General features: G+C 38.2%; 2 protein-coding genes across 4 annotated transcripts; one reads left to right on the top strand and one right to left on the bottom strand.

The window, feature by feature from the left end:
• The first annotated feature begins 8,717 nt into the window (after window positions 1-8,717).
• Window positions 8,718-60,046, top strand: ccdc69 (coiled-coil domain containing 69). 3 transcript variants are annotated; one of them, XR_007936293.1, is made up of 10 exons: window positions 8,718-9,049; window positions 32,471-32,537; window positions 34,707-34,918; window positions 42,805-42,892; window positions 43,675-43,736; window positions 47,731-47,832; window positions 51,255-51,374; window positions 52,467-52,564; window positions 55,165-57,586; window positions 58,017-60,046. XR_007936293.1 is itself a non-coding variant. In XM_028813220.2 (9 exons), the coding sequence occupies exons 1-9, from the start codon at window positions 8,999-9,001 to the stop codon at window positions 55,331-55,333; spliced, it is 969 nt and encodes a 322-aa protein (XP_028669053.2). In that variant the 5' UTR covers window positions 8,718-8,998; the 3' UTR covers window positions 55,334-60,046. The 3 variants fall into 3 exon arrangements, 1 of the variants encoding a protein (XP_028669053.2); XR_007936292.1 differs by having other exon boundaries at window positions 55,165-56,268; window positions 56,306-60,046; XM_028813220.2 differs by having other exon boundaries at window positions 55,165-60,046.
• Window positions 13,079-104,041, bottom strand: zgc:175280 (cationic amino acid transporter 2 family protein). Its single transcript, XM_028813219.2, has 13 exons — window positions 103,971-104,041; window positions 100,474-100,849; window positions 95,927-96,082; window positions 95,394-95,553; window positions 89,850-89,986; window positions 88,309-88,531; window positions 85,523-85,659; window positions 78,231-78,333; window positions 75,142-75,278; window positions 74,741-74,907; window positions 72,095-72,203; window positions 69,831-69,935; window positions 13,079-13,734 (listed from the first exon to the last, which is right to left on the bottom strand). Exons 1-13 carry the CDS (start codon window positions 103,977-103,979, stop codon window positions 13,715-13,717), a joined length of 1,839 nt encoding a protein of 612 aa, XP_028669052.1. The 5' UTR covers window positions 103,980-104,041; the 3' UTR covers window positions 13,079-13,714.
• Window positions 104,042-144,179: the final 40,138 nt, after the last annotated feature.

Here is a 144,179-nt window from a genome sequence, read left to right on the forward strand (position 1 = left end):
CTCTCCAGAACCCCTGAGTAGACATTTCTAGGGAGGCTGAGGAGTGTGATGCCTCTGTGTTGGAACACACCCTCCGGTTCCCCTTCTTAAAGAGGGGGACTACCACCCCGGTCTGCCAATCCAAAGGCACTGTCCCTGATGTCCATGCAATGTTGCAGAGACGTGTCAACCAAGACAGCCCTACAACATCCAGAGCCTTGAGGAACTCCGGGAGTATCTCATTCACGCCCGGGGCCCTGCCACCAAGGAGTTTTTTGACCACCTCAGTCCCAGAGATGGGGGAGACAACCTCCGAGTCCCCAGGCTCTGCTTCCTCATTGGAAGGCATGTTAGTGGGATTGAGGAGGTCTTCGAAGTACTCCCCCCACCAACCCACAACATCCCGAGTCGAGGTCAGCAGCGCACCATCACCACCATATACAGTGTTGATACTGCACTGCTTCCCCCTCCTGAGACGCCGGACGGTGGACCAGAATCTCCTCGAAGCCGTCTGAAAGTCGTTCTCCATGGCCTCCCCAAACTCCTCCCACGCCCGAGTTTTTGCCTCAGCAACCACCAAAGCCGCATTCCGCTTGGCCTGCCGGTACCTATTAGCTGCCTCCAGAGTCCCACAGGACAAAAGGGACCTGTAGGTCTCCTTCTTCAGCTTGACAGCATCCCTCACCGCCGATGTCCACCAACGGGTTCGGGGATTGCCGCCACGACAGGCACCGACCACCTTACGGCCACAGCTCTGGTCAGCCGCCTCAACAATAGAGGCGTGGAACATGGCCCATTCGGACTCAATGTCCCCCACCTTCCTCGGGACGTAGTCGAAATTCTGCCGGAGGTGGGAGTTGAAGCTATTTCTGACGGGGGGCTCTGCCAGACATTCCCAGCAGACCCTCACAACACGTTTGGGCCTACCAGGCCTGACCGGCATCCTCCCCCACCATCGAAGCCAACTCACCACCAGGTGGTGATCAGTTGACAGCTCCGCCCCTCTCTTCACCTGAGTGTCCAAGACATGTGGCCGTAACTCCCACGACACGACCACAAAGTCGATCATCGAACTGAGGCCTAGGGTGTCCTGGTGCCAAGTGCACATATGAACACCCCTGTGCTTGAACATGGTGTTTGTTATGGACAATCTGTGACAAACACAGAAGTCCAATAACAAAACACCACTCGGGTTCAGATCGGGGGAGCCATTCCTCCCAATCATGCCCTTCCAGGTCTCACTGTCATTGCCCATGTGAGCATTGAAGTCTCCCAGCAGTACGAGTAGAGTTCCCAAAAGGTATGCCCTCTAGCACCCCCTCCAGGGACTCCAAAAAGGGTGGGTTCTCCGAACTGCTGTTCAGTGCATACGCACAAACAACAGTTAGGACCCGTCCCCCCCACCCGAAGTCGGAGGGAGGCTACCCTCTCGTCCACTGGGGTAAACCCCCATGTACAGGCTCCAAGTCGTGGGGCAATAAGTATGCCCACACTCGCTCGGCGCCTCTCACCAGGGGCAACTCCAGAGTGGTAGAGAGTCCAGCCCCTCTCAAGGAGATTGGTTCCAGAGTCGAAGCTGTGCTTCAAGGTGAGCCCGACTATATCTAGCCGGAACCTCTCAATCTCACGCAATAGCTCAGGCTCCTTCCCCTTCAGAGAGGTGACATTCAACGTCCCAAGAGCCAGCTTCTGTAGCCGAGGATTGGACCGCCAAGGTCCCTGCCTTCGGCCACCCCCCCTCTCACACTACACCCGACCTCCTTGGCCCCTTCAATAGGTGGTGAGCCCATGGGAAGGGGGACCCACATTGCCTCTTCGGGCTGTGCCCGGCGTAATGTAAAATAGTTAGTTCTATTATGCATATGTAACAATTCCCATGAAAATAAAAATCTTTTTAAATTGTACATCCACATCCCCATATGCAGAATGCAGAACTGTAAAGAGGCTAGCGCATAGCGCAGGCCCGGGGGTTGGTGAGCTAAGCGAGCAGGGAACAAAGCCCCCTAGTTCCTACTGAACAAAATTCCATAATTGTTTTTTTTGGAGCGCTACCAGATAATGTACAAATATGCAAAGAGAACGTAAATTATATGGCCTTTTATTACATTGCTTAGCATGCCATCCTATCTTTACACATTGGAAACATCCTACACCTGCATTGCATTCCCACTGAATCAGGACACTGTACATTTTGAACTGAAAAATGTTAGTCGTGCCTTCAGTGGATCATCAGCTAAATTTTGTCCTTTGTGGGAAGAGTTTGTTTTATATTTGGACACAGTCATGTTGTCTATCAGTCATGATAAAGGTGATAAGTGTAATTTATCATTGACATAAAGTATGCACATGTATATTTTTAGGTACAAGTACTTTTCTAACTTCCATGTGAGTTTTCACTTTTTATCATCTTGAATAGAGTGAGGGCCTGGATTAAATAATAAAAATATGAAAAATATAAAGTTATGTTGTATACCTCAGTTTATGGTACAGTAATCCCTCCTCCATCATGGGGGTTGTGGTCCAGAGCCACCCGCGAAATAAGAAAATCCGCGAAGTAGAAACCATATGTTTATATGGTTAGTTTTATATTGTCATGCTTGGGTCACAGATTTGCGCAGAAACACAGGAGGTTGTAGAGAGACAGGAACTTTATTCAAATACTGCAAACAAACATTTGTCTCTTTTTCAAAAGTTTAAACTGTGCTCCATGACAAGACAGAGATGACAGTTCTGACTCACAATTAAAAGAATGCAAACATATCTTCCTCTTCAACGGAGTGCGCATCAGGAGCAGAGACTGTCAGAAAGAGAGAGGAAAGCAAACAAATCATTAGGGCTGTTTGGCTTTTAAGTATGCGAAGCACCGCGGCACAAAGCTGTTGAAGGTGGCAGCTCACACCCCCTCCGTCAGGAGCAGAGAAAGAGGGAGAGAGAGAGAGAGAGAGAGACAGAGAAAAACAAACAAACAAAAATCAATACGTGCCCTTCGAGCTTTTAAGTATGCGAAGTATGGCAGGCTTGCCATATGTGAAGCACCGTGCAGCATGTTGCTTCACGAAGCAGCTGCACAGAAGGTACCAACGTGAAGATAATCTTTCAGCATTTTTAGATGAGCGTCCGTATCATCTAGGTGTGCGAACAGCCCCCCTGCTCAATCCCCCTACGTCAGGATCAGAGAAAGTCAGCGCAAAAGAGAGAGAGAGAAAAGTAAGTTGGGTAGCTTCTCAGCCATCTGCCAATAGCGTCCCTTGTATGAAATCAACTGGGCAAAACAACTGAGGAAGCATGTACCAGAAATTAAAAGACCCATTGTCCGCAGAAATCCGCGAACCAGCAAAAAATCTGCAAAATATATTTAAATATGCTTACATATAAAATCCACGATAGAGTGAAGCCGCGAAAGGCGAAGCGCGATATAGCGAGGGATTACTGTATTCATTTCTATGTGTAATGTAACATGTGAAAAGGTATATTTTGATTGTACTTGTCATATTTTCTCAATAAAAAAATATCCTGACAATTAAACATAATCATAACAGGTTTTTTACTTTCCGAGTCCTATTTGGACTTTCTCATTCTTCAGTTCCTAGCCTGTCCAAACAGTATTTTTCATATTAAGTTTACTTCATGACACTTGGTCTGTGGGGAACTTTTCTAAGATTATAGCACTAGTTCCCTACCACCCTGCATTTAAATAAGTGGGTTAAAAAATGAATGGAATAAAAATGATTAAATTAGCTTCTGTTCCAAGGTGTATAGGACAAATTATAGACCAAAAAGCACTGCACAAGGGCATACCTAACACCTACATTCAATAAATAGTATATAGTAATAAGAGATCCAATACAGCCTGTGAAGAAATGAATGTCAGCTGTAATACAGTAACTCAAGCTACAGACAAGTCAAGATTTGATTCCTAGAAACAGCTCACCCACCAATGTATGACAAGCAATAGCACGGGTACATAAAACTACACTGGGCATGGTACAAATTAACTGAGTTCAGTGGCTAAAACTCATGAAGTACAATACCAACATGGTGCAATGCATATTACAACATCACTTTTACAGATGAGAGGAGACCAGTAAGTCCAGCAAGCCCGTTGGCATTGCATGCAATCTTCCACTAAAATCATTAATATCAGGGTGTGCACTTCCTCCAATTATTTTAGAAGAAGAAAACACTGTAGTATGCTGTCTTAAAGATTTTGAGGTCAAAAAAAGGTTAAGAATGAGCTCAGCACATAGCAGTGATAACTCTTTGTAAAGAGTGGCCATTACTTTTTGCCTGATAGGCCCATCCAATTTTAGCAACTGAAGCCCACTGCAGCTGCCACTCCGTCTGACATGGAAACTTTTTCTGTTCGCTCTGAACTCCCTGTAACAACTGTGATTATCTGTTTTTTATCAGGGCTTAATGCTTGCCTATAAATAGGTTTATACTGAAACGTTCCACTTTGAACCATGAGGGTCAGATTCCCATGACTGCCCAGACGAAAGGTTTATTATTGAAGCCCTGAAATGGTTTTGGAAATTATACCATCTTTCCCTGTAGATTTACAATTGAAATCTACCATCTGTTTGGGTATAACTGTATATTTGATTTAATGTTATTATTATTACACAAACCTAAATCATAAAAACATTTTAGACTTGTTTAGTTAGAGTAGAAAGAAATTATTTCGATCAGTTTTCAAATGTAAACAATTCTAGTACTTTTAATAGGTTAAGCGGTGAGAAGTTCTCTAGTATTTACATTTCTGGCTCTTTCTCTTAAACACTCTGTCATGTTTGCATTCTGATATTTGCTTAGTATAGTACCATATCCACAATGTTTAGTGGTACTATTGACATTTACAAAAAAATATTTTTAACAACAGTCCAGCAAGGTCTTGATCATCAAAGTGATCTGACTTAGAAGAGTTTTCTCCTAGCTATGGATCATAACATGATGCTGCCCTATCAACTTCATGTACCTGCATGGTATTTTTTATTTGCTTGCCTGTGAATGGTGGATGGCACAGTGGCTCATAGTCTCGGCATCCCTGGGTTTAAATCCTGTACTCAGATGCTTTCTGTGTGGTGTCTGCATTTTTACTTTGTATACTCCAGCTTTCTTCCCACCTCCCCAAACTTGTGCAGGTTCGGCTAATTGGTGACTCCAAACTGACTCTTCTGTATGTGAATGGTTCCAGTGCTAAATTGTTATGCTATGAATACTAAGAACTGAATATGGCAACAGGCCACATAAGTGTGTTTTTTTTGGATTTTCCCAGAATAACCATTAATTATTAAAGACTACAGGGTTAATGAAAATGCACTGTAACATATTCACAAATGTACACTGCTCAAAAAAATTAAGGGAACAATTAAATCATTTATTGAATCTCGATGAACGAAATATTTCATTGAAAAATTGTTACTGAGCAATAATGTGTAATTCGTTGAGAACAAAATGATGTAATAACAGTCAATCGATACCAAAATCACCAACCCATTTAGGGGCTGGATTCAACATCACACCAAAAATCTAAATCAAAAATTGAAATCACAGGCTGATCCAATTTGTGTGAATTTCATCACTGCAATTCATAATGTGATTCAGTAGTGCGTATGGCACCCCTGTGTTTGTATGCACGCCCGACAATGTCTAGGCATGCTCCTGATGAGTTGGCGGATGGTGTCCTAGGGAATCTCCTCTCAGACCTGGATCAGGGCATCAGTGAGCTTCTGGACAGTATGTGGTGCTACTTGGCATTGTTGAATGCACCGACACATAATGTCCCAGAGGTTCTTAATAGGATTCAGATTTTGGAACACGTGGGCCAGTCAATGGCATCAATGCCTTTGTCATCCTGGAACTGCCTACACACTCTGGCTACATGAGGCCAGGCATTGTCCTGCACCAGGAGGAAATCAGGTTCCACTGCACCAGCGGTATGTCTGACAATGGCTCTGAGAATTTCATCCCAGTACCTAACAGCAGTCAGGTACTGTAGCAATAGCACATGGAGGTCTGTGCAACCCTCCAAGATATGCCTCCCCAGACCATCACTGACTTACAGCCAGACTGGTCATGCTGGATGATGTTGTAGGCTTCATAATGTTCTCAATGGTATCTCTTTCATATCTTTTACATATGCTCAGTGTGAACTGGCTTTCATCTGTCTTAAGAGAAAAGGGCACCAGTGGTAGAGCTGCTGACTGTGTAGAGGACCGTCATGGAATCAGTTTCTAACAGTTTGGTCAGAAACATGCACACCAGTAGCCAGCTGGAGGTCATTTTGTAGGGCTCTGGCAGTGCTCCTCCTTGCACAAATGAACAGATACTGGTCCTGCTGCTAGGTTGATGCCCCTCTACATCCATGTCCAGCTCTCCTCATGTAACGACTCATCTCCTGGTATCTTCTCAATGCTCGAGACTCCGGAAACATTCTTGCTACAGCATGTATGGATGTCTCATTCCGAAATAGCTGGACTATCTGTGCAACCTGAATCGGCTGCAGGTAGGACACTACTAAAATGCAAAATTAGAGAAGAATCAGTCACGAAGGATAAGGAGAGAGCATTGTTTGTGGCCACCACCTGCAAAACCATTCCCTTTTTGGTGGATGTCTTGCTGTTGCCTGTCCAGTGCACTTTCATTTGCACCAAAGCAGGTGAAGTTGATTCACAATCGTTTCTGCTTCCTCACTGGACTGATTGATATCCCCTCAAGCTTAACTGACTTGGTGTTAGACTGTGACAATTAAGTGTTCCCTTAATTTTTTTGAGCACTATATTTATATTATCTGTACATAAAGATGACTGCATATTTGTCTATTCTCAATAATATTGTTTAATGTACAGTATTTTTAAATTTGAGTGAAGTGAAAAAGTTAAAATAATTGATTCATTTTATTTTATCCAGAATACTAATATTTCACAAGAATATTCTGTTGTGCTTCTACTGTATATTGAAGGTAATATTGGATTTGAGGTGCAGTATATAGTAGTATAGTGATGTTCTGTATGAGTCATTTATGGATGCAACTGGCTTTTATTGGCTAACTGAGTAGGTTACAATAGGAAAGCTTTCAAGGCAGTTTAGGCCCCCTCTTCGGGCAAGGAATAATAGTTGTACATCACACAATTTGCAGTCTACCTTTTCTTACCAAATTCCTGAGGGCTTCCTCCAATTGTCCAAATACGTAAGCTTTAGCTTCATTGTTGGTTCTAAATAATAATGGTGCAAGTGAGTGTAGTTTATCACCGTAAATAGACTGACCTTCCTGTGACAGAGTATTTGACCAAGTGTTTCCATGAAATCAATGAATGGAGGGATGGTAAATTGATCCTCCCAGTGTGCTCGTGACAATATCTAGGATTACACTCCATTCCATGTGCATTAAATTGCCAAAGCTGTCTTGATCTCTTGAGGATCCTCCATTTGAACTGCACCTTTCCATGTATCAGAGTACAGAGGTAAAGCAGGACTAATATCTCTAAGCAACTAATTCAGAAACACTAAGGCAGCCTAATTCAATGAATGTGAACCAAATTAAGGGGGCTAGCACTGATGCCTCACTGATCTGAAGTCCTGGGTTCAAATCTGGTATAACACTACCTGCATAGAATTTAAATGCTGCTCATGTGCTCAACTGAACTTCTTACACCTGAATAAACGCATTGTATACATTTGGATGTGTGAGGGAATGTGCCTTGTGATGAAAAGTCTTGCAGATCAGAAATGGATCAGCTTGTATGCTTTATTCTGTTGGTAAAGACTTTACATGACCCAATAATAGAAAAGGCTGATCTACAAAATGAAAGAAAGAATGAGATGTTAACTAATGGGCCCAAATCGCTGCACAATGTGAGGAATGGTAACAGTAATTTGTGCATATGGCAGCATCCTTGAAACTAGTGATCATTGTGACAAGGCACTCCTTACAATTTCAGCTGAAGTTATTAGAGGTTTCCAATTTCCAGGATATATATATATATATATATATATATATATATATATATATATATATATATATATATATATATATATTCACCCATCCATCTTCTATAACTATTTTTTCATTATAGGCTGTAAATATTGCAGGTGAACTATGGCAAAAGTAAAAGACGGACTCAAAGCCATGACTTGACCCTGCGTTTGAATAAGTGGGTTCGGGCAGTGTATGACTGAAGTAATAGCAGAAATGGACAAACATGCCAAAGCTTTGAACATTCCATCAGGAGCAGGCAACAACACACTCATCCGGCTTGACGGGGTTCGTGATGAAGCTTAATCCTCGGGAATATCGTTTCCTTTTTAAACAGGTAATATTTCTTGACAAACATATGTTGTAATAGACGTTGCTAACCACAACAGATTATACTATTTGAACAGCACAGCTGCTCGTGCTTCGTAGGACTGTAATCAGAGGGAGGGCCAGCAGGCGAAAAAGAAGTGAAATGTTAACGTAATATTTATGAGATCGGCGCACGTAAAATTTCTCCTACGAGTAAAACTCACTGGGCTCCTTTAATTTGAAAAGTCATTCTCTATCAGAATAAGAACACGACTTTTCATTTTGGTCAGTAACTGTTTGTTGAATGCATTCTTCCTTATTACAGAAAATGGATGTATACATTTTTAAAAACTGAAAAGCCACATTGATTAATCTACAGCAGCAGACTGCTATAACATCTTCCCCCACCCACCCATGAATCCATATGTGCATTAATAAGCAGTATGTGACTGTGTGACACAGTGTCCGACCTCTCGGAAATTCATAACCTGGTTAAGCACACAATGAAGAGGACGACACCGTTTCCTTTACGTCGCTCCACTGCAATGACAACTGAACATTTGCTGCGCAACTATTAGCATATGCCGGCGTTCAATTGGTTGAGACGTCAGGTTCGAATTTTGCGGCTCTTGTTGCCCTACCAGAAGTAACGGTGCTGATAAAAACGTACAAAAGTCGGAGAGACAGCCGGTCCGCATTCGTCAGCTTGTGCTCCGGTGGAAAGCAAGGTCGACTATGGGCTGTAACTCGAGTCGTGTTTGTTGTGCAAAATTCCGGAAGAGAAAGGTATTTAAACTTACTGTTCAATTTAAAAAAATTACACTATCAAAACAAAAGCTGTAAGAGGAGCGTTAGCAGGAAGCTGGACGCCTTCTCTATTTTCGAATTTGGTCATGGGAAAGTGGTTGCATGCGGCGTCTGTTTCTCTGATGACAGGTTCAGAATAGTTTTACAGAGAGGTGTATTTCAAAGTACGTGAAACTATGTATCGTAACAGATGTGCCATCGGAGGTACTTTCCGTGCCTCGCCTTTCTGACAAGTTGCTACTAGCAGATTACTCCCCTGTACCGATTACCTAATATCTGATTTTAGGGGTTACATAAAAAAAGACAAATCGCAGATCTGCTCAGTTTCTGATCAAATATTTGAGTTCATTTTTAAATGTTATAGGTCCTGGAAAATGTATTTACCTACTGACTGCGTGAAGTGGCCACTCTAATGGAAAACCTGACAGATTTGTTTAATCTCTTGCTTGTTCTCGCTTCAATTTTTTTTTTCTCTGTAAAGTTATTTGCATGTTAAGAGCATGAGAATTGAGACACACAGGAAATGACACCCATACTGTATGAAATGTTTTGATATGTCCCTTTGTGGCTCATCTCTATAAACAAATATCTGGTGCGTTATGATCATTTTTAATTTGGGTATGCATCAAGAAATGATAACTGTTGAAAAACCCTTATGATACTTTTCTAATGTTATTGAAACTGCAACTTTTAACACATTTAATTTTGCATAATGCCTACTAAGAGATTTAAAAATTTCAGTATGATGGTTTATGATATACTGTATAATGCCCATCGAGAGTCGTATTCTGAGCAAGTGTAATCAAGTTATAAAGACACTGGGTGCCACGTCCTGGTGCTTCAGCTATCCAAAGAAGGGGTACCAGCCCATTGCAGAGCATGTTAAAACACACACCAGAAATGTAGAAAAAGAAATATACAAGTCAACCTAAGTTTGGGGCATAGCAGAAAAGCAAAAATACCCAGAGAAAATCACCACAGATGTGCAAACATAATGTGACATAGAGAGAGATGACGAGCATGGGATTTGATGCCGGTCTGCTTCAGATGAGAGGCAGCAGTGCTACTCACTTGGCAAAAATGTGTCAATCAATTTCAGATAATCCATCCATCCATCCATTATCCAACCCGCTATATCCTAACTGCAAGGTCACGGGGGTCTGCTGGAGCCAATCCCAGCCAACACAGGGCATAAGGCAGGAAGAAACCCCGGGCAGGGCGCCCGCCCACCGCAGGGCAATTTCAGATAATGAAAAAAATGATAATCATTTTTAATTGCAGAAATGGATTTCAAGTATCTTACCAATTTCCACAGTGAGTAAAGCTGGGAAGAGCTCAGTTATGATACGTGACTAAATCTGATGGCTCTGGATGGGTGCTTTGTGAGATGAGCTTATACTGTATGTTTGTACCACCAAAAATTGATATTAGAATATTTTAATAAATGACTTTCTCATACTCACTTTTGATTATTGTTTACGCCAATAGAAGTACAATTTTAAAGTTAGTGTGAGTTTACTTTATATAATCTGGTTTTCACCCACATTGTAGAGATATTGTATGCACATTTTAATAAATTACATTCTCAGACTCACTGTTGATTATTGTTTAAGAATATACAAATACGATTTTAAAGTCAGTGTGAGATTCCTGTATATAATCCAGTTTTCAACCACTTTAAGCTGATGATGATCTCCCGGCATCATGATGGCTGGTTTCTTTCTTATGCTACTGGGGCAGACTCTTGGACCCTGATTACATAATAGACAAAATGGATTTTAAAAATTAATGGATGGGTTATAACAATATGAAATTATTTTTGGGTGGATATTCAACATGTCTTGTGGCAAATGGTGTCTGAAAAGACCTTTATAGTTAAATTCAGGAGGTACTAGATGAGTGGATCGTATTTTTTAAATGTTTTATGTTGCACAAGTGTCAAAAAGTATCTGATTTGTAGTTGTAATGTTCCACAATTGAATTTGTGGATCATAGCATTCATGGTACACTTGATGCCAGCCATTGTACACACATGTATGTGGGAAAATTAATCCACTGGGTGTTGTATTTTTAAAGGGAAGAGGAAGTAAAAAGGAAAGAAGAATTACACAAGATTATGGTCGGAATATTTTTGACACAGCCGAGTGCTGAATGTCAGTTTAACATTGGCCATACAAATGCCCAGGATGTTAACTTTGGAAGTTGAAAGTTTATTTAGTGCTGTTGACTTGGTGAAGAAATTTGAACAAAATGATAAGACAGCACCAGAAAGTACACGTATATCACTGGATAAGTGTATATCATAAAGCAGAGTAAATATTTCCAAAATCTAATAATTTACATATTTTAATTGGAAAAATACATCCTTGTCAATTTCCTGATTTTCATATGTTGCTTTTCCTCAGCTGTAAATGATAGTGATACTGTTAGACCAGGAAAATAAACATACGATTATGTCACAGCAGTAGATGTATGATAAAATAACATCCACTTTTAGTTTTCACCATATTTAGTAAATACTGAGTAAATTAATTGAGTAAATATTGTAATGAGGGTAAGATCTTCACCTTGGAATATTGACAGATTTACATGTTTTTAGGCATGCCCTGTACAGTGATCACAAAATCACAATTTAAAGCATGATAATAGTTTGAGTGTGTGAGTGGCAATTAATGTTCACTTTTTAAAATACATTTCTTATAAAAACTGCTGAAAATTGAAAGGTGAACACATTTAGTACAGAGAAAGTGTCTGGGTTGTTTGAAATGCTTAACCATACTCAAGGAATGAAAGAAATCATGAAGTTAAGAAGACCCAATATGTGGAACTGGCGATTCCTTGACTATTTAGAGTAGATGTACTTTGTTGCCAAGGGGAAATTAGGACTTTGCAGCAGGCTTGAGAGAGAGAATGAGAAACATAAAAATAAGATATAAATAATGAAACAAACAACAACCCCCCTAAACACATGTAAGAACTTCTGGCTTGGATACTGGAGAACTGCTGCAGTTAGTAACAGGGCTATAGGTGATCAGGCTGTCCAGATGTTCATGTAAAGGCTTTAACATTTGAATAAAGCAGGTCCAGCTTGTTGTGTCCAAACATGCTTTTAGATGTTGGTTCTTGTTCCGGTTAAAAAAAAAAAAAAAAACATCATTCTAGGCAGTAACATGGACAAATTCATTCAATTTATTGTTTTTTATTATAATGTGCTCACATCTCTTTTGTACGTCTCCGGACTCTCTCCTTCTTTTACCACTCTGTCTGATCATATCAGATGAAAACTATCCTGTATTAAATACTATCCATAATATGCTGGTTCCCCACAATAAACAAATGCCACAGTACCAGGAACATAAAAGTTCCTCCAACTTATTTCAAAGTGATTGAACATTCCACATTTATGTAGGCAAGCCAGTTCTGAGCCCTTTCCACCTTACTTTTATCCTTGCTCTGTATTCTTTCCATCTTTGGATGAGCTGCTTTTATAATAAAGTGCATCAGGCAGCGGTGATCGCAGAGCTACCTGCTGAATATGGGAACATTTAATATTTTCTTCTTTACATTCTCTGATGTTATAGACAGAGGTAGCCATCAGATTCTTCCTAACCTCTTCATTCACGCTTTGGTAACTTTCAAATTCCCAATTTGTCCAAAAAACAGTTGATATGGGCTGACCACTCGGGTTTGTGTCTGTGATGACAGCAGCATGTATTCAATTTAAAAAATCATTTAACATTAACAATAACAATTCAGAAGCCACATCTTAACATTATCATTAATAATAATTAAATAAATTGGTTAATAATCTTAAAAAAAAATAGTTGCCTCAAAAAAAGAAGAGAGAGAGTGAGGGAGCACCTGTAAAAAGGCTGCCATTTGAGTGGCGCCCTTAAGCCGCACAACATTGAGCATTTACATGGTTTTTATTTTTGGCAAATGAGCTTTGGTAATGGTTTTCTGTTTATAAATTGGGATTATTGGAATTCCCTGTCTCAGGCAGATGGTTTTGTTGTTTATAAATTGGGATAATTGGAATTTCCTGTCTCAGCCAAGAGGCTGGTATAACATGCCAGCATGGATGGTCTGGCATCCTGGTAGGGTTGAAAAGAAGATTCTTACGTAGATGGGAGGCCAATATTATGGAAGGACTGGGGAAGACAGCCAGTCAAGACTGTATGTTCCCCCAATACACTAGAAGGCAGTGCTCCTGGGCCAGCTCAATTTTGCACATGCCCACAGGGCATACTGGGAACTGTAGTACTATTGAACAGCCTGGTTGGGTTCCATCGGTACTGCCAAGGGAGCGCTCTGGGGAAGGACTATTTGTACTTTGGGAGAATTCCATCTGACACGGAAGTGCTTCCTTCGGGCAATGTCCTGGCACTGGAAGTATTCCTGGATCCAAGATAAAAGAGGCCACCTCTCTTCACTCAGGGAATCCAAACCAGGAGAGGAGAAGAGAGATATTCCACTATGGGCGATTAGGAGGAAGGAAGAGTAGGAAAAGATTTATGTTGTGCTGACTTTGTAGAAGAAGCCTGTTGAACCCCCAGTTTCTGGGTGTAGTGTTGGTTAAGTATCACAGGCACATCATGCGGCATAAGTTGCGGCAGTTACATGGTAAGCGAAGTTAGTCTTCTTTCAATGGCTCTTCTTCCACTCTAAAGGGAACAGAAACTGTGTTAGTTCTGGTGCATCAGTCTTTTCCTACCCCATAAAATAACTGAAACCTTTTCCCATTAAACTCTCCCCACACTCACATGTCTGAATGTATTTATACTGTATATATATATATATATATATATATATATATATATATATATATATATATATTTACATAATAAAACCCCTGTGTGCATCCAGTGTTCGTGTGTGTGTGTCTTCTGGTGAAGTGCGCATGCGCGGGGCACGGAGCGATGCTTCAAAGCAAATGCTTCAAAGGCCGTTTGACGCATCACACAAGACAGAGAGGGCGGGACCTAAAAAATTTTGTGCGGCCGATCCAATCGGATTTTGGTAAATGAGGTAAGACCTAAAGCATGAGGCACAAAAAATCCAATCGGGCACTGAGACGCGGAGACCAGCTTCCCCAAAGAGGTGGGGATTAGTGTTTGTTGTTGTGCAAGTGTTCACTCTGAGGATGTCAGCTTGGCCTGGTAAAGTGTAAAGTGTCAGTCGTTGAAGGGGTTTTCCTAAATATACGAATTTTCATGATATTACAATAGGATGACTTTTAAAAGTAGATTTATTTTCGCGCACATAAAATCCGTTGCTGGGGAGACGCCACACATACAATAATCAGCTGCATGCCAGCATAGATTAAAATACTTGCTAGGGAACTGCACAGTACTTGCTGGAGAGACGCAACAGGCACAATTATCAGCTGCACGCCACACATTACATCAGTTGCTGGGGAGAATCTGCTGATTGCCCACTGTTGTGACAGAAAATTAAACGCATATTACAGACATCAAAGCCAGTATTACTTTCAGAGAAAATTACAGACATTTTACGGAACTACAAACCAGTATTACTGCGAGAGAAAATACACAATACAATGACGCATATTACAGCCACATACAAGCCAGTAAATATACAGCCATTTAATATAGACTGTTCCTACTAATGTTTATTTATGCACTGCTGTTCTAGCGCCCGTTATTGTAATGGGCTTAATGTCTAGTATATATATAATATATTATATTTATTAGCAATACAGTTATGCTTCATGTAATCTTAAATTGAACGGTACCAGTCAAAATTACTACATGTTTAATTTCTAAAGCTAATGTACTAATGTGCAGCAGGTACCCCCAGAGCTTGTCTGAACCACATTAGGCTCAGGTAGGGAGGGAATCATTTCTGGATTAGATGTTGGTCCATTGCAATATACAGTACTGTGAATGTCCAATTTGAAGAAGGCAGAGATGATCCCATACGCACATCTTTGGGGTGTGAGAGGATGCTGAAGAAAACACATACTCATGCAGGACAATATGTGTTTTAGAGTGTGAAGGAAGGTCCCTAGAGCTGTGAGATAATAAAAGAAGTACATTTTTTAGCATGGTTGCAAATTCCACTGCTAAAAGTTAAATTAAATCTAATCATGTTTTTTGTAACCCCTCATATCCGGTTCATCAGTGTAAGTAGTTTATAAAATAAATAGTTAATACCAATAAATTCTATGTATTGAAGATCTGATGCATGTAATCCAACTTATGTTCAACCTCTGACCTTTCATTGCCTCCTAGAGTTAACCTTATAATTTCTTTTTTGAGACAACATCATGGTAAAGATTGAGTTAGTACAATTAAGAACAACATGTAAAGAACATGCAAACTCTATACACCAAATGGCTGAAACATAAGAACTTTGAATTAGTGACTGTCTGACTACTAGTTTTTTTGTTAAACAGCATAAGGCTGGCAAACGTTTGAAACAACATTTCCCTGTAAAACATTTTCTTTTTTGCATTAGGACATCATTGCTGGGACAGTTTATTAGGTGTGAATGTTTCTCTTTGACTTCTTCACCACAAAAAGGAGGGAACTCACACATACCAGCTTTCGTGTTTTTATACAAATTTAGCACCTACAGCCAAAGTCTGAGACTCATGTCATGTTTCAGTGATGGGTGATAATCAAAATATGCTCCACGGTAACATTGTGATTGCGATTCAATTTTGCGGTTGAAGCTTTACTGGTACAAGATCTGCTTTCTTTATTTAAAGTTATTGTAGCAAATTCTAAATGATGAAATTTTTTACCACTGGCTTTCACTGTCTAGTCTTAACTAAAATATACACATGAATGTAAATGCTTCATGAACATTAAAAGAATGGCTCCACCCTTTATCTTGCCAAGATTGATTAATTGAAATTATGACAGTGAGCTGATGATACAAAACTATATGAGAACTTGCTGTTATGAACTACTAAATTAATTTCAATTTGATTCTATTGCACCAGTCCATGTGCAGTTTATAAGCAAATCCTTTGAAATTATTATGAAGGTAAAAGCTTTTCATAAGGTGGAGGTCTGTCTTAGTTTTAATTAAGCAGGAGGATAGTAGAGACCCTCAGAAGAAAGACTTTGTTGCCCATGGTTGAATGATGTTCAGAAATAAACAAATGAATGAAAAGATTCAGTGCAAAGGAATTTAAAGTTAATAATTCAGTTCTCTGATAGACTACAGAGGTTGTGAAAATTCAGATGTGGACAGAGGCATGTCAGCTTATCATACTTTATGTACTGTAATAAATAGATGTGTCAGCTTGTTTCTTTTTACTTGTATTGAATTAAAAAAGACTACTGTAGTATAGCTTGGTGGCATATGCCTACTGTACTTCAGATATCTGAAAAGGCTGACAACTCAGCTGTTGTCCTCCTGCCTAGAAATGACTGACAGAATGGTTGCAGTTTTTCCATGGACCAGGCCATGTGCAAATCCAGCAAGCGGCCAGAGACAAACAGCATGTTGTTTAAGGTCAAGGATCATTACATTATAATTGAAGCTGTTCTAGTGTTCCCTTGTGCTTCTATTAAATGCATTTTAAAATCAATAGTCTGTTGGTGGAAGCTCATTTCAGATCACTATTGATTCTCTTTCAAACTGATAGCTGATTGCTAATTTAGTTTTCAGTGCTATTACTGTGTTGCCCACAAGTGGTCACTGCCAGTGTTAAATTGTGTGTTATTCACTTAAAGCATAGTCAACCAACAAATTTATGGGCAGAAATAAGGCCCAAATCATAGTCAACTATTCATCCTTTTCTGACCTTTCTACTACGATAGCTTCGGGTACCAGCTAGAATCCAAACATGAATGGCAGGCCCACCAATGGTAGAGGACATTGCATACTCTCCAATGGGAAGAACAGAACATACGATATTTGACAAATGAGAGGCAACCATTCTGTTTAGCTAATACCTAAGCTGTCCCAATATCTCATCCAGACACTTCTTAGAATGCATCAAATTTTCTGCGTCAACTACATGTTTCAGTAGTTTGTTTCGGATTCCCACAATTCTTTGTGTAACAAAATATTTCCTGTCTTTAGTCCTAAATGCACATTGCCTTAATTTTGACTGTTAAGTTGAAAGAATTCACCTGTATCTACTTTTCCAATTACTTTTGAGAATTTTGAAGACCTGGATTAGGTCCCAACTCAGTCTTCTCTCCTCCTCATTTTTAATTTTCTGAGTCTATTGGAGTAGGACATGTCCTTATGTCCTGGAATACACTTGGTTGCTCTCCTCTGCTCAGCTTCAAGTGCTGCTATCTTTCTTTCACTGTGATTATTGTCATAAAATGTGGAGGCAACTTGGCCAGTAATCAGCCCAAATCCCATCTTCAGGGTTTCCCTCTGCACCACTGTGCTATTTTCATAAACACATGCCATGAAATAATTTATTCCGTAATTGCTTTCATCATTTTAAAACAAATTAGATTTGGCAGTTAGAAAAAAACATTTTTTTAATTTTAGTTGTCTTCTTCATTTACAATATTAATCAAAAAAGACTCATCAAACCATGTCTTAACCTGGCAATGATGGCAAAACAGAAGCCAACCACAGACACAGTAGCAGTTCGTCAAAAATCACATTTATACCCACATTCATACTCACCTATGTAGGGTCAGCTGATAGCCTTAAACTAACCCATCATGCATATATGTGAAATATGAGAAGAAAATCAGAGTACCCAAGGATAAAACCTGTGCAGACACAGGGAGCACGTGCAAAATCGACGCACACATATGAAGACCCAGGAGTGGAATTCAGACCCATGAAGATAATGTGCCCTGTATTGCAACTCCTTGGAAACATTTTCATGTTTTTTTGTCAATATATAACCTTTGTTAAAATTTATGACCGTGAACATTGAATCCGTTCACATATAGTGACTGGAATCAATACAAATTGGTTTCTGTTCCTAGCAGGACAGAAGAGATTTGTTTTTGTTTGTTTGGGTGTCAGGGTGGTATTTGTTTGTTTGGCTTTTAATGATTCAAAGCTGTAAATACATTTTTTCACGTTTTTTTAATTCTCTACTCTATTGCTGGAACACATCTACAGTATATCTTTGACCCTAACACTGCTCACATATACAAACACCTCAACAGAAACAGGACAAGGTCTTATACAATCACTCACTTAAATAACAGTTATAACAACATTTATTTGTATAGCACATTTTCAGACAAGATACGTAGTTCAAAGTGCTTTATAAGAAGACAAGTAAGCCTGCGATTCGCCGCGATTTGAAGATTGGTTATTGTCAGCGATAGATAGATAGATAGATAGATAGATAGATAGATAGATAGATAGATAGATAGATAGATAGATAGATAGATAGATAGATAGATAGATAGATAGATAGATAGATAGATAGATGTTGAAAGTGAGACATTTTACTATTTCATGAAAAATGTTAGCTCTTTTTGAATTTGACGGCAGCAGCACATCTCAAAAAAGTTAGGACAAGTAAGTGGTACTTAAAAGAAGCAGCTGGAGGAACATTTTGCAACTAATTAGATTAACTGGCAACAGGTCAGTAACATGATTGGGTATAAAAAGAGCATCTTAGAGAGGCAGAGTCTCTCAGAAGTAAAGAAGGGCAGAGGTTCACCAATTTGCAAAAAAATAGTGTCTACAAATTGTAGAACAATTTCAGAATAATGATTCTTAATGTAAAATTGCAAAAACTTGAATATCTCATCATCTGCAGTACATAATATTATGAAAAGATTCAGAGAATCTGGAGAAATCTCTGTGCGTAAGGGACAAGGCCAAAAATCAGCATTGGATTCCTGTGATCTTCAGGCCCGATTCTGTCATGTAAATCACTACATGGGCTCAGGAAGACTTCCAGAAATCATTGTCTGTGAACACAGTTCGCTGTGCCATTCACAAATGCAGGTTAAAGCTCTGTCATGCAAAGAAGCCATATTTGAACATGATCCAGAAATACCATTGTCTTCTCTGGGCCAAATTTCATTTAAAATGGACTGAGGCAAAGTGAAAAATTGCTCTGTGTTCACACAAATCAAAATGTAAATTTTTTTTGGAAAACATGGCTGCCACGTTCTCTGGACTGAAAAAGAGAGGGACCATTGGGCTTATTATAAGCACTCAGTTCAAATGCATGCATCTCTGATGATATGAGGATGCCTTAGTGCACATCTGGGAAAGCACCATCAATGCTGAAAGGTATATACAGGTTACGTAGTAACATATGCTTCCAACCAGATGACATCATTTTAAGGGAAGGCTTGGCATATGTCAACATGACAATGCTAAACCACTTACTGCCATCTATTACAACAGTATGGCTTTGTAATAGAAGAGTCCGGGTGCTTGCCTGCAGTCCAGGCCTTTCACTATCTGAAAACATTTGGCACATAATGAAACAAATAATATGACAAAGAAGACCCAGCTAGAATCCTACTTCAGACAAGAATGGGACAACATTCCTCTTCCAAACTTCTAGCAACTGGTCTCCTCAATTCCCAGACATTTACAGACTGTTGTTAAAAGAAAGGGGGATGCTACACAGTGGTAAAGATGGCCCTGTCCCAACTTTTTTGAGACTTTTTTGCTGCCATCAAATTCAAAATGACCTTATTCTTTTCTTAAAATGGTATGATTTCTCAATTTAAACATTTGATATGTTTTCTATGTCATATTATGAATAGCATATGGGTTTATGAGATTTGCAAATCATTGCGTTCTTTTTTTATTTACATTTTACACAGCATCCCATCTTTTTTGGAATAAGAGTTGTAGATAGCAATATATTGCCAAAGGTATTGGGACGCCTGCCTTTACACACACTTACGTACACATGAACTTTAATGACATGCCAATCTTAATACATGGGCTTTAATATGGAGTTGGCCCACCCTTTGCAGCTATAATAGCTTCAACTCTTCAGGGAAGGCTTTTCACACGATGTAGGAGTGTGTTTATGGGATTTTTGGACCATTCTTCCAGGAGAGCATTTGTAAGGTCAGGCACTGATTTTGGACGAGAAGGCCTGGCTCGCGGTCTCTGCTCTAATTCACCCCAAAGGTGTTCTGTCAGGTTGAGGCTCTGTGCAGGCCAGTCAAGTTCCTCCCCACCAAACTCGCTCATCCATTTCTTTATAGATCTTGCTTTGTGCACTGGTACACAGCCATTTTGGAACAGGAAGGGGCCATCCCCAAACTGTTCTCAGAAAGTTAGGAGCATGAAGTTGTCCAAAATGGCTTCGTATGCTGAAGCATTAAGAATTCCTTTCACTGGAACTAAGGGACCAAACCCAACCCCTGAAACACAACCCCATAATCCTCCCTCCACCAAACTTTATACTTGACACAATGCAGTCAGGCATTGTACAAACATCAAGAATTATCTATAAGTAAATTAGCAAAGTCTAAGAAAATACTTCCAACACACATTTACATAGATGTAAGCTTCACCGTCATATGGCATCTTATTAATCAACTTTTTCCTGTTTTGAATAGAATTAATCTGCTTGGTAACTAAATAAAGTGCACCAATGTACAGCTAGCAAGGGTTTACGTGAAAAAAATGTGCAGAGTGCAGTATATGCATAAGTGAATTGATAGACAAATTAGTCACATTTTAAATACGGCAAATAAGGGAAGTGAGGATTTAAAATAAAAGGTTATAAAGCACTTAAATTAGGACTACAGTGGGACATACCTGTTTTCTGTTCTCCCTATCTTTACACAGTATACAGTTTATTTGTATTTATGGTTTAAATTCACTTAAAAGTACAATAATGTGTTCCTGAAGTACATGCTATAGTTGTTGACAAGGAGGGTATTACCCGGCTGTTGTGTATCAGAAGTAGCTGAATAAAATGGTAAAAGGTCAGCTTTTATTAGAAAGGCAGTGACTTTAGCTTTTCAACAGGTGCACTACATCATTATGGTATGAAACTCCTCCAAATGGTGGCAGGGTGCCAGGTCCTTCTGCACTGTTTTGTTTTCTCATCAGCACTCCTTAAATGTGCTTGTCCACGTTCAAACTGTACAGTAATGCACATGGTAAGATGATCAGTGGGTTGGAACTGTTAGGAAAAGAGATAATAGTATTTACAAGTAAAAATATTTTTACATTACATTTTCAGATGAAAGAGACAAACTATCTAGAATGCCTAGGATTAATGAAGAGTTGTGAAAGAAGCAGATCATATGTTCTGGAGGAACATGATCAGCTGATTGATTTCAACATTTTAGTCAGGATAGGAAGGGTTTGTCATACATAATCATGTCAGTGTTAAGCTTCCAAAAATGGCCTTTTTTAGTATTAAATGCTTTATTAATTTGGAATACTGAGTGTCATAATAAAGATTTTGTAAAATGAGCTGCTTTATGACAATACAGTACAACATTCTGGACTGAACTACATCTGTTGCAAAAAAGATCTTTGAGACATGTCTACCCTTCATTAAAAACATCTTTATTATGCATTGCTTCTGCAAATCCTACAGCATTGTGGAGGACTGCTCCCGTCCTTCCCATGGTCTCTTTTCCCCACTTCCATCAGTAGGTACTGCAACTTCCAAACCAGTTCTGCCAGGTTCTGCAACAGCTCATTTGCTGTCCAGACTTTGAACTCTTTGCTGCCCTTTTGTTCCCTCGAGATTTGCTCCTAGTAGTTTATTTGTATGCAGTACATTTGTTACTACAATTGTTTATTATTATTAGTTGCTGTTTTTATTCATTTATTACTATTTCAATTTATTAATATCTGTTCATAACCTATTATTTATTTATCTGCTTTCTAGTGTAATATAGTTCTTTACTTGTCTTCCACTTGCCTTAGTTTATGTATATGCTGCACTGTGGTCATTGGGATTTTATTTCGCACTAAGGTATGCTGTCAAACTGTATATGGATTGTACGACAACTTGACTTGGCTTGACTTACATGTTGGTTGGACGTGCTAATTTGAATTTCACTGGACTCTGTACACATGACATTGCTACTTACTAGGACTACTAGTATAACTTGTGCTACTACTAAATTATTTTGTACAGGAATTCCCTTGAGGCTCGCTTTGCCTATAGAATTCTAAAGTGACACTATTTAAGCATGTAATTATTCTCCTTCACCCAGTATGAGAGATAGTGAATGTGTGTGTTTGTGTTTTGGTCGTCCTGTCCTCAACTGACACAGTGATGTCATTTTAAAAGTGAACTAGGAAAGTGGAGTTTTCTTTAATATACAGTATCTGCAGTCTGGGAGGATTGCAGTCAGTCTGAAGACTTGATTAAGTAAATCATGGACATACCTTTATGTTTTGAATAATGCAAATACTTTATAACTACGAAAGGGATAGTATGTTTCTGTTGCTGTGTTTAAACATTTTAATTTAATTTTAAATGACTTTTCTATGCTTAAAAATTGAAAACAAGTTGAAAAGATAAGTTTCTAATGAGTAAGTAGATTATTGTAAAATGTCATCAAGCATGGGCGGAATGGTGGCGCAGTGGTTAGTGCTGCTGCCTCGCAGTAAGAAGACCTGGGTTCGCTTCCCGGGTCCTCTCTGCGTGGGTTTCCTCCGGGTGCTCCGTTTTCCTCCCATAGTCCAAATACATGCAGGTTTGATGTATTGACGATCCTAAATTGTGCTTGGTGTGTGTGCCCTGCGGTGGGCTGACACCCTGCCCGGGGTTTGTTTCCTGCCTTGCGCCCTGTGTTGGCTGGGATTGGCTCCAGCAGACCCCCATGACCCTGTAGTTAGGATATAGCGGGTTGGATAATGGATGGATGGTTCATCAAGCATCTTAATGTATTCAGTAGGTTGAATTGTACAGTATTTCTGCTTGCTGTCTATGGTGATTGCTGCCTTGTTCCAAATTCCAAAAAGATATCCTTATTATCCTGTATTGCAACAGTTGTTTTAAGAAAAAAAATGTTGCTGAATGGTTCAGTAAATATAATTTTTCAAAGAACAGAATTTGCAGCAGAACATTAAAGTAAAATAAGTAACAATTTGCAGTGAACTTTGCAGAACTTCATAAAAGCGAAAGCATTTTACGACACAGCAGTTATTTTGCAAGTCCTTGCATGTATCACCACAATGGAAGAAAGACCAACCTGTCCAGGCTAAGTTGTAGCTCTGCCTGACTCTACCTTTCCTCCCTTTTTTGTTCTTCGCCTCTTTAAGTTTTCTTTTATTTGTTCATTGTTTTCAGCTAAGCAGGGGCTGTGTGGGGGATTGGGGATTCCAGTTACTGACACTTCCTTGATCTGATAAAAGGGCTGCTCAGTCCTCAAGGCCTTAGTTGTGGCATTGAGGTTCCTCCTTTAGAGTCTTATCCTTTGTATTCGTTGCCTTTTTTCTTTTCTGCTCTTGGTACATATTGGATTTTGATAGCTCTGATATTCAGAGACCTCTGCCATTCTTCTAAAATATTTTGAATTCAGTATATTTTGAATTCAGACTTGGATTCAGTCTCTTGTGAATTTTGATTATTTATTATTACAGTATGTTTTCTTTTTCTTTATTGTTTTGATTCAGTTGCTATTTAGTTTCAATTCTCCATTCCATTGTGTTCATTTTTTCTAAGATAGAAATATTTATTTTTGTCTTGTTAATCAGTTATATTTTGTTGATGAATGTAATAATAATTATTTGTTGTTATTAATTATTTATCACAGTCAGGGCAGCTGATGGAACGGTCCTTACGGATGACACTGCTCTTGTGACCCGCTGGGCTGGCTACTTTGAGCAGTTGTTCAAAGCTGATCCTCCGGGTAGGACGTTGGATATCTCTGAGTCCACGGTTCTTGAGACTGATCTTCCAATTAGCTGTGAACTGCCTAATCTTATGGAGATTGCACAGGCGGTGAACCAACTGAGGGTAGGGAAGGCTGCAGAGATCTGTGGTATCTGAGGTGAGCTTCTTCAGGCTGTTGGTAAGGCTGTCTTCCTTGCAATGCAAGCAATCCTTGCTTCCATTTGGGAGACTGGCATCATCCCAGCTGATTGGGAAATGGGCCTTGTTGTCCCTGTCTGGAAAGGGAAGGGTAATCACCTGGATTGCAGCAACTACAGGGGGATAACACTTCTCTCAGTGCCAGGTAAGGTCCTTGCTAGGGTTGTCCTCAATTGGATCCGTGATCACTTGCTCACCTACCAGCGACCGGAACAGTCTGGTTTTACACATAAGAAGTCTACCATTGACTACATCCTGTCACTGAGGGTTCTCATGGAGCACAAACGCGAATATCGGCAGAGTTTCTTTGCAGCCTTTGTCAATTTGCAACTCAGTTGATCGAGCTCCTACTCTGTTCAATGCTTGTATGGACCGGGTATTGGGCAAGGTTTTGGGGTCCAGTGACTGTGGGGCATCTGTTGGTGAAAAAAGATTCACGGATCTTGGCTTTGCTGACGATGCTGTGATCTTCGCGGAGTCAATGGAGGCTCTGATCAGGGCGCTCGAGAGACTGAGCGAGGAGTCTGAGTGTCTGGGCTTGCGAGTGTCCTGGATAAAAACCAAGATCCAGGCCTTTAATGACCTCTTGGGCACAGCCATCAGCAGTGTGTCTGTTTGCAGAGAGAGTGTTGACCTTGTCGAGAGGTTTACTTACCTTGGCAGTGACATTGATGAGAATAATGAGACTATTATGAAAATACTTCATTGTTCTACATTGATTTATTTTATGTTGTGTCTTCACTGCTGGATTAAGCATGCTATGCTTCCTTGCGGTGGACAGTGTCATTATTTGCAGTCTTGCATCATATTTTCCTCTTTTATTAGAGACTTTCTGACATATTTATTTAGGTAGTTTTCTTTCTTTAATAATGTAAGATCAACAAATATCTGTTGTAATGTTTTGCATTTGCATGTGGAGAAAAAGAAGACTCATTTCTTGTTGGGTGCACTCAAGTAATCAGTGCTGCTGAGTGCTTAGATTTTATCATTTGGAATTTTAATAATGCTGTTGATGGCACTTAGGCTGAAGTTTTATCACAAGTGGAGTTTTATCGCAGTTTGTTATTATTACTTTTAAATGCCATTCCAATTGCTCATGGCTGAAATTAGAAATTTAAATATATATAAACACTCTAAAATATAGGTATAAATTTAGCTTGTAATTGAAAGGGGTTACAGCCCTTCCATAAAATAAAAATTTATTGAAAAAAAGCCACTACAAGAGCAATAATTAATTTTTAGACTTCAGCTACTGTTTCCACTGCAGAATTACAAGGTCACGTACAAGAAAAACAAGTTTGAAAATGTACTTGTGGTGTAACATTTAGGTGCGTTTGAGGACCATGCAGACACTGCAGTCCTCAGTGGACTGAGTTCAGTAAATGGGTTCAAGAATCTTCTCAGTCTATCTCACCTGGATTGGGCAAAAGGCTGAAAACAGGCCCAGACAGACTAATCCATCAGTGAGACCACTCTCACACACACATGAACACTTTACAGTTGTTCATTAACATAACCTAAATTAAAAAAAAAAGCTTGAAACTTATACCTTATTTCTTCTTTGCTTGAGCTTACCTATTTTCATGAAATGGTACTTGTAGAGTTATTAATTTATGACAAATGTTAAGGAATAACATTAAGTAAAAGGCAAACATTTTTGGAACGATTGACTATTGGGGATATCTGGTGAATGTGGCACTCTGATGGTAAATTATAGGCTGACCAGGTTTTCAGAGTCCCAAAAAGAAGACTTATGTAGCATGTATGCCTACACATAAAGCCCATCTCATTTGTTTAATGCCTGCTTTATCTCATCATCATCAGAAAGAGATCAGGGCATGGGGAAATAAAACACACTTTCACAAATGAATACATATGATTCTACACCAGGGGTCCTCAATCACAGTCCTGGAGGGCCACAGTGGCTGCAGATTTTCGCTAAAACCCAATTGCTTAATAAGAAGCAATTCTTGCTCAAGTAACATTTCTGCTTCATCTGTAGTTGTCTTGCTCATTAAGATTTTGAACCCTTATTGCTTATTTTAGTCTTAAACAGCTGTATTCTTGGTTTTTAATTGCTCCTAATTAGCAATTACTAATGGCAAATAACTAATAATGCAAATGACAAAGGAGACAGCATTTCTCCCTTTAGCTTGTTACCGTTTACACCTGTATGTATTTATCATGCACTATTGGGTTTAATTACTTGGAAGGAAAGTAAAGAGAAAAAAGTGAAGGACTAAGAATCACTCATCCATTTTAGCCTTCAAATCATTTGGACAATATCTTTAGAAAGGGGAAGAAAATCTAGGATATGAGAATTACCTGACATAGCAGAGTTAAAGCACTAACAAGCCATGAAATTAAAATATTGGCAAGAATTGCCTTCTAATTAAGCAACCAGGTTAGAACAAAAACCTGCAGCCACTGCAGCCCTCCAGGACTGTGAATGAGGACCCCTGTTCTACACAATGGTTGATGTAGAAACACATTAATGCCAGTATGCTCTTATTTTGTCTGGTTCTTGTGTCTTCGTCATGAAGTTGTTCAAATTTAACATAATTTCTTAATCAACCTTCCCACCTGGCAGTTTTGACCACGCTATTTATTATATGTATATTACTTCGAACAGATGGTGGAGGGGCAGGCGTATGTGCTTCATTCTTGGTGCGTCATACATACTGTTCTAAATATTGTTTTGACATTGCAATGTTTTAGTAGATGGACAGCCTGTTAAATCTGGAACATTTTGGTATTCTTCAGTTATTTATTGGGCTGCACAGCCTTAAATCGGGACTGTTTCTGTTACTGTGACATCCAGTCCTCCTAGTAAATTGAGTGAAATAGTGAACCATTGTAATGGTGCTGTGAGGTTGGTTTAGTGTAATGTTAATATGGATTAAATGTTTATTTACTCTTGTGCGTAACAGCACAAGGTACTTCATTCATATCTACATAACCTTTTGTTTTTCATTGGTAGCATTGGTTAGGAAGATCATTTAACGTACCTGTTATAACTTAACACATCGGAAGAACTGTGGTGCTGGTGCACTACATTTTTTCTGCTTGCGCTCAAACTGCTGAAAAAAACTTCATAAAGCAAAAACAATTTGCTGATACAGCAGTTTCAAGATGCTTAATTAACTTGTACTGGGGATCTGTTTGCTGTCAGCAGCAGCTATCATAGGTGAAACAGAGGAAAATATACAAAGTATACAAGTTTATGTCACTGCTGTCAAAGTAAAATTGAAAGAGTGAAGAAATTCATAGTTGAAGTCACATAGAATGATTCTTTGTTTTAAGACAGATGAGTTTGCAGATTCGCCAATTTTTTTCAATAGGCGAGTTTGTGATGTTAAAATTGTGTACAAGTGTGACTAGTTCAGGATAAGTTAAGGAAAACTGAATTGCCTTGACAAATTTCCTTAAACAATAAGTGTGCCACATTTTAACAAAATTCTTCTATGGGAGGCAGAGTTGTTTCATATAGACCAACAAACAGACAGACAAGACTATCACAATAGGTGGTTCATGCATTATATGTGAATGCACCTAAAAAATGACAAGCAAAAAGTACATGATCAAAGAAGACAGTATATTGTAAACATTCAATTTCACAAAATGTACTTATACCACACACCTCACTGATATTACATGCAATATATAATACGTAATATGATGTTTGCCAAGGTAGATCTAAAAAAGGTACATAAATGTATAAGCACATGAAAACAAATGTTTATTGGCAGATAGCAGATCCAATAGCAGCTCGGTGAAGACATAACCTTCTAAAGCTGCAGTAGATCATCATCATGTTCTTTTTCACTCTGGTTTCCCTGCCAAAGCTATGGTAGTGCTGGGCTTAATAGGTGCCCGCAACAGTTGCCTCCAGACCTTCTTGGAGAATAGTCAAGCACTCCAATAATATAATACCTCCAAGTGTGTAATACGCCATGCCTTGTACACCTCCCAAAGAAAGCACCCAGTGAGGATTCAAATTACAATATTGTCCTCATTTGACTTACTTGCTCATCATTTCCCAGCCTGTCATTTGGAAACAGTCATTCAGAGCCATTTCAGCCTCCAAGCTTAACTTCCTCACTATTCTGGTGGTAACAGTTTGCCATCTAATAACAGGCTTGTAGAGGGGAAGCCGCAAAAATCAGCAAGGCAGTGTGGTGTAGTGGTTAAGGCTTTGGACCTCACACCCTGAGGTTGTAGATTAAAATCCAGTTACAGACACTGTGTGACCATGACCAAGTCACTTGACCTGCCTGTGCTCCAATTGGAAAAACAAAAGACATGTAACCAGTTCTAACATAAATGTTGTGAGTTGCCTTGGTTGATAAGCTGATGTCAGATTTGCCTAAAGGAGCAAGTAGATTACACGTAAAGGTGTCTTTAACATTTAAATACAGCAGATCCAGCTTGTTATTTCCTCGAGTGAAAAAGTCACAAACTGATAGAAATTTGTCAGCATTTTTTCTAAAGTCACATGGTTGAAGTCATGAATCATTTCCATTGCCAGACCCCATTTGTAGAGGGAGGAATATAAACATTAATAAGGATGATGTAATGAATCTGCCTGGACAAATTCTGACAGCCAGAATTTCAATATCTTATTTATAAACTGTATTTTTAACTGTGATATGCTCCCTTTTACACCATTCCTCATTCATGTAGATGACCAGTCCTCCTCCTGTGTTTTTTCCACACTGCACCATTTCTCTGTCTGCTTGAATAAAATGAAATCCGTCTAGCATTAAAACAGTGTTAGGTATAAGATGGTTTAAGCCAGCTCTCCATACACCACAAAATACCACTACACTTGTATGCTCCATGGTGTGCTATAAGAACAGACTGTTCATCCATCTTATTTGACAGTGATTGAACATTTCCTGTTACAATAGATGGTAGACCAGTTCTAAAAACTTTTTGCTTTACTTTTACACTTGCGCTGGCACACTGCCGTCTTTGTAAACAGCTCCTTCAGTTAAGAGCAACTAAGTTGTTTAGGCGCTCGCATTGCAAGTAGCTGATTAAGGGAGTATTTAATACACCCGCTTTCATTTTCTCATTGCATCTTACTCATTCAGGTGTTGATAACGGGCGGGCGAAGAACTTGGATGGAGTTGTGAAGTGTAGTCATGACAAGCTGGCCCCCGAGTTGTGCGCATTTCAGTTCATTGGTAAATTTAAAATCCTTTTATCTGATATCTAGTGGCTACTATTGGTGACAAGCTTGGAGCCAGATCAATTCTAATTTTAAATAAGACTAGTATCTAGTAAATAAGTTCAGAAAAAAAGAAAGAAAAACCGTGAGAATTATGTACCTTCTGTAAAAAGGCTGCTGCTTGCACAGTGCCCAAAAGTGGGCAGATATAGTATTTGTCTGTTGAGAAATTAATATTTTTCACTGAAGTATATTGTTGCATAAGTTATTCAGGTTGTAATCCACTTCCATTATACCTTCATTGAGGAAGAACACAATTAATGTACAAAGTTGTATGCAAACTTAATCATCAGACAATAGAAAAGGTAAAGCCATAGTCAAAGGTCAATTAACAAAAGTCTTGGCAGAAAATTTTAGATTGAATTAGAAGAAAAGCCCTAACCTCTCGCCAGAACACACAATACTCCTGGCTGATGCATTGGGGGCTCTTACATATTCCCTGTAAGTGTCAGATCTATTGATTTTGAATAAGCAAACCAATCCACCCAAGTTGACATTAAAATAATTATAATATTCAGAAAATCCTGCAGTTTTTCTGCTCTAAGTGTTTAGAATGCAATACGGTAAACACAAATTAGAACATTAGGAAAAATTTCTAATCAGAGGATTTGCAATGAATTCGCAACTCCGGGCCCAGCTTTAATGTCTTTGGACTTTTTTCTTTCAGGAAGAAGTTTGAACCTTCTTCTGAACAGTAATTAATTTTTTGTTTATTATTTCACTGTGTTGCATGTATGTACTTTCTCGTGGAATGGGAAGGGCTTCTTTAAAGCTTGTTTTGGATGGTAGCTGCAACTTATGGATAATTAAGCATGCAAATTAGCATCTGGCCTTGCATTATCAGTGTTATATACCAGGTGGAAGTACTCCTAATATTCTCATTATGGTCAGCTAATGTACCCCTCAAATTAGAAAACTGGCAATTTTTTTTTTTTTTTTTTTTAATATCGCATCCAGGGCGGAATGCTGGAGTACTGATCCGGTCATGCCACCATGGGAACAATCTTACAGTAGCATGCATGAAAGTTCTGTGCATGACTACTGCAGCTCTGTGATGTCACACTGGCCTTGCAAAGCACCATTGGGCACTGGGAAAAAAATGTTCATCTAAGCCAGCAGAGAAGCATATTTCCAGGAAAATATTCAGTGAACAAGGTTACCAGTAAATCCACGTTACTAACCAAGAATGTTAAACCGGATGGACGCAGGGACATCCAGCCATGGTCCGTGGACGCAAAAGACGTACTGCGCAGGCGCTCCAAGAAATGAGGCGCCACGACCACAGAAAAAAGGAGTCAGCACAGAAAAAAGGAGTCAAAGAAATGAGGCGCCGCGACCACAGAAAAAAGGAGTCAGCACAGAAAAAAGGAGTCAAACGCTGGCGACGCACACAGCGTCACACATTGCACACAAAACTAGCACACAAAAAAAAAGAAGCCGCTCGCGCCCCACAAATCCCACACCCACCTCCAAGCACCCCCAGACACAAGCAACGGACGGGACACACACAAAGAGGAGGATTCAACAAGCCCCTGGCACACAAAAAAAAAGAAGCCGCTCGCGCCCCACCAATCCCACCACCCCCTCCAAGCAACGTCCCCCCCCCCCCCCCTCAGACGCCGGCAAAGCACACAGCGCCACACGAATCCCATTGCACACGAAACGGGACGCACACAAAGAGGAGGATTCAACAAGCTCCTAGCACACCAAAAAAAAGAAGCCGTGACCGCCACACAAAGCCCATTAGACACGAAACGGGACAGACTACGGACATGGCACACGAAACGTTCACAAAAACGACAATTCAGACCCACAAACACACTAACATCAATAAGAAGTGACAACCAAAGCCCCATTTCTGAAGGAACCGTCCGTATTAAACATACGTCATCTCAACACCTTCACACTATGCAGCATAGGTGGATCTCCTTACAATGAAGCACTATTAACCGTTCAACTGCAGAAAAGGCTCCATATTAACAGTGAGTGCGATCCTCCTTATTACTTATCCATATTTCTCACGCTGAAGAACAAACAAGTCATGAATACACGATCACAGGTACAAAACGATACGGCTCGGATAACAGGACCAAACACACGAACCCGCATGAAAAAACAAAATACACGGCGGCGCATACAACGCGCTTCTGAAACTCCGGAAGAAAAAATGTCTCGGCTCCAAAAACGCAAAGCTCAACTAACCCAGTTACAGAGACGAGCCCAAATGGACAGACACAATGAACGTAGACGCATGCAGCGCGCGTCTCAAAGTGCTGCATCGAAACAGGCACGAGTTCAAACCGAAAGACCTCGCGTCTCAGACATACAAAAACGGGAGCGAAGAGACAGCATAAATAAACGCAGACGTCTACAACGCGCATGTGAAATGCCCGAAAACAAGCAAGCAAGGCTCCAAAAACAGAAAGCTCAACTGACCGACATACAAAAACAGACAAGGCTCAATACAAACAAGGCACGACGTAGACTGCAACGGACTTCTCCCGCAGCACAGGCGAATCGATTACACCTCCAAAATAGCGCGTCCCAAATACTGGACATGCAACAACGCGCCTCTCAAACGGCACAAGCAAAACATACACGTCGCGGACATCAACGCCAGACACCTGCTAAACGCTTGCGCCACTTAGCTGACAACGCGTTCAATAATGAGTCCACTATTGAGGAAAATTCATTGGGATTAATAAATGTCATTTGCAATCATTGTCATTCACTTAACTTCCCTGAAGAAACAACTGGCAATACAAGTAATGAATTTACACGTTGTTGTCAAAAGGGTCAAATTAGACTGCCTCCTTTACATTCATATCCTGAATATCTACAGAAGCTTCTAACTAACAATGTACCTAAAATATCTACAGAAGCTTCTAACTAACAATGTACCTAATAATGTAAATAATGTAAATAATAGCAAACAGACTACAAAGATAAAACTGTGTGAAACACAACAATTCATTGAAATGTTCAAACTGCAATTTATCTTAAATGCTATAGATTAAATCACAATGGGCACAGATCCATCATCTGATCATTTGTCATTATTATAATTTTTATCTTATATTGCTAATTTTTATAAATCAAATCTATGTAAACTTTATGTATTTTATAATATTCTATATATATATATATATATATATATATATTCCAAAGGAAATACTTTATACAATAAAGTTCTATAATTGCATTTTTTCAGAGGAAAAATGTGTCTGAAACCTGCAATGAACAATCACATGAGCTGAACAGTATCCTAGACATCTGTGGTAAGAAAATTTTCTCATTGTTTTTGTCAACCTGATATATTAAACAAATGAGCAGTAAACTAAAATGTTTTAAGGTCAATTTAAATTTGTTCTGTTTCATATTACATAGGTTTAGGCATGGCTTTCTTAGCTTCCCTGGTAACCTCCCAAGGTTTTGAAAATTTCTGTTTGATATCCCAGCATAAAAGTCATTTACTAGGTTTTAATAATAATTCTTTGCATTTATATATAGCACTTTTCTCACTACTCAAAGCGCTTAGCAATTGCAGGTTAAGGGCCTTGCTAAAGGGCCCAACAGAGAGTCCCTTTTTGCATTTTACGGGATTCGAACCGGCAACCAGAGGATTGCCAGTGCAGATCAACAGCCTCAGAGCCACCACTCCTCCTAACTCAGAACCTTTAGAATTAGAATCATAGAAAAAAAGTCATGTTTACACTTAAATCTCAGTTTTATTTAAAGATGAACAACTCCTATATGACTATTACAAATTTAATGGATGTTAGGACAAATGTGAGACAAATGTGAGAGTTAAGTTAATTTGCATTTCTTCATCAGACATATGTAAACTTTTGCATTTTCATGTTTTTATGCTTTTTTTTGCTTTTTCTTATAATGGTTTTCAGATCATAGTTGTATAGTGCTGATACACCTCTGCCCCATAATGCACTTAATTCTCATTGTGTGTCTTGTGGGCTTGAAAAGTAAATATTACGGTCAATTCTGTTACATTTTTACTCTAGCTATAATGTAATAAATAGATATACAGAACTAGAATGACAGGAACAAGGACCACCTAGGCTGCAAAATGCAACTTCATGTAATAGAATAAGCCAAAGATTCAGGTATTGTGTATTTCTTTATCTGTCTTCTTCTAACGTGATTAGAGTAACAATTGAAAAACAAAATGAGATTTTTGTTTATTAGAAGATCAGGATATTAGTATTTCACTGCTATAATATTGCCTTAATTTTTTTAGCCATAGAGGTTTACACATAATGATAGCAGAACTTGTTTTGCTGTGGAACCATAGTGATGAAAGCTAGAAGAAAATCTGGCAAATACTAATACAATTTTTCTGAGAGACATGTAACCTGATATTTTTTTAAATACTGCTTATCCTCCCCGATCTTACATTTATCTTTTTACTAAAAGAACAACCTACAGTACTTCAGTTTTAGTGTTGCAGATCCCACCCTGACAGCATTAGACACAATTATGAGCCTACAGTAGCTGAGACACCATTCCAATGCAGTGCACATACACCCACGCCAAATTACACTGGGCCCTTTTGTAGTTGGCATAATAGGCTAACAAATACTCTTGGTGCAATCTGGAGTGCCTCAAATTAAACCTAAGCAGCTGTAAGATTAACTTTTTCTGTGTATGGAAAAAGAAAAAACAGTGAATACAGAGGAGAAAGGAAGTATTCATCACATTTTAACAGTACACACCATCAAAAGGAGTTGTACAGGTAAACTTTGTTAAAATATAGAAACTATGGACAAGGGTGTATGGTAAAAGTGATTAGTATACAATTCGCTACCAACTCAAATTACTATATAGTTTTGGTGGTTTCATTACTGTGACAGTAAACAAATGTTTAAATTTGTAAATGAAGGAACTATTGTTAAAGAACCCAAGAGATCAAGTTGGTTTTCAGTGCAGATCTGAATGTTAAAACAGACTTTGCAGCACACTTCCAGATGGTAGGAGTCACAAAGAATGAGCCAATAAGCCAAACTTGATTTTGTGCAGTGTAGATAAATGATTATGAAATGTTAAATTTTTTAATCAAAACACCTTTGTAAGTCAGTAACTATATTAGGATATTTTTCATCTAAAAAATTATGTTTGGCAAGAACTTATAATGTAATTAAGTCAGCATTTTGGACATGTGCTGTGCTGTATGCTCTGTAAAAAATTATTTGAGATGGGTTCTGTAACCATATGGCTTTTCTTCATCGGGCAGGGGTGACTACTGATTTTCATTAAGTGTATTTGGCACATAATGTTTTAAGTGCTAATTGTTTTTACTTGTTTCAGCTTTATTTTTTTATTATATTTTTTTCCTATTTAAATAAAGTGCTTTGTTTGGCTTACTCCTTCTAATTTTGTATTTCTTATTGTAAAACTGTCACTTCTTTCTAATTATTATTTCTCATTTTCAGAAAAATGCAAGACACAATGTGATCATCTCTCAAAAGGCAAGAAGAGTCAAAGAAAGTATTCTATGGAAATTGAAAAAATACGGGACAACTATGGAAAAGAGCTGCAAAATATGCAGGAAACTATGATTGCTTCTGTAACAAAGGAAAAAGAAGACCTTGTACTGGCTCACCAAAGTGAAATTGAAAGGCTGAAAGAGGAGGTTTCTGCTAAGGTAGTGTATATACGCAGCTCTTAGTGCCTTGGATTGGATTTCCTTGAACAATAAGAACTCATAAAAGAACATTTTTAACAATTTGTACTACATATTTTCCGCTTATCTTCCATGCATATTGTCTAATGTCAACTTTAGAAGTAATCAGTTTTTAGTAACACTAGTAGATTTATTGTTGATTCATGCAGCCAGCTATTCACATTTAGTCTGCTTGTCTTACCTCTCAATTTACTGTACTTTTTTTTTTCTTTTAAAACACTAGAGATAACACTGAATCAGACTAGTTTCTATAACTGCTGAGTTTCAGTCTAGGTGCCAGTTTAATATTGACATTCTAGAGAAAACCAAAACAATTGGATACACAAAAAACAGAAACGGAAACAAGTTACTTTTTATAGTAACAGTTGTTAACCTTGGAAGGCTTCCTCTATGTAGAGGCAAAAAAAGGATTGACTCTGCTGTGGCATTTTTAAGATCTTCAGCAGCATATTTTTACATGGGACCTATTAATAACAATGCATCAACCAGTTTCTTATTCTAGAGGATAATTATTGCTGATAATAAAAAATAATTTTATAGCTTCTTAAAGGAATACTGCATGCAAAATGGTATTTTTTATCTTACTTAACTTGAGTTGTTTGTAGTGTTGCCCAAGATTCAAATTTAATCTCATGTCACCTTAGAGAACAGAGATCAAAAAGTTTATGATAGAGTAAGTTTTAATGGGGGATAGTAGATATCTAATACAGAACATCAGTAAACAATATTAAAACAGCCATGAAACAAATCTCGTTACTTATGTTGTATAATCTGCATATCCAGTTGTATCCTCACAAGGCCCAAAACTTTGACATTTTTTGCTAAAATACATTTAATACATTTTTATGAAAAATCAGAGTAGTCTCTGTGACCTTCACGAGAAAAAGCTGATTGGAAGATGAAGTAAGAAATCAGAATAGTATATGAAGAGGAGTTGCTTTCAAATAAGATTGAGGGTTTGAATTAATGATCCACCTCTCTCTGTCATCCATTGGTCAAGAGCCCTGTTTATAATACAAAAGCTTGATCTTGTTTGAAGTTTATTCCTGTTTGTGCAGAACTGGGTTTTTCTGGAATGTTAGTGTTTGGTTTATTTAAACTGGTCAATACAGTACAGAGTAATGGGGATTGTGGAAGAGAGGTGAGAAAATAAAGTGCAGGCAGGGTGGAATGGGTGGAAAAGAGTGTCAGGAGTAAGTTGTGACAGACGGATATCAGCAAGTGTGAAAGGGAAGGTCTACAGGATGGTAGTGAGACCAGCTATGTTATATTGGTTGGAGACGGTGGCACTGACCAGAAAGCAGGAGACAGAGCTGGAGGTAACAGAGTTAAAGATGTTAAGATTTGCACTGGATGTGACGAGGATGGATAGGATTAGAAATGAGTATATTAGAGGGTCAGCTCAAGTTGGACAGTTGGGAGACAAAGTCAGAGAGGCGAGATTTTGTTGGTTTGAACATGTGCAGAGGAGAGCTGCTGAGTATATTGGGGAAAGGATGTCAAGGATAGAGCTACCAGGCAAGAGGAAAAGAGGAAGGCCTAAGAGAAGGTTTATGGATGTGGTGAGAGAGGTAATGCAGGTGATAGGTGTGACAGAGCAAGATGCAGAAGACAGGACGAAATGGAAGAAGATAATCCGGGAGCAGCCAAAAGAAGAAGAAGAAGAAAGATTTTGCTTCCTGAACACTTTTGGGTGTATCTTATAGGTTTTGGCCTGCTGATCTCAAAAATCAAATTTAAATGTTCCTATCATATATAAAAAGAAGAAGAAGAAGAAGAAAGATTTTGCTTCCTGAACACTTTTGAGTGTATCTTATAGGTTTTGGCCTGCTGATCTCAAAAATCAAATGTAAATGTTCCTATCATATACAGTGGTGTGAAAAACTATTTGCCCCCTTCCTGATTTCTTATTCTTTTGCATGTTTGTCACACAAAATGTTTCTGATCATCAAACACATTTAACCATTAGTCAAATATAACACAAGTAAACACAAAATGCAGTTTTTAAATGATGGTTTTTATTATTTAGGGAGAAAAAAAATCCAAACCTACATGGCCCTGTGTGAAAAAGTAATTGCCCCCTTGTTAAAAAATAACCTAACTGTGGTGTATCACACCTGAGTTCAATTTCCGTAGCCACCCCCAGGCCTGATTACTGCCACACCTGTTTCAATCAAGAAATCACTTAAATAGGAGCTGCCTGACACAGAGAAGTAGACCAAAAGCACCTCAAAAGCTAGACATCATGCCAAGATCCAAAGAAATTCAGGAACAAATGAGAACAGAAGTAATTGAGATCTATCAGTCTGGTAAAGGTTATAAAGCCATTTCTAAAGCTTTGGGACTCCAGCGAACCACAGTGAGAGCCATTATCCACAAATGGCAAAAACATGGAACAGTGGTGAACCTTCCCAGGAGTGGCCGGCCGACCAAAATTACCCCAAGAGCGCAGAGACGACTCATCCGAGAGGTCACAAAAGACCCCAGGACAACGTCTAAAGAACTGCAGGCCTCACTTGCCTCAATTAAGGTCAGTGTTCACGACTCCACCATAAGAAAGAGACTGGGCAAAAACAGCCTGCATGGCAGATTTCCAAGACGCAAACCACTGTTAAGCAAAAAGAACATTAGGGCTCGTCTCAATTTTGCTAAGAAACATCTCAATGATTGCCAAGACTTTTGGGAAAATACCTTGTGGACTGATGAGTCAAAAGTTGAACTTTTTGGAAGGCAAATGTCCCGTTACATCTGGCGTAAAAGGAACACAGCATTTCAGAAAAAGAACATCATACCAACAGTAAAATATGGTGGTGGTAGTGTGATGGTCTGGGGTTGTTTTGCTGCTTCAGGACCTGGAAGGCTTGCTGTGATAGATGGAACCATGAATTCTACTGTCTACCAAAAAATCCTGAAGGAGAATGTCCGGCCATCTGTTCGTCAACTCAAGCTGAAGCGATCTTGGGTGCTGCAACAGGACAATGACCCAAAACACACCAGCAAATCCACCTCTGAATGGCTGAAGAAAAACAAAATGAAGACTTTGGAGTGGCCTAGTCAAAGTCCTGACCTGAATCCAATTGAGATGCTATGGCATGACCTTAAAAAGGCGGTTCATGCTAGAAAACCCTCAAATAAAGCTGAATTACAACAATTTTGCAAAGATGAGTGGCCCAAAATTCCTCCAGAGCGCTGTAAAAGACTCATTGCAAGTTATCGCAAACGCTTGATTGCAGTTATTGCTGCTAAGGGTGGCCCAACCAGTTATTAGGTTCAGGGGGCAATTACTTTTTCACACAGAGCCATGGTTTGGATTTTTTTTTCTCCCTAAATAATAAAAACCACCATTTACAAACTGCATTTTGTGTTTACTTGTGTTATATTTGACTAATGGTTAAATGTGTTTGATGATCAGAAACATTTTGTGTGACAAACATGCAAAAGAATAAGAAATCAGGAAGGGGGCAAATAGTTTTTCACACAATAATACTGTAGTTTTATTGCACTTGCATTTTTTTCCTCTTAATATTGTAATTATACATACTGTATACAGTAGAACAACTACAATCGGATCATCTATACTGATCTAAAAATTGTGACAATGCACCCCAGGTATACCAAGTACTGTTGTTTCATTTGCAAATTTAAAGAGTTTTGTTACTTTAAAAAAGAACGGTCTTCTTTGTAAGCATTTAGTTCCAGGGCAGAAACATGTGGCACATAAACCACTTGTTGATTCAACAGATATTTGTGCCTCCTTTTTTATATAAAATTTGGACTAATTAAAAATTTCAGTTAAAGTGATTAACAAGGAAGGTGAAGGATTTCAATATTTGAGATCAATGTTTCTATGAGTAACTAATTCCAAGATTAAGGAAGGTATTTTGATGAGGTCTCCAGGACTCTATACAAATACAAATCTTATTATGGGATATATCATCTACTGTTAAATTCTGCTCTGTACTTCTAAAATTTATATATATATATTTTTTTTTATTTCTTACTATATTGAGAAATTGTTCTGTGTACTGTATTGTATTGTATTGACCCCCTTCTTTTGACACCCACTGCACGCCCAATCTACCTGGAAAGGGGTCTCTCTCTGAACTGCCTTTCCCAAGGTTTCTTCCATTTTTCCCTACTAGGTTTTTTTGGGAGTTTTTCCTTGTCTTCTTAGAGAGTCAAGGCTGGGGGGCTGTCAAGAGGCAGGGCCTGTTAAAGCCCATTGCGGCACTTCCTGTGTGATTTTGGGCTATACAAAAATAAACTGTATTGTATTGTATTGTATTGTATTTTGTTGGTCCACAGATCAGACACGTCATCAGTAACAACAAGGATCTGCTATTGGGGCTAGAGGAAATCACATGGAATGCATTCAAGGATTTTGTTTATAATTTTCTTGGCAATTGTAGAGTACCAAACTATGTATGTCTCGTTGGTTAACAGTATGCTTCAAGCATACTAAACCACGAAATGCAACATGTTGCTAAAGATTCACTTTCTGTTTGGGAACTTGGACTTCGTTCCTGCTAATCTTGGTGCATTCCGTGATGAAAATGATGATAGGCAAGAGGAATTAATCTGTGCTAGCTAACTATTGTTAGACACTGAAACAAGAAGCAGCAAATGTAAATCAGCAGTAAAACTTTTTAGGTTTACCAAATTAATACCTGATGTGTGCATTATGAAGCAATTAACCACACTAAATCAATAAAAGATAATTGTTTCCCCAAATTGCTACGTGATACAGTCAATCAAAAATTATATTTATGTTCAGCTTGACGCTGTCATAATCTCCAAATGTTTTTCAGGAACCAAAACCTTTGAAACAATTTGTTGTCGAGTGTTTTCAGTAGACTTCTACAAAAATAATTCACAGCGTTGAACACATTCTTGGACAGTGCTTCATTTAAATAATTAATTGCAGTTTTACTGCTTTAACAGTATATAATAATATGTGTTGTGTATAGTTCTAAAAATGTATATACTATGTAGTTATTTTTGTATTACTGCTTAGCTATTGGTGATTAGAGTAGTTTTGTTTCTTTACAAACTTTAACTGAGTAATGTGTTGTTCCTTTGAAAATCTCCAGCTTGCTGTCACAGTTCTAAGACATACTGTATGATTGATTGAATACCAGAGTGAGAATGGGTATGCGCCTGAGAGTGTGCTTCAATGGTTTATTGTGCTGTACAAAGTCAAATCCAGCCTTGTAGTGTGCATCTCAGTGGACGGACTAACAGACAGACAGATGTCATCAGGGAAAATTGTGGCAAAAGTGAGCACGTACGGTAAAGACTCTTTCCTCCGGGACACAATCCCAGGGCTCTTTGATTCCAGGCGGCAGCTAAGATGCTGGGCTTCATGCAGAATGATAGCAAGTCAGGCCTTGTGCTTGTCTTAGTAATTGACACCGAACAAGTCATTTTACCTGGTCTGTGAGCCTATTATATTAGTAAGTAAAAGTCAATGATTGTAATTCACATCTATATTTGTAAGCTACCTTGGAATTGTGTTCACTACAGACCCATGCCACACTAAACAGGAAAATACTGGTAAAAAAAAACTTGCTATATTGTTAGTTTATTTAATGAATAATGGTACAAGTTACATTTCATTGCTCCACTTCAAACTGTTCAAACACCACTGTTGAAGTATCATTTGTTTGACATTTGAACTATACAGCATCTTATACTTTTCAAAAAAACAAATTTACTTTGTTTTGTGCATTTTCTAAGAATATTTCATTATATCTTAAAGCTTATTCTTCCTGTGACTGATTAGGAATACAGATTTAATATAATTGTAAAGTTTCACCATAAGCTTTGTAACTGCAGTCTCCCCCATACTATTTAGGTTTACAGAATAAACAATGCCAAAAACACTTTTTAAAAGGCATTGCATTTAGCTCTCTTTTTTTGGATCTGTGTGTGCCTTATTCCCATAGAAACAAGAGGGAACAGATTAGAAACCAGAACAGAAACACCCACACAAACCCTTTAATGTGTGGACTGCACATGTGGAGCACATTTTACCAGTGTATGATGTATATCCTCATGTCTTCAAAAATTCTTCCTATCAGTAAACTCTCATTATGATCTTCCTAACTACAGGACTGACATGGTAAGGCCTGGCATGGACCGGCATTTCAGTAGGAAAATGACATTAAAGTCACTTTAAAATATATATAAAGATGTCTCATTTTACAAACACCTTTATTGTGCTCGTAAGAATTAGTACTTATGGACACTTCAAAATCACTTCATTTTTTTTTTTTTGAATGACACTTCCTTATTCACTAGTACATATGAAATCCTCTTCTACCTGTTTAGTTCTGGAAGACTTTAGTTCTGGAAGACATCAAGCTGTTTGGAGTTCCCCTTAGTTTTGGCTTTCTAAATCTTAAGTACCCTACTTTTTAAGCTAATTTTGGGCTATAGTTTGTGCAGGATATGACAATGTTATGATAAAGAGTAAACCAATTAAGGTGTCTGGAGCAAAAATGACTTTAAAGGTGTGCACACCACATCAACAGACCTCAGGGGTTCACCACCTAATGCGATACAAGGGATCACATTTACTCCTTTTCACATAATTAAAAAAAAATAGAAATCAGAAATATAGGCATGTGGGGTGTCGCTTTATTCTATTTTGAGGTTGCTAAACATATAATATTTTTGATATTTCATTCTATACTGGTGGTCATAGCCCTCTGAGAGCCACTCCCAAAAGCTCAAAAAAATTACAACTTTCAAACACAGGTTGTAGACTATTTCGAGGTCAGTGATAATGAGTATGATCTTTCCTGAAGAAGGGGTCTGAGTTGCCTTGAAAGCTTGCATATTGTAATTTTTTTAGTTAGCCAATAAAAGGTGTCATTTTGCTTGACTTCTCATTACATCCATAATGGCTAACATGGTACAACACCCTAGTAATGTTACAATTAAGAATATTTACACTTTAAACATTAAACATTTACATTGAAGCACACATTTTATTAATTTTTCAAATATATGACACAACTATTCTTGTTTTATATTGTAAGGTTTCTAAACTCTTTTGGGATTCCCCCGAATGGGACGACACACAGAAGAGCGTCCCAAAGCATGATCGCTGTGTCTGTGGAAGACAGCCCGTCAGCTGAACTCCCAGCACTGTAGCAGCTTCTGCGAAAGCAAATCCGAAAAGATCGCGGTCACGTTATAAGCACCTGCCGTCGATGAGTGATGCAGGAAAAAATATTACTTGGCCACTAACCTGGCCGACAACCCTGCCTGACTGCTGTGTCTGTGTATAGGCGAGTGGCAGATCCCGCTACAATAAATAACCCTACTGTTCCTGTTTCAAGCTGAATAAACCTGGTTTTGCTAAAGTACTGAGACTCAGCCTCGTGTTTTGGGGTGCAAGACAGGGACTCACACGTCACAATATGCACCTTTGCCTCATGGAGTAAATCATTACATTTGTTATTAACATCCTGAATTAGGGTAGTTTATGCTAAAATAGATAATTTTTTACTATTGCAATCATTTTGCTCCATCTGTTACCATAAGATGAATTTGTAAGTTCAACCAGTAATTGAAGATGTGCTAATTGGGTTTAAATCAGATAGTAAATATGTTGGTGGCTAAGCATAATGTGTGTGAGAGAACAAAAATAAGAATTAACATAAAAATAAATGGCTTTTAATGGAAAAGAGAATTCACCAGTTAAATGCATGTAAAATGTTTTTTCTATACTGCAAATCATACAGTTTTTAAGACTTTTTAAAGATTTTCTGTTGGCAACTCCTTAATTTGCTGAATAATTGCTGGAGTTTCTTAAGGTACATATTTTGCTTAATTTCCAGGTTGAAAAAGAAGCAACTTCCAAGGCTGAACTCACTTATTCACAGAAAATTATTTTAATGAAGCAAGAATATGAAGGCAGAATTACAGGTAATATTATGAATACTCTGCAAATCTATAGTCAGTACAAAGTCATTTTAAAGGCCCGTATTTTAATTACATTATGCCACAAGAACCAGGGGTGGTAGTGGACTTTCTAGTTTTTGCAGATGCATTTGCCTTTACCAGTTATTTTGCCAGATAAACTCATGAAATACATACTAGAGAAAAAATATTCTTGAGCTTGCCTTTTTTGGCAAATGTACATTTTTTATGGCACAGTTTTACCTGTACAAGCTCTAAAAAGAAATTTGTAAAGGTTTATGCAAACATGGGGAATCTGTTCATCCATTTTCAAAGGGCTTCTCCAATTCGGAGTTCCATGAAGTCTGTGTGTCATAGCAGCATGAAGCAAAAGGGAAGAACCAGTCCTGGATGGGACACAGTTGCAAACACACACATAGTCACTGGCTCAAATTAGAGTCACCAACTAGCCTAGCAAGCCCATCATTGGGGTGTGGGAGGAATAAGTGGAGTACATGGACAGAGCTGGGATTCAAACCCAGGACTCTTAACTATGAAGCAGCAACACCCCTGATGGCCCAAACTAAATCCAAACACTATGATACTTTGGCATTTTATTATAAAATTGATAACTGAAATGATCAAACCTTATAAATTTTGATATTATTCTATTCCTAGTAAGATATTCAGAGTTCAGTGCCATTATTGAAATGTAGGCATTTGAGATTAATTTAAAAATGAATTGTAACATTTTGTAATTTTATTAATATATAATATTATTTTATAATAATTTTTTATTTTCTTAACAGAACTAAAAAAGTCAATAGAAAATGAAAGGGAGACTTTGACAGAATCTTTAGAGGAGGCACAGGTATGCATTTTATTGTAATTAAAATGTGTTATTTGCATAATAAAAAATGATTTGCATAATAAAAAGAATAAAGCTACAAATAGTATAGCCTTGTCTTTTCAAGACAAGTTCTTATGTACAGTTAGTAGATGCTGGACAATTGTTGGCTTGGAATCTTGCTTCTCCTACCAAATAGTTTTTAATGCAGGTTTGTAAAGTAAAATAAGGTAAACTAAAATTTTTGATGAAAGGTATGGATCACATGTGTGAAATTCATCTTCCTAGCATGCTTTGGTTATCATTCAGGTGAACCTCTAAATATACAGTACTGTTTCCACCACAAACACTTAATCCTGAAGTTAACTCAAACTTAAAACAGAGTATAAGTTGTTGAAAATCATGTATTGTCTTTTTTCGTATATACCATAACTCTTGTGATACTGGTCAATTTTTCAAAAGAAAAAATAATAGATTATGTTTTATGTCAGGTTCTTTTCAATGATGATTTATCTGAAGTTTTTCTAATTTTTTTAGTTTTCTTCAAGGATTGCTTATTTATCAAAAAAACTGTGCTTATTAAATGCTTATTAAAGTATCAAATAATAACCTAGGAAAATCTGCACAGACATAAAAGAGTTCTCTACAGTAACCATTCCATGTCAATAGCCTTTTTAGGATACTATTATGGAACAGTTGTGTTTCCTTCAACTTGTTTGCTTTGTTGACCAGTCATGCATTGGAGTGTGAAGGGTAATCATGACTATGTCCTCATTTATCTTGCTTGCCAGTGTGCTCTTATCAGCTTCATTTGCCTCCTCACAGGGTCTAGTATGTGATAATGTCCCTGTAAACATATTCAGTGAACAAATTACACCAGTATTACTTTTTAAATATTAAATGACTCGTCAGTGTCTCAGTACTGACTCCTTTTTCAGTTATTGTTCTCAGGTTTTTCTGCCCAGCTATTTGTTAGCACAGGTCTACAAATACAATTTTTCAGTTGCTTAGTTAGAACAGTAAAAATAAGTATTAAATGCCATTATCCATTACAGAATTTAAGGAAGCTCAAGTCCCCAAGGGAAAAAAAACATTAGATTCAGAGATAGCCACATTCAGTCTTACATACCCATTTTGAGTTGTCTGCCAACATACCATATATGTCTTTGGCAGTAAGCAAAAGTTCCCAGAAAAAACGAATAAAAATTCCAGTAAAATTTGCCATCACTAGACAGTCAGTCACCAGACCAGGATTCAAATCCTGCTTGGTTCATATATCTGGAGCTCTGGAGTAGCAGTGCCAACCACTGTACTCCTGATGCATCTTAACATTGCCACTTCCAAGTTGAAAAAAGGATCCAAATTTGCAAAACAATCTGATATATTTATCCTAATTTTTGAGTTTAAGTCAACTTACAATGAAGAGTTTTATTTTATTGCGATAATTATATTAGCCAATTACGTGAGTGTACAGAAATTAGTTTGTCAAGCTGAAATGACATAAATATGAAAAAGTCAGCATTGTTTCAGTACAAAATAATTGCCATATATTGGTTTTGTCAGTACTTGAGATGAGAATATTTGACACACCTGGCAAACTTGGCATGCAATCAAGCTTTCCTCATAAACTCGATTTGATGATTGATGTTAGTTTAGAACACCTGAAATTTTTTGACAAGAACAGCCCAACAAACTCTCCAGTTCTATCCACCTAAATTTGTTAAACTAACGTTAAGTCGAGATTTCAAGGTCCCTACTCTATCACATTATTTGGTAAATTACCTCAGGTTTATGGAGTTGTCATGTTAAACAACACTACTTAGGCATTATGTGACATAAATTTAACCATGATATTAGTGGTATGGATTGCAGTTTTTTTTTTTTAGGTTTTGAAATGTTGTTGGTCTTCATAAACCTTAATTTTCTAAAGTTGTAATTGTAACCCAGTAATGCAGTCTTTCAAGATAGTTGTCATTGGTTAACTGGTATGACAACCATTTTATAAAATATCATAATCACTTTAGCAGTTATGTCCTCAAAAACCTCAGGTGAAACTGTTTAAGTACTTTTTAAACAGTTTTTTTGAGGCTCTGTGTTATAAATCATTAACGTTGTGCCACTTTCTCTTTTGTATTACCAATAATGAACATTGTCATTTAATGGCGCTCCAGGGCGGCCACTAGAGCAAAATTTACAGGATGCATCTTATATTTTGATGGCGTGTCAGGTAAAATGTTGCAAATGCCCAAGTGAACGTATACTTTTAGTTTTGGTCCCAATACAAAGTGAAATAATAAAGAATACTTACTGTTGATTTGGTATAACAAAATCAGATTTTTATTAAATTCATGGGTATTTCTTTATCCTGTTAACCTGTTGTGATGTGAGATTTTGCATATAATCTGATAAATATTTTGTATGTCTTTATTTGTAACTTAGGCAAAGCAATGTAATATAAGTGTTACATTATTGATAAAAACAGCAATGGTTTCATGGTTTAAGAACCCCTTCCCCCGACCAGGAATGAGTCTCTTTGAATTTTACAACACGTTTGGGGAGATGTGCCTCAGACAACTTTGGCTAATGTTTCTCTGAAGTCTCTCAACTCCCACACAAAGCCAGGCTGCCTAACTGCCAAGCTTTACCTTAACAAATGGTTTTGGGGGATGGCAGGTGTTAAGATGTTCTAGTCTCCCATTGGTCTGATGTATGGCTGTTTGGAACTGGCTTGTATCAGAAGCCTTTAAGTACCATGACGTCCTATTGGCTCTAGGGGTTGGACAGAGAATCTATAAATTTGCTTGCTTAACCTCTTACTAAACTGCTGAATGACCATCTCACACCATGAACTAAAAAAAGACAACATAATGAAGAGCACAGCTCGGCAGCCATATTGAGACAGGCAATGCGGCCTGTTCTAAAGAAAGCTGACCACAAAGTGATGCCTTAACTAGAGACAGTTTTAAGTAACTAAAGTCTGTGTGCCGCCTGAAACTACACATCACCATTTATCAGGTTATATGGTTGCCAATATTCAAATGTACTTTGCATATTGTTATTATTTATGAATATTACCAATAATACATTGTTTAAATTGTAACTTAACTCCTGCTTGACTTTTACTACACCTAATTGCCTGAGGTTATAGAAGTAGAAGGGAAGGTGGGGAGAAGTTATATACCTTATAAACAGTGGTAAGTCTGTGAGATTAGCGCCATTCTGACAAAGGCTACATATTAATAATACAAAAGGGGAAAGTAGAGCAATATATTACTCTACCAAGACAAAACATAACCTCTGCTCAAAAAATAGTAATATGGTTGTTTTTTTTTTAATTCCTATAATACACTCTACTTAACAGAGTCATATATCCTCAGGACAGCGTATTTGTAAATTTTAATGCAGGATGAACATGTTATTTGTAGAATATCCACAACTGCTGTAATTAGGAAGCTCATTTCATTAATTAAACAAACAACAGAGAATTAAAGTTAAAATTGAATTGCCAGTAAAGCACTTTTAACTGATAAGTGATACACAAACTGAAAAATTAATGCAAAGACTGTTTGAAAATTAAAAAGACTGCTTTTTTTATTTCTGCTTGTAGTGTTTCAATAAGAAACAGAATTGGGGTTGGAGGGAACTAGATACTGTGTTTTGAAGTAATCTAACCACTGACAAAGTACCACTGTTTTATAGGAGGAAAAATGTAAATGGATTCAGTATCATTTGCAGAAATAGTGTCATTTTCTAGGGTACAAGTTATATGAATATGAATAATATGAAACTGTTCCAAACTGCAAGTAAGTGTTGTTTCATCTGAAATCCAACAAGAAAGAAAAATTGACATTCTAATATCTGAAACATAAGTATAAGTTATTATTGCTTGAATTTTTTCCATTTTATGTAGTACTTTTATTATTATTTTATGAAATTATTCAGTATGAAATGACTTCTGTGAAAACTAAGGTGGATGTATATAATATTTTTTATTGTTGCTGTGTTCTAATATCTACAGCAAAGACTTGATGAATTGACTGGGCAGCTTGAGAAATTCAACACAATAAAACAGAGGGTTGAAGAATCTATACTGAAAAGAGACCTTCAAAGGAATATTGAGGTATATAACATGTTTCTTTGTTCTTGGCTATCTTGAAGAAGCCTTTCATCAGTCACTCAGAAGTAGATTTAAGGACATAACTTAGCCATCAAACCAAAAAATAAAAATCCGTTTTTATGTAAAACATTCAATTTATGTACTTTTAGTAAACTGTTTTTTCCTGGAGTGAGTAAGTATCCTGCCTACTTTCTGGTGAAAAAAGGTCAACATTTTTTAATTTTCCTAATAGTTGTAGTTTGTTTGTATTTGAAAAAGAAGGATAGAATTAATTACAGCTAAATTATCTTTAATGTATATCATACTGTATTTATCTGTATATTTATGTAAGGATTTTTGTATTATATATATTGTATTATTATGTTGCTTTCTGACAAGGAGTATACATTTAACAAGGCCAGGGTGTTCCTACACATGTTCCTTGACTGGATCCTAATACAGGTCTGGAAAAGTATAGAATAATTAATAACAGATTCACACAGCTGAAGTGACATAAAAGTGTTGAACATTTAAAAATGTGTGCATTAAAGTAATGGGGAAATGGGATTCAGTCTGTCCTCAAACAAAAGGATTATGAGCTGTGAACTTTAATTTACTTTAGTTAGTTTTCTGCACAGTGACCTTGAATTGAATTAAGAACATTTTTAATGTTTCTTTGATTGTAAAGGATCTGAAAGACATAATACCTTATGGTTTGTATTATTTACATCGTTTTTTATTGCACATGTATCTCATAACTCTTTTCTTTCATTGTACTGAGTTCTTGTTATTTCCTTGTAATTTTAAGATTTTTCTCCCATAATTACTTTCTAAATTAATCTTTTCTTCAAAGCAGTCACAATAAGCAGACACATGTACAAATTGTGTTTCTTAGTAAATCTTCAAGCAGGAAAACAACTGTATTAATTAAGCTTTTTACTAAAAACAGATGCTTTGTTTCATTGAGACATTTACAAAAACGAAGCCAGAACTGAAAAGCAGAAAGTCCAATGATGACCTAACAAAGTTAATACTGTGGTGAGAAGATTAAGTAAAAAATGTTCCGTCTTTTAACTTTTGTGATTACATGTTTGAATGCCGTCAATAGATTAAGGATATCTGATTTAAGAAATAAAAAGTGACAGACAGCATTTTAAAGAAATAGAAATGCAGTTTTTAAGGGAGGTAAAGGCGCATCTCTGAGTTCAGTACCATTTGCAGAAACAGTGTCTTGTATGCATCTGTTGTAGATCTCCCTGTCATGAGCTGAATGGCTGTAGGAGTTTTACCTACTGCTTAGACTTTTTTTTAGACTACATATATATCATTTTTCAGGGCTTTTTTACCTGCCCATTTCCTTAAGTATTTCAACATGAATATTAACATGGCCACTCTAAAATTTTTCAGGTATTGTTGATTAGTTTGTGTTTTGGATCACTGCCATGTAAGCTCCATTTTTGTTCTTCTTCAGCTTTTTGACATAGGATCACATTCTGTTAATGTTATTGTCTGTTAATTGTGGTATTCATTGCTCTGAAAGGGCACCTTCAAAACCATAATGCTCCCACTCCCATCTTTACCGTTCACTTGTGATTTAAAAAGCAGCTATTGTCCGTGTCACACTTGATATTTGGCATTGTGACAAAACAATTCTAATTTGGAACTTGTCTGCCAGAGAACTTTGTGGTATAAGTCATTCTACAACCATATGAACTCTGGTACATTTAAATTGTGTGCTTATGTGCTTTCATTTTGCTTTACGTCTTTCCATGCTTATCAAATTTATACCCTTTCTTTCCCATAGCTGATTTTAACAAGAGATATCTTTGGGCCCCTTATTCCCAATATCAGATTTGAGACATTAGACATTAGAACACTCTGGATGAGAACAGGCCATTCAGCCCAACAAAGCTCGCCAGTCTTATCCACTTATTTCTTCCAAAAAAACATCAAGTCGAGTTTTTCAGTTAATCAGTACATGGACTGAATTTGGTGAAAATTGGTGAAATGTTTAATTTTTAAGACTCATTTCAAATACCCTTTTAATAAGAAAGAACAAACTATACTAAGTTACTCATATGCCTGTAGATTTAGTGAATGATTATGTCAGGTGGCATCTGCAACAGGAAAAGTTATACCCAGGCAGAAAAATGTAGATGAGAAGATTAAAGGCAACATTTTGTCTGTGTAGCAATTCAAACTTGATATCCCAAACCTTCTTTCTCATATTTTTTGTTCTCCGCAGTGAGATAACTGATCCACAGTTTCAGTTTATTCATTTTATGTGTAACGTTTTGCCCATTGGGCAGTTTTTAATTATTTATTAATTGTCATAATCACATTCATTCATGTGGGCGGCACAGTGGCGCAGTGAGTAGTGCTGCTGCCTCGCAGTTGGGAGACCTGGGGACCTGGGTTCGCTTCCCGGGTCCTCCCTGCGTGGAGTTTGCATGTTCTCCCCGTGTCTGCGTGGGTTTCCTCCGGGCGCTCCGGTTTCCTCCCACAGTCCAAAGACATGCAGGTTAGGTGGATTGGCGATTCTAAATTGGCCCTAGTGTGTGCTTGGTGTGTTTGTGTGTGTCCTGCGGTGGGTTGGCACCCTGCCCAGGATTGGTTCCTGCCTTGTGTCCTGTGTTGGCTGGGATTGGCTCCAGCAGACCCCCGTAACCCTGTGTTCGGATTCAACGGGTTGGAAAATGGATGGATGGACATTCATTCATTTTCCGCGGCTTATCAGAGACCAGGTTGTGGGGACAACAGACTTAGCAGTGAGGTGCATACAGCCCCTTCAGCAGGCACACTTACCCACTCAAAATGTGGGATTCCAAGGCATTCCCAGGCTATCTTGGAGATATAATCATCCCAGCAGATCTTAGGTCTTCCCTGGGGTCTTCTCAAAGGTGGTTGCACCTGGAAAATCTTCGCAGGGTGGTGTCCAGAAGGCCTCTATAGCAAATGCCCAATCAACTTCAATTGTCTCCTCTTGATGTGGAGGGTGAGTGGTTCTAATTTGAGCCTCTCCAGGATGTCTGTGCTTCTCACGCCCTCTCTAAGGGAGAGCCCAGCAACCCTGCAAAGAAAGCTCATTTCGGCCACTTGTACCTGTGATCTTGTCCTTTTGCTCATTATTCCGAGCTCATTACCCAAGGTGAGGGTAGGGACATAGATTGACTGGTAAATTACTAGCTTTGCCTTCTATCTTAGTTCCTTCTTCACCATTGCAGATCAGTATGTTGACTTTTAAAATCTTGAAAAGTTAAGGGTGCGCATTATTTATGAATTTCTTTTTATCTCCTGGACATTTTGGGCTAAATCAGCATGCGCATTATACACAAGTGTGCCTTATATGAGAGACTTTACAGTATGTATTTAGCTTTCATTTATCTGATTTTGATTATTATTATTATGCACTTTTAATGGTTTTTAGTAATCTGTTTGTTTTTTAGACTCATGGTGACCCTGGCCAGTTTTGGGGACAAGAACTTGAGAGTATGGTCTTTGTGACTGAAATGAAAAATGAACGAATACAAGAGCTCAACAGCAAAGTAATTCATATGGACAATTTAGTAAGTTCCATGATTGACTAAACCTTTAAAGACCAAAAAAGTCTGCTTTGTGTATATGAGTGTGCCATTCAATAGATTCATCTGTATGTTTTATTTTTTAATCCCTTTAATCCATGTTACTATATCAGGATTTGGACAGCATAATGTAAGCATCATTTGAAAAAGGAATTTAACTTAAAAGGAAAAACATCACAGAGTCATACTAAAGTGATTGTCATTTTAAAGTATTTGCCAGATTTAAAAGAGATTGTCTAATTAACATTTTTAAAATTAGTTTTCAGTAAAATTATAAAGAAGTCCAAAAGAGTTCCAAAGAGGCTAGATTCACAAATTGAATAGGTATAAGTTGCAAAAACTGCCTAGTTATTTCATGTGCTAAGGGAAATAGATTCACACAATAATAAAAACATATGCCAAACATGGACAAACAGCAAAAAGAAACAGTGGTCCCAACTCAGAGCTCTCCTGCTATTACGAAAATGGACATTTCCATGGATAGTTACTAAATGACCCAAAAGTACATTCTTGAAAATGGCTGCAGAATTTGGAGATTCACAAAGCTGGAGTTTTTGGCATTGTTACCCTGAAGACGCATAGCCTGCTATAAGAAACACAAAACTAGGATGACTGACCAGTTCATATGGTATAGAGTATACTGTACATTTTTACTTTTAAGTACAATTTACATTTAAGTTAATTGTCATTGCCTGTTACCAAATGTGGAATGTGTTGGGAAATTAATAATGGTACAGGCAGTTATTTCATGGTGTCATTAGGTCCAATCTAGAACTGTAGGCTTCTCTTACTGAATACATTGTTGGATGTTCCTGTTACTTTGTCCTCCCATGTATGTGCAATAAAAGTTTTGATCTTTTGCATTCCTAATTTGAACAAATTGATAATGAAAGTGTGAATTTTAACAAACTTAAAGGAATATTTCACTCAAAAAACAGTATCTTTTTATATGTTACTTAAGACTCATTTGGATCCAAGTGTATTCTGTTTTAATTCACCAGAGTGTTTTCTGGATTTTTACATTTTTATAAATTAGTTACATTCTAATATTTTAATATGCATTTTTTATATTCACAGGCAGAAAGAAATCTTGAGTTAGAAGATAAATTAAACCACCTTTGTCAACAAAATGAAGATCTGACAAATCGGTTGGACAGACAACACAATTTACTTAAGTATGAATACGTGGTTATCTGTGTTATGATTATCAACTTTTACTATTTTTTTGTGTAAATTCCTCTGCATTTCCTATAAATCTGTATATAGACTATAAGGTTTTGAGATTCAGGGAATGGGGATTTGGGGCTTCTTTTTTTCTGGAATCTTTTATCTAGTTCCTTATTTAATTACGTTCTATCGCAAAGCTGTTTTATTCCCATTTGGACTCCATTGTATAATTTCTGTTTCTGTTGTCTTCATGGAAGTCTTTCCCAGAATTCCCAGAAGCACGCTTGTTTGTGTTTTCAATTTTGCAACAATACAAAGATCACCCCAGTTTCGGATTATCTGAGCAAAATGGATAAACCTTGTTTTACCGCACCAAAAGATCTAAATTTAGTCCCTTCTAGTTTTGCAAATCCACCCTATTATTTTTGAATTAATTTTTCATTCGCATTCTGGCTTTGATGAAAGATTTCCTTATCTTACTCTTTTGACCTTTGACCCGTTTTTTCACTTTTGATTCTGCTGGTCATTTTCATTTCCTTTTTAATGTATGTAAATGAAATAAGCTTATTGAATTTAACAAATAATCACTGTTCATTTAAAAAACAAACAGACAGAGGAGATGAATGATGGTTGGGGTACCAGGTTGGAAAACACCTTTTTTTATAAGCAGTGACTTGTCTTGGTCAGGAAATGTGATTCCAGATGTGTACCAGTAGAGCCTTCTGCAGTGATCTCATTGTGGAGCAAGTTAGTCCAGACATGGAATGGGAGTTGTGAACCGAGTGTATTTACATAGAGAAGAGAGGTAGGGGCAGAGTTTAGGGCAGGGACAGGTCCAGGTTAGTCATCTTCTTTGTGTACCCCAGAAAACTTCATCTTATAATCTTTACTTCAGTTCCCATGAGACTATTGGAATGGCTTTTGCAAAATCAGATAAATAAAAGCTAAATATATACTGTAAAGTCTCTCATATAATGCACACTTGTGTATAATGTGCATGCTGATTTAGCCCAAAATTTTCAGGTGATAAAAAGAAATTCATAAATAATGCGCACTCTTAACTTTTCAAGATTTTAAACGGTTTTGAATTTGTGTTGCATTTATATGTACTTCCACATGCCAGATATGAGTATTAATTAGTGTTTAAAAAATGGCACAATTTCATGAGTAAACTGTGCATGAGTGTGCCTTACAGTGATGGGACAGCCCATCCTGACCTATTTCTAAACTTGTGCCCAGTAATTCTACGATGCACCCTGACTTCTTACCACCCTGTATTGTTCAGAAAAATAATTGTTCAGCGTAAAAAAATTGAATAGAATGTGGCTTTGACATTATGATGGTACATGGAACATAAAAGTAAGCAATACTTCTGGAACAGTTGACAGATAACATGTTGCAGGACACTTTTAAGTTGAGAGTAGACTTTACTTTGGATGAATCTTGAATGTCATGGTGTATCAGAGGCATGGAAGCTATCCATTTCAGGCAGCTCAGGTTTGCAAAGTACTTTGAGTTATGCCCTTTGTATGTGATATAGAAATAAATGTTGTTGCTGCTGTTTTTTTCTAACTGCAGTGGACAGTGTACACTGAAGAAAAGGGTGAGGTAAAACTTTCACATCCGATGTCATGGTCCTCTTTCAGCAAAGGTGGCTTTTCCAACTGATACCTCTAATGGTGGTTTATGTGCTTTGGGTCATGTTTTTTTAGTGAGAAAAGCTACAGAGACAGATTCCGGCCCCATAAACCTGAATTGGATTAAGGGGGTTTGAGAATGTCATCTTATGTTAAGTATGAAGGAGTCGTGACAACAGCAATGGTAGTACTAGGTAGAGTTATATAGAGTTCCAGCATTAGGTGGTGGAGCAGCACTAGCTAGGTCCTTGGATGATGCTCTTGATTTGCTGGGAAGCCTACATTTCCTTTCCACCGGGAGTCACAATCATTTGTTGACAGGTTTTTTTTGTGATGCAGGGTTCATCTCTATTTTAGGATGAGGAAATTGGCAATCCAGAAGAATCTTGAAGTAGCGTCATTGCTGCTGTATGTCTAGAGTAGACAATTGATGTTTCTGCCAGGAAGTGCACCCGGCATAGCCCACTTGAACGGGCAGAGCCAGGATATGCTGGCATATTTCTCTGCTGGCCCCAGAGCGTCTCCTTCCCAGATGTTATAAACCCCGTGTTTCTTACTTAGTCTCTTACCACCACAAGCCTCAGTAGGAAAAGTGAGTGGAACTGAGCTGAGAGAGTATACAAAGCCACAGAACACATCATAAAATAAGCACGCTTATACTCTTTATTTGTGGAAAGGGAAGAATTGAGTACTCCTAATGAAAAAAAGCAATAATTAAGCACTATTCAAATATAACCTTTGGAGGAATGGAGGTTCATGATATTGTGTATTGGGCTTCCTCTTCTGGACTCTCAAATAAAGTGAATAAACTTTTTAAAAAGAATTGCGAGAGTCATGCATGATTTGTCTCAGTTGTATGTAGGAGTGCATAAAGTATGTTGATTAAACCTAGCGTTACATGTGGTTCAAGTTAACACTTGTTAAACATTCTTTGCTCTGTTTTCAACTAATGTAATTTTATTTGATTCCAGAAAACTGACACAGGAACACCACTTGCTGCAGCAGACTTTAGAAAAGGAGTCCATGTCAAAGCAGAAGCTTCACTGTGAAAAGGAAGAACTCCTGTATAGGTTGATCAATGGAGATGCTACAGCCAACTGCCACCTCTCTAGCAAAAAGTGTTCTCCTCTACTCGCGTAGTTACCTACTCCCAGTTACTCAAGTTGGAATCTTCAAAGGTTATGGTTAACACCTCAAAATCACTGTAAAAGTGTTAGTTTCATAGTGTATGTCTGGGGTTTATTATTCTGAAACAGAGTTAATACATATATCACATATATAAACTGTATATATATTTATATAGCACTGGAATTTGTGAAATATATAAATAAAGCAGAAAAGCCTCTCAATACCTCAAGTAAGCCCCAAATTGTTTGGCATTAACGATAACATTAAAGATGTTCATGATGTTCTTTTAATCTCTTACCACAAATACTAAATAATGTGATTTCCCAGCATGACTTGTTATTAAAGCAACATTTGTTGTACTTATTAATTACAGTAGATAATGCAAGAACTACACAAAAATATTAAATTATGGAACATAATTAAGGAAATATTTTTTGTGGGTATGTGTATGTAATATTACGTATATAATATATGCCATAGGTGAATTACAAATCTGTCTCATTGTAGTTGGCATTTTGCAGTGAGCCAAGCTAGCTGGAATGGAAAGAAGAATAATTTCTCAAAAAAGCCAAGTCATTTTTAGACTTCTTGCAAAGAGCCCATGTAGCATCAGTTTTAAAACTACATGTAAAACATATAAAGCTTAACACATAAAGCTTATTGGAATTAATGTGTTAATACAGTACATTGTTAATATATTAAATAAATAAATAAATTCCTTTATATTTTTATTAGTTACCCCCCTTACACTACAGCTTTCTTAGGAGGCGTACTGCACTGTCAGCTTTAAGATAAATTTATGTTTTTACACGTTTTTCTGTCACCGCAGTTTTTGATGCTTTCAGCCATTTACTTCTTTATAAGATGTGCAGCTGTTTGTTTATCTCGTCTTTATATATGACAGACATACGTTTGGGGAGTCTTTGGCTCTCAACATTTTGAGTGTTGTCCAACTGCATCACATAGTGTCACATATTTGCCTAGGATATCAACAGATTGATCTACCCTTCCTATCTAGTAAACTATTATTTAATAAATCCTCTGTCTGTTCCTAGTTGGCATACCTTATTCTGGTAATCAAGTAACATATACCATAATTATAAGTACCATAATTTTTTTTTTTTTTTTGCATCTTCTTTCCTCCTCCAATCTCGCACCAGTTTCTCACACACATCGAATTTTGTTGCAGCAGCGCAGTTACCAATTTCTTTTGCCACCTCAATGACTTTTAATTTAAAACCAGCTTCATATTTTCTTCTGATCGAATGCTCCATCGTAGATAAGGGATGCTCTTACAATAAAGGTATATGAGGGTTTGAGATACACAAAACAGTGCATACACCGCTTCGGAATAGTTCGGGTATTACCGCGTGGTCACGTAGGCACAATACAGAGAAAAAAAAGGCAGTGTGCTCTGTGGTTACTCTCTCAGGTGGGCATTAGCATATCATAATTTCTTGGTTCAATAGTGTGAGTTTGCCGAATTCGACTTATACAACCGACATTATAAAATACCGGAAATTATGCAGTAAAATCAAATCCCCACTTATCCGCAGAAGAACTTATCTGCGAGTATATACAGTATGTCTGTCATATACTGCATTTGGATTGTCTAATGAATTTGTGATTTTGCTGCATTGCATAATTCTTTCCGCCAATCTCTTCAGTATTTGCTGTGCTTTTCTCCTAAGGTTTACATCATTCTTTTACAACAGTCACAAACTAACATTTCTCATGGTTCAATAATGTCTCTGTAATAAACTGACTACAAATGGCATGATTTTCTTATATTGCTTCAGAAATATGAAACTCTCAGTTTTTCACTCAGTTTTCTAATTTTTGAATATTGTTGCTCCTTGAAGTTTTTCTCTTTACTTCAGTAGAAATATATGTTGAATTACAGTGTTTCCAACTCTGGGGCCATTTCAAAAGTGCTTCATTAGGACTCCCATGTATGATTTGTTGCTTTGAACAAATTTTTTGCCACTAAATGAAGTAGCATTTCATGTCCTATCTATGCTTTTTGTTATCTTCTATTTAAGCCGTTAACATGTTTTCAGCATACCGTTCTCCACACTGCCCTGGTCTAGCAATGTCTAGATCTTTCATGGGCAATTTTAGACTCCGCCACATACTGTACCTTTTTAGTTGCACAGTGATAAAGATGACAAACTCCTGCCAGATGTCGCTTTGTACATCATGTGGTTCTCCAAAATGTAAACATACCTTAAGTAGTTCTAGTGGCACATCTGTACTTTCCTTGTGGTTTAAAGGGGCTGCAGGTTTCGGTTGCTTAGTGAGAATTCAATTATTGGTGATAAACCACATATTGCTCAAGTGACATTTTTTGATTGATTTTAGTGATTTTGCTTGTCATGGTTGTGAACCCTTAATTGTTCATTTCTGCCTTAAACAGACGCATTTGCTATTTTCAGCCCTGGTTTAATAAAATATTTAAAAGGAAAAAAGAAGAGAAAAAACTGAAGGATTGAGAATTACTCATCCATTTTGTGGTTCCAGTTGTTTGATGATGATATCCTTAGAAATGAAAAATCTATTGCTGAGTTAAAACAATAACAAGCAATGAAGTTAAATAAAATCTGTTAATTAAGCAACTGGGTTGAAACAAACACCTGCAGCCACTGCGGCCCTTCAGAACTGACGTTGCTCACTCCTGATCTTAGTAGTTCATCAGTTAAAATGTGCTGACTAAAAATCAGTTAGGTCAGCCTGTCTCCTAGCATTACAATCGTTTGCCATTATTATCCATACAACAATACTTCTGTGCTGCTAAGATTTAAAGGTTTGATTTGCTTATTTTCCACAGGTGGCTTTGGGAGATAGTATTTTTCCTTAATGCATTTTGTCTTGGATCTCTATGACCTGTGGATCAGTGATGACATAGCAAAGTATCAAAAGATTATTTGATCATTATTTATTACAGATTTATCTTTAGTTTTTATGTTTTTACTTTAAATTCTCATTTTGTCTTAGATCCATTGTCCCATTTTGTCCTTAATAAACCATATTGTCTTTTGCCTAAAATCAGAAATGTCATATATATCCGCTTCTGTTCTCACGTCTCCCAATGTGCGCCTAGTTACACCTTCATTACATTTGTTAATGTGTACTATGCACAAGCATGTGTAAACTCCATCATGACAGATGATGATAACCTGACATACATGATAGTGGTAGGCCATTAAAACTTTCACTGAGTTTAAAAGTTCAATCAGAATCAACATGTTGTGATGATGAATGTCAGTTAAGAGTGCTGAATTAAACGATGTAGAGCAGCAAAGTGTGCACACACGTGAACAGCAGACTGCAACTGACGCCCATGAGACAAGCAAAACAGAATGTAGTTGGCCTTCCTTCTCATTCATGTTTCAACAAGTTTGCTACAGAAAGCCCATTCAGATGACCACCATCCTTCTTTAATAAGTCTAGTTGTTCTCTTTATTTGGAGATTAAACTTCTTAACCTAATTGTACATGGCTTGTGTATTTTTGTGTAACACTGAAGCTACGTAGTTTTGTTGCAAAGAGCCTAAAAATGTCTGGTCTAATTTTCATTCCTTTTAGCATGAAATTTTCCAGTTTGCTTATAAAAATAAAATCCTTACACCTGTTTAATCCTAGTAAGGGTCAGGGAAGCCAGAGCCAATCCCAGCAGAATCAAGCAGGTAGGCAGGAAACAACCCTAGATAGAGCGCATCTGCACCACAGAGCCCACTCACGCTCACCCGCACAAGTGACAATTTTGAGTTACTGAATAGCCTAACATATACATTTTTTGGGATGTGGCGGAGTAGCAGGAGAAGTTTCAGCACATACACAGGGAGAATGTGCAAAGCCCATGCATGCAGACAGTGACTAGGCCTAAGATTGCATCCAAAAAATGCTGAATCCACGAGGCAGCAGCACTAACTACTCTGCTGCCTATTTCTGGCCTGCATGAACATTAATTTTACTGGATGGCATACCAGAAGATTGGAGATAAAACGACATCAGCAACTAACAGAAGTTAAGAACACAACGCACTTGTGTAGTAAAAGCAGGACCGCGGTGTGTACTCAAATGCACAAATGCACTTTCAGACTATAGTTTTATTTTTTATAATGAAGTGTCCTACGTTGTAAGTGAGGGTCTTTGTCTGGTAACAGGTATTTTTGGGAAATGTAACTTCACAGGTATATGTTTGTTTATTAAAGGGGTTAACAAACTAAAAGAGCCTCTGAATTCAGACATATTACATTGTATATCTTTGTTTTGTACAATTTTATCATCTAAAGGAAAAATTAACAGAAAAGCAACTATTTGATTTCAGTTTTTCAATAGTTACACACAAAAATACAAAGTATTTTTGAGTCTCTTTTTGGCAATAATAATAGCATGTTAATTTTTATAGTTTCACTGCTTTGCTTTTTGATTTTATGATTTTGAAAGCCAGTGGTACACGGTGTATTATTATTTTGAATTTTTTAAGGGAAGTAAACTTCATTTGGATGTTTTATCTAATCAAATGTGGAACAAGTTACGAAGAGCAGCTATTATTAATACTATGCAAATAGAACACAATGTCATTGATGCCTTTGCTCCAATATTATTGTGTTAGACTCTGTATATTTGTTAATAAAATATTTAAAACTTAACACTACGCAATATATTTTTTCAGTGTTACATTTATGCCACAATAACAAAATTAAATATTTTTTTAACTCAATAGCTATTTCTTGGCTTTTCATTTTCTCGTGACATTTACAATTATGTTAATTAGTGGTCATATTGTATTTATCTATGGAAAATTTAGGTGCTCACAAGCAGAAGGGATAAAATTACCAAGATGTGTGATGCATAGTTTGAAGTTCACAGGGATCAAGTGTGATAAAGAATGTGTCAGCAACAGGTTAAGATGGAAAATAACTGTCTGGTCAGGTGCCATGGCACCTTATAACCTAAAATTCTTAAAAGTGTGTGAACACTTAGTACAATTATATCAACTGATTAAAGATAATAGGAAAAAATAGCAGCTTTTGACTTCTCAGAAAGTAAAAGGGAACTGGTGGAATTGCGGGTAAACTGTATTGTAATTCTTATCTTTAACAAACTCACGTTGATTTCTGAAAAATTGTAACAGGCCTTTTATGTTTAATTATCTGGCTCTAGGAGTTTTGCTTATATAGCTGATAACATTAGATGGCGCTAAATCCACTTTAATCTCTTACTTCTTTTTACCCAGAGCCATCAGTTTTATGTGATCCTTTCTGGTAAAGTACAAAATCTTTAAGGTCTTGTTTTGATCTTTTTTTTTTTTCAACAAATTAATATCTTGGTATCAATCACTTGATCTTTCAGAAATTGCAGAGCCAATTCTAGTAATTAACATATTATGTTTTGTAATATTTTCTGATCACACTGTTGTCACTTCAAAGACCCAAGACCCGGCCATTGACAGAATTCTAAGAGTGGGCCCAAAATATTTAAGTTTCCCATCCAGAGGTGATTTTCAATGTAATAAAGGAACAGGATTCCGAGAATACATAGGTGAGTATGTTTGAATATGTGCATTGGCCTGTTCACATATGTATAAATATGTTAATTTATATTTTTAAAATCACTATGTTTACTTAACCAGTGATTGTGGTTTTGCTACTTTAGTGTATTTTGTTATTTTAGTGTGTTATCTTTCTAACCCTGATGTCAAGGTGAGATTATTTTAAATTGGCAAAATGTGTGAGTGTTTGCAAATTGGTGTTTCATTCAGAAATTAGGCCATCCTGCCTTAAGCACAGATGTCTCTGGGAAAGGCATTTAATCCCTCAGTCCATCCATCCATCCATTTCCCAACCCGCTGAATCCAAACACAGGGTCACGGGGGTCTGCTGGAGCCAATCCCAGCCAACACAGGGCACAAGGCAGGGACCAATCCCAGGCAGGGTGCCAACCCACCGCAGGACACACACAAACACACCCACACACCAAGCACACACTAGGGCCAATTTAGAATCGCCAATCCACCTAACCTGCATGTCTTTGGAATGTGGGAGGAAACCGGAGCGCCCGGAGGAAACCCATGCAGACACGGGGAGAACATGCAAACTCCACGCAGGGAGGACCCGGGAATCAAACCCAGGTCCCCAGATCTCCCAACTGCGAGGCAGCAGCGCTACCCACTGCGCCACCGTGCCGCCCTCCCTCAGTCCATGTAATGCCAAAGTTTTAAAAATTACAAGTAATTATATCTTGCCTGAAGAAGGGGCCAGAGTTGCCTCGAAAGCTTGCATATTGTAATCTTTTTATTTATCCAGTAAAAGGTGTCATTTTGCTTGATTACTCACTACTTGCTGTCTTTGAAGGCGATTTTGTCAGCATGCCTCATACACCTTTACTCCTCCTTGTGCATCTCACACTCGCACTTCTTCTTTCGTCACGTCGCCAGTGCCAAACTCACCAATCATACCAAAGCCAACCTGACGAATCAGATTGCTCTGAGGGACTGGATTGCATATCTGCATCATGTCATCATTGGTGCATTATATGATACATTTGTTATCATAGTGCCAGAGAGTGGTAATGTGTTGCATGTTGGCTGGACGTGAAGTAGGAATTTCATTGTACTCTGTATTCATAACAATTTCAATACTGTGACTAATACTAATACTAGTACATGTTCCACTTGTTGATATTAATTAAGGTGTACGTGGCTATCCATCAACTTTCAGCACCAACATTTTCATGTGCATTAACTTTTAAGTCTATGCACAAAATAATGTCAATGTTTCAAGCAAATAGACTTTATATATTACATTTTCCACAGGCATATTATTCTGAAACACTTCAGAGGCAATTTTTTAAAGATGTTGCACTGGCAAGCAAAGTGATTTCCCGAGGGTGGAAGCCATGCACTGTGCAATCTAACATATCACTTGATTGACCAACCAAAGGCTGTAAAATTACCAAGATGTTATCATGCCTGGCAAACCTAATAAATTTAGGTGCTCACAAGCAGAAGGGATAAAATTACCAAGATGTGTGATGCATAGTTTGAAGTTCACAGGGATCAAGTGTGATAAAGAATGTGTCAGCAACAGGTTAAGATGGAAAATAACTGTCTGGTCAGGTGCCATGGCACCTTATAACCTAAAATTCTTAAAAGTGTGTGAACACTTAGTACAATTATATCAACTGATTAAAGATAATAGGAAAAAATAGCAGCTTTTGACTTCTCAGAAAGTAAAAGGGAACTGGTGGAATTGCGGGTAAACTGTATTGTAATTCTTATCTTTAACAAACTCACGTTGATTTCTGAAAAATTGTAACAGGCCTTTTATGTTTTATTTACAGCATTTTTTAAACAACCATGTGATCTGTATACATGGAAAACTCCTACCCTGTCTCATTCATTAAGATTTTACTTAATTATAAAATTAAACATGCCTTTTTAATGAATTCTTAACACCAGATTCTTCAGCCTTTTGATCCCTAGAATAAAGCTTAAGGATCAAAGTCGTTCAAATGCAATTTTGAAACAGCAGGTAAGAGGAATTTTTGGGCATGTAGTTCATTAGCAACATTTTACTTTTTAACATTCTTTCTAATTTGTTGCAGTCAGATTATTTCACAATAGCGCAGAAATCCCCAATGCTTTATTACTGATTTACGTGCAGTGTTCATTATGAGTGTGGTCAGGTGGAAATAAAGATCAGGTCCAAAAAACAGCAGCCAGGCAGTCGAGTTGAATTCACAGAAATAAAGACTGAAAACCAAAATACTGCACAGTGGCATCAAATAATGAAACACAAGCCATAGCTTTCAATTAACTCATAACTGCTGCTCAGATGAGTGGGTCTGGCTTGGAGGAGATTAGTCTTCTGGTCTGGCTCTTACCAAACAACAGCAACAACATTTATTTATATAGCACATTTTCATACAAGTGGTGTAGGTCAAAGTGCTTTACAAGATGAAAAAAGAAAAGTTTATATGAAACAAAAATATGATTAGGCAATATAAGTAACATAGAATAAAGTATGGTCAGATGGCCAAGAAGACAGAAAGAGCAAAAAAAAGACAAAATCTGCAGGGGTTTCAAGGCCAAGAGACCTCCCAGCCGACACCATATTAGCCTGACACATTTTTATCAGTAAGCTATTCCAGATTTTAGGTGCATAACAGCAGAAGGCTGCCTCACCACTTCTTTTAAGTTTAGCTCTTAAAATTATAAGCAGACACTCATTTGAAGATGTAAGGGTACGATTTGGAGCGTAAGGACGCAGGTGGGAGAATTCAGTTGAGAAATTATTCTACATAGATCGGGTAAATCTATCCTGGTGAAAGAATTTATTTTGCTTAAAATGGAATATCGGAATTTAATAGGATCAGCCTATCAACCAAAGTGAGACGCCTCTTTCTGGGGATGTCTGTCTTTACAGAATTTGTCCCAAAAGGGGTGGAGTCAGTTGCCCTAACTGAGCGTCTTCTCAGAGCTAAGGAGGTAGTAGGAGATGATAATGTTAGTGACAGCACCCCTCCTCATCCTCAGAGTGGAACTGCATATCTCTGATGAGCCCAGAAGGTGATTCTCAGATGCACATGCATAGCGTAATATGGCGTAAGTTAAACAAAACCATCACAGAAACATAAACATCATAAGTCAGTTTAATTGCTAAGGTATTTTATTAACTTATAATTATATCAAAACCAAATGAATAGCATATGGGACAAACATTTTATGAAATTATGTTAAGATGCAGCAGCGCAACGACACACACCCAAAGATACTGTGTTCGTAGAAGACCCTTCATTTCAAAATTCATGGAGAAAATAATGCCATCTTTTTCATTCTTAGTGTAGTTTAAAAATAGAATGTACCTGTACTATAAAATCCTGCTGTTTTTTTTTGTTTAAATATGTACATTATATTCCAGTAATAATTTTAAAAAATAGTAGTCTCATAGAAAATGTAACAATTTGGTTGAAGTGTAAAACATACAGTTTTCATATTCTTTTCTTCTTAGTTATCACTGTCTCATTTTAATACTCATTCAGATTGTATTAAGGATAATAAACAAATGTCATATTCTACACTCCAAATACTGCTTGGCAGTTGTTTTTATATCCACACATTGTGTGCAGGTTTATAACTCCTTCACTACTGAAAATGTGTTTTCAGTGTTGAAATATTTTAAAAAGCAAAGTATTCTGTTTTGTCAAGTAAAAAGAGATACCCAGAAAAGAAGGTGGCACAGCGGGTAGCTTTGTTGCCTCACAGATCCAGTGTCCCGGGTTTGAAACCTGCAAATAGCTGTTGGCATAAGCCCCCTGTGTCTGGTGGACTCTCCTTTTGGTATATCCTCCCATAAGCCTGAAAATGTGCAGGTTAAATTGAGGGTTTTTTCATGAATGATAAAACAGGATAAAAGAGGAGATATGCCTTGATAGCTCTAAGAGGACATAGCCATGCAAAGACCCCAACAGCAACATTACGTAAAAGTCACCAGACTATAGCCACCCAGTCCATCCTCAGCTGACCACTCGTCATTAGTGACACTGCACAACCTGGTGATCAAGAACGCAGAGAGTTCAAAAGAACAAAATTGTAAAAAAAAGATTTTCCAGAGGTTAGGCAGAAGAGAATTGAGAGGTGTCCACCAGAAAGTTAAAGCTATTTTTTTGCCCCTCTAGTGCGTTATAAGAAGAGTCCAGCTATATAAGTAAAAGAAATAACACAGAGCCAGGAACAGGAAAATATAAGAATGAAAAGAATAACTGGAAAACTAAATCTTAGAAAGAGAATTGGAGACAAAGAACCAAATCAAAGTGAGAGGAGAACAGTCCCAAAACATGGATAAGCGAGCATTACTTACATAGAGAGCTATAACGGAAATGTTTTCTTAGTGTGAGATACAGTAAAAACTGATTGGTGCTTCCAATTTGACCTCGTGTGCGTGAATGAGCCTTGCTACGGACTGCACCCTGTCCAGAGCTGATTCCTGCCTTATGTCTGGTGTTGCCAAGATGGTCTCCAGCTCCCAGGGCACTCAGTTGAATTATGCATGTTTGAGACAATTATGTTTACCAAGAAAAAGGCACACATTAAAATCACTTCAGGAAACCATCTGTACCCTGGTATACTTTCCAACAGTATTTCCATACAACCTACCTGTTTCCTATTGAAGTGTTGCAGGGAGCTGGAGCCTATGCAAGCAGCATTAGGTAGCACTCTGTATAACAAGGCACAGTCATGAACACACCTGCATGTATTCCCAGCAGGTCAATGTGCACATTTATGGGACACGGGAGGCCTAGAATTCATTTGGAGTTGCTCACTGTGTCTAGGCTGAGAACTGAGCCCAGCTCCTGGAAGCTGTGAGGCTTCAGCGTTAATCACTGCCGCCATCCAGCCTAAGCTGTGTTATTTGTTTAGAATGAGATAACTTAATTCTGTTCTAATGTTCAGTAATTTAAAAGAGTATAAAATTAATTAACAAATAAGAATGAACAATACCAAGTGTAAAAGAAAAATCTTAAATGTAACACATTCATTCACGTTCTTGCCACTTCTGGGCATATTAAAATGTGCAATATATTTTAACAGTGATACACAATAGTCTTCACTTTACTAACCAGAGTTCAAAGTCACCTCTGCTTTAGTAAACAGCATTACGGATATCAGCAGTGATGAGACCCAACCCTATTTTATTCCCTAGAAATAGCCCAGTCTTAGATAAGGAGAAGGCAGAGAAATGGCAGATAAAATAAAGGTAAGATAGTCATTAATACAAAAAACAAATGTGTGTCAACTCATCAAGTAAGAATAATGCATTGAACATACATATATAAGCTGTTTTAGTCTAATAATGAACAATCACCTATAGGAAACATGTTGCATATTCAAAAGTTAATAAAATAGTAATAGTAAAATGTAATAAAGTAGTTTTTAGCATAAAATGGGTTTTCATAAATGTTAAGGACTGACTGGAGCTTCACAATAAGAACTCCTTGCAACAGATGAAGCTCATGAAACACTCGTTAATCTGTAGCCAGTGTCAAAACACTTTTAGTTTTAGAGATTTAATGACCATTTACTGTGTATAAGGACACATTTTACCAAACAACAAAATTAGGGGCTTCTACTGTATCATGACAACGCCCTTGCAAAGGCTCTGTTTTCATTTAAGAATTTCTCATAAATGGTTCTGTCACCGAATTTCTCCATCTGCCATACTCATTTGTACGTCTATTCATGGAGAATATTTAAATTGAAAGCAGACACATCAATTTAGTGAATTTCATCTACACAACTGTAGCTGACAATACAGCAAAAGGCACATCTGGCGTGATGTGGGTAGGATACAGATCAACTGGAGATTCATGTCTTTCTGTGGATCAGTGGTACTTAAAGTGCGTTGGACCAAGGATCACTTTGCTCAAGTCAAATCTAAACACTTGAGACTAATAGTCACTTGTTAGCATAAGTCTACATGACATTTCCCAAATTTAATTTTACAAAAGGCATTAATGTGAAAAATCCTAAGACTGAAATCCAGTTTTGCTGGATTTGTGTTTGTAAGTACCAGATTTTAGCCAGGTATAAAATCAAGAACTTTGATTAAACAGCAGGCAGCTTGTCAGCCATGATGTGTGCATCACTGAAGGCATTGAGGTAAAAGACTGGCTTAACCAAATGTGAGCTCTCCAGACTGACATCAAAAGTGAGTTTAGAAGAGAGACCTGCACAGTGACTTGATATCAGCTGCACTGGAGAGAGACGGATGTTAAAGAAGTGTTGCATGTCACAGACAGAGAGAGAGAAATGGTGAGAGGCAAACACATCAGGGACAGGAATATGTGAAACTGAAGCAAAAGTTGTTACCATCTGCAAGAAAGTTAGACAGTGTTCTGTAGACGACCAGCTGCCTTGATTGTTACAAATAAATGCTTATGTGCATTTAACTTTACCCTGATGACTGTCAGCTTGTGGACCACTGGACATAAACTTGGCTTTAGGTGATTCAACAAATGCAGAGGGCAGAGTAAGAAGCTCAGAAATTATTGTGAGCATTAGGGAAAAGTAACCAGGAAATGCTCAGTCTGGGACACGTAAATGTCAATATCCAGACGATCAAGATAATACCAAAGCATCTCAGTGAAATGGTGCAAAAATAAATTCGAGGTTATAGACAAAAGAGAGATTGATGCCAGAGACAAATCCTCAAACTTTGCTTTTAAAGCTACTGCTAAGAATTTTTTTTTTTGATCACAATATCCACCAAGGGATACTGGACACGGTGATCGCCACCATATTTATACCCATAGGTATTATAATGATGTCATTCACTGTGAAGATTGTGGTCACATGGTCATTCCCAGTACATGCTTAAAAGAATGGCACCTAAGATGGCGTTGCAATAAATAAAAATAGGACAAAAAAAAAACAAAATCAGCTACTTTAAAATCACTGTATATCCTTAAAATAACAATATATTTAGAATCTAAACATTTCAAAACATCACCATAAATTCAAACTACAATAAAGAAAAATGCATTAAAACCAAAAAAATTAAAGAAATATACTTTATGACAGCTGTGAATCTGAGTTTGGACTCCTCTGTTAAATTAATATGGCTCATTCCTATAATGTATTTTTATTATTGTTTGTCATTTTATCAAATTTTGATGTCATGATGGGGAATATCTTAAAAGGGTGTTTGCCACAGTCGCCACTATATTGCAGTTTTTGTTTGAAGGCCCCAGCTATAATGTATTTAGAATCAACGGTTGTTGGTAGTGATGTAGCCAAGGGTCATCACCACGTAAAACGTGATTGTGTCATCTTATTTAAGTCAATGGCATGGTTTTACTTAAAAGAAAAAAGACAAAAGCTATATTAGTGCGAGTTAGGGACAAAAGGACATTTTTGGTAAAGCCGGTTTAATGATTTTGGATCGCGGATTCCCTCCTGACTTCTGACTCCTCGTTTTTCAATCCTGTTTTTGCGCCTTCCATGTCCTGTGTTAGGACTGATGGAAAAGTACAGCCAAAAAGCTGTTTAATTAGATGGACATTGAAATAAACACAGATTGAATTGGAGAGACAAAAAGGCAGGCATCAATAAATGAACAAAATGAAATTTGGAAAAAGCAATATCGCATATTAAGTCAAAGTATTTTCTCAGTAATATATGTCTTTTCTCTGATTCCTAATTTAAAAATCCACAAAAACCAAGAAGTGTTATTTTCAATCCAGTACGTGGATGAAAGGTAAACAAGGCAGCAATTTTTTACAGGTAAGCCTAATCATGTCACACGTCGTAATGCCCATGACCACTACTGCTCCTGGCACTAGAACATCATTTCTATCGACAACACAGTGCCAAACAGAACATGACAAAGAGGTCAAAGATTTCACCATCACAAGGAGAGAAAAACAGTCCAAACAGTAAAAAGACACATAAATGATAACATAAATACAAATTTAGAATAACACCATCCTGGTGTTTTTCATCGCAGAATCTTTGAGAATTTTCCAGCTCACTGTCTCTTTCTGGCGTGATCGTAATAACTAAACATACAGTATTGCAACAAGTTGCAACATGCTATGGTGCTGCTGAGTCAGTCCTAATCCTTTTGATTGAACCTTATTCTAACATTCTCAAAACCAAACAACAAACTGTATAGACGTCTTATATATACTGTATTTTTTTCTCCTAATACTCCAATAATGCCTTCACTATTGTAAACAGTTTCAGAGGACCATTTGACTGGCACTGAGAAATTTGAAGTCCTACAGAGTACACCCAGAACAAAGAAAGAAGGAGAGTCACTTTGGAATCTGTGGCACTATTCCTGCTGCCAGTCTCAGTCTTGGAGGGTATCCTGAAGAGTTTAACTCTTCCTTTGCCAGCCCTTTAGTGACCATGCCCTGGCACCCTTTTCACACTGGACATTCCTAAACAGGATCATTTAAATATCTAAAATATCTATCAATTGATCCATTTTTAAACCCATTTAGTAAAGGAGGGGTCAAAGCTCAAATTGTCAGCATTGAGCACAGGTAAAAACCAACCCTGAAATGGATGTTAAATGTAATTAAAAACACAGCATTTTGGGTAGTCTTGGCTGTTTATAGCCTTAATTTTAAATGTGCCAAATTTCTTCTAGACTTGACTTGAAATGTTGCACGTGCTGAATGTTATGGCAGTGCATGTAATGGTGAACTCTAAATAAAAGGTGGCATGCTTCTATAATGATAAAGATATCATTTGCAAATATACATTCTACAGTGCCATAGAAGAGGAGAGGCTGTGATATTTCATTGCAATACAACTGCTTTAAAATGCTTACTTCTGCCAGCCCTCTCGTTTGGAATCCCAAAAGTCATCAAATCACATGTGATGAATATCAGATCTGCAGGGTCTGTGCATTCCTCCTTTGATTGTACCTAAGTGCCCCTAGATGACCGGATCCCTGGTGAAACAGGAGTTCATGGTTCTTTTTCTTTTACAATACCTTCATCTATTTTGATTGTCTCCACGTTGAGTTGGTCTGGGGTCCTGGGCATTCGTTTTCTCTGCTCACTGTGAAAAACTCCATAACCAAAATAAATGACCAGTCCTGTGGAGAAATAGTATAAGATTTTAGAAATACTGGATTATGGTGCAATGATGATTTCCAAATGTTAAGCCATTCAAGTTCAAAAGTATAATGTTGATAGAAATGCAAACTTACTTAGGCTGAATTGGAAAAAATATAACCTCATTTATAGCAAATAACAGAATCATAGCATTTAATAATTATATAAAATGATTTATTACACTGGTGAAAAGGCTCCATTAGTGAATTTAGACATTTAGACAAAGTATCTCTGTCTAATAGTTTTAAGAAGGTTATATTTTGTTGTATTACATCATGTAATGTTATGTCATGTTATGCTGTGTTGCATAATTAGTTTGTAATTCTTAAATATGGAATAATTTGTTAATAGCTTATGAACTATGGCAAGCCGTTTTAACATTTAATCCGTTTAATTTGATATGTGTTTGCAAGACTTTGATATCATTAGTTTTAAATTTGATATCAGCATTTTGAAATTTGATATTGGACTTATAAAATTTGATATCAAGCTTTTGAAATTTGATATCAAATTTCAAAAGCTCAATATCAAATTTCAAAAACTCGATATCAAATTTCATAAAAAGACAAATGGATTAAATGTTAAAGTGACCTGCCATACTATGGAAACATTTAAGCTCTCTTTTTTGAAATTAAGATTCAAAAGTGTGATTGTAACTGCTGATATCATGTAAAACAGATTAAATGTTAAAACAGCCTGCCATAATGAACAAGTATCAGTTTCCTAGCCTTGCTGGCCAACTATTAGCTAATCCTTATAAATGCAAAATAAAGCAATAATCAAATATGTTTTGACAGATATAACAAATATAGAGTAATTGACACCTACTGTACCTACTGCACTCACCTGCCATTTTATTAGATACACCTGTTCAACTGCTTGTTAACACAAATATCTAATCAGCCAATCACATGGCAGCAACTCAATGCATTTAGGCATGTAGACATTGCCAAAATGAACCTGCTGAAGTTCAAACCGAACATCAGAATGGGAAAGAAAGCTAATTGGACAACAGAAGATTGGGAAAACATTGATAGGTCGAGTCTCGATTTCTGCTGTGACATTCCGATGGTAGGGTCATAATTTGGTGTCAAAAACATGAAAGCATGGATCCATCCTGCCCTGCATCAACAGTTCAGGCTGGTGGTGGTGGTGGTGCAATGGTGTGGGGGATATTTTATTGGCACACTTTGTGCCCTTTAGTACCAAATGTGCATTGTTTAAATGCTACGGCCTACCTGAGTATTGTTGCTGACCAAGTCCAACCCTTTATGACCGTAGTGTACCCATTGGGTACTTCCAGCAGGATAACGTGCCATGTCACAAAGCTAAAAATCGTTTCAAACTAGTTTCTTCAACATGACAGTTAGTTCACTGTATTCAAATGGCCTTCACAGTCACCAGATTGTATGTTGTGGAACAGGACATTCACATCATGGATGTGCAGCCAACAAATCTGCAGCAACTGTGTGATGCTGTCATGTCAATATGGACCAAAATCCTTGAGGAATGCTTCCAGCACCTTGTTGAATTTATGCAATGAAGAAGTACAGAAGTTCTGAAGGTAAGGGGCGTCCAACCCGGTACTATTAAGGTTTACCTAATAAAGTGGCCAGTGAGCGTATATTCTTAATTGTTGCACGTTTGCATATAGTTTTTAGTAAGCCAGCCTCCCCATGGAATTTAATCACGTGAAACTTTTTTTTAAGTGCTCATTAAGAGTATTAATGAGAAATGAGACAATGAGAGGTACAACAAAAGTAGTAGAGATATTGTAGAAAGTACAGGAAAGTAGACTGAAATAATATGGACATGTAACGAGAGGTGACAATGAATATGGGGGCAAAAAAGCGATAGGAGTGGAAGCACAGGGGAAAAGAAAGTAAGGGAGGTTGAAGTGTAGGTGGATGAAAAACATGAAAGAAAACCTGAAGGAAAAGGGCTTGACTTGTGAGGGTTAGGGTTAGGGTTAGCAGCACCAAGCTGTTTGGAGAAGGCTGATTAATCACAGCGACCCCACATAAAAGTGAGAAATGATGAAAAGGAAGAAAAATTGAGAGGTGCTTACAAAATGTTTGGACTCTTAATTTGTTGAACTGAAAGCATTAATATAAGCCAAGAAATGTGCCAGAATCCTCACCTATTCCCATCCAGACAGCGTAGCGAATCCAAGTATCAGGACCTAGCTGCACCATGAGGTACACATTCACAAAACAGCTCACGATGGGAAGAAGGGGCAAACAGGGAACCTGGAAGATTAGGGGATTAGTTTGCATTACAGCGACAGAAAAATTAACTTGTCACATTGCATTTTCTTATTATTTTCATTGTAAAGCCATGGTTAGATTCAAATCACATGCATTTAGTACTTTCTTCTACTTAGCTTGGATTTTCGTCTCCTTACCAATGTATTCCTACTACTCTACTAAAAATTAAGCGACTGAGAGGACCAACTCAGTACTAACATTTTTTTTGTATTGTTAGTTTTCATCGATTTTTCTAAAATGCCATAATGTAATGCTTATCCATCTATTGATCCCTTTTCCACACTGGCTAATCAATTTCAGGGCTGTGGGAAGACAACATTTGTGCCAACAGGACTGGCCAGTACTGAATGGAGCACTGCTTTGTTGTAGGTCACATAAACACAACTGAATTTACAGAAACCAGATATACTAGCAGTGTTTTTGGGGGCTGTAATCAAAATGGCAGGCAAGAGCTGTGAGTCCACAATATTACCAGGATGCCTGAGGATGCAAGTGCACATCTTTGTCAATAGTTGAATGTTGCAAGGGCTCTCTTTTTATTTCAGCAGTTGGTGTGATTTTCAGTAGTGAAAGTGTTGAGTGCTCAGTCCTTTATCAGTGCATCTGATGTTTTAAAGTCACCATTGAGCAGTTTAATTAGGTAGGGTGGGCTTATTTAATATCTTTGCCCATTCACCAAACCTAAAATCTAATATGACCCATTCTTTGTTTCAGTGAGGTTACAATCATTCCCATTGCAACTCCTTAAATGTTAGCTCAGAAAGCTACCCACGGTCTCTCCACAGCATGAAAATATATACGTATAAGTGAAGACCTGCACCCTCCTTAAGAAACCATCGCTCATATCGGCTTTGCTTTAAATAAGTTTCTGACTGACAGGATTTATCTTCAAGTCCAATATGATTATATACTCTGTTTGTATATAAAGGAAGGCTTACCAAAAGAAAGTTTTTTTCCTTCGACAATGCAGTATAATTCAGATCCTGGCTTGAATACTCACTTAACTAATGCTTTATTCAGGTTTGTTTTATTCATTGTGAATATGACGAATTTCAAGCTCTCTTAACTTGTTTGTGTTTATTCTACATCTGGTGAATGTTAAAATAAAAAAAAATGATTACAGTAAAAGACTGCGATGGACAGCTGGCAGCTCAACCCGGCCGGGATGCCCCTGGAATAGAAGAATCGGGGAAGGCAGCGACTTGCCAACACTGCTTCCCCCAAGACGCTAGATGGCAGCTTCCATGGAGTGCAGTGGTACCCTGGATTCCCGCAGGGTGTGATGGGACATGGAGTTTGGATACACAGCCCTGCTGGGTGCCTTGGGTGCCACCACGAGGAGCTGTCAAAAGTCAAGGGGATTTCGGTTTCCAATATAGCCCAGAAGTACTCCCAAGTCATAAAGACAGAAGTACTTCTGGGCTGAAGAAAAATGTGATCCTCCATCTGACCCAGAAGTGCTGACAAGTCACGTGAACAGAAGAGGAGAAGCACTTTCTGGTCAAGGACTATATAGAGGTCTGGCGGAGACCCAGCAAGAGAGCCGGAGTTGGGAGGGAGTGTGACAGAAATGCTGGGAAGAGAGGAGGAGATTTATTGTGTGTTTATTAGTGTTTTTATATGGTGGCAAATGTGCTTCAAGGCATCACTATTAGAAGAGAAGGAATAAAAAAATCCTTTTGGTGCTTTTACCTCGTGTCTTGGGCATTTGTCTATCGGGTTTGAGGAGCGACAGCACCCTCTAGTGTCACAAGAAACATTGCCCTTAATCCCCCTCAAAATATTCGTTTCAAACACACTTATCCCATCACTCTTTCCACTTTCTGAAGCAGTTCTGGAAGTCATTCTTTCGTGAGTGCCTTTATTTGCGCTTTCGTGGCTGCCTTGATGTCCTGTGCATCAATCAAGATCCAACATCAAGGCAAGGATGATTGCATTTTTTGACCTAAATGAGTTTGTACCAAGGAATGCTATGGTGAACTCAATATTATAACAGCCTATTAGAGCGTTTAAAAAACGATGCGCCTAGAAACCGACCTGAGAAATGGGCAAACAGTTTCATCCTCCATCATGACAACAGTTCATGTCACACATTACATCTGGTATGGCAATTTCTATCAAATAAAAACATTACAGTGTGTCCTCCTGCACCTTATTCACCGGAACTCGCACTGTGTGACTTCTGGCTCTTCCCCAAAGTCAAAATGACCATGAAAGATAAACGTTTTGAATCGATTCAGGACATCAAGGCAGCCACGAGAGTGCAACTAAAGACACTCATGTAAGAGAACTTCCAGAACTGCTTCAGAAAGTGGCAAGAAGCAAGGGGGAGTATTTTGAGGAGGATTAATGGGAATGTATTCTTTTACTGTGATATATATGTTTTTTTTTTTCATTTAAACATTCACCATATTATTGAATCACACCTTGTAGATGATACTTTTTTAATAGAAAATCTAAAACAGGCTTCGCAAACAGATTTTTCAGAGATAAAGTGTAAGTAAAAAATAGCAAATCACCATGAATGCTGCTCTTTTTTGGCTTTGTGGTTGTCTCCAGATGACAATGATTCCAACAATTAAAAGAAAAAGTAAAATAGTAACACAGGCAATGGTCCAGGCTTGTTTCTCCAGTAAGTAATTGATTCCTTTAGTAAGAAGCACACTCAAGGCAATAACCAGGACCACTGAAAAACAGAAAATGTTGGTTATAACACTGCCAAAAGGGAATAAAAGGAATCAGAAACTATCAGAATTATTCATAATGTTTCAGTGACTAATAATATTATAATTCTGATATCACAGCCATCAGACTATTTCTAAATTGGATTAACTATAGTCACTTTTATATTGGTTTCTTTCTGTTTTATAAACATTTCACTTATAATATAAAGTATAATATGGAAATATTTCATATTCACCTGTGAACCCTGTGATACAAGTCACAAGTCTGGAGCTTTTTGAAGTTGGGTGTTGAGGAGGTGTTAGGAAGGAAAGCTTAGATGCTCCAGTTAATGTCTTGTCCTCTAAAATGTCCACAGTAGGGTCCCTTCGATACCTGCATGAATGAAACAAATAAAATGTAGAGAAGAGTATTGTAGCACCTCAGTAATCTTAATGTACTCAAATGTTATATTTATTTTGAAGGTAAACATTATATCTAAAAAAGCACTTTTAATACTTAGAGAAGAAAAGCTCCATGGTCATGCTGTCCCTACTCAAATTAAATGTTAGAAATAATTCCAGTTTATTCTGGAGTGAGGAATTTTTTCTTAACAGATGGTCACTCAAACAACTTGGACCCTACACTGAGATTTGTTACGATAATAGACTGAATGGTCCCCTGTCATTTTTATAAATTCTCAATGCTTTTAATTATCCAGCAACTGCATTTCACACACTTCACAATTCACATTGCAGTTTGTTAGACCCATAGATAAACTTTTAGTATTATACAAGTTAACCTCAGGAATTACAAAAATGACATTTTACTTTCATTTACTAGATTTAATAATAATTCTTTGCATTTATAGAGCGCTTTTCTCACTACTCAAAGCGCTCAGCAATTGCAGGTTAAGGGCCTTGCTCAAGGGCCCAACAGAGCAGAGTCCCTGTTGGCATTTATGGGATTCAAACCGGCAACCTTCCGATTGCCAGTGAAGATCCCTAGCCTCAGAGCCACCACTTACAAATTAAGATGAGTATAATAGGTGAAAGGGAATAGTAACAAAACAAGTGTCATACTGCATTACCTTTCACTGCAATGTAGAAGAAACATTTGCTCTTTATTTAATTAAATAACATCAGCATAATATTAATGAACGGAGATAAAAACCACATGCTCCTCTAATGCAATATATCTGTCAAATCATCACAAATTACCTTGAACTCAAGCTTGAAATGTCTGAAGTTCCCACTAATGTTGCATTAAATAAAGGTAGTTTAGTTGAGGTGCTTAACGTCTGTTAGGGATGCAAGTGTTCTGACCAATGTAGTCTGAGATTGTTTCAGCTGAAGAAGACACAAGTTTTGAGATCTTTACACTCACTAATCATGGTGCCAGAAAGTGGAAACGTGTTGCATGTTGATCAGCACTGCTATAATTTAATTCATTTGTAAATCTTTTTGTTCACTTTTAAAAAGTCAGGTGGCACGGTGGTGCAGTTGTAGTGCTGCTGCCTCGCAGTAAGGAGACCAGGGTTCACAACCTGTCTCTTCTCTGCGTGGAGTCTGCATGTTCTCCTTGTGTCTGCGTGGATTTCCTCCAGATGCTCTAGTTTCCTCCCACAGTCCAAAGACATGCAGGTTAGGTGAATTGGCAATCCTGAATTGGTCTTAGAGTGTAGTTGGTGGGTGGGTATTCACTCTGCGATGAACTAGCGCCCTGTCCAGGGTTTGTTCCTGCCTTGTGCCCTATACTAGCTGGGATAGGCTCCAGGAGACCCCCGCAACCGTGTTCAGGCCTAAGCAGGTTAGAAAATGACTGACGTAATAAAGTAATAAAGACGTAATGACGTAATTTTGACGTAATGACGTAAATAAAGTAATCATGGTCTTCTGGATGTCTTCTCTGTCCATTTCTGCGAAGGCTTTATAAAAAAGTTCATTTTTTACATTTTCTTTTGATGCCATTTTGTTTGAACAACAGCTGAGGCTATGTTGTGGATTTGGCCTTGTTACTTACCTAGGTAACATTTCAACAGAATGTTGCAGCAATGACATAATTGATGCAACTATTTAATTGTCACCCTTTTTCCTTCTAATTTACCCAAGATTGGATAAAAGCCTGTGAACTCCTTGTTGATCATTTCTTTGTATTTTCTAGTTTTAAAACACCTTCTTTTCTCTAACGTTTGAAAATAGGATTGCCTTCTGTTTAAAGGAATACTCAACCCAAAAATGATATTTTTTTTATGTTACCTACCCCGTGTAGTTTGTACTGACGACCAAGAAAAGTTTGTTTTTTGGAGAAAGGATATAAAGTTTGTGATAGAACTGGACTCAATAGTGTCTAATGCTGAACAATGTCAAATGATGTGAAAAACTGATAAAAAAAAATAAAAAACTCACTGTCCCCAGTGTCGTATAAACCAAATGTTAGTTATCCAGTCATTTGCTCAAAATGTGCATAATGCAAAATGTAGAACTCATAAACAGGAAACTAAAGCATCATGGGTAATTTTGAGTTGAAGACCTGATACCACCACCATATTCATTGGTCAAGAGTCTTTAATTCAAAAGGTCTTTCCCCTGATCATTATTTTCCTGTTTATGATTTGTAAGTGGATACATTGCGGATACAATATTGGCTTTGAGAGTTTTCTTTGATTATTTGGCAAGAAATGCTTACACATTATTTTGACGTAGATTTGAATTGGTTTGGTTTCCTGATTATTTTCAAATTTCCCGTTCTTGACCCTAGCCTGTCTTTAAACTTTGTTTCAGCATTTTCCCATCTCCTAGTCTTTTACATAACCTCTTGTCTGTCCGACTTGCATGACAGAACAGTAATGGCTTGCAGGAATAATCACAGACCACCCCTTTCACTTCTGTTTACAGTTTTATTTTCAAGAAGGGCTCTCTAATCAACAGCATGGGCTTTTGACCCCAAAGGGCCTTCTCTCAATTCAAGGAAACCTTGGTAAAACCTGTGTCCTTGGTGTCCCTGTGCCAATCAAACCTTGTGGCAGTTGGATTCAAGAAGTTAATATGAACTAGATAGATAGATAGGGTCACGGGGGTCTGCTGGAGCCTATGCCAGCCAACACAGGGCGTAAGGCAGGAACCAATCCCGGGCAGGGCACCAGCCCACCGCAGGACGGACACATACGCACACACACTCACACACAGATTTCTTTAAATGAACTATATCTAGAATTTAAATTGTGTGCTGCTCTTTCTTAGCCCAAATCTGAGAACATAAGTAGGAGATGCAAACAAGAGAACCATGCGTCTCATTTTCCACACTAGTTCGGCAGGTAGGGCATTGAGCAAGCTAAAAGTTACTTACCTGAGTATTAAAACACAAAGAGCCACCAAAGTGTAGGCAAATAAAGTACCAATAGACATCATATCCACTAAAGCCTTTAGATCAAACAGGAGAGCCATGATAGCTGCAGAAAAACAAGGATGAATTAAATGTGAATAATCTTGATCCTGTAAATAGCATTGAAACTATAGATACTGGATTCTGTTTGAATGATGATATATTTTAGTGTTTTTATTTTGACACACTATGCACAGTTTTGTTTCTTTTTGTTTTGGTAATTTCCACTTGTGAAACAAATCATTTATAACCTGACTTTATACTACTAACTATACTATTACCATGGACCGTTAGCCAAGACTATAAACTATGGATTGACACTGTAGTATTACACTATAGTATAAGAATTAATGTTAAAAAGATAAAGATGAAAAGGTGGAAGGGAAATTTATATGTTGTGGTACCCGGTGGGGGCTTATGCCCGGCCGGGATGCCCAGGAGGACCGGAGGAGGGCTTGTGCCTCCTCCAGAACACGAGGGGGTGTCCTCCCTGGTTGCTGTGGGGGCCACGGGTACAGAGCTTGGAAGCTCAACCCTGTAGGGGCCCGTGGTCACCGCCAGGGGGCGCCCCAATGCCTTGGGAGCCCTGGACCTCAGTACTTCCGCCACACCCGGAAGTGCTGGTGGGAAGAGTATTGGGGACACCCGGAGGACTTCCGGATACACCGACAGAGCTTCCGCCACACAGGGGTGTGGCTACAGAAGCCCTTAGGATGCACCTGGAGTCCATCCGGGGTGTATAAAAGGGGCCGCCTCCCTCCAGTCATGGGCAAGAGTCGGGTGGAAGAGGACGAAGCTTGGTGAAGAGGAGTGGAGGTGGACCAGAGACTTGGAGAAAGCATTGTGTTGTGGCCAAGGACTTGAGGGGTGATTGGTGCTACGGCACTGGGTATGTGCACTTCGATGGATGTAAATAGTGTAAATAAACGTGTGTTGGGTGAAATCAACATGTCTACCTGTCTGTGTCCGGGCTGTTCCCCACAATGGCATCCCAGATGGGACTCTCTGCCTGATGCAAGGCAGGGACCCCAAAAAAATAATTCTGTGGGCAGTCCAGAGCAGCAGGTTAGCCCACACACGCACAACCCCACAAGAGCGATTCACCTCATGGCCCGCCACCGGTCCACTAAACGGCCATATTCCCCTGGTGCGGGGAAAAGATCCAGGACATTGCCGGAGTGCAGCTAGCTCCAGCAGGCACACTGTCGCTAAGGACGTCCGGAACGGCAGCACGGCGAGGACGGCGACACAAAGAGACGAGACCCGGAGGTGAGTGCCCTGCCTAATGGCGATCGGCCCTGCAGGGGCAAACTTACCTTTTGTGTTGCAGGTAGGGATTGCCTGGGTCTGCGTCAGTGGCAGCAATATGTCGATCCTCAGGCTGTCGTCAGCGCCGAAGCGGCAGCATGCAGTGCCACGAGGAAGGAGTCGCTGCAGCTCGACAAGCCACAGCAGCTGCTAGGTTCCAGGAAGGCACGTTGCCGCACCAGGAGACAGAAACAGAGCCAAAATGGCCACGGACCGGAAGTCACTCCCAGAGACAGGCTCGGGATTAGGCGGTGTGTCTTGCGTGTCCACCGATGATTGGATGGAGGCGGGCCCAAGGAATGTCCATCCTGGGCCAAGGAAGGACCCGACGGGGCCTGTGGAAAGGCCCCACAGAGAGCAGCCGGCGGATTTGCCTGACGAAAAGATAAGGCAACCGCCGACTGACAATCTGTGCTTGCTAGAGGCTCTGTGTGAGTTGGAGGAATGCCTCCAGCCTGCGGAGTCGTTGTTTCAGGTGGTGCGTGTCCTCTGGAGAGGATTGAAGGAGTTGGAGGTGAAGGCGGCTGCGTCCGTGATGACGCTGCGACAGTGGGCGGATCGGCGCGGCCCTGGAGTCTTCAGCCGGATGGACGTGGCGGGGAAGGTGAGTGAGACCGACCCCGTAAAGAAAGGGGGAGATCCCACCGATGGGGCCCGTGACATTCGTGATCGGAACCATGTCAGTGGGTCTCCAACAGTGGTTGTGGCGGTGCAGGCTGCTCACGAGGTAAGAGGAGCAACAGCGAGAGGGCAGAGCTGACAGGGGCTGATGAGTGCCCAGGGTCCTAGCACCCGAAGCCCCGAGCCCATGGCAGTCTCCTGTCGCTCTGCATGGACGCAGATGGGAACGGGGCTGCGCATTTGTCATGTGCAGACTCAAACCGTCAGGGCATCCAAGAGGGAAAGGAGGGATCGAGGGCTGAATGCCGGTTCCTCCAACAGGAAGGGATGTGCAGCTGAGTGCGCACATCCAGAGAAGGGTCACTCCCCAAAGCCAGTAGAAAGGAGAGAAATGCAGACGGTCCCGTCAGTATCGTTAGCTGCAGGGACACGCAACTCGCGGAGAGGGTTTCGAAACAGGCAAGTTCCGGGGTCCTCGTCAAAGAGGGGAGCGCTGCCAGTGCGCGGCACAGAGGGACGCCAGGGAAGGGTGTCCAGGCAGTGGCTCTGCCCCCGTGTTTCTGTGCAGGATTGGGCCCGGGACGAGCAGTAGGACCTGCTTCGTGGGAAGCCGACCCTCATCGGACGGACCGTCTGGCAGGACGACACTTCGCTGGCAATGGGGCAGCCCCACAACCGGCGGAGGCTGCGAAGGCATGAGCGGCGCTGAACAGCGGGACAAGTAGACCTCGGAGAGGGTGCCGAAGAAGAGAGTTCCAGGGTGCCGGAACGGACCCTGGACAGAGAGCAGGACCCACTTCGGGGTTGAACCGCCCTAACGGGGTGTGTCGCTTGGACCAACGGGTCTTCGCTGGCGATGGGGCACTGTGGTACCCGGTGGGGGTTCATGCCCGGCCGGGATGCCCAGGACGACCAGAGGAGGGCTTGTACCTCCTCCAGAACATGAGGGGGCGTCCTCCCTGGTTGCTGTGGGGGCCACGGGTACAGAGCTTGGAAGCTCAACCCTGTAGGGGCCCGTGTTCACCGCCAGGGGGCGCCCCAATGCCTTGGGAGCCCTGGACCTCAGTACTTCCGCCATACCCGGAACTGCTGGTGGGAAGAGTATTGGGGACACCCGGAGGCCTTCCAGATACACCAACAGAGCCCTTAGGATGCACCTGGAGTCCATCCGGGGTGTATAAAAGGGGCCGCCTCCCTCCAGTCATGGGCAAGAGTCGGGTGGAAAAGGACAAAGCTTGGTGAAGAGGAGTGGAGGCGGACCAGAGACTTGGAGAAGGCATTGTGTTGTGGCCAAGGACTTGAGGGGTGATTGGTGCTGCGGCACTGGGTATGTGCACTTCGATGGATGTAAATAGTGTAAATAAACGTGTGTTGGGTGAAATCAACATGTCTACCTGTCTGTGTCTGGGCTGTTCCCCACAATGTAGTCTAAAGGAAGCAGAATGGACAGTAAAAACCTTACTATGAGTAATGCATGAATATTTAACTAGCCATATAGTTAATATTGGTTACTTGACAATATTACTTGAGCCATTACAGTTGATGTTAATGAAGTGCACTACACACATACATTAATCTTCAAACCCAGTTAATCCAATAATAAAATTCTTTGAAAATATATTTTTGGAAGACTAGATTTAAATCTATCTTCTTGGTGTTTCCAGTCACTAGACCTAACCTGCACTGGATGCGAGATACCCAGTGATTGGTTTAGTCAGCAGTGGCCTTGACTAACACACCAAATTTTGAAACATTTGATACTTTAACATGCAGAGACACACAATATGACTTGAGAGTTGATCAAGTACTGCTGAAAAGAGTGTTTTACATGATGATATTCTGTCAGAAATGGTAGCTAATATTAATGAGAAAGTTGTTATAAGGTATGTTAGGCAAAGTTGTCCAAGAACTTTCCAGATTCAACCTCTATGTCCCACTACCTGTGCCTGTATTGGCATTGCTGTTTCATTTCCTGAATTCGCCGTACTCTCAGAGAATGGTTGGCTAAAGATTATCCTTCAGGGAAGTTGCATTTGAATGGAGGAAGGCTGGATGAGACTGAAAACAACTCACAACAGTTCAGATGCCTGAACTTCAATCCAACTGTAATAACTTGCACTGGGAAAGGCAAACAGTAATGTAAAACTAACCAAATAACTAAGAGTCATTTCTATCTTTTGTAAATACAAAATAGCAACCCTAAATGATAGTCAATAAACACAAATCCTCAATCAGGAAAGTGGGAGATCTGAAGAGCATAAACTAAACACAAATGCACTTTTTTCATTGCTTATACACAAACTCAGATGATGTCCAGTTTGTGGTGCCAGTTTTTTAATTCAAGGCAGTGGTGATCTTAAATGTGTGACTCCTTATCATCGGACTCATCTTTAGAGAGTTGCATCATGATTTTGTATATTAGAATGCTGCTGTTCTACTTGATATTCATCTGTTTTTTAAGATCATATAGATTTATTTGTTTTTTTCTGTTATTTATTCTTTAATAGTATTGCTTAATCTTATTTGTTTTTCTTTTCTTCTAACTTTCTCTTTGACATCGTGTAAAGCACTTTGAACTGTATGAAAATGTGCTACATAAATGAATGTTGGTGTTATTGTTCCAGGGACGCACTCCACAACAACGAAGTCACATTAAACTTACAGTGTCTCAACATGGAGATGCCCCAGAAAACACAAAATGGTGTTGGAAAGATGCAGAATATTTTTTCCAACATTGAAACAGAATCTTTGTGGTAAATTAATACAACAATCATATTCAGCGAACCAAAAATCCTACAATAAAAATTAATAAAAAAAAAGACTAAACATACATAAAAATTCTCAAGCATCCAGAAACCATAGCACCAAGAGCTGAGCCCTTGGTTTTAACTGACAGCCTATGGAGGCTCTGTGCCATGTAAGGGAGAAGCACCATGAGTACCCCTTCAAAGATCTATAGAAATGCAGCTGTGCATTCATTAACACTTCTGTGCACATGTGCAGGTAAGATATGTTATTAAAACAGACAAAATAAAAAACTGCTGAGGAAATGCACTGTGATGATATTTGGGTGGCATATTTTTAGGAAGGCTTAGAAGCCAATGATTTAAAGAGTTGAAAAAAAGGAAGTCACGGTTTTTGAGTCTTGACTAGTAGAAATTATAAAATTAGAATGCAATGTATTCAGCATTTAACAAACAATATTTTAGCATATTGAAAATGTCAGTCTCCAGCATTAGATTGTTAACCACAGTCAGTAAAACAAACTGTGTTAATACCTCCGCACTGTACCACACCAACAGAACCCAAAAACTGGAAGGAGTACTATTGACTTAAATGAGAAGAATGCCAAGTGCTACTGTGGCCATCCAGGAGCTGAATATGCACACCTGATCTAAAAATAAAATTAATCTAGAGGGAAAAAAATGATTATCAAGTTAAATATATGGAATTATATTTAAAAATTAGTGTAACAGATTAATAAATGAATGGAACTATTGAAAAGGATAAAGATATTTAGATACATTGTGGCCAGTAACTGAAATTTGGTTAAAAAATGAAACTTCTGAAACACACAAAATTGGACTAAAACACACTCAGCTTTGATCTACAGATGTGTGTCTTCGCGCAAATATACACTGCTCATAAAAGTAAGGGAATACTTAAATCACAAGTTGGATCTCGATAAATGAAATATTCAAGTGGAAAACCTTCACTGAGTAATACTGTGTAATTTGTTGAGAACAAAATGATGTGACAACGGTCAATGGAAACCAAGATCACCAACCCACTGAGAGCTGGATTCAACATCACTCCGAAAATCAAAGTTAAAAGATTTAAGTCACAGGCTGATCCAAATTGTGTGACTTTCAGCATGGCAACTCATAATGTGACTCAGTAATGTGTATGGCCCCCACGTGCCTGTATGCACTCCCAAAAAGGTCTGGACATGCTCCTGATGAGATGGCGGATGGTGTCCTGGGGGATCACCTCCCAGACCTGGATCAGGGCATCAGTGAGCTCCTGGACAAGTCCGTGGAGCTACTTGGCATTGGATTCATGTCTAGGAATATGTGGGCCAGTCAGTGGCATCAATGCTTTATTCATCCAGGAACTGCTTACACACTCTGGCCACTTGAGGCTGAGCATAGTCCTTCACTGGGAGGAACTAACGGCTCACTGCAAAGGAGTAACATCTGACAATGGCCCTGAGGATTTCATCCCCGTACCTAACAGCAATCAGGCTACCATAGGCTTGCACATGGAGGTCTGTACGACCCTCCAAGGTATGCACCCCAGACCATCACTGACCAACAGCCAAACTGGTCATGCTGGATGAAGTTGCAGACTCCAGACTCTTTCATGCCTGTCACATGTGCTCATTGAGAACCTGCTCTCATCTGTGAAGAGAACAGGGCACCAATGGCAAGGCTGCCAAATATGTATTTGCTGGCGATTGCCAACTGAGCTGAATGGTGATGGGCTGTGAGCACAGGTCCCACTAGAGGACGTCGGTCCCTCATGCCACCCTCATGGAGTCTTTTTCTGACAGTATGGTCAGTAGCACCAGTAACTAAAGATCATTTTGTAGGGCTCTGGCAGTGCTCCTCCTGTTCCTTTTCACACAAAGGAGCAGATATTGGTCCTGCTGCTGGGTTGATGCCCTTCTCCAGCCCTGTCCAGCTCTCCTTCTGTAACGGCCCATCTCCTTGCATCTTCTCAATGCTCTTGAGACTGTGCTGGAAGACACAGCAAACCTTTTTGTGATGGCACATATGGATGTGTCATCATGGATGAGATGGACTACCTGTGCAACTGGAATCGGTTGCAAGTATCACCTCATGCTATCAGTGACAAGGACACTAGCAAAATGCAAAACTAAAGAAGAATCTCTCAGGAGGGATAAGGAGAGACCAATTGTCTGTGGCCACCACCTGCAAAACCTTTTTGGGGGTTGTCTTGCTGTTGCCTCTCCGGTGCACCTGTTGTCACTTTCATTTGTAGCAAAGTGGGTGAAGTTGATTCACAATCGCTTATGCTTCTTAACTGGTCTGATTGGTATCCCTCAAGCTTAATTGACTTAGTGTTAGACTGTGATTATTAAGTGTTCCCTTAATTATTTTGAGCAGTATAGATATAGTTACATTAAGTTTATATTTACCTATTTTACTTGTTATTTGACACATTACAGCATACTCAACTTTCAATTCATTTCTGTGCTGAAAAACGATTAGTGAGAAGTTATCGTATTTAGAAAATTCAGATTTTCAGAGGAAAGCTCTGGACTCAAGAAAAGTGTTTGAGTTGGACTGATAAACAAGACAAACCTGCAATTGCTCCTGATGTGAGTGTAGAAATAACTGGACTCTTGCGAGAACTGACCCGTGCTAAGAATTTGAAAATCAGCCCATCTCTGGCCATGGCAAGCAAAACTCTGGGCATTGGAAACATAGATCCAAGCAAACTGTTGGACAAAAAAGAAAAAAATATATATATTATAAAAATACAACGATAAGCTCAACTTGAAACGTGGGTGAGGCATTAGATTAGGCCTGTCTAATTACAGTTTGCTTACAAAGATTTCTGCCATAACCTTACACTTTACAGATTGTTTAATTGAAGTAGCAAAACAAAGTTGAGAAAAGAGTTTTAACTACATCAATACAGAATTACAAAGCATAGCTATAAAGTTGTTACAGAGGTAGATTCAAAGCTATCATTATGTTACTACATCATATTCTAAAAAAGTTGAAAAGTACCTTCAAAACATTTCAGTTGTAATGAATACAGTCATGCAAATACAATTTATGTTTTTTTTTGTTACAAACAGCATAAAACAATACAGTAATTTATCACTTAGAGTTGTACATTTTCAAAGTAACCAACCACATGCTATCAATATAGATGTAACTTTCTACCGGGTGGCACACAAAAAAGTAGACCTGCATATGTGAAGGAACCCCGCTGTGGTTTTATAAGCAGTAAACATAGCCAGGTGGAGCTAGCACAAACTACTCATGTATGTTGTGATTTCTGTGTGCTTACTGAAGACAGAGCATGCTGTACTCATTGGAAAAGCATTTTTGATTCTGGAGCCATATGTTGTTTTGAACTAGAGAGTTCCAAAGCACACACAGTCCCAAAAATACTCAAAATGTCCTAAGGAGGGAGTAAAACTGTCAAAACCAGGCTAGTGACACAAAGGGCAATATAGAATCTTTACAAAATAAAGATTGATTTTGTATAAAAAATGTTCTGGCAAAGACGTTGCCTAAAATAGCAAAGGCAATCAAAAGCAAACAATGTTCCAAAACACGAATCTAAAGAATAGAGGAAAAGCAAAGCACAAATGTCAATAATTTTAGAAATCACAAAAGCTCGGATATAACACAAGAGAACTCACCACACCACAAGCACATTCACAATGAACCGCAAGGGACTGTGGGTTTTCTTCAGCCTTTATAGGCCTTTTGCCATGATGGGCACTCTTAGGGTTCCACCCACAAAACACATTGAACATTATAGAATAAGCATAAATACACAAATTAAATGACCAAAAATATTAACATAAACAAAACTATCAAAAATGAACATCAAAGACATTAAAATGGCATTTGAACCCCAACCAGGGGAGGAATTCAATCATTTGTTATGACGTTTGGAGTTTACTTTCATGCTGAGCTAATTTCTATACTTGTTTGTGGATTTAGAATATTTTTGTAGTGTTTCTATATTATTTATTACTATTTCATTATTTTCATTCCCATTGTAGCCAATGCCATTTTGTATATTTTAATTTTTAGAAGCGACCCTAATGTGTCAAGTCACAATGGCAGTGATCTATCAACTTTGATGTGTTGTGGATTGCAAACACATTTTGCTGTTTTTGACAGTTTGTGGCATCTGAACTTTATTCTATTTTTGGTTAGCAATTTGAGCCCTACTGTTTTGTGTTTGTTGTTTTCCCTGATTTTTGACCTCAGCCTATGTATGGGCTATAATTTGTCCCCAGGTCCTTTTTCTTAATTCTGCTCTTCTCACTGTTGGCAATTCACAACTGTTGAAAAAGTTATGTACTATTTTTTCTGTAAGCAATTCACAGAAACCAAAAAACCCTCCATCCAGAGGCTGTTTCCAACATTATAAATCACATGGAAAGAAGTCCTCAAAAAGCCGATGTCACATTGTATGTCTTCTAATCATTGGGCACCCCAGATTTGCTGACTGCAGGGGTTGATCTTGTCACCTCACCTTGTCAGTCTAAACTGCTGAAAACTGCTGAGAATGTCACATTTACTGGCCGAGTGCATCCTTTTCCTGACAACTAATAAGTGTACTGCATGATGGCACTGGTGCTGTTCAAAGGGTTATTAGACATGATTTCAGCAGCAATCTTAGCATTTCTTTTTTCATTCTTTCGTGGTATACAAAACACAAGACATTAGACAAACAAGCTCCAAAACATGGGCATTATTATTCCTCGTTGCTGCATTATATGCATTGTATTTCCTGATGAGCATTGATTGGCTATCAGCCCTCATGTACACATGCCTGGCCCTACAACTAAGGACAAAATCAAACCTTTTAGATTTTGTCAAGGTGAGTCATGGACTAATTGGAGTGAGTCGCTAGGCATGTCACATTAGGAAACCGGCATCACAGGAGCACTCCACCGACTGACTCTGACTTGCTAAGATTATGTAAATGAAGGCTATCACTGAAAATCCCCAGAAAGTCATCTAATATGATATGGCCTTAAGCTGAAGCAGTGTGTTTAACAATAAATAGGCTGAGGATTGTTTTCGGGAACATAGCACATTGCATGGAACTTTGGATCCCTGGCAAGGAACATAATTTTCATCTTGGCCTTTAAAATGGCGAATAAAATTCTTTACCAACTTCATGACATAGGCACTGACACTGGGCTACTTTTCATGTACCACCCTGTAATTGTATGAGATGTTTTAGAACACTCTTGTATTCAGTTCACATAACGTAGCACACTGTTTCAAATTACATCTATCTTTAGTTTAGATTAGTTCACAACGTCATATTTCCTTCTATGGAATGAAGAATGCAGTTCTTACCAAACATTTACTCCTGGTAACCTTACCTGGTGGAAAGCGCACAGAGGGAGCCCACTGCTACTACATATTTCGCAGGATTCCATCCAACATAGTCGAAAGCCACAGGTAGTGGGCTATGGATACTAAGCTCGTAATATGGCATCATTAGAGTAAGAGCTGCTGAAACCCCAAAGTAAGCCAGGAAGCAGATCACCAAGGAGACTACAATCCCCACTGGGATGGACCTCTGTGGGTTTTTCACTTCTTCTCCTAATAAAATAAGACATGGATGAGCACAAATAATTTACCTAATATCAGACTACATTCTCAAACAATATCTTTTTGATATTCTGAAGCCTTGAATGGCAATCTCAGATGACTTTCTAGTACTGAAGACTATCTTGTCCCGATCTGAAAAAATTACTTATTGCATGACTTCAGGTAAAAATTACAAACCCACACTCATGCACACCATATCCAGTTTAGAGGTGAGAGTTGACAGAGAAGTCTTGAGTCACCGGAGCCTGAAGCCTAGCATTGTCTTTTTGAGTGCAAGGTGGGCAGCAGCCTTAGACAGGGTGGCAATCCATCATAGGGCACATTCATGCACACCCCTCACATATGGACCAATGTAGAGTCCTCAAAAACACCCACCATTAACCTGATAATTATATATTAGTGATGTGGATGTACAAACCACACCAACAGTGATGGTGCTAGAATTTAAGCTCCTGAAGGTACCATTGTGAGGTTGATGCATTAACCTGTCCTCACAGGTGGTGTAGTGGTAGTGCTGCTGCTTTGCAGTAAGGAGACTGTGGAAGATTGTGAGTTCGCTTCCCGGTTCCTCCCTGTGTGGATAGTGCTTTGAGTACTGAGAAAAGCGCTATATAAATGTAATGAATTATTATTATTGATATTTAGATATTGTGTCATTTCTTGGAAGATTTTCTAGCTAATGTGAGTTACTTTGTTATGCCCTTTAAGATTATCTTTATGACATTGATGACCCAATAAACCTATAAATCTATAAATATCATTAACATCCACATTCTGTACCTGACTTGACATGGTAAGGGTTACAGTACCTGCATCACTGCAGTAATTAGCATAAGGAAGGGAAGGTGGGGTGTCTGTCCTTTTCAGGTCACACATAAGTAAAGGCTAAAATATTTTTTACACTAGGCCACTCTGCCACTTCTTACCACCTCATTTCCTTGACTGTAGAATAAGTTGAAGTCCCTTAACATGAGCAGCAGTAGAGCATGCAACATTCAAGAAGGAGACCCTCCAGCCATCAATTTAAAAAGGCTCCCAGATTTGCAAGGCCACAATGCAGCCCACTGCCCCACCATGCTGACTCGTTCTGAAGAAAGAATCCCTAAATATCTACAATCATTAAATGTAGCCAATCATGAAGAAAGCTTGCAAATAGTTCATTTCTGTTTAGTTTTATGATTTTTATTTAATGAGTGGAACTCTGATCAGTTCCATGTAAATATAGACAAATTGTCATCATTACATGTGTTAGAAATATGGGACTGTCTATCTGAGCCTGTCTGGCTCTGATTTATAGTCACTCCATTACCTGTCGTCGCAATGCAGTCAAAGCCAACAAATGCATAGAAGCAGGTAGCCGCCCCAGCCAATGTTCCTTCAAAACCGAATGGAAAATATCCTCCATTGCCTATTTTATAGGTTGAATTGCTGCTACCTGAATGGTTTCTAAATGTAAAAAAGTGCAAATATTTCAATTAAAATAATCAAATTGTTCAAAGTCCACACTTAATTCAGTAAGAAGTTTAAAAAAAAAAACTCCTGAAAGATATTAATTTTAGCATCACAGAAATGGTTTAAAAAGTTGGGTATAAATATTTTTTTTCTGTGTTTTAAAAATAAATGAAAGCCGTATCACTTCGCTATCTATCAATTTAATACCAATATACAGTAGTAACTATGGTATTTGTTTAGTATCTATTAATCCACCTTTGTAACATGCTTATCCAAGACAAGGTTGCTGGGAAGCTAGAGCCTATCCCAGAAATCACTGGGCACAAGGCAACAACATCACCTGGAAATGGCATCAGTCCATCACAGGGTAATCACATACATACACACAGGCCAATTGAACTCTGCCAATTCACTTAAGCTGCATATCTTTTGACTGGGGGAGGAAACCAAAGGAAACCCATGTGGACGTTGGGAGAACATGCAAACTCCATGTAGGGAACACCAGGAGCATGAACCCTGGTCTCCTTATTACAAGGGGGGGGGGGGGGGGCAGTGCTATCTCTGCGTCACCATGGCACCCTACATGGTGTTCTTTCATTATAAATATGGAAGTTTTACACATTATTTTACTTCTGACTATGACTATAGCAATATAATTATTTCGATTGGGATATCACATCCCCTAGAGACTTTCAACTAACATGTAAAATAAAATGTGTATCTCAATCAATATATACATCTGAACAGATGTATTCAACCAAATGTATCTGAAACAGTTTATTTATTCCAAAGCCAGTACTTTTTTCCTGAATGGCAACTCATTAAATACAGTATATGTGTGTCACACCTGCATCTTCCAGGTTCCTCCCAGGTATGCAGTACCACCTTTGTGTCTTCTTCCTTTGCCTTCGCAGTATAGAGTAAGTGCCCAGTGAGGGCAACTGACTCCGCCTCTTCTGGCTCCCTGACCATAAAACCCCAGCTGACCAAAAGGAGGCATCACTTGGTGATGAGAGAGATGAAGAGACTGAGTTACTTCAAGACATAACAAGAAGCCATGCTAGATAGCAGTTTTCTGTTAGAACGGCAGAGGGTGAAATGTCTGTGCTTTCGTTTTGTTTTGGAAGTAAATGGGGACCACCAGATTGGCACCCCAATATTTATCACATTACCTCTGACACACTGAGTAAATTCGGCCCACAAATTAGTCAGCAGAAGTGCGTCAAGAAACGGTGCTGTAACTCCTTTATACCAACAGCGATACATCTGCATAATGCCTCACCGGGACTGCGACAGCCAAGTCTGAACTTTTCTTTCTTTTGAATTTTCTTGCTTTATAGTTATTCCAGTGTGTATTCAGACCAAACTGTGTGCATATTTATTTACTTACTTACTTATCTCTTTATTTATATATTAACTTATTTGAAGAGTTTCTATAAAAATCCAAATTTTCCCCTGGAGACAAATAAAGTTCTATCTATTTTATATATATGGATGGAACGAAAACAATGTTCTGTGTATCATCCCTCTAGCTGAAACACAAACACAGGAAAAAGTCCACATAGGCTGTATTTGTTGCACTGAAGTTGTCTCTCATAAATCATACAGGTTGCAATGATGTTTGTTAAACAGGCCATTTACATAAACTAAATTACCTCTAGATCATTTTCAGCTAATTAAAAAAAAAAGTCAGAAACAAATACTTGACAACAAAAAATTTGTTTCCATTTTGCTCAAAATACTATTATCAATAGCAGACCTAACAGAGTGTCGGACAATTAAACGGTGCAAACACATGCATATCATATCCACTCTTCTTTCTCTACTTTAGGCTGCTCCCATTAGGGGTCGCCACAGCGGATCATCTTCTTCCATACCTTCCTCTCCTCTGCATCTTGCTCTGTTATACTCATCATCCTCTCTTACCACATCCATAAACCTTCTCTTAGACCTTCCTCTTGTCCTCTTAGCTGGCAGCACCATTCATATAATTTCTTAATAGTGAGGGCAGCAAACTTTATGTCTCTTGACAATTAATAATAAAATGAAGTTTGCTGAAAAAAATCCTGCAATCATGTTATCACTTACACATGTCCATGGTAACTGCAAGCAAAAGGGAGAGCCCTCACAGCAAATGGCTGTTTTTACATAAAATGCATTATTATTAGACTTTTTTCTTGAGTAAAACTTTAACCTGAAGGCTCAAACCTGATAAGACGTGTAAAGTTTCTATGTTTTAAAACATTTAGAAATGTCAATATTCATGTCTTTTTATTAAGGTTTACATACCAGCTAAGAGGTTTTACAAGATTCTGTGCTAAAACTGAATATAAACAGGTGTGTGTGTGTGTGCACTGTCAATGTTTTTGCTTTTAAAAAGTCAGTTATTTCTTTTTGTTAGTAATACTGGTGATGAAGCATTGGTAAGCGGCTTACAGTATTCCTGCATTGTTTTAGTTTTTGCTGTTAAATTACACTACAATTTCCCAGTACTAAAGAGACACTTTGTGTGAGGTACAGTAAATTCCAATTGGTAGTATTGCTGAAAACTCTACAAATACCTCATCTAATGTGTTTTTACTTGATGTAGGATGAGAAGGAATCAAATATGAACTCTCTGCTTTTTCTTTGTCTTTTGGGAGAATAAGTAGAATGATGTCAAGGAGCCCAAAAATAATTTAAAAAAAGTTTGTTTAATGTATAAAGCAAAGAAGGGAGGGATGAAGAAAGAGATAAACCAAACCCTAATGCCTCTTTGGGGCTGTCTACACAAGTCCTGAATCCTTATCTACTTGGTGGGGTGGCTGCTTTCTCCTTGTCTGTCAGACAAGCCTGATGTTCTTTTCCTCCTGCCAGTGAGCTTCTCCCAAAACCTCCAGAGTCAACCTTCCCTCTGCTGTAAGAAAAACCTCCTCTTGGGCCCAACTGCTAGCCAAGCCATGAATCACTTTGGGGTCAATTCCTTTGTTACATGGTGTGAGAGACGGCCGGCAGCTCAATCCAGCCGGGACGTCCCAGGATGGGAAGAATGGAGAAGAGCAGCCTTTCCAGGACACTGCCTCCCCCAGGATGCTAGGTGGCAGCTCCCCTGGATGGTAAATGTTCCCCTGATTCATAATAATAATAAATAATAATAATAATTCATTACATTTATATAGCGCTTTTCTCACTACTCAAAGCACTATCCACACAGGGAGGAACCGGGAAGCAAACCCACAATCTTCCACAGTCTCCTTACTGCAAAGCAGCAGCACTACCACTGTGCCACTTGTGAGACGTGGAGTCTATTTTCTCAGCCCTGTTGGGTGCCGTGGGTGCCACCAGGGGGAGCTAATAAAGGACCTGGGGACTCCTACTTTTCTTACAACCCGGAAGTACTTCAGAGTCATGAGGACGGAAGCCCACAGTACTTCCAGGATGCTTGAGGAGGATGATGTGGTGTTTGACCCAGAAGAAGAGGAGAAACATTTCCGGGTCATGGAAAATACAAAGGACTGTTGGAGGCCCAGCAAGCTGAGCCGGAGTTGGGAGGTTGGGTGACAAGGCTGCTGGGAGTGGAGGATTGTTATTGTTGTATTACAGTGCTTTGTGCACTTTATTGAAGAAAATATTAAACAATTCTTCTTAGTGCTTTTATACATGTGTCTTGGACATCTGTCTATTGGGTTTCACGGGGCAACAGTGCCCATAGCGTCCATAATGGATACTTCCTGCCAGACTTTCCTGATGCCATTTTCTTTCCCCTTGACAAGGAAGGAAATGTTACTCAGAATACAACTCTCTCTGTTATACACTGGTTTCCCTGCCATGCCTGATGATTTCCACCATCTGCAAATGCCCACCACTTTGCCATCTTGATGATGTTTTTGCCCCAGCTAACTCTTGTCATCTGGGTACACCCTCGCATTATATAATAAACTGCTCAGCTGTGGTCATTTCCTTGTGCATTTCTATTTTTTAATAAGTATTAGTTTTTTTAATCGTTATATTCAGTATGGTAATTGTCAGTATTTTAAATTTTATTTTTATTCTAGTGTCCATTAGAGATAAATTTCACATTGATTTTGGAGAATTCACATTTGATGTCAGCTTATTTTTTTAACTCTCTGTTTACAAGTCGTTCCTTTTTCCTGTTATTACACCACATCATTTTATTCATTTGTTGACACCGCCATTTTCTAACTTTTGTATTCCATTTCTGTGGAGATCTATCCAATGATGCTCTGGGAATACACAACCTTTTGAAAGTATTTAGGCTATCATGTATAGACCTGCATTATCCAAGATCTGAAAGAGCTTTACCTGGAATAATTTTTGTTTTGATGTTTCCTGACATTTTGAACGTCAGCCTTGTTTCTTTGAACTATGATTTACAGTTTGCATTTAGGCATTGTCGAATGATCTGATGGAATTGTGATAAAGACTTTAGCACGATACGTTAACCACATCTTTTCTCCTGGCCCTTTTCTGAAACCTTTTTCTGCCTCTTTTGATAGAACAGTAGCATATTGTTATTAAATTGTTTATTTTTTGAAAGTATGATTTTTGGAGATATTTTTGTGACACTATCATGTTGCAGTTGCGTTTGACATTTCTCTGTGGGCACCATCATTCTGTGTGTTGTTTTTCATGTGTGCTGCCATAATGTCTATAACAATGTCTGTTGCTTGTCGTGGGTACTGACAACATGCAACATATGATTAAATCAGGTCTCCGCTAAAAAAAATGGCCACTGAAAGATTAGGAAAACACCTAATGAAAGACTAGCTCCGAAAAATTAGGAGTACATTTACATAGGGTTAAGTTTGGTAAGAACAACATCTTGATTTGACTTATTGGTTGACATTTTGGTTTCAGTTAACACTAACTCTAGATTTCTGTGGTTCAACTGCTGTCTGTTTTGCTGACAATCCATTATAACTTCCTTAAAAAAATTCTAATTCCTTGCTTCTCAATTCATTTTCATTTCTGCATGATTCTGCCAATTTCTAAAACAAACAGAATTGATATTAGGTGATCGATCCCAATGAAAGACATCACAAATAGGGAAAGAGAACTGGACTCATTAAAGTGTCTTGTCTTCTAGTCCATTGATGACACTCACCTTGTAGTTTCTTTTCTAAAGGGAATGAATGCACAGTATTCTGTTGAAATTCTTGAAGCCAGATACTTAACAAGTAATTCAAGTTAAATTAAAGAAAAAGTTAAACGGAGTAGGAAGAAAAAATCTTAATGCGGAAACAAATAATAGAAATTGAATAGCGAAGTCAGGCCAACTCATAGAAAATATGTAAAATTAAGTTTTTAATATAACTGTTTTAAATTATTTGGCAACACCTTTTACTTTTTCAAAAAAAGTAAACTTTTCTAGTTTGTGTTAAATAAATAAATAAGCACATACCCATCAGTGATATTTAAAAGAGCATCTGGAGTAATTTCCCAGTTCTTAATGTCTCCTTTAATGAATCCAGCGATTATGACAAACAAAAGTACCACAATGTTAATGCCAGTGAAGATTTTGTTGACAGTTGTAGATTCCTTTACTCCGAAAGCTAGGAGGCCTTAAATTAATAAAAAAGAGACATTTAAACATTAGCTTTTGTCATTTATTGCACTGTTTTGGTGCCAACCCACCATACACTTGACACCAAGATACACTATGAAAAGAAGGCACTTTGGAGTTTCAACATATCAAAAATTGTTGCATTATGCAGTTTAATAGAAGCTTTCTTTTTTTTACATTTTAATTCATCCATATTTTTTACAATTTAATTCATTCATCCTTATTTTTTTTATTTTTCCATTTTAGATTCCAAGAGCCATTGCCTGCTCCCACAGTATCCCTGGAGGAGTCTTCTGTCCATCTGAGCTGAAAAAACGAATAATTCCCAACATTTCTTAATAGCTAACAAATCACAGGTGCCAATGACATACCTGCTAGTAGTAAAATGAGGCCAGCTGCAAAAAAGTCAGGGTAGGGAGCCAGACCTGGTAGATTCATTGCTGTGTGCTTGCTTAAATACTCGGAAATTTTGTCATCAACAAGGTCATTAAATGTCCCACTCCATGCCCTTGCAACACTTGAAGCACCTTAAAAGGACAAACCAGGAAGACAAGAAATATATACATTATGAGGCATATACAGTATATTGTTACACTTTTAACAGTCAGCTCTTGTTTCAAAAATATAATATTGTATTTTACTATATAGTATTCTGCCATCAGATTTTCTTATCTGTATTTATGATGTTGAAAAAGTATCTATACTGATACAGTACAGCATGTTTGGGGTATATTATACACTCTATAGTCCAAATAAACTGTGGACATGGTTTAATCGCTACACATAGAAAACGTTGAGGAAAATGTCAATAATCTGCTTTGATTGGAGGACAAGAATCTTAGTGTGCCAATGATACCAGTGGGACACCCAATTAAATGTCTATAAAATTTTTGTGCTGTGCTTCTGGGTGAAACCACCAAGGGTAATCACACTGCTCAATGAAACAATCTTGTATCCGCAGGCTGAAATCACAAAGGGAAACCAAGACGAAACTGTCAACTGCGTATGCATCATTAATTTTACCACACTGCACTAACTGGGCAGGTGTCTATGCGTTACATTGTATGATCATCTCTCTGCTAAGTTAGAACTCTGAGTGAGACACTAACCCTAGTGACGTCAATGACGTCATGGATCTTTTTCCTGAATTATATTCTTCCCTTGTTTGTTATTTTTTCATTCGTTTTCACATTACTGTATTATTTATTTTGAAATGGCTTGTTGTCATTTTGGTTTCTTCTGGTTGCTGCCACTTTGGGTCACAGTTGCCATGTTGCTTTTTTGGTTGCAATGAATTACATCATTGATTCCACAGTATGAAGATCAGCACATCAGACCTGTATTTATCCAAGTCTTGCAAATTCCTACAAAAAGTCTTTTGTGCTGTTTCTCTTGTTATTACCCTCTACGATCTCTCAGTTCCTAACTTTAGCATTAGTATTTTGACTACAGTTCTTTGGGTTTCTATTTAGGGTCTAACGCATTCTCAGTAAGTCTTTTGATAATGACTTAATTTGTTTTTACGACTCTCAAATTACTTTTTGATGCATTCCAGTGCTAACCATAACACTTAGATTTATAAGTATAAGACAATACGATGCAATACAACTTATTTTTTGTAAAGCGTTCTTCACTGAATTCTCAGTTAAAATAAAAAGTATAGATTATTCTAATTGCTAAATACAGAACTGGTATACATATAAATGCAGATTTGTTAAAACACACAAAGAACAAGGTAGAAGACAGAATGAACCAGGTAACCCAGAGCCTGGTGACCTCAGGATTTTATCAGGTATCCTCTGTTCTGGCCATTAGGTGTAAAAGATTACTTCCTAAGATTACTTTCCAACTATACTCACTGAGAGTAATGTCAGGAGGTGTGTGAAAGTGCGCTCTGCCCTCAGAGGTGCAAAGTGTGACTGTAATTCCAGTAGACATGCTGATTGTACTTTGTTGGTTTAGTCCCCTTGTAAATGGAGTTAAATAGCTGTTATACACAGTAGAAATCATACACAGTAAGATAGCCATGTTTGTTTTGCCAGTCACAAGTTGCCTTCAGATGAATCAGTCCAAGCATATTTTATTGACATGCTTTACAAGCTTCTGTTACATCATTTCTTCTAAAGATCCCATTTTTTACCACAAGTCAGTTGAAAAAAGGTTTCCTCTGGTGCAGTAGTGTTCTTGTTGTGTATGGAAGGAATATAGAAGCACAAACTATCATTTTCATAGGCAGCAACATATTTACCATACACCTAGCACTCAATTTATAAATTATGAGGGGCTAAAGTTCATATTGTCTGCCAAGAGGAGGAATAGGTTTGTGCTGACAATGGCAATTTGGGCAAAGTAGCATAACACTGTTAATGCTGAATTATGTAATTTGCCTAATAAATACACTTGCATATATAAATTAGTATTTCACTTGGGCATCTTGCAAAATTGTTGTGTCATCCACCCTCTGTGCACTACACTCATTTTAGAGGTTTTGCTCTCCTCAACCCTTTCCTGTGTATCTTTGTCTCCATTGCCTCTCTCACAATTCTTTTATCTCTTTATTTGTTTAAAAATATACAGATTTTGGGGTACCACAGTTCATTTGGAGGTCCTGGAGCACAGTCACAGTCAGCTCTGGCACAAACCAGCTGCTGTATATACCGCGACCATTCACTCTGAAGTCTTTATGGCCCACTTGGACACATACTGTGTAATTATAATATTGCACCATTCTAATACACCTTTGATGTTTTTCAAAAACATTTTAATCAAAATTTGCTTTGCACAATTATCTTTCATTTTAAGGAAAAAGTGAAATGAGCATTAACCTTGCCCATTTTGTCTACAAAATTCAGCAACACCATGCTACCATGAAACACTTGCAATATCCCTGTGTTTCCATTAGTAAATCTCTACAGTCTGACCGCAGACAAACTGAAGACTGAGTGAGTGCTCAGCCCTTCAGGTTTGTATGCCAGAAAAGTTAAAAGTAAAACTGTGATCTGAAGATCTGCAAGATGGCCTTCTGTCCAAGGCAGTCTGAAGGTGTCTCAAACTTCAAAATCAGACCTCAAATGTGGTATACACTGAGTGGCCACCACAAAAAGCTTAAATTATTTGTGGTATAGGCTCAACATGGTTCCAAAAGTGTAGGGATGTTGGCCCATATTGATTACAAAGTGTCCCATGGCTGATGTGTAAATCAAGTTGCTTGTTCTTTTTCAACTTGCTAATTATAAATTGGATTCAGATCTGGCCACTGGTGAGGTCATGCATTAAGGTGAATTCACTGTCACATTTATAAAACTATTTCTTGTCTATTCTAGCCTTGTGACATGGAAAATTGTCCTGCTGGAGCATTGGACAGCATATAACCGAAATGAAGAGATGTACCAGATTATGAGTTATCTTCAGAGCTCCTGTGGCATTGCTCTGCTCAAATCAACACACCACCATTATCACATCAGCACCGTCACTACTCATATTAATTATGGGAGCTCCACAGCCTTGGAAGTTTTCGCCATATCCATCAGGAAATATCAAGGAGAACCAAAATTCAACACAGCAGCCATGTTTTTTCAGCCCTTGAGTGTCCAGTGTTTATGTTCCTTGGCCCACTTTAACCACAAATTGTTGTTATTTGATCAGCAGGATAGAAGTTGATGAGTCAATATACAGGGAGCGGAGTTTGTGGGGAGTTTCTCTGACAGACTGCTATGCTAAATCTGTGTGAATTCCTTTCTGTATGGGCTAGTAAAAATTAATCAGTTTCTTATTTCTAAGAAACCTTTATTTATCAAAGAAGTCAAAGAAATAAAGAGTTTTTTTCAAGGTTCAGTATTTCCAATCATTTTCTTGACACATAGTTAGATGGGCTTTTGTGAAACTCACTGGCTAATAAATACAAAGCTATCTATGAACATAACAAAAAATAAGCCGATCAAGAAAGCAACTGGTCTTGGAAACATTTGCACAAAATAATCTTCAAAATAAAATTCATGACAGGTGTGGAGAGTGGTGCTCAACAAAAAATGCTTCACTAATTTGGAGAAGGACAAGGTTATTACAGAAGGTGAGAGAACCATTAAGTATAAGAGACAGGAGACATTTTGCTCCTGTTAGAGATAGAAATCCCTACATGAACTGTAGTTAGGAAGTTCCAGTTCTATCTGTCCACATCCTTTTAACACCAAGATATCTGGACATGCATTAATAGATTCTTTTATTATAATTATCTATGTTTATCAATTTGAAATAGATTTACTATCATTTTAACACAGTTTTGTCAGTAAAGTTTGTAATTTTAAAATTAATTGAATTCAATTCAATTGCATAGAACAAGCTGTGAAAAGGGCTCAATAGGGACTACAATTGTGACATAATGTTTCCCTTTGATCAAAACAGGAGTCAAGTTTCAGGATGTCCAGGTGACACTGCATTATGCCCAAATATTGTGTATGGAGTTGAGGAGCAAATGGCTTTTGGGGCACTAACGTAAGTCCAGGGCACTTGGGGGACTATAGAAAGTGTTTTTGAAGTCCATCATGCCCTTAGTTGGTTATCTAATATTATCTAATATGTCTCTGCCACCCAGTAAGATGCAGGGACACATGGCAGTTGAACTTTAAGTCCAGTGGAGATAGGTGGAAGAGACTGGGCAAAGAGAAACTTTTTTATTTTGAATTGTTCTGTTACTTGTGTGCCTTTTGCATCCAAAGCCCTGTATTGTCATCTTTTGGGTTAAATTTAATCCTTTCTTTTTGTTATATTTATAGTTTATTTGGTATTTCTTATGTTAAGAAATGTGAGAATGCTCCCTTAGGCCAAAAAACTGCCTTTGCTCAACAAATGGACTGAGGCCATCACCTTCCAGTAGCCTTATTCTCACTGTATCACATAGTAAAACAAAATTGATACTTGCCTATCATATAAGAAAGGATCAGATTCCAGCCAGTGATGAAGGCCCAGATCTCACCAACAGTCACATAGCTATATAAATAAGCAGAGCCAGTTTTGGGTACTCTGGCACCAAATTCTGCATAACACAAGCCAGCAAAAATAGAAGCCACTGCTGCAATAAGGAAGGAGATCATAATGCTGGGACCAGACGTTTCACGTGCCACTTCTCCTGAAAGTACGTAGACTCCAGCTCCCAGTGTGCTTCCCACTCCCAGGGCAACAAGGTCGATGGTGGCCAGGCAGCGATTGAGATTTGTCTCTTCTCCATCTGTAGCCATCGGCTTTCTCCGCGAAAGACTCTGGGTGGCCTGCAACATTCTCCTTAGTAACATCATGTTCTGAAATAAAAATACATGAAATGTACAGATATATTAGGCCAATTTGGATATCTCTTCTATTGAAGAATAGCATGTTTATGAAACAGTCAGTCAATTTTGGATCAGTTAGCTCACACACCAACATTTAGTAACTTCATTTTAGAGAACTCAGCAATACTTTGAGCATATGTGAGGTGGTATATAATGTGTGAAACAATCGATGCAAAGAAAAAAGAAAATATTTGGGAAAATAGTTATAAGTATAATCTGTGTCATCAGATGGCATACTGTATATGATATAAAACAGCAGCTTCTACAATAAACTTCATTTACCTTTTTGTAAAATTAAGTAGGAAGAATTGGAACACTAACATATGACCGTGAGGCTGAAGAATTCTTATCTTGTCAGATGATTGTTTAAATTTAAAAAGCAAAAGAGGTTTAAAGAAATAAAAAATTTAAAGGGCAAAATACAGCTGTGACTATTAACAAATAAAAATGACATTTACCATACCAAAATCTGAGTTCTACTTTGGAGCCTGCGCTTGGCCCTTTTAGCCTGTTGTTTCGTCTACTCTTCAGGTGTTTTGTGTGTTATTTGTGATTCAGAAATGAATAATCACTTCACTTATGCTTTGTGTTTTCTTCAAGTGAGATAGATAGATAGATAGATAGATAGATAGATAGATAGATAGATAGATAGATAGATAGATAGATAGATAGATAGATAGATAGATAGATAGATAGATAGATAGATAGATAGATAGATAGATAGATATCTTTTCACAACATTATCGCTTTCTCTTTAGGTAGCATCAGAACCAGAACAAAGTATATTGTGGCTTTAAAGAAAATGGATTTAAATTAACAATACCTAGAATTTAAATTGTGTATTGCTATTTCATAGCCCAAATCTGTACCAAGTGCAAGTATAGTAAAATGTGTCCACTAAGAAGTAAAGATAAAAACTCTAACAATGAAGATGGTTGTTAAAATGTTAAGATTTGTTTAAATAATGGCAGTTAATTAATTTGTCGCACATAATACACACACCATTATTTATATGTGCTATTTGACCATCAGAGATAATGTATCACAAATGTTAACAGATGAGCAGCAGAAAGACCCATTATGTCATCAGATACTCTTTGCCAATTAAAATATAATTTCCTTATTAAGATTAAAAACACAGATGAAAGGTCAGTCCGTCGTTATCCAACTCGCTATATCCTAACACAGGATCACGGGGGTCTGCTGGAGTCAATCCCAGCCAGCAAAGGGCGCAAGGCAGGAACAAATCCTGGGCAGGGCTCCAGTCCACCGTAGCCGATGAAAGGTCACTCTCTCAAATAAGCAGAATCAATCAGTAAAAGCACTAAATTGTATTTTAAAGCAATGATCTCATTAGTAAAATAAACCGATAAAGTTATGCAAGTCAAAAGAAGACAACAGTGTACAAAGATATTAGCAAAACCTTGAGGAGGCCACACTAACAGTAATAGCTGCTCGACTGTAACACTGTAACGCTGTGGAAACGGAGGCATCAGTTGATCACGGAGAAGCTTCAGTTGATTCAAACGTGGATTGAGTCCCTTTCAGAGAGTTAATGTGGGATGAACAGTTCCAAATCAAGTGTGTCCTCAGCTTTCATTTAAATGTTATACTTAATGGAATCTTATTCTCAGACAATGGTTGACAGATTCACAAACAGGAAGCCCCACTTCTGTAATACTACAAAATGTGTGAAAAAGAGTTTTGTAGCAAATGTTCAGGAGAGCAAGAAGAGCAGATGGGTATCTTGGGGTGCTGCTGCTGACAGTTTTTTAACTTTAGAGCGCAGTTTAATAAGTGATTCATTATCTGTCAGAAATCTGGCATAGCTGAGCCAGTTGAGTTGAAATGAGACCAGTGTGTTTGTTCCAGTACTGAAGCAGCAGCTGCATTTTGAGCTGGTGGTCTTGTTGGGGGTTGAATTCTTGTTTTGTTAATTTTTTTATTTATTTCTCTGTTATTCTTTCTAGATTGATTTTGAAGTAATTTGTTGTATACATTCATCAGATTCTATCTGCTTGAGTGTACACTATGTTACTTTCTTAGAATTAAATTAATAAGAAATCTGTTTTGCAAAGAGAATTACTGTATTTCTTAACATATGATTGAAGCATAAAAAGGAGTTAAACATTAGACGGAGACAGAAGGCAATGATGCTGTATTTAACTGGTAGAATTAAGTCTTAACTGCATTAGATGCACGGAAGAAAATTCAGTTTCAACCCCAAGAATTTTTGCTGGTTATTAAAGTATAGTTTAACACGATCCAGATTATCACATATGTATATCACCATTACATGCACTAACTGTTTATTTTCCTCTAATCAAAAAGAAAATTAATTAATACTACACAAGTAATGAATTAAATAATCACCACTGGGTGACATGGTGGCACAGATTTGACTACTGCCATCTCACAATTGTAGCTGCTGCCAAGGCCACTCTCAGTGTGGAGTGTGCACGTTTTTCCTGTATTCATGTTGATTTTCTGTGGATGCTTCTGTTTCCTTCCACATCCTATGCTTGTTGGGTTTCATTAGTGGGTGTGAATATGGGTGTGTGCATGAGTGAGTGAGTTTGCCCTGGGCCTGACTGGCATCCCATCTCTTGCTGACCCCAACTCCACTGTGATCCTGAAGGAGAACGAGTGAGTGCTAAATAGATGGAAAAAATGTAAAAAGTCTCCTTACATTTCATTTATAAATGTAATTACCCTAACTTTTATTCATGTAAACTAATAATTTTAAACATGTAATAATGATCATATTTTTTCTTAGAATATCCAAAAACTTGATTATTCATTAAGTAAGATATAGAAAAAATGCCAGTTGTCATTTAATCTAATGTTATAAACTGCACACCTTGTTTCATATTCAGCCACTGAAAATCAAACTGCAGATGATGAGCATACTGCGATTAAAAATCCATATTCAGATATAAATAAATGAAATAGAGTGTCTTAATGTCAGTTTTTGTATTAAAATTGCTTTTCTGATCGTCATCTCTAAGGATTAACACATGCCACGTGAAAGCCACTTTTCTTATCACGCATGTTCTGCTTCTCTAGTGTTTCAAAAGCATATCTTACTCACCACAATCATGTTGTAATCCTTTTCCAAAAAACGTGAAATAAAGGCAGTAAAGCTTTAAGGAACAGTAAGCTAGCACTCTTTAAAAATGGAAAAAGAAGGGAGCCTTTATATACCCTTCTGTACCACATTCAGTGCTGTTTACTTTCAGATATGTACATTTATTAAGGGCTGGGCTGACTTATTCCATTGCATTAATAGTAAATCTGATATGTCGGGTTAAAATTTAAGGACCTTTCTAAAACGAAATATGATGGCATCGTCAACATTGTGTGAAAGTAAAAGAACTGTGTAAAATCTAAAAGGGTGACTACATTGGGCCTTAACTCACAAAAACAAACCAGAAAACAGCAAATTTAAATTGTTTTCCCTCTTGCACTTAAATCTCATGTTTCTTTTTTGTTTTAAAGTTTTTAATTATTTTTTAGGCTCACCAGTATGTTTTTCATTTTACTTTTTGTTTTTTTCATGTACTTTTCAGTCTGATTTTGACCTTTTCTATTTGTTTTTGAGTGTTTTTAATTTCTGATTTTCAAAGGATAAATTACTAATAAAAACACAGATTTAAACATGTGTTCCATCAGCTTCGGAAATCCCAACTGATGGAGAAGAGAATCTGGTGAAGGAGAGTAACGGATGGAGGTAATCCATTTAGTTGTCAATCTGAGACAATGTTTTAAAGCAATTAAGAAGTTAGTAACAATACTGAAAGGAGGCCAGTTGGCAGTATGTAAGATTAATGTGTCCTTAGTCCTAAAAAAAGGACTCACTTTCAGTAACACACTCATAGCTTCAGGAAACACCTTAAAGCATATAGAGTCTACTGAGGAAAATGCAAAAACGATTCAAAAATATCTGGACACTGGAATGTAGAAAAATGAAAAGTTAACATTATTTACAAATACAGGATGGACAGCTCTGACCTACAGGAAGCAACTTCTGAAGTGGATTTATGTTGACACAACAACCTCATCTAGGCAATGTGCAGAAGCAAGTAAAATGTCAGGTTATATTGTGAAAAATGTTGTGAAAAATTAAGGGTGTATTGTTCCTACTGTTTCAAATGCTAGTGAAGCCAAGTAGCAGGGCACAAAAGGAAAGAGCCCACTGGAAAGAAGAGACCCCTCTGGTCTCAGAAGTCTGACTGGCCACATGAGTTCTCCTTTGACTTGAATGGCGAAAACAGTTGTTGAGTTTGCGTCCCTGGAGCTCATTGGGGAGGTGCTGTTTGTGGAGTTCTATCTGTGTAAAGACAGTCTGGTTGCAAACCCATATGGAGCATTTTGTACATTTGTAGCTCCCACACAACAAATAGAGACAGACTGGCACCAGACTGCTACCAAGTGCATCCAGGGATTGAAAAGCATATCCCACTCATACAGGCTAAGGGAGTTAAACTTTGTTCTTGAGTGGAGAAGGCTACATATGGACCTAATCCAGATATTTATAATTTTCAAAGGCATTTTGAAAAATTGATGTAGCAGCAAGGTGAAAAAAGTAGATGTAAGACTTTAGCCAGGTAGTACTTCTTTGTGCAAAGAGTTATGGAAATCTGAGCTAGCCAAAGAAGTTTAATGTGTTATGCCAGCAAGAAAACACAAAGCAGCCTGCCATCTCCACAGTTTAGATGCCTAACTTCTGTCTTAACCCAATTTGACCACCCCAAAAGGTTTTTTTTGGCAATGACTGTTTAGGAGTAACTATTATATTTAAAGCATTTCTTATTGGAGTAATTAAAAAAAAAGTCTTCACCCAAGACTGAAAATAAAATCAAAAACAGAAAGAAGCCTTTTCTAACAGTTGTGAGTTGTTTTTCAAGCCAAAGAGTTTAACTGTAGAATTTCATAAGAATTGCAAAAAGTTAATCACCAACATTCTGTTATTTTACCAAAGCCAAAACACTAAGATTAAACCCGAGTCATAATAACAGAGCTGTGAGTTGGAACCAGGTCAACCACACTTATTCACTGATCCGATTTGTAGCTCAGATCACAAGGCTCCTGTGCTACACTGTAGTTTGTAAGTGAGTCCTTAAGAAGCAAACCAGAGTGGAGGTTCCTGGCAAACCAGGCAAGACCCCCTAGCAATCCATTAACTGCCTGTAGTGGCTTCTAAAATGAACATACCATTTAAATAAAACAATATAAATCTACAAATAAAGAAATAAAACTCATATATAAAAACAAAACTCAAAAAGTAAGCTTTCAAAATGTAAAAATCTTGTGAAGCAAAAACAAAATTCTGAAGCACAAAAAGTTTGTAGCCTTCCCAATTCTGAAGCACACAAATTTTGGAACCTTCCCAGTTTTTTAACAGGATGAACTGAATAATCTTTATTTCTCAAATGTCTTATATTTTAATTTAACATGAGTCAATGAAATTTTAGAGAGAGGGGACTGATGTGGACAAATGTTAAAATCAGCTCCAGATCACTAAAATCAAAAGGAAATGCTGGTTTGGAGACAGATTGCAGATTTAAGACTACAACTAATGGCTTTGGCTGGTCTCTCTCAGAAACACAAATGAGAATAAAAAATAAGAGTGAATGATAATTTGCATCTCCATGGTTCAAGAAATATTTCACCTTTTCTCAGCAATTACATTTGATGGATATTCTCCCAAAGGCTACTAGGTAACTTTAGGCCGTTTCAGGCCTCCTTTACAGATGATGATATCATACATTTTTGGTAATCCATAATGAGATAGCACCTGACCAAATTAAAAAACCAATGCATTTATGATCAGATTGTGATTGAATCGCTTAGAGCACATTTAGTGGGCATTAGAAAGAATGCAATTATATTTAACCCAATGTGAATGTGCTACATAAGCAAAAGCTGATATGAGGTTTGCATGAGGAAGACAACATCAGATCTCCATCGAGACACAATGCAGACACTAGAGGCAAATTTGATCCAGCTAAATATCATTCAGATATGAAACACGTTATTGCCAAGTGAAAAGGAGGCATTAGAATCTGTTATGTCAGAAGAAGGATGTCACTTAGGAAAGTATGAACCAAAAAAATCATTAAAGACCCATAAACACTTTGTAGAATGCTACTGTATTACAAACATGATAATTTTCAGTAACTCCAAAGGCTACTTGGAAGCCTTCAGGTGGGAATTGCCATTTTCAATGTAGGGGTAGGTATAACCTGAGATGTAATGTAGCTTGAGAACTTCAAGAGACAGACTGACAATTTCATTCATTTTGTTGTCATTTTCATCCTTTCTATCCATACCTATGTGCTTTCACCTTGAATACCCAATTAAGTGGTCCAAAAGTCTTGTAAATCAAAATAATTAGGAAAATACAAATCACTGGTATAGATAACAGAAAACTATCAAAGTAAAGATGGAAGATGTTGCTTAAAATTGATCTTTTTCCAAACTAAAACAAAGCAAATCCTTCTTAGGGAACCGCAGTGAGGTATTTACATTCGATGTTTAATTTGTATGCAATGCTTATTTAACTTTATTATTAAAGAGACTAAGTAAATGTACATATGCTTACTTAATCTTTTGAATAATGATTCATATAAAGAATGTTGGCATATGGCATACACAAATATGCCATGTGCCAATATATTTTTATTTCTTCATATTGTTATGTTAATCTTGCACCCAGAGTCGGGGTGCCCAGCTTTCAATGAACAAAGTGATTTACCCTTTTATAATCCTTCCTATTACTTATAGGATATTTCCTAAACCATGAAGAATGAGTGCCATGTTTGCCAGTTGAATTAATTAATTACTGTTGTCTTCAGCAAAAAGAATATCAGTAATTTATATTTGCTTAAGTCCTTAAATGATAAAAAGGATGCCATTACTTGTTCCACATATCTAACAGATGGTGCTCATGAAAAAGCTTAACTAAGACATAAAAAATCTCACAACCGTTATAGCTAACTTTTTTGAAAAATGTATACAAAACACTTCAGACATATTACTTTTTTTTCCTTTTTTAATATCTGAATTTTATTAAAGGGTAAGCAAGCCAATATACGGAGAAAATAACACAGTAGTATTACAAATTACATAATCAAATGCTGATTACACAGCAATATTGTTTTAATCAACGTCAATTTCTGTACTATGCTGAGAGAGAGTCAGGTGATGGAATCAGATTGTAAGAAAAGCCACACTAAATCTGGAAGACCACAAAAAACTGATAGTTTACATTTTTATAAATGCATCCATTCAGCCATCCATCCATCCATCCTCCTACTTCAGCCAGAGTTTCCACCCTAATTGTAGTGTTACCAATAAACATGACCTGCATGTCTTTGGGATGTGGGGCGACAGCTGAAATTCCCTAAGAAAAACTACTACAAACACAAACAGAACACATAGACTCCATGTGGACAGTAAATTAGGAAGAATCGTTTAAGTTAAGGTCAAATAGGGACAATTTTCTCCCGCTCTTATTACTTCCATCCATCCATCCATTTTCCAACCCGCTGAATCCAAACACAGGGTCACAGGGGTCTGCTGGAGCCAATCCCAGCCAACACAGAGCACAAGGCAGGAACCAATCCCGGGCAAGGTGCAAACCCACCACAGGACACACACAAACACACCCAGCGCACACTAGGGCCAATTTAGAATCGCCAGTCCACCTAACCTGCATGTCTTTGGACTGTGGGAGGAAACCCACGCAGACACGGGGAGAACATGCAAACTCCATGCAGGGAGGACCCGGGAAGTGAACCCAGGTCCCCAGGTCTCCCAACTGCGAGGCAGCAGCGCTACCCACTGCGCCACTGTGCCGCCTTCTTATTACTTATGTACTGTAAATACTGAGAATCAGTGGGAGAAAGAAAGGAGTAGAGAGCAAAAGACAAAGAGATAAGAGCAACCTAAGCACAGGCTGATAAGGTGAACCATAATATGCAGAGCATTGAGCAAAGCTAGGCAAACATTCATTTTTATCTGTGTTGTCTAAGAAACATAAAATCATAGCAGATTTCACAGACAAGAAGACATGATTTAGTTAATTAATCTTGTTTGCTTAGCTAATAGCTAGTGATAAACAGATGATTCACACAAAGCTGTATTTGCAGTGAAACACAGAAACATTTTATGAAACCCATGTTTCTAACATTGACACAGGAATAAAGGTGTTTAGTTTCAGACTGAGAGGGTTTTAATAATTTCATTCTGTATATGTATGCCTGTTTCTTGGTGTTTAAATAAAGTTCTCCAGTGAAAAAACAATAATATCAGAGTCAATTCCTACCACTTATAGACTTTTGGTCGAATTGTAAGACATGTGCTGTGATTGTTCTGGTAGTACAGTATCCACTTTGCCAATAATAATGGCAGTCTTAGCAGTCGCAATCTTAAAGATGCATAAGTGATAAAAATGATACTCACTGCATTCCTCTATGGTGCTTGGAGAGTGCATATCCTCAGCCTCATCAGCAGGAATCAGGAAAGAGGAAAAGTGCAGTTGCTAGGTCAAAGCAAAAGGTGGGCATTGTTGTAGTGCATTTTCCTGACCAGAAAATGCAGTAATGTGTGCGATGAATCATTTTTGCTTATCTGCAGTGATGCAAACAAAATCCATGGCATATATGTAATTGATTTTAGTGGTGTGCTGTGAATTATCTGCAATACACAACTAACTGGGTCACAGAGAGCAAAATTTCTTGCTTCCACCCAAAAGGCCTTTGAAAACACTAAATAACTTCTTTTAGTGAATTTTGCAAAACTGTATGTAGAACAAAATTCGGATGTTTTGCTGATCACCACTAATTGCTAAGTTTACCCAATATTTTGTCTAGATTTACTTTAAAAGACCCCAGATTACAATACTTCAACTACATGCTTAAATTGTTCCCACACCTCCTTGTGTTAAGACGTATTTTCTCAACTCTAGTTTGAAGACGCTTCATCTTAATGTCCATTGATGTCCACACATACTGTATGCAATGCACTGTTAAAATCAATCATTTCTACAGAATCAACCGTACAGATGCCCTTGAATTTTAAAGACCTGAAATACATTTGAACTTGGCCTTTTCTGTTCAAAACTAAAGATGTCTAATTTCCTTTATTTGTAAGAGTTGCTCATAAGCACGGAATGATTTGCTTTGACTTCTCTGCACAGATTCTAGTGCTGCTATACAGTATTTCGGTAACTGCATCAACTGCCTTCAAGATAGGCCCTAAATCAGATTAGGAATATGAGAATGTTATATTTTTGGGGTTTTTAAATTTGCTATTGGGGGGTACATGCTGCTAATGGCACTGTTTAAAATAAAGATTAATGAATTGAATGACCTCTAATAGCTTTAAAAAATCTTTTTTTTCCAGTTGCTTTGGTAATATTTCTGTGCAGTTGATGATCTGTCCTCATTGGAATGCCAAAATTGCACATCACAACCTCCAACTGCTTATATACAAAGCACGCTCTTAGAGTAACAACCAGTCTAGATCCACTTATAAACAATGAAAATGGATAACCAGTTCCATTTCCATGTATTCCGTGATTAAAAGTGCTTTGTAAAATATATTCATCCATCCATCCATCCATTATCCAACCCGCTATATCCTAACTACAGCTGTCTTTTATTTTATTTTATTTTATTATTTTACTTTATTTTATTATTGGATTTTAGCTGAATTCATGATTATGTTTGATGTTCCATGAAACTTTAGTGCTCAATTTAACTCTTTCAGTGCTGATGTCTTTTTTGTCAAAAGGAGAATTTGACGATGGTAATCAACTGTAAAATGTGACAAAACCAACCATTATGTTTTAGTTGGAGTCTCGTTGGTTGAAGGAAAGTTGTGTTTTGACTAAGATTTCCTGCACTCCCATGAGTAGCAAGGCACAAACAACAGCAAAAATGGCCCTGACACCTGACGACAGATCAAAGCAGATGCGTAAAACAGAATATTCCGGCGATAACGTTTTGTCTATTCTCTCTGAACTGGACTATGATTTGTCAGACTCAGATTTTTAATGTGAGGTTCCGGCTTCAGTTTATTGGTCCCCAGCTATTCGTGGTGCTTGCACAGGTTCAAGTAGCTGACATGCCTATGGCACTGTTCGCCTGGGAGGACTGCCCCTTAACAATGATAAGAGGTAGAATCCAGATTGCAATACACTGTGAAAGTGACCACTGCTGCTGTCCCAGCCACGTGAAGACAGCCTGGCAGAAATTCTTGGCAAACTTGCAGCCACAGCATGTAACAACAATGTTTCATGTTGTGTTATGTTACGTATTTCTGTGTGAAGCCATTGCTTTTCAGAAAATTATGTTTTTTGGAAAAAATATTCATCCCTCAAAGAGTTAAGTATATTAACACATTAAGAGTGCAGATTTCCAGGACATTCTGCAATCCCTTACAGATACAACAGTTTGTGGACGTCTGTTCACATTTTTCCTATGATTTGCTTTGTAAAGAACATTACCATCACCCAGGTGTCTTCTGTTTTGGACAAATACAACGCTCTCTACTTTAGAAAAGCAAACAGTTTAATTAAAGATGTCAGTCATCCTGCATGACCACTTTTTTATTCTTCCCTTCTGATAAATGGTACAGGGCGATCGACACTCGCACCAGTAGATTCAGAGACAATTTCTAGCAGACAATCATAAGAATGCAAATATTGTGTATATAAATGTTGCATGCTATGTGTACTTTTCATTTATTTATTTTGTATAGTATTTTTGTCGGCTGTCCAATGGAGATCTATAAGTAAGAATTTTATTGTATTATGTTATAATGACAATAAATGTAAAATTAACATTACAGTACTTTAATCACAAGACATACTATCATATGCTTATTGGTTGCAAACCCAGAATCATCTAAGATTTTAAAAAAAAAGTTGTGTCATTTTCTGTTTCACAATCTTTAAAATATTGGAGCAATTATGACGAGAACATACCATTCAGCCCAACAAAGTTCACCAATCCTAGCCTCCTAAATTTTTTAAAATAAAATCAAGTCGAGTTTTGATGCTGTCTAAATTCCTACTCTCCATTACACTACCTGGGGATTTGTTCCATGTGGATATGGTTCTCTATGTGAAGAAGAACTTTCTAACATTAGTGAGAAATATACCTTTAACCGATTTCCATTGGTGTTCACGTATTCTTGTTGAAGGACTCAGTTTAAAGTAAAAGCCCATATTAATTCCTTTCATAATTTAAAAAACTGATGTCACGTCTTAATCTCTGCTTGTTTAAACTGCTTGATTCTTTCAAGTTTTCCTTTTAGTTCAGTCCTTAGTTCTCCTTTGGATTTCATTTATCACTGAACAAATACGTTGACTACCTAAAACATTTCTGAGTTTTTACACTCCACGCTCAGTGGTGCACAACACCTTCTTGTTATGATTTTGCCAGCCCAGTTCAGTAAATGTGTTGGTGGATTAATATTGCACTCAGAAATGTGTTTTGACACATCTAATGTGGTGAATAGGTTCTGAAACTGTGTAACCGTGAATGGGGACATAAACTCAAAAGCTGATTGGTTACTTTTTATTTTCATCTGAGATTTATTGTATCTTACGTATCAAAGTACAAATTCGCTTTTGAGTCTAATGATGAATATACAGAACCATAAAACACTGATGGCCTTGAAACCGTTGTTTACAACTTTCTTTAAAAGACTCTGCTTTTATTGTTTGCATATGCCAAATTTATTTGACAGATGCTATTTTTCAAAGGTTATTGAAATAAAACCCTGCTGAAATGAACAAAAATTCTGCCTGGCTGGAATTAATGTAGTTCAATTAGAGACATGACATCAAACCGTACATACATCAAGTGTTTCTTTTCCAATCCCTTGTTCATTATATGTCATCTAAATGAACTTTATTTACAGTTCAAAGTCTTGTTTGAGCATATTATCATTTCAGTCGAGCTTTCAATTGATAACAGTCAGAGCACTTTCAAAGATCATTTTAAAATAATGGAAAGCCAGGAACATTATACAACAAAAGATAATCCTGCAGTGATTAAAGCCTTTATGAGTACAGTGTACCCAACTTAACTTGATTTAGTCATTTTTAATTTGCATGACTGCCTACATAGTATAGAAGCACTTATCTCCAAAAGGAAAAGTTCCCATTACCAAATAACCAGAGCAGCAAAAGATTAATATCTCAGGTTGAAGATAATGACACTTAAGCAAAATGAAAACACTGTCCTTTGGTGTTAGCAATGGAATATGCATTACACTCAAAACATACAAAATAAAATTAATTACTGATCAATTTTATTTCTCAGGAACAGTTAGTATTATTTAAATCAAATTACCATGAGTAGATTCGCCTAATATGTTGTAAAAAGAAGATTTCCTTTGTACCACATATCTGTGTTTCCACAGCTCTTTCACTCTAATTTTTAAAACATTAGAACAATCTAGACAAAAACAGACCATTCAGCCCATCACAGCTCACCAGTTCAATCCACTTAATTCTTCTAAAAAAACATCAAGTCTAGTTTTAAAAGTCCCTAAAGTCCTACTGTCTACCACACTACTTGGTAGCTTATTCCAAGTGTCAATAGTTCTCTGTATTAAGGTTGGGGGTATGCATAAAAAACCTCACACTGTTCCAGTGTGGTGCTAAGGTGTTCCAATCCAGGTGGATCGTCATGTGGTGGGTGCGCTATCTGTATTAAGCAAAAAAAAACATACAGTAATCCCTCGCTATATCGCGCTTCGACTTTTGCGGCTTCACTCTATCGCGGATTTTATATGCAAGCATATTTAAATATATATCACGGATTTTTCGCTGGTTCGCGGATTTCTGCGGACAATGGGTCTTTTAATTTCTGGTACATGCTTCCTCAGTTGGTTTGCCCAGTTGATTTCATACAAGGGACGCTATTGGAAGATGGCTGAGAAGCTACCCAATCAGAGCATGTATTACGTATTAAATAAATCTCCTCGATTTATTGTGAGCACGGGGGCTGTTTGCACCCCTAGAAGATACGGCCACTCCTCAAAAAACACTTAAAGGTTACCTTCACATTGCTCTCTTCCTTGCTGGGCTTAAATGTGGCTGTTTTGTCAAGCGATATGCTTCCTGCATGGTGCTTTGCATACTTAAAAGCTTGAACGGCACGTATTGATTTTTAATTGTTTGTTTTTGTCTGTCTCTCTCTCTCTCTCTCTCTCTCTCTCACTCTCTCTGACATTCTGTGCTCCTGACGGAGGGGGTGTTCGCACCACTAGACGATACAGACGCTCTTCTAAAAAAATGCTGAAAGGCTACCTTTATATTGCTCCCTTCCTTGCAGCCGCGTTGTCCAGCGGTGCTTCGCATACTTAAAAGCCAAACAACCCTATTGATTTCTGATTGTTTGTTTTTTTCTCTCTATCTCTCTGACATTATCTGCTCCTGATGTGCACTCCTTTGAAGAGGAAGATATGTTTGCATTCTTTTAATTGTGAGACGGAACTGTCATCTCTGTCTTGTTATGGAGCACAGTTTAAACTTTTGAAAAAGAGACAAATGTTTGTTTGCAGTGTTTGAATAACGTTCCTGTCTCTCTACATCATCCTGTGTTTCTGTGCAAATCTGTGACCCAAGCATGACAATATTATAACCATATAAACATATGGTTTCTACTTCGCGGATTTTCACCTTTCGCGGGGGGGTCTGGAACGCAACCCCCGCGATAGAGGAGGGATTACTGTAATAATATTTGTGCAAAATTTACCCTTAAGAAGTTTCCAACTATGCCCCCATGTTCTTGATGAACTCATTTTAAAATATCAGTCTCGATCCACTGTACTATTCCTTTCATAATTTTAAACACTTCAATCATGCCACCTCTTAATCTTCTTTTGCTTACACTGAAAAGGCTCAACTGTTTTAATCTTTCCTCATAATTCAACCCCTGTAGCCCTGGAATCAGCCTAGTTGCTCTTCTCTGGACATCTTTTAGCACTGCTCTGTCCTTTTGTAGCCTGGAGACCAAAACTGCAAACAGTACTCCAGATGAGGTCTCACCAGTGTGCTATAAAGCTTGAGCAGAACCTCCTTGGACTTGTACTCCACACATCGTGCTATATAACCTAACATTCTGTTAGCCTTCTTAATGGCTTTTGAACACTGTCCGGCAGCTGATAGTGTCAAGTCCACTATGACTCCTAAATCCTTCTCATAAGGTTTACTTTGATTTTCAGACCTCCCATTGTGTATTCAACCTAACATTCTTACTTTCTACATGTAATACTTTACATTTACTGACATTAAATTTCAGCTGCCACAAATCTGCCCATGCCTCTGTAATGATTCAGCAGATTCCAGATTATCTGCCAATCCACCTAGCTTGGTGTCATCTGCAGACTTAAGCAACTTGTTACTTATACTCCTTTCCAAATCATTTATATACTGTATATTAAAAATAGCAGCGATCCTGGCACTGACCCCTGTGGAACACCGTTCTTAACATCAGCCAATTCTATTAAGGTCCTTGCACCATCACCCTCTGCTTCCTGTAGCTGAGCCAATTTTGTATCCATCTATACACCGCACCCTGTACTCCCATTTTTTTTAGTCTGATGCCCAACCTCTCATTTGGCACCTTATCAAATGCTTTCTGAAAGTCCAGATAAACAATATCATATGCTCCAGTTTGATCATACCCTTTTGTTGCTTTCTTAGAATTCTAGCATGTTAGTAAAACACGACCGCCCTAAGTAAAACTCCTGCTCTTGCCATGCTTTGCTCAATCTTATTCTTAATAATTCCTTCCATTAATGTTCCTGTGATGTACATTAAGCTAAATAAGAACCAAACATGGGTAATTTGACAAAATCCTCATCATTGCATGGAATGTAAGACCTAATAGTTAAACTTGCAGTCTAAATTAGCTTAGCAGTACACCATAAAAAGTTCAGCCACTGCTAAACTTTATCAGTCATAAGTATACAAATATATTTGGCAAAGAAGTCCACGTATGAATCAGACCAACACAGCCACTCTTCTTATTAATAATCTTTTAGCAATAAGTAATCACTCAGTGGCCTTCTTAGTAATGTTTTTGTGTCGTTTTCCATGATGTTATCTTCAATTGACACACAGCTAGGGGGTAAATATTAATTTTCCACTAATATCATAAATCAAAACAAGTATGACAACATGGCTCCAGGTTCTTCATGATGCTTTTTAAAAAACTTAGATGAGCTTTTACTGTATGTATTTTTTCAATCTGTTTTTCAATAACGTTCATTTTTCCAGTCTCTTTAAAATATTTCCAAACCTTGTTACAACATGGTCAATAAGTGTTTGACTTGCATTTTACACAAAAATTGACTGTTGAACAAAACAAAAACAAGTAACTGAAGCCAATTTTTAAAAATCACATGAAGAAAGTCAATGCCAGCTTTTAATTTTCTGAAACCAGTCTGTTCCCATGACATTACCTTGGTGGCATTGACATGCTCCCAGCAGAAAACAGGTCAGGCATTAAATTAAAAGCTACATTACTATTACAAAATAATACAGTGGAAACAAAGCATAAACCTTGGTTAGCATGGTTCCATATAGTCCTTAGCTTGAATGTAAACACACTGGAAAGACATCCCTTTCTGTAATGTTCGCCTTGAATTGATCTTAAGTCAATCAAGTAATTCCGGATATCCCAAGACTCCCGGAAATCAGTGTCATATCTCAGACTCCCCCAACAAATTCCCAGTCTCCCGGAAATCCCTCTTCTTCCCAACTTGAAACCCGAGGATGCCAGTTGGACAGGAAACACAAAGATGGAACCCCTCAAGCTTGCCCATTGGACTGAAAACCCCAAAAAGAGCCCGTCCTACAAGGGTGCCTATTAAATTGGAGCCCACAAGAGGGAACTACGGTGCACATCGGACTGTAAACCCCAAGAAGATCCCCCTACAAAGGTGTTGATCATACAGGAAACACCAAAGGGAACCACGACCCTGATACCAGCAATTCCAACTCCCTTGTGCATGGCCACCTGCTTCTTTTACTGCATGCATGCTTCTCACTCAAACCTCCCTAAAATCAGTTCTGCAAGGACTAGGGGGCTCTGCCCCCTGCTCGCTTCGCTCGCCAACCCCTGGTGTTGGGAAATGACAAAGAGTAATGTATGAATGAGATATAGAATAGTGTGAAGGTGTAGATAATGCATATAGAAAGCAAACAATAAAGTGTGTGGCACAGTGTAAAGGTTTATTGGAAAATTTCTTTGTACACAACATTAGTAGTAAAGATGGTGTATTGTCCTTGAATGAGTTTTCCTTGGCATGGAGCACTGATAACCTTAACTGTAATGTCAGATGAACGTCGAAAAACGGGTTCAGAGAGGTAGATGCCAATGTTGTCCTTGGTTTGTACTTGTGATTTGTTGATGGTCATGGCAAATGCAGGGTTAATGGGGAACTGTCGCCGTTTAAGTGTAAAAGGTAATTCCAGGTCAGAACTTGTAAGGTCAATTCTAGGAATCAGAACAGTATTGTTAGCATGTGATCCTTTAAGAACTGTCGCTTGAATAACATTGTGTGGCATGGTGTTGATGACCAAACGTGTGCCATTGCATAAACCCTGTTTAGTGTTAAGGTTTCTTAATAGCATGATTATTGTTCTGTTTTTAAGGCTAAGATTGTGTTGTGTTAATCCGGCTGGGTAAATAGTGTTTAAATATTCTAAGGGGAAATGAAGATGGTCATTGTCATCATCAGAGTCAACTTTGTCAGAGCTTAGAAAGAGTTGTGTCTCTCCAGGAAGTAATGCAATGACTTGGGTATTTATGTGATCCACATTAATATTTTTTGGACATAATATAGTGTGTTGTGTTAAAAGGGGCATTTGGTCTAATGAGATTGCTGTTCCAAATATCTCTGTAACTAAGTCGTCGCAGATAAAGGCTTGAGGAACTGTAATAATATCTGGGTGAAGTCTATCTGTATTGGTGAGTGTACTATCTCCCAGTTGTAATAACCAATTGTTATAATGTGGATCTAGACATCGCATGTTTTGTACTAACTGTATCTTTTGAAAGCAATGCCAATTGTCTGCGTATTTTAAGGTGGACTGAACAATAGCTGAGCGCATGGCATGTGGAACAATAGCTAAGCACTGTGTAAAATCTCCTCCTAATAAAAGTACCTTTCCTCCAAAGGGAATATTATTATTCATAAACGTTTGTAGAAGTTTATCAATGGTGTTGAGTAAGTGACTGGATGCCATTGTACATTCATCAATACATAACAGTTTTGCAAGACGGATGTCACGTGCAGTGCTACTGTTCATGTTCATAGTGGATACCGATTTGTAGGATCTAATGCAGTTCATAAAGTTTTTACTTTCAGGTACATCATTAGTTAGAAGCTTCTGTAGATATTCAGGATATGAATGTAAAGGAGGCAGTCTAATTTGACCCTTTTGACAACAACATGTAAATTAATTACTTGTATTGCCAGTTGTTTCTTCAGGGAAGTTAAGTGAATGACAATGATTGCAAATGACATTTATTAATCCCAATGAATTTTCCTGAATAGTGGACTCATTATTGAACACGTTGTCAGCTAAGTGGCGCAAGCGTTTAGCAGGTGTCTGGAGTTGATGTCCGTGATGTGTATCTTTTGCTTGTGCCGTTTGAGAGGCGCGTCGTTGTATGTCCAGTATTTGGGACGTGCTGTTTTGGAGCTGTAATCGATTCGCCTGTGCTGTGTGAGAAGTCCATTGTAGTCTACGTTGTGCATTGTTTGTATCGAGCCTTGCCCGTTTTTGTATGTCGGTCAGTCGAGCTTTCTCTTTTTGGAGCCTCGCCTGCTTGTTTTCCGGCATTTGAGATGTGCGTTGTAGACGTCTGCGTTTATTTATGTTGTCTCTTCGCTGCCGTTTTTGTATGTCTGAGACGGAGGTGTTTCGTTTTGAACCCGTGCCTGTTTCGATGCAGCACTGTGAGACGTGCGCTGCATGCGTCCACGTTCAGTGTGTCTGTCCATTTGGGCTCGTCTCTGTAACTGTGTTAGTTGAGCTTTGCGTTTTTGGAGCCGAGACATTTTTTCTTCCGGAGTTTCAGAAGCGCGTTGTAGGCATCGACGTGTATTTTGTTTTTTCATGCGGGTTCGTGTGTTTGGTCCCGTTATCCGAGCCGTATCGTTTTGTACCCGTGATCGTGAATTCATTACTTGTTTGTTCTTCAGCGTGAGAAATATGGATAAGTAATAAGGAGGATCGCACTCACTGTTAATATGGAGCCTTTTCTGCGGTTGAACGGTTAATAGTGCCTCATTGTAATGAGATCCACCTATGCTGCATAGTGTGAACGTGTTGAGATGACGTATGTTTAATACGGACGGTTCCTTCAGAAATGGGGCTTTGTGTGTCATTTCTTATTTATGTTAGTGTGTTCGCGGGTCTGAATCGTCGTTTTTGTGTACGTTTTGTGTGCCATGTCCGTAGTCTGTCCCGTTTCGTGTCCAATGGGCTTTGTGTGGCGCTCACGGCTTCTTTTGTTTTGTGTGCTAGGGGCTTGTTGAATCCTCCTCTTTGTGTGTGTCTCGTTTCGTGTGCAATGGGCTTCATGCGGCGCTGTGTACGGCGCCGGCGTCTGACTCCTTTTTTCTGTGGTCACGGCGCCTCATTTCTTATTTTACGTTGCATTCCATCCAGTTCCCGTTGCTTGGAGGGGGGGTTGCTTGGGGGGGGGGTGATTTGTGGGGCGCCTGCGCAGTACATCTTTTGCGTCCACGGCCCATGGCCGGATGTCCCTGCGTCCATCTGGTTTACCATTCTCGGTTAGTAATGTGGATGAGATGTTTAAAAATCCTTTTTAAGTTATTGTATTATTCCTTTTAGATCAAGACAGTGGAGATGGATTTTTTCTTTTTTTTTTAAATGGCAGCTCATGAATATTATTCAGAAATCCAAAGCTGTCCTTTATTGTAGAAATCATAGCTACGGTCTTGATCTGTGACCCATAAATATAGGAGTAGTTTGTAAATATCTTTCTGCCAGGCACTATAAGATTCAAATCAGGTGCATTACTGAAATATCCTGTCAACATGAGAATTTGTTTAAATACATGTTTGTTTATCATTGCTTTATGTAACAAGGCTGATGTAAAATGTGCTTATTTAGGATTACAAGAATTGTTAATCCAGCAAAAGCAATTTATTAGTTAAAAAGTCTAAAAAGTCCATTTTCACTGTCCATGTGTAATCCTATGAAGTTAACAAAGGAAATGACCCCCTTGTCTTATTTCCATGCTTTTTTAGTCATTTTATTTCCTAAAAGCTCAGTAAACTTACCAATACTTCAAAACAGTTATTTTGAAAGATAGCACAATTTAGAGCACAGTCTTGGACTAATCATTAGGGCATTTCAAAAGAAGGCATTGCAAAAGGCACATCATAAAGTTTACTGATCACCTTCTCCCTACCCCTCCTGGTGCTCACCCTAAATGCAGACTCATGGCAAAGCACAATACAAATAACTCATCTTAGGGGATCTAACGTTTCCCATGTCTTATTTTTCCTCAGCACCTTCAGGGTCATTTTTCTTCCTAGTACACAGAACCAGAGCTTCCAACCATGCATATTCATTAATACACAAATGGCAATGCACACTCATTTATTCTTATACACCAAGGCCATTTTAGTGCTGCTAATCAGAATCAGAATCAGAATCTGACTCTGGTTTTGGTGACTCTCCAAGTATAAGTTAGCATAATCCCACATACACACAACTGTTAGTCACACACCTGAGATAAAAAAAAACAAGACAAAGCATGTAAAGATATATACAGTACTAGCTCTCCCCCGCGGCTTCGCCAGTGTTGTAGTGAAACAGAACAAACTTTAAAAATCAATAAACAAGTGAAACAGAACAAACTTTAAAAATCAATAAACAAACAGGTATCGCTAGCTAAGCAGAAGTAAGGTACGCTCCTACACGTCACGAGAGGTAGACCAACTCAAACGGAGGCTGTCGCATGAGTGAGGAGGGCCCCATCTGGCTCCCCACTCATGACGTCCCGCGTAGTAGTGAAACAGGACAAACTTTAAAAATCAATAAACAAACAGGTATCTCTGGCTAAGCAGAGGCAAAGTATGCTCCAAAATGTGACGAGAGTTAGTTGATCTCGAACGGAGGCTGGTGTGTAAGTGAGGAGGGCCCCACCCAGCTCCCCACTCCTGACGTCACGCTTCCCCCCTCCCCTTGGCCTGCAGCCTCTGTCTTGGATTAGCAGAAATAAATCGCTTCTGCAAGCAAACTATGATACTTATCGCAATGAGAGAAGTCGCAAAATCAACCGGAATATTCAAGCAAATTATAGAAAAAAAACCCTGATCTAAATCTGTTAAGTAGTTCTCTTGTGAAAAGTGGACAGACGGACGGACGGACGGACAGACAGACAGACAGACAGACGGATGTTGGATTTTATAAATTGTGATGTGTGAGTCCCTGTCTTGCACCCCAAAACACAAGGCTAAGTCTCAGTACTTTAGCAAAGCCAAATTTATTCCACTTGAAACAGGAACAACACGGTTATTTACTCTAGTGGGATCTACCACTCTCCTATACACAAACACATCAATCAGGCAGGGTCGTGGCCAAGTTAGTGGGCAAGTAATACTGTTCCCTGCATTTATAATGTTCCTTGCATTATTCATCGACGACAAGCGCAATCGACTCAGATCTGCTTTAGTTGCGAACTGCTGTAGTGTTAGGAGCCCGCAGTTGCCCTAGAAACAGATAAACTGTCTTCCACAGACTCTGCGATTGCACTTTGGGGCGCATTACGGCGTGTCGTTCCATTGGTGGGAGTCCCAAAACACTTCAAACACCTTATAATATATAGAGATATGTATGCATACAAAGTGCAACTTAGTGCAAGAAATGCTGAAATAAACACTGAAAAACTAGCATTAAAAATATGTAAACAGTATGATGCAGAGGACTGGAAAATATGGAAAAAGATGATCCGCCATAGCACCCCCTAATTGGAGCAGCCGAAAGAAGAAGAAGAGTGCAAGACCCTGGGAGGCCTGGGGGTTGTGGTGCTAAGCCTGATTAAGCCAAATTAACCATTTGTGAGCTTGATAGCCTGTGGGAAGCAATTGTTCTTATATCTCCTTTTTTGCCATATATTAATCTATAACACCTGGTGGTTGGAAGATGTTCAGAAAGGTTGTAGCCTGGATGTGAGGGGTCGGTGATGATTTTCCCTGCACACTTCCTGACTTTAGAATAGCACAGGTACTGTAAGGTGGGCAGACTAGCACCAATGATATTTTCGCTAGTAGTCTGTTTTTGTCATGTTTAGTCACTGATCTGAACCAAACTGTTATGGATGAGCTGTGACGGCTCAGTGTGACTCAGTGACCTCTGTGTAGAACTGAATCAGCAGCTTCTGTTGAAGGCTGAACATCCTCAACTGTCACAGGAAGTACATTCGCTGTTGTGCCTTTTTTATGATGGAAACGTGAAGGTTTGCACAACTTTCATAGCAGTATTAAGTATGGAAAGAGGAGATAATATTGTGGGACCTCTCCTAAAGTCCACTGTCATCTCCACAGTTTTGAGAGAGTTTTGCTCCAGATTGTTCTGACTACACCAAATGGCCAGCTATGCAGACTCCAGTCTGTATGCAGACTCATCACCATTCCTGATGAGCCCAATGATGACTGTGTTTTATATCTGTGACATATTTGATAAGTTTGACAAAAGCAGTGGGGAGAGCACATATCCTTGAGAGGCGCCCATGTTGATTGTACCATAGGTAGATATAAGTTTCTCCAGTTTCAACTGCTGGTTCCTATTAGTCATGAAATTGGCCAATTGTCAGTTAGAGAAAGGGACAGAAAACTGGGTGAGTTCTGATTGGAGGATTCCAGGATTATTGTATTGAATGCAGAGCTGAAGTCCATAAAGAGAATCCTTGCATATGTCCCTGGGTTGTCAAGATGTTGCAGGATGTAGTGCAGACCCATGTTGACTGCATTATTCTCACAATAAGCAAACTGCAAGGGGTCCAACAAGGGAGCTATGATGTTCTCCAGATGAACTAACACCAGTCTCTCAAAGGTCTTCACGACTACATATGTCAGAGCAACAGGCCTGTAGTCATTCAGTCCTGGTATACTGGATTTTTTATGAATTAGGATAATTATGGCTCATTTGAAGCATAAGGGAACTTCACACAGCACTAATGATTTGTTGAAAATCTGAGTAAAGACAGGGGCTAGTTGATCAGCACAGATTTTTAAGCAGGAAGGTAAGACCCCACCTGGACATGTTGCTTTCTTAACATGCTGTCCTTTGAAGAGCTGGCACACATCCTCTTCAGAGATATTTAATGCAGGTTGAGTGAGAGAATGTGTAGGGGGGAAAGTCGTAAAGTCTGTACACTGAGAGGACTGGAGATGATGTTGTTTGTATTCTGGGGCTTATCAAACCTGAAGGAAAATGCATTTCAGCTGGTAATTTACTGCAATATGAAGGGATGGTTTCCTGTAATTTTAATATTTTGTAATTCACTCTATATGACACAACCCAACTGTTGGAGTAATCAAGGGTCCCCAGAGGAAAGCCAGTAAACAACATCAGAGCATACAAACCCCATGCAGAAAGCACCTCAACCTGGAATTGAACCAGGGCCAAAGTACAGTGAAGTATCAAATCTAATTGCTGCTACACCATTGTGCCCACCAAAAATAATTAGTTTCAAGCTTCTTTCCATCTTTATTGTTCCCTTCACACCTTAGGTTTAAATTCCATTTCTGAACATTGTGAGGCACAAAGCCAATCACCCCATATTAGATTGCTGGGAAACACAAGACTGTAGCTAAGTTTCCATCCAGTTTTTTGCGACGTTTTGTTATCGACAAACAGAATATACGTAAAAAAAATGTGCGAAATTTGCTGTCTCCAGCCTGTTTCCATCCAACTGGCTTTTTATCGATAAAATGGTGTGCGTGATGACGTCATCCCCCCCAAAACGAACTGTCGCATAAGTTTTGTTGTATCGCGAAAAAAATCTGCCCTTGAACCGTTTCCATACATAATTTTGTGTATGTCGCAAATTATCTACCTTTTGTTTTCCACGTTACACCCCCTCCACTAAACAAAGAAACAAAGAAATGGAGAGATTATTCAGACAGTTTTTTGAAATTTGCCAGCTTACTGTTATTTCAGTTTCACAAATAATTGGAATTGTACATAATATCCGAAGACGACAGCAGAATGAAGCAGTTGCTTGTCTGATAGCCCTAGAGCTCGAAGAAAGTACCCCAGTGCGACGAAACCCACGGGTATGGGAGAGACGACGGAATAAGACCTTCTGGGAGGAGGTGGTGGAGAGACACTTCACAGAAAATCTCTGGCTGCAACATTTTAGAATGACACGGCCGACGTTTGAGATGTTGTGTGGATTCATCAGTCCTGATGTTGCGCCCATCACAGGTTGCCACCGACCACCGGTTCCAACCCAAAAGCGGATTGCCATCGCCCTTTACAAGCTGGCAACCTGCGTCGAGTATAGAGTAGTTGGAGAAACCTTCGGGGTTAGTAAAACTACCGTCCATCGATGTGTATATGCTGTGTGCACCGCTATTAAAGAAAAATTAATGCGGCGTTATATCAGACTTCCGACTGTAGCGGAGGCCAATGAAATTGCATACTGCAATTCCTTGGTGCATCTTGTGCCACAGATTTACGGTGCGCTGGATGGCACGCATGTGCCTATTCTTCCCCCGACGGAAGGCTACCGCGATTACATTAATCGCAAAGGGTGGCCATCTATTGTTCTCCAGGCCCTTGTTGATGACAGGTGCATGATACGAGACATTTGCGTTGGCACTCCTGGAAGTGCCCATGATACAGCTGTGTTTGCAGCATCGGATCTGTACAGGTGAGCCTACCTTTCAACATCCCTTCTCAGTGCGATAACAACTGAATTAGTACTGTAACCTGCTTCCCTTAAGGTTTTTTAATTAAAACTGAAATTTGAATTAATACAAAATAACGACTTTTAATCAAAAAAAAACTCTCTTCATCAGACCATGCGAACCGCTCCGCCATTCTTGTTTTGATTGCACGTGATGAAAATGTGACACATTTATTTGCGTTAAAGCCCTTTTTTCCAACAAAAAGTGTTTCCAATGTAGTTTTTGCGACATCTGAAGTATCGATATGGAATTTATGCGCTAAACTTAAACGGAAAAATATTATGTCGACATGTACAACATTTTATTGATAATTAGCATTTCCATCAGCTATATCGGTAAAAAAATTTGAAGCGCTAAATATTTTTTCGCAAAAACTCCTTGGATGGAAACCTGGTGTGTGTCATGATGTGTAATGCTAAGCAAGAAACCGGAGCTCACTGTGGAAACCCACCAGGAAAACATGCAAACTGCAAAATGCTACCGCTCTGCCACCGTGCTGCCACAACATCTGTAATTATTATCAATATTCATTATTTAAATGAAGTTAATGACTTGTCTGTAAAATGTAACATACATACTTTAATGCATTTCACCATGAAAATGATATCAAGTATAAATCTAAGGATTCTAAATGTGTAATGTGTGCGGCGATTTCTGCTGTCAGGTCAGGAGGAAGCCCCAGAAGCACGTAGCGATTAACAACTGGGTCGTTTTAAAATGAGGTTTATGGCTGTCTACTTTAATGATAAAGTAAACTATGAGATTAAAGTGGACATTTCGAGATTAAAGCAGATTAAAGCACAAAATAGACCTTTTCACCATGCTCTTAATTTTTTTCTCTGTGGCTCAAATACGCTGCTGTACATTCTGATGCTGTTGTGAAGGTGCAAAAAATAAAAAAAGACGGCACAGAAGATGGTATGTGAGACTTTTAAAATGTATCATGTCATTACGTTAGGGGAACGCTTGAATATAAAAGCACCACAAATGCATTTGCTTCACCACATCAAACCATTCATCAAACATGGAAGCACGCACATCGATCCCAGAGGATCCACATAGAGGCTTTCTGTCACATGTTGATAGTAAACAGAGACTCTAATGTCACATTCCAAGTTTTATCACACTGCGCTCCCCCACTTTTAGCCGGTACTGCAACTTGTGCATGCGTTGCATTAATTTCTGAGAAAGTGCTCAGAGGACGCATCAAATGAATGCTGGGAACGCGTGGCAGCCATGATCTAAATACATAGAAATACAAGGAAATGAACAACTAAAACCAAGGCATTGTGTAAGATAGGCAGAGGCTAAAAACTAAAATCAAACTAAAACATTACTAGGAAACAATGGGAAAAACATTATTTAAGAGACAAACTCAGAAAGAAGTCAAAACCAAAAATTACAATGCAACCATTAGAGCCTACTTGAGAGAAAAACTATCACTAAGAGAAGTGAAGTTGATTTATCCATTGAAGGATGAAGGAAATCAAATTTACAGTCCTGACCATGGTGATCACATGATTAAAAAAACAGAATGCTCACTAAAAATGCATTTTTCAATACTTATCCTATTTAAGAATAAACAACAGGAACTGGTCCCTAATGATTCAAACCCCAAAGTAAACCCAGAACACACATATGACAATGTCTACTACATACTACAATGTCTAGCATTTGCCAACTTGGACCAAATGATGGAGAAATAGACTCCTCCCTGTCCACCCCATGTGACCCTGAATAGGTTTAGTTAAGTAGGTTTAGTTAAGCAGGGCATAGTGGCACAGTGGCTTTTGCTGCATAACAGATTAAGGTTGAGAGTTTAAGTTCCTACAGGTTTTGCAACATTTGCAAGCCTATTGGTACTACACTTCCTACCATATTCCATGGATGTGGGCATTGCATTGATTAGCAAATCTAAACAGGCCTGGTTTGTGCATCTTGTAATGGACTAAACACACACATCAATGGTTGGTACTTGTCTGAGCTCTAATGACCCCTTTGAGTAGATGAATGAATTAATATTTTTGGGTAGACCTAGTAGAAAATTAATGAATTTAATGACCAATAGTTAGCACTTCTCACTTGGGTGTTTTTTTTTAAATAAAGTGGTCTTCTCTCCCATCGCTTAAGACAGTGTTGGAAGCTTCATAGTCAGTCAGTCAGTCATTATCCAACCCGCTATACCCTAACACATACAATGATAAAAAAAATGGAAATAAATTGAGAAGAATGCTTCCAGCTACTCACTTTAAACAGATTAGAATGCTAAGATCTTATCATTTCAATTATTTTCTAAACGAATATTTAAATGCTGTGTATTTAATGTCATGACAGTTCTAGAATGGCAAAGATTCAATATACTGCTAAAAAATAGTTTAATGGATTTGACTTTTAGTTTAAACACACTTTAATATGATCACTGAATGCTTCATAAGCACATTCCTGTACTGATTATAAAGCTATGTACCCAGACACAGCAGTAGCTGACTCTGTCTTTTTCATGTTAATAATCTGTAAAGTAAAGAAAAGGATTTGCAGTACAAGGGTTGCTTACAGGTAGGCATGAAACACTGACAAAATGTAATGCTTCATTTAAGACTTTTGAGATCCTCACTGTGTAACTTGATTTTGCTCTTTACTTCCAAGAGCCATGACTTTAGTAATGAATCGATCACTATCTTTGTGAAGTTCATCCGGCGCCTATTTAGTTTTTTCTTTTTTCTTGTGTAGTTTTTCCTTACAATTTAAAGTAAATGCATGAATGTTTCACCCATATTACAAAAACAAGTCTGGACACTATTTCCGTTTTTCCTGATAAGTCCAAAAAACATTAAATTAATTTTAGAAATGAAAGTAAGAATTGTTAGTACTGGTGAAACATAGAGCATATTGCTACATTCATGCTGAAGAGGAATTCCAAGCAAATACCTATTTTTTTAATAACAAATGGCAGAGCTTATTTTGGGGTGAGATAAAACAGCAGACTGGACGCAGACAAACACAGGAATCTAATTAATGGCAAGCAAAACAAAAGCAAGATCCAAAATTAGAAGTTCAAAAACAAGGTTAATGGTCAGTATTCAACAATCTTCAATAAGTGTTGACAAAATTATTAGTTCAAACATTTCCTTCTAGACATTGATGTGTTCTCTGTTAGAAGTTTGAGGGTACGTTGTGTTGTTTGACTAGGATTTGGAGTCATTGTTATTAACAATATGGCAGCAAATGCCTCCCCAGAAACTCCAACCATCAAAATGTTCAGGTTCAGTCTGATCATTGCCTTTATCTTGCCCACAACAAGCACTTTGTTAAGGGTGTGACTTTGGATGCAAATTGCCATTTCTGTCAGGAAAATTTCCCTAGCACACAGAATGTCCAGCAGTTTCTGCATTTTGGTTTTCTGTTTCCAACTTTCTCTTAGCTTCACCTTCTAGCAACATCTCTTTAATCCTCAAATATTCCATCTATTGGACGTCTCCTCTCGATCACTCCCTCTGTATTTCATTCAACCTCACAGAACTTTAATTTAAATGGGCACAGCTGCTGCCATGTTGATTCTAGCCGCTCACTGTAGACTTCCTTCCTCCTCCTTTTAACCTCTGGAATTCATCTCTACTCAATATTAATTCTTCTCCTAAATTGTTAGCTGCAAGGATTAATGGATCTTCTGGCCTTATCATTGCTAAATGGCAGGTTCTGGTGTAGCTAATCTGGGGATGAGTATCCTGTGATCTTCATTGCCATCTCCTTCTTGATCTTCTCATCTCTGGGGCTCCCTGTTAAGGGTTGTGCTTCTCTCCTTGGTGTGTACAGGCATCATCAGCCCATATATTTTCCAATCTGAATGTTCAAAGCCATTGTAAGCATGTGTGTTATGGGTGAGTAGGTGGGAAGGGGTTCTTGTTTTTATTTTCATTATTTCTTTTACCATTCTCTTTTTCACAGCCATGATTTTATTATTGAATATTCATTTTCATAACTTTTGCATCTTTTCTTGGTAAATGTCAACAAAAACTTGGTCACCCAAAAACAATCCATTGAACTCAATGCACAAAATGCAGACACCCAAGAAAAAAAAGATGACTGAATTACATTTAATAAAATATATATCAATAAATAAAATGATTTAAACAAAAGCAAAAACAAAGAACAAGACAAATAATGCATTCTGTACTTTTTAGTATTATTAATGATTTCATTTAATTAGCTAGTGTTGAACAGAAATGATTACTCCAAATATGTAGTCAAACATTTTGCACAGACCGCATAAAATTCTCTTTGACCTCTCCCCACATTTTTGACTCCCAGATCAAGCAATATATATCATAGTTAAATTTCACATTTACACAAATTAACAAGCTAACAATGAGATTTTTCAGCTGAGTCTGAGTGCAGACATACAGATCAGTTCATAAGCCTCTTTAGCCCTTAGACCACAGATATAAAACTTAAATGTAATAAAAAAATTGAGTTTAAAGTCCATTCCAGTTCAAAGCACAATGCTAGGTACATCAGGACAGAGTTAATGTGACGCAAAAGCTGTTAGAATCAAACTAATCTATCAAGTGTGTCACTTTAATTAATGAATTATCTTAAATGGCAAATTCATTTTACGGCCTGGTGAAATGTGAGCTTTAAATGAATTGTATCTCGATGCAGTTAACCTTTACGTACAACTAAAGATATCATTAACATTTCCACTATCCGTCCTCTGGTAGAATGGTTAGATTGAAAGAAACGACAGAACTATTTTCTGAAAAGATCATTGGTAAAAGTGGAATGTACTATAATGGTAAAGTTGAAATGTGGGCATATAAAATCTGCAAAGATGGTTACATTTAAAGTGAAGAAATTACGAGAGGTTTTTTTCTGTGCCCTGAACCTAAAATATAGACAAATAAGTGACATTTTCAAAGTGCAATGAATTTTCTTTCAAGAAGACATACACTTTTTAAACCATTCTGCACATTGCAGCTTTTCTCACGATAAACCTAAAGATACAGTATATCGCAATGGTATCTGCATTACTATGAATGCAAAAGGTAGGAAATTAAAACTTAAATGAAAAAATTACCTATTTTGGGAAACATTCACTTGCAATATGTCCTTTTTTCATAAGAACTAGGACTAGTCATTGGCACCTGACATTTTGTAAATGAATCCAGACATTAGGGATCATTTAAGAAATGGGAAGTCAAATGGATTGCCAGTAAATACCTTACATGAGGATTTCTATTTTCTGAATGCACCTTATCTACTGCAGGGTCTCAGGGCATCAGAACTAGCCCTGGATGGGACTCGAGTCCTTCACACTCGCACACACCCATAACAGGACAAATAAATGTTAACTGGCATCCTGACAGAATGTCTTTAGATTGTGTGAAGAAACACAAATTGGTAAGGGAACCCACACTAAAGGTGTCTGAGCTGGAAATTAGCCAATATAACCCCTCTCAGTCTGCATAATAATTTACTCTACTTTCAACGAAAAAGATAACAGTGGTATGTCTTTCATTTCCTAGGAACATCTGAGTACTGGGGTGTTTTCCGAACAAAGATTTTTAGTGAAGTAGTATTTAGTTGTATGAAATTAAATCAAATGTGAAAAACTGGCTGTGCAAAAATTTGGGTCCCCTTGTAATTTTGCTGATTTGAATGCATGTAACTGCTTAGTACTGATTACTTGCAACACCAAACTGGTTGGATTAGCTTGTTAAGCCTTGAACATCATAGACAGGTGTGTCCAATCATGAGAAAAGGTATTTAAGGTGCTCAATTGCAAGTTGTGCTTCCCTTTGACTCTCCTCTGAAGAGTGACAGCATGGGATCCTCAAAGCAACTCTCAAAAGATCTGAATACAAAGATTGTTCAGTATCATGGTTTAGGGGAAGGCTCCAAAAAGCTATCTCAGAGGTTTAAACCTCTAAACTTCAACCATGTAACGCTGGACAAAACATTACCTGCCTTCTCCCAGTATGTGGATTGTAACACCCGCTGAAATAGGACTATTGACTTACTATATGCAAACGTTAAAGACGCATACAGCGCCACCCCGCTGCCTGTGCTTGGGAAAGCAGATCATAACCTGGTTCTGCTTAAGCCTCACTATAAACCAAGAGTGAGGGAGCTACGTACAACCACACGCTCATTCAGGAAGTGGTCCCCTGAGGCAGAGCAGGCTCTGAGAGACTGCTTTGGAACTACAGACTGGGCTATCCTGCAGGGATCATATAGTGAGAACATTGAGGAGGTTGTTGACTGCGCTACTGATTACATCAACTTCTGTATGGACATTGTAGTTCCAGTAAGAACTGTACGCTGCTATGCTAACAACAAGCCATGGATTACAAGTGACATCAAGTGCCTTTTGAACCAGAAGAAAAGGGCTTTTAAAGGCGGAGATCAGCATGAGCTCAAGCGCGCGCAGTAGGAACTCCAAGTCCAGCTCAGGGCGGTGAAGGAGCAGTACAGGAGAAAGCTAGAGCAGAAGTTGCAGAATAACAGCATGAAGGAAGTGTGGGATAGGATGAAGATCATCACTGGCTGCAGCTCGAAGAGGGGTGCCACCATCGAGAGAGACGTGGAGAGAGCAAACCAGATGAACAACTTTTTTAACAGGTTTGACCATCCTAACCCACTCTCACCTCGGAGTACTGCACCCTCCACACATCCTTCTGCTGATACCAGCTTAGGAGAGAGTTTACCCCAACCCACAATTACAGCAGCCCAGGTAAGCAGAGAGCTGAGGAGACTTTGTGCCAGCAAAGCAGCGGGTCCAGATGGAGTATTGCCACGACTGCTGAAGGCCTGTGCGCTGGGGCTGGGGAGTCCTCTACAGTGCATCTTCAACCTGAGCCTGGAACAGGGGAGAGTCCCGAGGCTTAGGAAAACATCTTGCATCACCCCAGTCCCAAAGGTATCACATCCTAGTGAGCGGAATGACTTCCAGCCTGTCGCTCTGACGTCGCATGTGATGGAAACCATGAAGCGGCTGCTGCTTCACCACCTGAGGGCACAGGTTCATCGCGCCCTCAACCCTCTGCAGTTTGCATACCAGGAGAAGGTGGGAGCGGAGGATGCCATCATCTACATGCTACACCGATTCCTCTCCCACTTGGACAGAGGCAGTGGTGCTGTAAGAATTATGTTCCTGGACTTCTTTAGCGCCTTCAACACCATCCAACCTCTGCTCCTTAGGGACAAGCTGACAGAGATGGGAGTAGATTCATACCTGGTAGCATGGATCGTGGACTATCTTAAAGACAGACCTCAGTATGTGCGTCTCGGGAACTGCAGGTCTGACATTGTGGTCAGCAACACAGGAGCGCCGCAGGGGACTGTACTTTCTCCGGTCCTGTTCAGCCTATATACATCGGACTTCCAATACATCTCGGAGTCCTGCCACGTGCAAAAGTTCGCTGATGACACTGCTATCATGGGCTGCATCAGGAGTGGGCAGGAGGAGTATAGGAACCTAATCAAGGACTTTGTTAAATGGTGCTACTCAAACCACCTACAGCTGAACACCAACAACACCAAGGAGCTGGTGGTGGATTTTAGGAGGACCAGGCCCCTCATGGAGCCCGTGATCATCAGAGGTGACTGTGTGCAGAGGGTGCAGACCTATAAATACCTGGGAGTGCAGCTAGATGATAAATTGGACTGGACTACTAATACTGATGCACTGTGTAAGAAAGGACAGAGCCAACTATACTTCCTTAGAAGGCTGGCGTTCTTCAACATCTGCAATAAGATGCTGCATATGTTCTATCAGACGGTTGTGGCAAGCACGCTCTTCTACACGGTGGTGTGCTGGGGAGGCAGCATAAAGAAGAGGGACACCTCACGCCTGGACAAACTGGTGAGGAAGGTAGGCTCTATTGTAGGCACGGAGCTGGACAGTTTGACATCCGTGGCAGAGCGACAGGCACTGAGCAGGCTCCTGTCAATCATGGAGAATCCACTGCATCCACTGAACAGTATCATCTCCAGATAGAGGAGCAGCTTCAGCGACAGACTGCTGTCACTTTCCTGCTCCACTAACAGACTGAGGAGATCGTTCCTCCCCCAAACTATGTGACTCTTCAGTTCCACCTGGAGGAGTAAACATTAATATTATTCAAAGTTATTGTCTGTCTGTATACCTGCATTGTTATCACTCTTTAATTTAATATTTTCTCTATCAGTATGACGCTGCTGGAGTATGTGAATTTCCCCTTGGGATTAAAAAAGTATCTATCTATCTATCTATCTATCTATCTATCTATCTATCTATCTATCTATCTATCTATCTATCTATCTATCTATCTATCTATCTATCTATCTATCTATCTATCTATCTATCTATCTTAAACTGTCAGTTTCAACTGTAAGGAATGCAATCAGGAAATGGAAGGCCACAGGCACAGTTGCTGTTAAACCCAGCAGGTCTGGCAGGCCAAAAAAAATACAGGAGCGGCATATGCGCAGGATTGTGAGAATGGTTACAGACAACCCACAGATCACCTCCAAAGACCTACAAGAACATCTTGCTGTAGATGGTGTATCTGTACATCGTTCTACAATTCAGCACAATTTGCACAAAGAACATCTGTATGGCAGGGTGATGAGAAAGAAGCCCTTTCTGCACTCATGCCACAAACAGAGTCGCTTGTTGTATGCAAATGCTCACTTCGACAAGCCAGATTCATTTTGGAACAAAGTGCTTTGGAATGATGAGACAAAAATTGAGTTATTTGATCAGAACAAAAAGCGCTTTGAATGGCGGAAGAAGAACACCGCATTCCAAGAAAACACCTGCTACCTACTATCAAATTTGGTGGAGGTTCCATCATGCTGTGGGGCTGTGTGGCTAGTTCAGGGACTGGGGCCCTTGTCAAAGTCGAGAGTCGGATGAATTCAACCCAATATCAACAAATTCTTCAAGATAATGTTCAAGCATCAGTCACAAAGTTGAAGTTACACAGGGGTTGGATATTCCAACAAGACAATGACCCAAAACACAGTCCGAAATCTACAAAGGCATTCATGCAGAGGGAAAAGTACAATGTTCTGGAATGGTCGTCACAGTCCCCTGACTTGAATATCATCGAAAATCTATGGGATAATTTGAAGCAGGCTGTCCATGCTCAGCAGCCATCAAATTTAACTGAACTGGAGAGATTTTGTATGGAAGAATGGTCAAAAATACCTCCATCCAGAATCCAGACTATAGGAGGCGTCTAGAGGCTGTTATATTTGCAAAAGGAGGCTCAACTAAGTATTAATGTAATATCTCTGTTGGGGTGCCCAAATTTATGCACCTGTCTAATTTTGTTATGAGGCATATTGCATATTTTCCGTTAATCCAATAAACTTAATGTTACTGCTGAAATACTACTGTTTCCATAAGGCATGTCATATATTAAAAGGAAGTTGCTACTTTGAAAGCTCAGCCAATGATAAACAAAAATCCAAAGAATTAAGAAGGGTTCCCAAACTTTTTCATATGACTGTAATTTGAATATACTGTAAACAGTAAGAAAATATGATAGTTTGCACCAGGCAAATGGAGATTAATTAATGCATCCACCCATCCATCCATCCATTTACTGAAACAGTACGGAAACCAGGTGAATATCTCATTTTCAATTTGAATAAAACAATCAGTTTATAACCTTCCATATATTCATTATTGCACTTTCTAGACTGTCCAAAATAAATCCATTTTAAGGTAAATAAATTTAGTTCAGGTGATTATAAACTGATTAAGCCTCAAAACTCTCAGTGCTTGACACAAATTGTGAGATTTTTTTCATCAGAGGAAGTTTCTCTGCATTCATCGGTAGTATCTTATATCTTCTTCTACTTTCTGTTCTGTACACTTTGCTCCTGGGCTAGAACAGCTTGCACATTAATTGATAATGTTTTTTCTGCTGACATTCAGTTTTTTTCCCCCTGAGTGTCTTGGGCAAATGTTCAGTTACAATTCTAGTTAATGTTTATCTTTCTAAACAGCCAGTATTGCTTTGTAATGGTCTAATTTGGACTACGTTTTGTAAAATTGCAGAAGGTAATAACTCTAAATTGCTGATCTAATCTTTAGCTAGAGATGATGAGGAAAGTCCACTTTGCTGAAAACAGCTGATAGGAGGAAAGACACCCAGTCAGAGTCCACCATTAAGGCAGAAACAAAAACATCCCATGAATTCACAAATATCTAAACTCTAGAAACATATTGGAGAAAAATGTTGGAATTTGTAAACGTTACATTAAAAAGATGATATCCGGATCCTCCCGGTTGTTGGAATAAAGTTTTGGAGGAAAGCTTTAATAAAAATTTATTTAACACATTTTTATATACTACTGTAAATGTTAATGAATGTTTAATTATAACACAAGTACATTTTTTGTACATTTCTACAACAGTCCAAAAATACAGAATTTCTTGAAAAAGATTTACAAGATTTTTTTTCTTTGTCTGGAGGTTTGCACGCATCTACCTTATAAAATACTAATATGACTTAACTGCTCTTTTTTCACATATGAATTAGGCACTTCTTGTACCTTAAAATAAATAGAATGTCTATTTTTGATTAGTGGATGACCCTTGTTACAGTTTTGTGATGTTCCTAAAATACTGTACAGATAATATGAAGCCTAACATGCAATGTGATCTTTACACACGGTAATAGCATATGTTTTTTAAGCTATTTTTTGTTCGTCGTTAGCTTGTGATTATTTTGTTGCATTTTAGATTTTTCTCTTTAAAGTAATTATTTTTTTGTTTAACATTATTTTCAGTTACATAATAATTATAATTATAAATGTGGGTATGAAAATCACAATAATACCAGTGGTGCTCTCGGGCTGGTCAAGAGAGGGATGGAAAACTACACCAACAAAATCTCAGGTAATATCCAGGATACTTGGCACTCATCCTTTACTGAGTAGGACTTTATCCATCAAGTCAACCATCACACCCTCATGGTAGCCCTAAGTTCAAAATATGGACTCTGCTTCATGAGTGAATAGAACAGGGCTTTAGGGAAAGATAATAATAATGCTGATCAGAGTGGTGGCTAAGGATATGAACTGGTATTGACAAAGTTACCGGTTCAAATCTCATTAATGCCTAAAGGGTTCCTACTCTATTGGGCCCTTGAGCAAAACCCTTAACCGGAAAATTGCTCCAGGGGTGCTGTACAATGGATGACCCTGCCCTCTGATGTCCAAAGGTTATGCAAAAAGACAATTTCCCCTCAGGTAATAACAAAGTACATCAAATCAAAATAAATTATGATGTCATTCATTTTATCATGGCACTTGTTTCTAAGGGCACTTTTCTTGCACATGTGCCAATTTTTGACATGGGGGCTTCCTTCTAATTTAAGCACCAGTAGTTGCAGAAGCTCAGCATCTGGAGATTATGACAAATGAGTCACATTGTGTCTTTGCTAGTTAATACTTTTGAGTTTTGGTTTTCCATGTTTTCCTTATTCATTTATTAATTTTGTAACTTATGGGCAGCTTTATGCTTCACTGATAGAGCATGCAAATGTCCTGAATCATTTTAATTTCAGATCTATACTATATGTCTGAAAGCATTTACAAGTTCCCAGACCGTTAGAAATGTTTTTATGATGCTTTTCCAATTAATACATATCTTGCCCGGTTTTTTAGAAATGTCCTTTCATTGGAGGATGATAAGCCACTAGAATCTTCGTAAGTTAGACATTTCCAGCAACAATAAAAGCCGAAGTTTGTTAAATTTACAAGGAAGTTAGGGTTCAAATTATCTGTAATTATAGATTAAAGCATTCAGGTTGCTGACACTATAGCATCTTTTTAATCGGATTATTTGAGCATTCACTTTTTTTTACACTGGTAAATTGTATGTTTTTTTTTATTTTTACTAAGACCAAATTCACAGTCAATACAATTTAGGTGAATCTGAATTAGGACAAATGCTTTCAAATGGAATTGTTAATAAAAATTGTTTTAATACATATTGTGCTCTTGCTTAAAAGGTCTGCTGCAGGGAAATTTGTAAAAATGCTGTCTTAACATCTTACTATGTGCCTGTAATTGATATTTTACATATTAACATGAATCAGAAGAAGGATTACACAGTGTATCCACAATTACTTATATATTTTGATTTAAAAAAACAGCTGTGTGATCATTTTTATAGTCTCTTGAAATGTCACAGCAGTCAGTGAGTCAAAAAATGTTTTTCATTCAATCACTTCATTTTGTAATGTTCTGTAACAGGGTGGTTGCAATTGCTGCTCTAGCTAACAATATAATTATTACTTGCTGAATGTATGACTATTCAGGATTGCCATTCAGGTTGATCCAGCCTTTGAAAATTAATATTATGTTTTGTTTTATGGTGTTATTAAAGCTGTTGTTAACGTAATGATTGTTGGTAAGGTGCTTCACAATTGGCCAAAAAAACAGACAGGAGCTCAAAGTACAAATTCGGCAATGAAACAGGTAAAGGTAACCAAAAGACCTAAGACAAGTACAAAAGGTGAAAACACTAGATACAATATACTAAATTCTAAATTTAAGTCCAAATTCAATGTAACACTTTTGGAATAACCATAATGCACAATGCCAGAACAATTACTTCTTGTCCAGATCACTTTTTATATCCCTTTGCTTTTCCCCTCATGTGATTGTGGCATGACTAATAATTCCAAGCAACAGATGAAGATGTCTAGGCAATCATCATGATCATGGAAGTTCAGGGGCTCAATCCTGACATAGTACCAATGTCAATTAAGAAGCTGTTACTTCTTCTTTATTGACATTGGTCCTTTCTGACCAATGTCAATGAAGAAGAAGTATTGTGCAGTGTGTTCTTGTTAGAAGTGTCTACCCATTCAGAAAGGTTTAGACTAAAAGAGGGTCTATAATACATTCAAATAACAAAGACCTGTGAACTAGTCTCACATATGCTACAATTAATTAAAAACAATGCTCATAAGTGAGCTACCAAGCTACCAAGTAGTGTGGTAGACAGTAGGACTTTAGGGAATTTTCAAATCTAGACGTGATATTATTTTAGAATAATTAAAAGGATAGGACTGGCAAGTTTTGTTGGACTGAATGGCCTGTTCACGTCCAGATGGTTCTAATGGTCTAAAAAAAAGTGTTAACTTCATATTCAACTAGGCAGTGTATAAAAAGATAATCATGTTTACTAATTAAATTTAAGGAGTGCAGCAAACAAGCCTTTTATTGTAATTAAACCTTCTGGCTCATTGACTCTCCTTTAATTGTCTGACTTGCTGTGAAACATCCATGCTGAGATTCAGTAAAACAAGAAGCCTAATTAAACAAAGATCTCATTCAGAAGGCAGAAACATTTCCTAATTTAAATCATTGCTAAAATTGTACTAATCACAGCTTTCAAAATCTCAGTTATTACAGATCTACTGTAAGCTATGAATGAACATTTCATAAGGAGTCTTAGAATTCATCATGCATGTTGCTTACATTAGATTAAAAATAATCTGCTTAACACATTTTCTCATTTAATTTAGTATGGACAACCACGGTCCAATTACACAATTAAAATATTCATTGTTGCGTTAAAACCATATTGGTCTTGGAGAAAGACACAACGAAGTCTACCAACACAAAGCCATCAACTTGTACTGAAAATCAATGAAATATGTTCATCTAGTAAACAGTGTTACTTCTACATCAGTCAACCACACACTTTTAGCACACTTTCAACAATTTAAAGCGCTCATTCTGAAAAAGTCATTCTTTGTGGATTAAGTATTTACAATCATTTTCATCTTTCATTTATTTTGAGAGGATGATTGTTGCATAGAATTTTAAAACTCTAAAGTATGGGATGGTTTACAGTAAGAGGATTTAACTCTAACTGTGCAAGAAGCCTGGCAATAAGTACCCACATTATCTGAGGAATTTTCATTAAAATTCTGTAATCCTCTCTTGTAGGTGCCCCATAAAATATTTTTAAAACTTTAAAACAATTATGCTATTTTTCTGCAAGAAAGAACTTGCAGACTTTGCAATGTAGCGTAATGTAGCTACCATTAAAAATGCCACATAAGTAGTGGATAACTAGAAATCAGAGAAATGGTGAACAAGCCTTAAAAGCATAGTAATGCAAAGCCTGCTTTCATAAAAATTATATGGTAAACAAATACCATTGCTGATATTTCACAAGAAAATATCTATGTGTAAGCCATATGTGGCTTTTGTAGAATTATTACAATTCAATAAGATACTGTGACCTTACTGTTGTTTCAAATAAAACAAAATGCCAGCATAACATACAGTACACACGTTAGAAAGTCATAATCTAAATTTGGCATTTAATAGTTTGGATGGATGGATGGATAGTTTTTCATTTCAGCGTTGCAGTGAGTCTACTCCTGAATCAATGGGAACAAGACAGCAAGCCAACAGTGAACAAGATTATAGTCCATCACAGCACACCATCACATTCACAAACATCAGGCCAGTCTTAAGACACCATCATCTCTTTGGCCTGTGAGAAGAGACTGGAGTCATTCACGAGCTAGAATCACCAGTAAATATAAATGCTATATGGAGTTCACACATTCTTTACATGTTCACATAAGATTCCTTCAGGTATTCTGGCAAACACAATTACAAAGACACAGATAGCCTTTTAGTTTAAATTGTTCTTTTTAAATGGCTCAATGCGAATGGATCTTTGCATTTGCTTACGTTAGTCCCTGCCTTGAAAACAAAATACATTCAGAAAATGGATAAATTAATTAATAATATAAGACAATCTAATATAAGAAGTTATCTAAATTAGGTGTATATAAAAAATCATATAATATAGAGCAAATGGGAATAAATGAGTACTGCTGTCTCAAAGCTACAAGAATCAGCCCACCCACTGTTTCTGTGGATTTTACCCGATGTGTATTTATTTTTTCCCCAATATACCAGTTCCTCTCACTTCACAAAAATGTGCATGTCAGATTGATTGGCACTTCTACATTGCCCAGTATGAGTGAGTTTGGATGTGTATGAGTGTGCCCTGCAATGGACTAGCAGATTGGGCTTCAGCCCCTGTGACCTTAAATCCAATTAAGTGGGGTTGATAAAGATAGATTTATAATATAATATAATATAATATAATATAATATAATATAATATAATATAATATAATATAATATAATCGCTACACTTGGTCCCAATCCAGGTGGTCCGTTGTGTGGTGGGTGTGGCAAGTGGTGGGTGTGGTATCAGCTCGTGCTCCCAACCTCTATAATATAATATAATATAATATAATATAATATAATATAATATAATATAATATAATATAATATAATATAATAGCAGCAACAATGGTTAGTAATGTTGCGTCTCAGGTTGTGGGAACTGTGCTTTATTCCTAGTCCTTTCACAGTCTTTATGGAATTTGTCTATTACTGCCTTGTCTGTGTAGGATTCCTACCTGTATACCTACTTCATCCCACAACCCCAGGAGATATATGTTAGGTTAAATGTCAGCTCTAAGTAGGTTGGATATATGCTAGTATGGGTATTTGAATGTCTGTGCCCTGTGGTTGTTCATTTCTGTATTTGACCAGTATTGCTGGGACAGTAATGGAATAAGAATAATATGGAAGTATTGATAATATAAGGTGTCACAGTGGTAGCGCAGCTGCCTTGTACTCAGGAGGACAGGATTCACATCCTGAGTCCTCCCTGCGTGGCATTTGCATGTTCTCCTCGTGTCTGTGTAGGTTTCCTCAGAGTGCTCCGGTTTCCTCACACTGTCCATACATACAGGTTAGGTCAATCGGCAATGTTATATTGGCCCTAGTGTGTGTTTAGTGTGTGGGTGAGTGTGTGTGTGTGTGTTCACCCTGTGATAGTCTGGTGCCAAGTCCAGTGTTGAATCCTGTCTTGTGCCCTATGCTAGCTAAGACAGAGTCCAGCGCCAAGACCCTGTTCTGGTTTAAGCAGGTTAGAAAATAATATAATATAATATAATATAATATAATATAATATAATATAATATAATATAATATAATATAATATAATATAATATAATATAATATAATATAATAAAGGGGAACATAGTGGTACAGTGAGGGTGTGATGCTGTCTCGTGGATCGTGCATCCTAAGTTTGAATGCCTGGTCCCTGTCAGTGCAAAGTTGACACATTTGCACCTACTCAAACATGTGTGAGCTAAGTGACATTCTAAACTGGCACCATGTGTACGTGAGTAAGCCCAGTGATGGACTGGTATCACATCATGGGCTAGTTTGTGCCTTGTGCCCAGTCATGCTGGATAGACTTTGAATCCCATGATCCTGATCCTTAAGCCAGTTTGAGAGTGTGCTGTACCATACTGAGTAAAATAAGACAATGCAAAAAGAGGAGAACAAATATTTAAGTACATAAAACTATTGCACCCTAATAGAATAATTTCACTTGCAACTGTAGTGGCTGTACATAGAAATTTACAGTGTAGTGCTAAATATTTTTAGAGTTAGGAATAAGGGCATATAGTAATGTGCATGTGTACACAAAATGTATTTCTGTTAACAGTATGAATTTACGTTTGGAATTTCACCTGCTACAATATTGAATACAGACATTTTATGGTTATATTATATGTATTATATTTGTATCTTTCTCTATAATAAGTTGTACATTTGTCTTTTTTTGCAGTTTTTTGACATAATTTGTTGTGACAAAACCTAAAGGTCGCAAGCTTTGTCTCTCAAATATAATATAATATAATATAATATAATATAATATAATATAATATAATATAATATAATATAATATAATTCCTTGCCTTAATATCTGATAGTGATCTATTGATTGCAAAAAAAAGTTCAATTATAAATAAATTATATTTTATTGTATGCTTGATGTTACAAAATGTGTACTATTACATTTTGTAATACATTTAATTCAATTAAAATATCTACTCATTTTCAATTTTCTCAAAAGAGACATTTTAGTAGGCTACTGACTAAACTTACATAATAGAAATAATAAATAAATGGTAAAATACAAATAGCTTACCTTTAGATAACAAGACGTCTCAGTCTTTGGTAAAAGCTAATAGTGTTCAAAGTGTAAGGTAGAAGGAAGAAACTGATTAGCTCTGTTTACACTGAAGAAGTGAGACTCTTACTACAGCCCAGCCCCTTAAATTACAGCCCTAGCCCACTCACTAAATCAAAGTAAGCCATTCTTACAGCAGTTACTTTAAAATGTTCTATAATGTTTTCATTATTTGCAGCGGGTTTAAAATTTGCAATGACACAGTTTAAAAAAGTTCTCACGTATTGTTGATAAAATGTTTCAATTTCATCTCTTTTCGACGCAAAGGACTTTATGGAACTGCATCTGCAAAAGCAGCAAAATGATAAGAATTTGTGTGGGAGCAAAGGCCCCTTACAAAGAATTGGAGTGTGATTGGGATTTTAGTTTCTTTCATTTGAATAATGTTCATTTGTATTTTTTTTGGAAATAAAGACTTCTTTGATGAGGAGTATGGGAATTCAAATGAGATATTTTCACACAGTTCTCATGTTTAATGTCACCTGGATTCTTATGAAATGTTTTGATATCATATTAACTTGTCATTTATGTCATGTGGAAAATGTGTTGGGGAACTGGCCCCACATGTAAGAAGAAAGAAATTATTAACCGGTGGATGAGATTCACCCCCAGAGACACATACTGACTAAATGGTGCCAGAGTTTTTCATGGAGACATCTTCAGATCATTTGCATTTTTAACTACACTAAGGATATTAAAAATATTCAGACTGTGGTAACTCATTTTGACTGCCTGCATTTGATGATTTCTGGACATGTGCCTGCTCCCTTAAACAATGGTGAGTAAGGTCCAAACAGCAGAAAACGGTACAGCCGAATTCAGCAGGGCTGTTACAATCCATGTCAGGCAGTCTAACAGAATGCAGCCAGTGACAATTCTGGGATCTGCCATGATTTCTAGTATTGGCGTCATGCTGTGTGATGTACACTTAAGAGAGAAATGATGTAGTGACTTATTTTTGCAATGTTATCCATAAAATAAAGAAAATACTCTCTCGCCAACGTATTAAATGTTTTGTTTGGTAAAAAAAAAAATCCAGGTTCTTCATTAAAGCACTCTGTTGAGTATAACTCTTGTTTTGTTTCTTCACCAAAGTTCACCCAATTAATCGTTCCCAGCTAGTCTTTGCTTTGCATATTCAATCTCTGTGACTTATAACAAGAAACAATAATTTTGCTCTCATTTAGGACAATCTGTGTGTCTCTGAAAATTGTTTCTGTGTAGTAAAGCTCAGACTTCTCTGTCTTTTCAAAGTGTATCTGGTCATGAGGGATTCAGTGCACCCGGAGGTATCGTAGTCCCATGATTAGTGGCCCTTGAAGGGTCATTCTTGACTCCGGTGTCAAGGATGGTCTCTGATGCTTGGGAATAATATTTAAATAATTTATTATGCAGTTTATACTATTAACAGAATTTTATTTACTGCTATTTTCACTCATACTGCCATTTTGTGCAAAATTCTGATGGCTAACGTTTTAGTGGCTGCTATCATGTGCCAAGATGACTACAGTACATGACCTGTGACATCATGACTAGTAATGAGTGAACCCAACTGAATTTACTTCAGTCTGAATTTCAATGAATTTCTTGAACATCTCCTAAATGCGGGCAATGGTAGTGCTGCTGCCTCGCAGTAAGGAGACCTGGGTTATCTTCTCGGGTCCTCCCTGCGTGGAGTTTGCACGTTCTCCCCATGTCTGCGTGGGTTTCCTCCAGGTGCTCTGGTTTCCTCTCACTGTCCAAAGACATGCAGGTTAGGTGCATTGGCGATCCTAAATTGTCCCTATTGTGTGCTTGGTGTGTGGGTGCGTGCGTGTGTGTGTGTGTGTGTGTGTCCTTCGGTGGGCTGGCAGCCCAGGATTTGTTCCTGCCTTGCACCCTGTGTTGGCTGGGATTGGCTCCAGCAGACCCCCGTGACCCTGTGCTAGGATATAGCGGGTTGGAAAATGACTGACTGACTGACTGACTGGGAAATGCATTAAAATTAGTAGGGAAACAGAAACTGAACTAAATTTGTGTGGATTATAATCTTGTAATGGTCTTTTAACTAGGGCTGGGGTTAGCATCTGCCAACCATGCTTGGCTGATTATTATGGCCAAAAATTTGACCAGGCCTGTGAAGCACCAGTGCTCCTTGAGATTAAAGGTCCAGGTCCAAGATTAAATGCTCCAAGTCCTTTATCTCTTTCTCTGTGTCTCCTGAGCTGCTATCACTACG

The sequence above is a fragment of the Erpetoichthys calabaricus genome, chromosome 11 (genome assembly GCF_900747795.2).
Source record: "Erpetoichthys calabaricus chromosome 11, fErpCal1.3, whole genome shotgun sequence".
NCBI lineage: Eukaryota > Metazoa > Chordata > Cladistia > Polypteriformes > Polypteridae > Erpetoichthys > Erpetoichthys calabaricus.

Coding starts and splice junctions, on each gene's coding strand:
- ccdc69 (XM_028813220.2), top strand. CDS start 8,999: ATGGGCTGTAACTCGAGTCGTGTTTGTTGTGCAAAATTCCGGAAGAGA. Junction 32,538..34,706: donor CAGTATCCTAGACATCTGTG/GTAAGAAAATTT, acceptor TCTCATTTTCAG/AAAAATGCAAGACACAATGT. Junction 52,565..55,164: donor AGACAACACAATTTACTTAA/GTATGAATACGT, acceptor ATTTGATTCCAG/AAAACTGACACAGGAACACC.
- zgc:175280 (XM_028813219.2), bottom strand. Junction 78,334..85,522: donor CACATCAGGAGCAATTGCAG/GTTTGTCTTGTT, acceptor GTTTTTCTGCAG/CTATCATGGCTCTCCTGTTT. Junction 72,204..74,740: donor AAAAAAGAGCAGCATTCATG/GTGATTTGCTAT, acceptor CTAATCTTCCAG/GTTCCCTGTTTGCCCCTTCT.